The 141677-nt window shown below is 50.4% G+C and overlaps 5 protein-coding genes across 7 annotated transcripts; 2 read left to right on the top strand and 3 right to left on the bottom strand.

The window, feature by feature from the left end:
• Nucleotides 1-9411: 9411 nt before the first annotated feature.
• On the top strand, nt 9412-12084 carry LOC135174499 (olfactory receptor 14A16-like). The gene is made up of 2 exons (XM_064141748.1): nt 9412-9448; nt 10677-12084. Exon 2 carries the CDS (start codon nt 10700-10702, stop codon nt 11630-11632), a length of 933 nt encoding a protein of 310 aa, XP_063997818.1. The 5' UTR covers nt 9412-9448; nt 10677-10699; the 3' UTR covers nt 11633-12084.
• An 18639-nt stretch (nt 12085-30723) lies between these two features.
• Nucleotides 30724-31662, bottom strand: LOC135174498 (olfactory receptor 14A16-like). The gene has a single exon (XM_064141747.1). It carries the CDS (start codon nt 31660-31662, stop codon nt 30724-30726), a length of 939 nt encoding a protein of 312 aa, XP_063997817.1.
• A 21614-nt stretch (nt 31663-53276) lies between these two features.
• LOC135174497 (zinc finger protein 501-like) lies at nt 53277-87661 on the bottom strand. Its single transcript, XM_064141746.1, has 2 exons — nt 87595-87661; nt 53277-54877 (listed from the first exon to the last, which is right to left on the bottom strand). Exon 2 carries the CDS (start codon nt 54817-54819, stop codon nt 53602-53604), a length of 1218 nt encoding a protein of 405 aa, XP_063997816.1. The 5' UTR covers nt 54820-54877; nt 87595-87661; the 3' UTR covers nt 53277-53601.
• A 49-nt stretch (nt 87662-87710) lies between these two features.
• Nucleotides 87711-112704, top strand: LOC135174495 (zinc finger protein OZF-like). Of its 3 annotated transcripts, XM_064141745.1 has the most exons (4): nt 87711-87800; nt 88936-89105; nt 108197-109516; nt 112539-112704. In XM_064141745.1, the coding sequence occupies exon 3, from the start codon at nt 108227-108229 to the stop codon at nt 109493-109495; it is 1269 nt and encodes a 422-aa protein (XP_063997815.1). In that variant the 5' UTR covers nt 87711-87800; nt 88936-89105; nt 108197-108226; the 3' UTR covers nt 109496-109516; nt 112539-112704. The 3 variants fall into 3 exon arrangements, with proteins under 3 accessions (XP_063997815.1, XP_063997813.1, XP_063997814.1); XM_064141743.1 differs by lacking the exon at nt 112539-112704 and having other exon boundaries at nt 108197-109811; XM_064141744.1 differs by lacking the exons at nt 87711-87800; nt 112539-112704 and having other exon boundaries at nt 88559-89105; nt 108197-109811.
• Nucleotides 112705-122836: 10132 nt separating this feature from the next.
• On the bottom strand, nt 122837-125843 carry LOC135174504 (olfactory receptor 14J1-like; the record flags this gene model as incomplete). Its single annotated transcript, XM_064141752.1, has 2 exons — nt 125278-125843; nt 122837-122852 (listed from the first exon to the last, which is right to left on the bottom strand). Coding segments are annotated over exons 1-2 (582 nt in total), but the record flags the coding sequence as incomplete, so codon positions are not given.
• Nucleotides 125844-141677: the final 15834 nt, after the last annotated feature.

Below are 141677 nucleotides of genomic sequence, written 5' to 3'. Positions count from 1 at the left end.
GACTGGGCGTGTGTGTGTTATACAACCTGTTTACTGCCTCGTGGGTCCTGGAAGAAAAACATGTCCAGGCATGTAGAGGCATAGAGAAGCCTCAGTTTTGGGGCTGCTGCCCCTCCACCACAGAGGTCCCTTATGGAATCCAGCCAAGAGGCTTGTGAAGCCCTTCCTCTGGAGAGAAACAGTGCCAGGCCTGAGTACATGCTGGGAGACAATTGACTGCAAAGCCACTCTGTAGACAATAACCCAAGGGGCCTGTTGAGCCAGAGCTGGAAACTGCCTGATGCTCAGGACAGTTCCTGGGCAGCTGAGAGTGTCTGAGTGGGCAGAGAGCAATGGGAGCAGGAAAGCTGGATGGAGCCTGGGAAAGGCAGAGGTGCAGGCAGCCTGCTGGAAAGATGCCTTCAGAGGAGGTCAGTTCAAACAGGACCTGTGGAAGCATGAGAAGAGTGCAGAGAGTCCATCCCCAGTGCACTGGGCAGAGCAGGGCCATGGCTGGAATGGGGCAGATTAGAGCTGCTTCTCCTTTCTACTCATACGGACCATAATGTGCTGCCATTGAACGCTGCGGTAGATGCTGCTGAAAGTCTTGCAGAGCTGCAGTCAAAGGTAGCCACTGCTCTGCCCTGACCACTGATCCTCCTTGCTTCAGACACTGCACAGAGCCTGGCCAGGCACAACCTTCCCTGGGTGAATCCAAGTCTCTTCCAGAAACCCAGAAATGGGATCTGAGTGGACACAACCTGGGGCAGAGCCTTAAGTTCCCTGCTCCTCCTTTGTCCATGTTTGAAAAGTACTGCCCATGGCCAATGCATTTTTCAGTCCCACTCTGCAAGGACAGTGGTCAGGACCAATGAGGCCTGCAACAGACTCAGCATCTTGGAGCTTTGCTGCTGACTTTCACTTCTCCAGAGGTTTGTTCCACCTGCCAGTGCCTGAAGTTCGGGACCTTGGCCCCACAAGGCTCCTGAACATGCAAAGTTCCCCAGCAAGCCAAGTCTCTGGGCATCATTTTCCTTCCCTCCCCAGTTCTGATGTGGTTGCTCAGAGAGGTTTCAGGAGTGCACTCAGAGTAAAGAGAGTTCAGAAGCAAAGACCAAGCAGAGAGGATGTTTCCAGCTTTCCCATTTTACTCTGCTGACAGCCAAAGTGACCTCAGCAGTCTTTGCTTGGTGTCATACCTGAGCAGGTCTTAATGAAGCAGAAACACACCCAGAGGTCAAGACCTTTTGATGAGACTTTCCTGTACCCCTTGAGGTGAATTGAACACAGGTTTGGGCTTCAACCTATGAAGAACAACCTAAATATCAGTGCTTTGGGCAGAGTCCTGCCGCCATACGGGCTTCTAGAAGGAGTCTGCACAGATGTGCCCCAAGCTGATCCCTCCTCTACACCAGAACTGTGAGAGTCAGCAGGGGCAGCTCAGCCTGGCCTTGGCTCCATCCCCAGCTCAGCCCTGCTGCCCAAAGGTAACCTCTTGCAGTGGAAGGTTCAAATTACCACCAAAATACATATCCGAGACATGTCCCAAACACACAGCCACATACCTACCTTGCCCCAACATCCCTCCTTCTTCCCAGGCTGGAAAATGCAGGAAGAGAAGACAAAAGCCACAGTCCCCATCAGTCTGTCCCAGAAACACCATGTTTGGGCTTGTTTTGTACCTTGCTTTGCCTTCTGGTACACATAGGTCAGGATGCTGTGCATGTGCAGCTTCCATTCTTGGGCAGATAACCCAGGACTGGCTGTGGGGGTGCTTTTGTTTATAGCTATTGGTCAAAAACATGAGGCAAAATGCTTCAGTTTGGCTAACTTACTTGGTTGCTGTGCTGCTCTTTGCTTGCTGCCTGCCCCTGCCTTGTCTGCTGTCACACTGCGTGTAGCTGGGAGCCTGCCTCTGCCACCAATGGGAGATGCTGGTGCTGTGCATCTGCCGAACCCAGCCAAGGGTCTGGAACTGCTTGTCCTGCTCCGAGAAGCAGCTGCCCACCTGAGCTCAGCCCAGCCTGGATGGCTTAGCCACATCTGTAGCTTGGTGACAGCTTAAAGGCATCAGGTTCTGACATCGCAGACCTGCCACTCCTGCCAGGGGCTGACCCCCATATACAGCCTCTGTTCGGATGACTCCAAAGCCCATAAGCCTGGCTCCTGGTCACCCAGGTGGCTGGCCTGTCTGACAGCTTCCTGAGAGCCACGGAGGATTTGCCCTGCTATTCCCATGGATCCTCTCTGATGCTGTGCTCAATGTGACCTGCACAAGCCACAGCAGCTCCCCGCAGCACCTCACACCATCGCTACCTGCCCTGCATTAGATTTCCTTTGTGCACCTGCACAATGTTTGCGATTACAAATATTGAAGCTCAGGACATGGAGTGAGCAAATTGACTGTTTTCTAAGGTTTGTGAAGGTTCCTGCCTGTGTTTCACTTTGGAAAGGCAGGAGAGGTCCTTCAGGACTGTCCTAGAGGACAAGTGGCAGATTGCACCTCAGGAGCCTCTTTCAATTGAGTACATTTCTGAAGCTGCTCTGAAACTGTTTGACTCATTCTGCCTGGAGGTGCACCTTCTGCACAGAGAGCTCCTCCTGCCCTGGGACAGAATCTCTGTGTGCTGAGTGTAAATAAATTTGGGTGTTTGCTTTTTTTCTATTAAATAAACACCATTGAATAATTTTGATATCGACCTCATTATAATTCATACCTGATCAATATCGAACCCACATTTATCACAGCCCTGAGCACTCCCATTGCAGGAGGGCTATAAGACAATGCTGTGGCTGCTCCTTTTCTCCACACCTTCCATGGAGCCCCTCTGTCTCTGGCATTCCTGCTTCCAGCCAGTGTAACCCCTAATGCAGATGGGATTTTTTTGTTGGAATCTGTGCTGGGTTACTCCTTGGTCACCAATTACCTCTGCTGAGCAGTCACAAGGACAAGTTCCCCTTCTGTGCTCCTGGCCATGGCTCATCCTGCTGCAGTGCCTAGGACCAGACAGGGTCGGCCTCAGGCTCAATTCAGTGTGAAGAAGGGGATCCTCCAGAGCAGAGCTTCCCTGCTGCACCATCAGACAGAGAGGGCATGGAGAGAGGTATTTGTGGGTGTGTGTGTGTGTTGGAACTGGAGGGATGAAGGGATCTCAGGGCCAGCTGGTGGATAAATGGAGGCTCTAAGGCCATCTCCTGCAGGGATTCCTGCTCTGTGTGTATCCCACACAGGCTGATGTTCTCCACTGACACAGCCTAGCACACAAATAGCCCAACCCTCCTTTCCTCTTTCTCCACTGACAGTGGTTTTGCTTGGCCTAGACACCTCCTGAGATTCCTTCCAGGATGAGGGATTGTTCATTTACTTCCACCACAGCTCTTCCCATGATGACTGCAGGGAGAGCACTCAGGTTCCCCATGACCATGGCAGTAAGCAGACATCAGCCTGAAGAGATCAGCTGTGCTATTTTTTTGCCCCCCTTGCTGCAGGGCTGCCAGGCAGTAACCCTAAGCAGGCCACAGCAGATCTCAAATGAACCTTTGGTGTTCCTTCTCCTTCTTTGTCCTTCCAAGTTCTTCATTTTAATCATCCTCAAGCATTCCTCTCCAAGCAGCCCAGCTCTGCTCTCTGTTCACTACCCCTGGCTTTGTGTCCTCACTTGGCATTTCCAAGAGGATTGTTGTGCTGATTCCTGCTCTGGGCAGCACAAAAGCAGTGACTGCTTTTAGTAGCTGTAGTATCCTGCAGTTTCTCCTGCTGTGACCTTGTGTTGACAGCTCAGCACAGTCAGGGTGAGGCAGCTGCACACAAACATCAACAGCTGGCAGCATGGAGCTGCAGCCATAGAATCATAGAATCAACCAGGTTGGAAGAGACCTCCAAGATCATCCAGTCCAACCTAGCACCCAGCGCTATCCAAGCAACTAGATCATGGCACTAAGTGCCTCATCCAGTCTTGTCTTGAACACCTCCAGGGACAGTGACTCCACCACCTCCCTGGGCAGCCCATTCCAATGCCAATCACTCTCTGTGAAGAACTTCCTCCTAACATCCAGACTGTACTTCCCCTGGCACAACTTGAGACTGTGTCCCCTTGTTCTATTGGTGGTTGTCTGGGAGAAGAGACCAACCCCCACCTGGCTACAATGCCCCTTCAGGTAGTTGTAGTCCAGGAGGACTTGGACAAAACCTGGCATTTGGCCAACACAAACTTGTAAAGTTTTTCAAGGGGCAGTGCCCAGGCCTGCATCAGGATGAACAATAACCCCTGTGGGCCTCCAGGGTGTGCTAGTTTGAAGCTAGCTAGAATGTTCTGGTGAGAAGAATTAGAGTACAGGCTGTGAAAAGGAAACAATAGTGACGTCTACTTCACTCATAGGCTTGCAGAGATGTGTAAGAACAAGAACACAAACATAGATAAGGGAATCACTTTTTGGACTTTGTGGGCTGCACTTCTCTCTGCCCTAACCTACTGTCTGTGTGACTAATCCATCTGCTTCCTAATCCCCCTGGCCAACCCTCCAAGCTACCTTGAGCATAAGCCAAAGTCTTGGGTAAGGTAGAGGGGTGGGGGGAAAGGTGGAAGGGTGGTTGGGAGCCCCTCCTGGGGACTCAGGTTTCTGAGAGGGGAGTTGTGTTTCTGTATTACTTTTTAACTTGTATATAACTGTGTCTGTTGTAAGTATCTGCTTGTGTATCATGCTAAGCTGTAAATATAAAGCTTCATTCAATTTCCAGAGCCACTGAGTCTAATCTGGGTGATTTTCCAAAGGGGGGGGGGGGGCAGGTAACACCCAAACTCTCACAGAGGTGTAAGAGATCAGGTAACACCTCTAGTGATGATGACTCCACCACCTTCCTGGGCAGCCTGCTCAAGATCTGCTGGTCAAACTGAAGGGCAAGAAGGAGCTGCACAGGCAGTGGAGGCAGGGAGTGGGATCCTGGGAAGAGGACACTGAACTGTTGTGTAGGGACAGGGTCAGGAAGGCCAAAGTATGGCTGGAGCTGAACCTTTCAAGGCATGGAAAGAATAAAAAGAAGTTTCCAGAGGTCTGTGAGTGTCATGGAAGAAAGTGGAGCCTTTTTTTGTAGAGTTTTCATTTGTACAGAAAATTGTAGCTCAGAGACCTTCTATTGCAAAAGTCAAACCAATATTTTCTATCTGCTTGCACTGAAGTAGCTGCAGCACCAGCAGACATACAGGCCCTGGGAGGAATCTCCCCCTCAGAAGAGCAAAGACATAAACATGGTTATGTTTTGCAATAAAGGCCTTGGGGTTTTCAGACATTGTGGGTACACGAAGCACATTCGTTGGGGGCTGTCCCCTGGGTGGTCCTGTAAGTTGTTTATGGTAAAATTATCCAATGGTGTAAGTTGATTATAATTTTATACCAATCTGTAACATTAACGTAAAAATCGCCTGAGTTGGTTGGGCACCTCCCTTCTGAGCACTGTAAAATACTGGACTTGCTTTAATTGAGCACCTCTCTGCACCTCTCTACACCTCTACATCCTCTCGCCTTCTTCTCACTCCTAATCGTGCAGAACATGGAAGCTACAAGCCGGCGCGACATGAAGCAGGACAGCGTCTGACCCCGTCAGCCGCACACGCCGGCGCCCGACTGGATCTGACCTGCGAAACCTCAAACATCTCACTGCAACTGGTAAATGCTTTGAACTCTTCAGAAGACTGCATTTGGACAGTGAGTAAATGATAAACTCTTTATTTAATTTCTCAAGATTCAGAACTTTCTTAGAATCCCAGACTTTATTTCAGCCGTTCTGCATTTTTATTCTCAGCTGCGAACAAAGAACTCATGAGGGACAGCTATGAATAAGTTTGGGAAGGGGATTTTAGGATTTTTAGTAATAAATCACTTTAAACTTTTATAAATCAGCCTCACATGTTACTCCCTGAATTTCCCTAAACTCAGTACCACGACAGTGAGGCAGAGCAGGAAGGTCAGAGGAAGGAGTCCTCCAGGATGAGTAAAACTGGCAAGCTGGTAACAAAGGGCAAGGGGAAGGCTGAGCTACCCAAACACGTTGCCTCACTCTTCACTGCTTTCCTCTCTCTTCACAGCTCCTGAGCTGAGGGACCTCAAGATGGGGACCATGGGCCAAACTCTGTGGAATCCTGATCTAAATCCCTGCATTGATTGTAACCAATTGTTGGGCTTTGACTTTTGAACTGCTGCTAGGAAATCCCACAGCCTGAGGTCATGATTCACCAGAACAGTTTAAGGACTTTCCAACTGCTGCTGCTGCCTTCCAGTTCTACAGGACCCACAGGACCATGGTAAAGCACTGCCACTGAAACCCCTGCACCCAAACTCTCTGAGTCCCAACCCAGTGACTAAGTCTGGGACTAGGACTGGATCTAAGGCCACCTAGGCTGCTCTCTCAAGTTGTTTAGAGAGTGAGGGAGTCAATTCATGACCTTGGGACTCAACAGAAGGGCTTCCTGTATGCTTCTGATTCCAGTCTCCAGGTAAAACCATTCCAGTCCTGCCCCAAGGAGATTTTCCTCTCACAATCTCTCTAATCCTACCCCAAATTGATTTTCCTGTGCATAATTCTCCCATGTTGTCAGTAATGGAGTGACCCTTGGCACCCACCTGAGCCTGGTTAAATCTCTGTTAGCTTTGCTGGACTCCACCAAATTCATTAAACTGCCAAAGTCTCCTCCTGAGTGAGGTGCATTTGAGTTGTGGCTTGTCTGTGCACAGCCATGGCCATTCCTGCCCTGGCAGTGTCAGCTCTTGCTTGTTCTGGGAGTGCTGTTGTCTGAGCCAGATGAGAACAGCCCCAGGGTGTATGTAGGCATCTGCAGTGCAGTGGAGAAGCAGTTTGGGATCCTCGAATCAATGAATGATGGAATGGTTTGGGTTGGAAGAGATGCAGAAGAGCATCCAGGCCAACCCCCTGACCATGGGCAGGGACAGCTTCTGCTAGTGCAGGCTGCTCAAAGTTCCTGACCTTGGACACCTCCAGGGATGAGACATAGAATCATAGAATCAACCAGGCTGGAAGAGACCTCCAAGCTCATCCAGCCCAACCTAGCACCCAGCCCTATCCAGTCAACCAGACCATGGCACCGAGTGCCTCACCCAGGCTTTGCTTGAACACCTCCAGAGACAGCGACTCCACCACCTCCCTGGGCAGCCCATTCCAATGCCAATCTCTCTCTCTGTGAAGAACTTCCTCCTAACATCCAGCCTAGACCTCCCCTGGCACAACTTGAGACTGGGACCCCTTGTTCTGGTGCTGCTTGCCTGGGAGAATAGGCCAACCCCACCTGGCTCCAGCCTGCCTTCAGGTAGCTGTAGACATCAATGAGGTCTGCCCTGAGCCTCCTCTTCTGCAGGCTGCACACCCCCAGCTCCCTCAGCCTCTCTTCATAGGCTTTGTGTTCCAGGCCTTTCACCAGCCTTGTCACCTCTGGGCAACCTGTGCCAGTCTCCTGCCACCCTCACCACAAAATATTTCTTCCTTTTGTCCAGTCTCAGTCTCCTCTCTTGCAGTTCAAACCCACTTGGCACAAAGTCTCTTTCTTGGCCTGGGACGACTACATTTTCATCTGCAACCCCCTGAGGGAATGCCCTGAGACCTGTGAGGATGGGGTTTGGGGGCCTCAAACACACGACCAGCAGATAGAAGCTGAAGGCTGTGGGCTCAGTGGTGTGGAGAGTGAGGACAGCAGAGAAGCAGAGAGTCTCTGAGAAGTGGTTTGAGACATGGAGAAGCTTTTCTGTGTATTGACAAACTGCAAAAGAAAGAAATAAAGCCACAAAGTGCAGCTGGGGAGGTCCAGGCTGGGCATGAGGAGAAAGGAATGTCCCTTCCAGGACAGTTCTCTGCTACAAGACATCACCCAGCAGGGGCCTGCAGCAGCCCAAGGCTTTGTGCTTCAAGGAACACCCAGGGAGGATGCAGAGACAGCAGCAAAGGAAGGTGGCAGCAAGGTGGGCAGCTGGGTGGTGACTACAGCCCGCAGGGAAAGAGGCTGAGGGGATGCAGCAGCACAGGACAGCCTGAGGTGGAGAGGACATAGGAGTGTGGAAGAGCTCAAAGGGCCTGGCAGAGCCAAGCTCTTCATGCCTTTGCTTCTGGCTGTTGTCTGTGCCATTGCTGCCTCTGAGGAGACAACTCCTCCTTCCAGCCCTGGGGCCTCAGTGCCTCCTTGTCCATCCTCGGGAGCCTGGCAGGGTTTGTGCCATAGTCCTGCCCTTGGCATTGCTCCTGTCCACATTCTACTGCCTCAGGAAGAGCCCTAAGGAGTGAGTGAGGGACAGGATCTCCCTTCCTAGGGTGGGGAAGTCAAGGCTTAGCCCTTTGGATTAATGAAACCCCTCCAGGTGTGCTCAGCATCAGAGCCACCTTCCCCTGCTTCTCCTGACCTCTCAGCACTGCTTCCAGTTCTCTGCCCTAACCAGAGCCTGAGGACACCTTCCCAGCAGTGTCCTCACTGGGACCCATTAACACTGCAAGAAACTTCAGAGTCTGAAGCTGACTTCAACTTCTGGAGAGGTTTCATTATCTTCCTCTCAGTCTCTGAAGCTTACCTGGCACCAAAGCCACCAGAGAGGTCATTAACATGCCCAGGGCTGCTGATCTGGGCTGGACTCTTGGGCTGGAGGGAGCTACTGAAAGCAGGCAACACTGAAAAGAGACAGCTCTGGCCAGGAGCAGCTCCTCTGCACAGCACAGCAGGGCTGAGGGCACTGCCAGGGCATCTCAGGCAGATGAGGGAGGCAGAGAGAGCTTCAAGGTGGCCAGGACCGGGAGGATGCTGAGAGCTCGCTGAAGGAGAAGTCACTGCAGCTGCTGACATGGTGAATCTGTGGGTGAAGGGCAATGCAGGTGCAGGTCCTGAAGGCATCTCCTACAGCTGCCACAGCCTGAGCTGATGAGGTCTGTAAGGAGGACTCCTGCCCAGAGGCTCTCCTCAGGCCATTCTGGAGAGCTGTGCAGCCCTGGGGTGCAGGCAGAGGTGGGCAGGGCTGTCCTGCAGAGCAGAGTCCCTGCAGCCCAGGGGCTGTGTGCAGGGGCAGGGACTCTGCTGCCTGCCAGGCTCAGGTCTCAGCCTGCCCCATGGCACTGTGGGCAGAAGCACTGATTGGACAAAGCCACCCCTGGCAGGGCAGGGTTCTTCTGCTGAGGAGAGGGTGCTGCAGGGGTCAGGTTTGCTCACAGCTGCAGCTCCCCCCTGGGCAGTTCTGAAGGAGCTTTCCAGAAGATCAGGGCTGCCTTTTCTGGAAGGGAAGCAGTCTTGGCTTTGGATTTTGCTCTCCTTGGTGGGCTGGGTGAGGATAGAATTTAGTTCTCCACTCTGCAGAAGACACTGAAGCCTCAGGTGCCCTTTGTGCTTCCCTGAGCTGCTCCTGAGTCTCTGCACACCTCGAGATTAGCCTGGGCAGTGCCCAGCTGCTGGGAGGCATCTGCAGGGTAGAGCTGAGCACACAGCAGGTAGGTTGAGCTCTGTCAGCAGGGACAGGGAGAGACCTGGGCACAGAGAAGCAGCTGCTGGCAGGGACAGCAGAGACATGGGCAGGCAGGTGGAGAGAGATCTGCTGCCAAAGACCCTGGCAAAGGGCATCAAGCAGCTCTGTGCCACTCTGCCCTGCAAACACTTTTCCCAATGCAACCTTTTGGACTCCTCTCCTACCCAGCAGAGGCAGTGCCCTCAAAGCTCTGGGCTCCAGGTCATGAGTCATGGCCTTGGCATCTTGTGCTAGTTTGAAGCTAGCTAGAATGTTTTGGTGAGAAGAGTTAGCTTACAGGCTGTGAAAACAGTGGCGATGTCTACTTCACTCGTAGGCTTGCTGAGATGCATAAGAACAGGAACAAAAGTATAGATAAGACAGATGCTGTCTGGGCTTTGTGGGCTGCACTTCTCTCTCTCTAACTTAGCCTGATGTCTGTGTGACTAATTCACCTGCTTCCTAACTTTGAGCATAAGGCAAAGTCTTGGGTAAGGTAGAGGGATGGAAGGAAGGTGGAAGGGTGGTTGAGAGCCCTCCTGGGGACTCAGGTTTCTGGGAGGGGAGTTGTGTTCCTGTATTACCTTTTACCTTGTCTATTTCTGTCTATAACTGTATATATTGTAAATATCTGCTTGGATATTGTGCCAGCTGTAAGTACAAAGCTTCATTCAATTTCCAGAGCCGGCTGAGCCTAGTCTGGGTGATTTCCAAAGCATGGGGAGTAACACCCAAACCATCACACATCTGCACACGCAGCTGAAGGGTCCTGCGGTGTGCACACAGAAGGATGCCAAAAGCTTTTCAGTTGCACCATGTGAGGTGCAGGGAGCAGAGCTGGGTAAGGAGAAGGCTTCACATCAAGCCCCTCTGCCTTTGTGCCTTCACTTCATTGTTTGCAGAGCTCTGCAGTGCTGGTCCCTGAGTCTCCATCGAGCCACAGGAATCCTGCTGCGTAGGACTGGTGCTGGGATGTGGTCGCTTTGTGCTCTGGCACTGACTCTGGAGGTCCTGCCCCAGAGGTTTCTTCATGGCAACTAAGTGTCCAAGCTGCATTTGGAGCTGTGCTGAAGCCTGCCAGTAGTTGGTGAGGATGGGGAATGAGCTGAGCCCTTCCTCATTCAGCTAAGGCAGAGGCTGTTCTGTGGGCACTGAACCTTTCTTTTCAGAGAGAAGTGTCTCCTCACTTGTAACTCCTTTTCCTCCTTGGACAGGTCTCCATGGCCAGAGGCAGGCAATGTCCAACAGCAGCTCCATCAGCCAATTCCTCCTCCTGCCATTCGCAGGCACACAACAGATGCAGCTGCTGCACTTCTGCCTCTTCCTGGCCACCTACCTGACTGCCCTCCTGGGCAACAGCCTCATCATCGCCACCATCGCCTGGCACCACCACCTGCACACCCCCATGTACTTCTTCCTCATGAACCTCGCCCTCCTTGACCTGGGAGCCATCTCCACCACTGTGCCAAAATCCATAGTAAATTCCCTGAGGGACACCAGGGACATCTCCTATGCAGGATGTGCTGCTCAGGTCTTTCTGTTTGTCTTTTTCATGTCAGCAGAGTTTTTTCTCCTCACCATCATGGCCTACGACCGCTACGTTGCCATCTGCAGACCCCTGTACTATGGCACCCTCCTGGGCAGCAGAGCTTGTGCCCACATGGCAGCAGCTGCTTGGGCCTCTGCAGTTCTTAATGCTCTGCTGCACACAGCCAATACCTTTTCCCTGCCCCTCTGCGAGGGCAATGCTGTGGCCCAGTTCTTCTGTGAAGTCCCCCAGATCCTCAAGCTCTCCTGCTCCAGAGCCTACCTCAGGGAAGTTTGGCTTACTGTGGTCAGTGCCTGCTTATTATTTGGCTGCTTTGTGTTCATTGTGGTGTCCTATGTGCAGATCTTCAGGGCAGTGCTGAGGATACCCTCTGAGCAGGGACGCCACAAAGCCTTTGCCACCTGCCTCCCTCACCTGGCTGTGGTCTCCCTCTTTATCAGCACTGGATTTTTTGCCAACCTGAAGCCTTCCTCCATCTTCTCCCCATCCCTGGATCTGGTTGTTTCAGTTCTGTACTCTGTGGTGCCTCCAGCAGTGAACCCTCTCATCTATAGCCTGAGGAACCAGGAGCTGAAGACTGCCCTGAGCAAACTGCTCACTGGATGGTTTCAAAAGCAATAAACTTTTTGTCTTCTGCTGCAGAGCAGCTCTGGTGTCACTCTGCGTAGGCCCAGCCTAGCTGCTCTAATTCTGGCTTCTGCTGGTGGTGTTACCCTTGTTATAATATTGTTCCCACAGAAATATCTTTCTTCAGACCACTTCTGGTTCAGTTTTGATCTGTCTGGTGTGACCCAGAGGCTTCAGACATGAGGAGCTGTACTCCCTGTGTGCTCAACACAAGACAGGACTCTGCAGGAACTTGTTTCTCTGAGCTCCTACCTCCAAGCCCTCCTTGGAGCTGCAGGGCAGTGCCTGTGCACAGAGGTGGTGGGGCAGAGTTCTCAGCACAGCAGCAGTGCCAGGGTGCCCCAGTGCCTGGGTGTCATGGAAGGGTATTCTGCTGCCTACACTGACTTTGGCGGAGGGGAGAAATTAATTGGTGCGAGATAATATTCTATAAAATATGTATTTATTAAACTTGTGCTAGCTTGAAGCAAGCTGGAATGTTTTGGTAACAGAACTAGATAACAGGCAGTGAAATTAAAACAATTGATGTCAACTTCTCTCACAGTCATGCTGAGAACTCTGGGAAGAAGAAAGACTTTTTCTCCATTTTGTTTTCTCACTCTTGCTTTTGCCTTAGACCTGGTCACATCTCAGTAACCTTGCTCCTACTAACCCTGCTCCCTAACCTCTTGGCTGCACCTCTTTTCTTCCTGAGAACTGGGGTAAGGTTGAGAGGGACCGGGGGGAGGTGTGGGGGTGGTTTGAGAGCCCCTCCTGGGGACTCAGGTTTCTGGGAGGGGAGTTGTGCTTTTGTATTGTTTATCTTTTGTATATTTCTGTATATAATTGTATATAACTGTATATATTGTAAATAGCTGCTTGTAAATTCTGCTAGCTGTAAATAAATTGCTTCATCTATATTCCCAGGGTCCGTCTGAGTTAGCTGGGGCAAAATACAAAAAGTGGGGGGGGGCGGGGTAACCCCCAAACCATCACAAACTCAATATTCTGAACTCTGCCACCCCCAACCACTGTATTTTAATATTAAAAAGATTCTACACAGTCATGAAAACATTCTAGGCTAAATATCTACAGTAACTTATTGCTAACCAGCAAACACTCAAACTATAAACAGAGAGAGGAGTTTTCCCCGTGGCAAATACCGTTTGGGGTCTATATGCTATTTGCCCAGCAGAATGGGCTGGAAACTGATTCTGTTCTATGGCAGAGACAACAGATATTACAGAGGCATTAATGCATTTACTCACAAGTTTTGATTAATTATCAACCACCCTCCAGGGCTACGTCACAGCCTATTACTAGTGTCCAAACCTCAGAGGAGTCTTTGCCCGTGGACTTTGAGGCTGGAATCCTCTGGCTTCTGGGGAAAGGAGAATCTTTCCGACTTGTGGGGAAATAGTCTCTGACCTTGTGCTGCTGGATTCTTCTGGATGCTCTGTCCAGGGATTCCTAGGCAGGATCTCAGGTGCAGAGGTAGGATGTCCTGCTGTCTCAGCATGATCTAACGCTGGCCAGACAGGCCGATCGTGTGCAGACAAGTGGAGTCTGCTCCTGGTAACTCAGCGGCAGTGGCACTTACCAGGCAGTGATAGGCAGTGGGCGTGAAAGGTGTGCATGGCTGCTGGGAGTCTGCACTCCATAGGTAAAGGCAGGCAATACAGGATCTGGTCCTGATAACACAGTGGTGTGCAAGTGTGCACAGCTGGCTGGGAGACTATGGGCTCCACATATATATAGGCAAGCTTAAGTGAGATCTGCGAGTGAGTACACAGGCAGGGGAGTCCAAGCTGCAAGTGAGTCAGAGCTATGCAGGGGAGTCCAAGCACGTTGTTTACCTGTGTACCCCTATTTATTGAATGTGGGCCAAGATTAATGGCCCCTTGGCCACAAGAATGACCAACCAGGCTGGCAGTCAGCCAAACCTTACCATAATAGGCAAAAGCCACTTGCCTGGACTTTCCCCAGATATGGGAATCACATGGGCCTTGCAGTAGACAGACATGAGCTGGGCATGTTGGGGCTTACTCAATATGTTTACAAACACCTTATACAACATAGACCCTAGGCAGGCCAGACTCCTTGGCACCCAGTCTGTTGCCCCCCTTTGTGCTTGTTATGTGTTTATGTCTGGTTTAGGCTGAAAAACATGTCCAGGCAGGGCAAGCCATAAACAACCCTAATTTTAGGCCTACAGGCCCTCCACAACATTGGGCTATCTTAAGATGCTCTCTCTTCCCTTCCACACTTTCCTGATAAGCCTCTATGCTGGGGCATTGCCTGAGAGCTCTGGCTGCTTGGGCATCCTCCTGCTGCGTGGCAGTGTTGGGACTGCAGGCAGGGACATGCCAGGGGCACTGCTGGCACAGAGCTGGTCTCCAGAGAGCAGCAGAGCCATCAGACCAGAACATCTCCACATGCCTCATGCCTTGTGCCCCATCTCTGGGCTCACTCCTCTCCACTACCAGCAGCTGCTGAGCTCCTCAGAGGAGCTGGGGCTGTGGTGGGGCTGCTCAGAGCAACCTGGAGTGGTGGGCATGGCTATAGGGCCAGATTAGACTGGGATCTGCTCAGAACAGGGCAGGGGAGGCAGAATTTGGTCAAGGAAGGTGAGAATAGCTCTGGAGGAGGTGGACTGGGCTGTACAGTCCTTAGAGAGGGAAGTGGCAGAGTCTACCTTGTAGGGAATGACAGTGCAGGGAAGAGGACTCACATCAGGGGTGTTTGTGGTGCACAGCCAGGTCCTGTGGAAGGAGTAGAAGACACAGAGGTGCAGGAGTGGTCAGTCTGTGCTCAAGTTGGTGTGCACAGTGGATGTGGCTGAGGGCCTTTGTCACCACCCAGCATCTCCCAGTGGCCATTTCCAACACTTGCCTGTCACTCCAGAGTTCAGGATCAGTTTGCTTTTGAGGCCATCTCCGTCCTCCTGAGCAAGGGCTGCTTTGAGGGTAGGGACAGCCCTGAGCAGCCTCTCTTCTTGCCCTGGCAGACCCCGGAGCAGAGCTGTCTGTAAAGCCTCACATGAACCATGACCAAGGCTGCTCAGGGGACAGGGACTGGGGGAGGCTGCCAAAACAGGAGGGGGGGTGAGAGAGCTGTGAGCTGAAGGTCCTCACTGGCATCAAAGCTTTGTCAGCCCTGACTGAACCTTTCCCATGCTGTGTCTGCCCTCTGGGGCCCCGGGACCTTGTGTGGGCAGTGGGGCTGGGACAGAGCCAGGAGCCATGGAGACACTGCCTGGAGGTGACAGCAAGGCAAAGGCAAAGGCAAAGGCAAAGGCAAAGGCAAAGGCAAAGGCAAAGGCAAAGGCAAAGGCAAAGGCAAAGGCAAAGGCAAAGGCAAAGGCAAAGGCAAAGGCAAAGGCAAAGGCAAAGGCAAAGGCAAAGGCAAAGGCAAAGGGAGTTTCCAGATATTGCCTTTGTTGTGAAGGCTTCTTTGCAGGTGTGATGGTTTGGGTGTTCCCTGCCCTCCCACACTTTAGAAATCACCCCGACTAGACTCAGTCGGACTCTGGGAATATGAATGAAGCTATTTATTTACAGCTGGTACAATGTACAAGCAGCTATTTACAGTATATACAGTATTATACAGAAATATACAAGATAAAAGTAATACAGAAACACAACTCCCCTCCCAGAAACCTGAGTCCCCAGGAGGGGCTCTCAACCACCCCTGCACCTTCCCCCTGCCCCTCTCAACCTTACCCCAGTCCTTTGGAAGAACAGAGGTTCAGCCAAGAGGTTAAGAAGCAAAGGTTAGTCCAAATGGAAAGTGAGGTTGGGGAGTAAGATGTTGCTCTGCCAGCAGCTGAAGGCAGAGTGAGTGAAAAAATGGCCAGAGCGTTATCTAATGTTTTCCTTTCTTCTTCAGCAAGACTCTGAGGGGAGTAGACATCAGCATTGTTTTCCTTTCACAGCCTATGATCTAGTTCTTCTCACCAAAACATTCTAGCCTGCTTCAAACTAGCACAGCAGGAAAGGCAAAGTTGAGCTGCAGATGCTGGGTCAGGCCCATGGCCATGGCACAGCCACAAGGACAAGAGGCACTGGGCAGAAGCCAGAGGCTGAGGCTGCCTCTAGAGCAGGGGTCCTCAAACTTTTTAACCAGGGGGCAGGTTCACTGTCTCTCAGACACTGTCGGGGGCCAGACTATAGTTTGGTTCCAACCCAGTCCCGGAGGGTGCTTGGAGGCTGTGGAGGCCAGTGAGTGGATTAAGTGGCAGGAAGTGGCTGCTTGTTTTTCCCCCCCAACCCCTGGCAGGGGGTGGGGGCAGGGGTGTGGGAATGCAGAATGCAGAAGAGGTGCAGGTGCAGGAGAGCTGTGGGAATGGAGTGAAGAGAAGTGACAACAGGCAGAACCTTGTAATAACAGCCCTTGGGTCTCACATGCAGCTGGGCACCTTATCTCAGCAGGGGGAGATACTGGACCTTCGCTAACGAGAATAACGAGGCATGTACGTATGCAGATGTGGTGGGTTGTCCCTGACTAATTATGCTAATGTGTAGGCCTGTGCTCTGCTGGTTGAGTGTATCTATTTGGGCTGTACATCAATAAAATGGGCTTCTGCATAATTCACATTGAATTGTCTGCAGACCCTCGGGGCTGGCCTGCACCATACTGGTCTATGGGCTTGTTTACAGCGGTCCCGCAGCAAGCAGTGGTAGCAGGCAGCACAGCCTGCAACACAGCCTGAGTGTAATTGCCGAGAGAAAAACAGCTCCTGAGGGCACTTGAGGCCCACTGCATGAACTTGAGAAGCTGCCAGGGGATTGAAGAGACCTCTCAAGAAGTCTAAGTCAGAAGGAAAAACTCAAAGTCCCTTGAAGCATTGCTGAGCCCCACTGAGGGCTGTTCCTGAGAAAGCCTCCCCAAGGACTTGTTGGAGCAGCTCAGTGGAGGCCATGAGTGCAGGGAGGCAAAGGCAAACTGCAGAGGTGAAAACTGCTTGGTCTATGAAGCACAAAGGCCAAGCCCTGAGCTCAGCCCCTAGGTAGAGCCTCAAAAGAAAGTTTCATCTCCCAGGCCTGGGTGGCAGAGCCAAGTGTCACAGACAGATGGACAAAGACATTTGGGGCTGTTCAGCCTGGCCAGAGCCCTTGGCCACCCTTGCTGCAGGCTGTGCCACACCATCACATGCCTGCAGCTCTTTCTGCCTGTCACAGAAGGTAGTTTGGGAGGTTATGGGGAAAATACACGATGGCTCACTTGTGGATTTCAAGTGGTTTATTGCTCAAGCACGGAGATTCCCCTCCCAAACTAAATTCCTCATGTGAGTTCTTTTGATTTGAGGTTGTAGAATAACATTTCAGAAAATAGCAAATAAAGAGAGTCTCTGATTTCCTTAGAGTTCTTTTGAGTCTTTAAAGTTATTCAGTCTTTAGGTAGAAGAGTCTTTTCTTTGGTTTACTCACGATTCAGTGGTCCAGATTAGCAGGATTCGAAGTTTGGGCAGTGTCCCTTTGTTCGTCAGGATGGGGCCCAAGCAGCTTCAGGCCTCTGCGGGCCCCTCGTCGGGCAGGGCCGATCAGCAGTGAGAGGTCGCCGGGGCAGGAGAGAGGCAGGCAGGCAGGCTAGCGAGCGAGCAGGTAGGAGCAGGCACCAGCAAGCTCCTGATCCAGGCAGGCACACCATTTATAATGTTCAAAGAGGTGTAACCCTCCAGCCCAGGCTATTCTACGTTATTCTTACAGATTGGCACAAAGTTATAATCAATCCATACAATTGGAGAACTTTTACCAAAACAACTTCTAAGACCACCCCAAGCTCGGCCCACACCAGGTGTGGAGCGGGCATGAGAACTGCCGTTCCCCCTAGCCAAAACAGTGGCCATTGTTTACCTTTTATCTCGACCAGGGAGAGAATTTCTCATGGGGCTGAAGGATTGTTTTGGTTTTGCGATGCTCTTGGCATTAATGTGAGACACTATAACCTTCACAACAGGGAGGCCTGCTAAGGGCTTCTGCTACTCTCCATGACACTGCCCCAGCTCCTGACACCCTTCTTGCTTTCCTACCAGCTCTCACCATGACATTTCTACACCCTCACTGTCTGTACTCTCCGTGTCCGGTTCTAGAAACACAGAGCCATGACCTCTGGCACCACAGGGTACCCTTTGGGTGACTTTTCTTTGTCCTCACCTCCAGGCAGAATCTCACAAGTTGCACTTTGTGAAGGTTTTCTTCTCTTCCCACCAACACCAAAGGCTTCCTCATACCACTCTTCAAGCAGGGGCACACCACAGCCATAGTGCTCTGAGCCTGCACTTCAGCAGGTTACAGAAGCCTCAGTCCCTCTGTGTCTCCACCCCAATCCTGGCAGATACCCTCTGGAGCCTCTTCAGTTCTCCTCCATTCTTCCAGAACAGGAATTTCCCAAACCAGACACCAACATTGCAGATGTGGTCACAGCAGTGTTGAGTCCACGAGGGACACCCCCCGTGTCTGGGTGGCCATACTCCTGATGCCACAGCTCCTCTGCACTTGGCCTTCTTCACTCTCTGCAGGCTTTGCTTCATCCCAGGGCATTAGTAATGATCCCTGCCAGAGCCTGCAGTGCCTTTTGACTGGGGACAGCACAGAGCAGAATCTCCAGCTCCAAACCAACACCCAACACCTCCCTGCTGCTGCCTCTCAGCTTGGCAGCCACAACGGATGTCACAGTGCCCAGCTCAGCCCTGTGCCTGCTGCTGGCCAAGGACACAAAGGGGTTGCAGTTTCAGTGCCCTCACCCCCATGGCCATGTGCCTCCTGCTGCCCTAGAAGCTTCTCAGCCACCAGTGACATCACAATGCCGGCCCAAGCCAGCAGCCTGCTTGTGGCTGGCAGCTGAGCAGACAGCAGAAACTTCTCCACGGACTTCCAAGCCCTGTCCCTGCTGCTGTCCCCTCAGGCACTCAGGGGGCAGGCCTAAAGCCTCTTCCAGGAGGGGCCACCAGGAATTAGGAACAGGGACTCACACAAGTGCCTTGCCTACCGCAGGCCTTCTGCTGCCTGCTGGGGACACTGGCAGCTGTTAGCCCAAAAGCACAGAGCCCAGCCAGGAGTCAGGCCTGCCCTTCAGCTGCTGCAGCAAGAAGTGACCTCACAGTCCCTTTGCTGCCACCTTTTTGCTGCTGCACTCTCAGCTCATTAGACAGCAGCAACCTCCCAGCCCCTGCACAGCCTTGTGCCTGCTGCTGTCCATAAGATGCTGAGGCACAGCTCAGCTCCGCATGGCATTGCCACCCATCTCCTGCCAGTGTCCATCAGCTGGTCAGCCACAGGTCTCCTCCTGCTCCTCTTCCAAGGCCATGGGGTTGCTCTGGAAGCTGACAGTTCCTGCCCTGTGCCAGAGGCCAAGAAGACTCAGTCAGATGTGGGTGGAGTGCAGGTGAGAGGTCAGAGCACAGAGAAGAGGTTTGGGTCTCAGGAGTCCAGGGGAAGGATGAGGGCTCTCAGCTGCCACTGAGGTCTGGGACTCAAGTCAATGCTGAGAAGAAGCTTTGATGTCCTGCTGACAGCGCTGGGCAGGGCTCAGGTGAGGTCCAGCTGTGAAGGGCAGGGCCTGGGCTGGGGCTTGGGTTGGGGTTTGGGCTGGGTTGGGGTCTAGGATTAAGGTGAAATGGTCAATGGAAGGGATAAAGTCTGGAGTCAGAGTGAGCAAGGAGGGTAGAGTCAGAGGTAGTGGTGGGTTTGGAAGGTACCGAGCTCAAAGGTGAGGATAGAGACAAGCTCAGCTCCTCTGGGTTGGGCATGGTGACTGGGGTGTGGGGAGGATCAGGGGACAGGGGGGAACTGGGTAGAGTGAGTGGGAGAGGCCGAGGGGATCCAGCCTCTAATGGATGGTCCAAGTGTGTGCTGGGAATGTGTCTGAGAACTGAGTTTTTAGTGTGAGAGAGACCAGTCTGCACTGAGAGGTTAAGGCAATCCAGTTTATACTGGGAAAGGACTCAGTCTCTGGAAGGAGGCAGATGGGTCTAGTTTGTGCTGGGACCAATCCCAGTATCTACTGGGAGGGGATCAGAAGATGCAGATGAGTACAAGGTTAACCCTCCTGGGAGGAGTGATCTTGAACCTGACCCCCAGGTGGTCTTGACCTGTCCCCAGGTATGGGTCTGAACACTACCAGATGATGGTTAGTCCACTCCCGTTCCTGTCTAAAGAGCCATAAAAGCAGAGGGACTTCTGTTCTCTCTCTCTGCCTGCCTGCATCACTGTTCCTGTTTCCTGCTGCTCTTTGTTTCACCACGTGGCCATCATCACCACGAGGCAGACAGAAGCCATTGCCATCCTGGCTGCTTGTATATTGACACATTTTGTACCTTATTTTCCCTTCTCTACACCTTTGTAACTTCCCTACTTCACAGAACTTTTACTTATTGTTAAACTTCTCTTCTTTTAACTTCCAAATCGCAGTGAGGTCATTTATTTGGGTCTGCAGACCTTTCCTCTCTCTCCATCTAATTCCTTTTCTTTGGGAAAGAAGGGGAAAGAGGGAAGGGCATCCTATGAGTTGTCATTGGTTCTGTCACCTGTGTTTGAATCTCTGGGAATTTAAATTGGAACCGAGACAAGATGGCACTGAGGCAAGTCCTGCTCTGTACTGGAGCAGGATTAGGATTTTCAGTTTGTACTGGGAGAGAGTCAGCCTTTACTGGGAGACACAATGGGATCAAGTTTCACTGGGTGGTGGCAGAGACTGTACCAGAAAGTGCCAAGGGATTCTGCTGGTACTGGGAGGAAGTTCAATTAGTAGTGACAGAGAAGCAAATCAGAAATGAGAGGGGGAAAAGCAAAGCAGTTTATACTGGCACATGGCCCAGTCTGGACTAGGAGGGGATCAGGAGGTCTAATTTGTACTAGAAAAGGTCCCAGAGTGAAAGGGGATGGTGCCAAGGGTGCAGTTTGTCCTGGGAGTGAGTTCAGTGTGTACTGGGAGAGGGTCAGAGTATGAATTTTCCATTTGTCAGAATCAAGTCATAGAATCATAGAATCAACCAGGTTGGAAGAGACCTCCAAGCTCATCCAGCCCAACCTATCCCCCAGCCCTGGCCAGTCAACCAGAGCATGGCACTAAGTGCCTCAGCCAGGCTTTTCTTCAACATCTCCAGGGACAGTGACTCCACCACCTCCCTGGGCAGCCCATTCCAATGCCAATCACTCTCTCTGTGAAGAACTTCCTCCTAACATCCAGCCTAGACCTACCCTGGCACACCTTGAGGCTGTGTCCCCTTGTTCTGGTGCTGGCTGCCTGGCAGAAGAGACCAACCCCACTTGGCTCCAGCCTGCCTTCAGGTAGCTGTAGACATCAATGAGGTCAGCCCTGAGCCTCCTCTTCTGCAGCCTGCACACCCCCATCTCCCTCAGCCTCTCCTCACAGAGTTTGTGTTCCAGGCCCCGCCTCAGCCTTGCTGCCCTTCTCTGGACACCTTCCAGCACCTCAACATCTCTCTTCAATTGAGGAGCCCAGAACTGGACACAGCACTCAAGATGTTGCCTGAGCAGTGCTGAGTACAGGGCAAGAATAACCTCCCTTGTCCTACTGGCCACACTTCCTGATGCAGGCCAGGATGCCATTGTCTCTCTTGGCCACCTGGGCACACTGCTGGCTCATCTTCAGCTACTCTCTACCAGCACCCCCAAGTCTCTTTCTTCCTGCCTGCTCTCAGCCACTCTGTCCCCAGCCTGTAGCCGCTTAAGGTTGTTGTGGCCAAAGTACAGAACCCTGCACTTGGCCTTGTTCAGTCTCATCCCATTGGCCTCTGTCCACCCATCCAGCCTGTCATGGGCCCTTTGCATGGCTCTGCTACCCTCCAACAGCTCCACACCTGCTCCTAGCTTGGTGTCATCTGCAAACTTACTGCTGCTGGACTCAATCCCCTCATCCAGATCATCAGTGAAGATATTGAACAGCACTGGGCCCAGCACTGATCCAATACAGTCAGTACTGGAAGGGGCAAGAGGATCTGATTTGTACTGGATTGAAGCTCAGTCTGTACTGGGAAGGTATTAGGTGAACAAATTAAACCGGGACTAGGCCAAATCTGTACTTGGAGATTTTAATGGAATCCAGTTTGGACAGGGATGGATTCCAGTCTGTACTGGGAGGGGAAGAGCGTATTCAGTTTATGCTAGAACTTGCTCTATCTTTACTGGAGGGGCTAAAGTGCCTAGTTTTGACTGAGATTGTGCCAAGTCTACACTGGGAGGAGATAAAGGGACACAGTTTATATTGGGACAAGGCTTCATCTGCTTTTGGAGGGCTTAAAGGGGCACTGCTAGGACTGGGTGTCCTTATTTAAAGGGGCTGTAGGGGAGGACAGGCTCTAAAATGACTTTCAAAGTAATTAAAGGAAGAGCCCAACAGGACTGGAGAGAAATGCAGAATGCATTGGAAGATTGAATGGCAGAACTGCTCCCCCCCAGCCCTCCCCCCAGTTGCTCCCTAGCATTAGGCCTAAACAGGCCAAGATTGTGCAGACAAAATATCTCTGAGTCAGGCCAGAGAGGACTGAGATACACCCAGGTGTAGCAGGTAAGAGCCTGCCTGCCCGGGAAGGGAGAGGCGAGGAAGAGGAAGAGCTGCCCCTGCTGTTACCTGCAAGAGAACAGAATTGTGGGATGAAATACCAAAAGAATACAACTTCCTGCCCACTCCTGCCTGCTCTGGGCCTCTATGGGTCTTGAAGACAGAAGTCTCAACACATGACACTGAGTCAGGCCCCAGCTACGCTGGGAGGGCAGGAGAGTGTCCAGTTTGGACTGGAATGGATGCAGTCAGTCCTGGAAGGGTGTCAGGGGATGCATTTTACAGTGGGATGGGATCCAGACTGTGGTGGGAGATCTGTTTTTTTTTCTGGGAGAAGGCCACAGCTGTGCTGGGAGCAACTCAAGGTGTGCAGTTTTGACTGGGAAGGGACTGGGAAGGGACACAGCCTGTACTGGGAGTGGGTTCTGAATATCCACTCAGCACTGGGAGGGATTCAGCTGACACAGAGACAGGGTAAGAGTCACCAGTTTGTACTGGGATGGCTCTCAAACTGCACTGGGGTGGGATCAGGGAATCAGTTTATAGTGGGACAAGGGCAAGTCTGTATCTGGAGGGGATAAAGGGACCCTGTTTGGGCTGAGATGGGGCCCAGCTGGTACTGGGATGGGATCAGGGTATCAAAATGTAGTTTGAATGGAACCTTTGTGCACTGTGAGGGAGTCAGGGATGGAATTGGGGCTGGGACAGATGGAGTTGGTTTGGGAGAGAGTTGGAGGACCAGTTTGTACTGGATGAGACTCAGTTTGTATTAGGAGGTGTTCAAGGGATCCAGTTGGTACTGGGAATGGCCAGTTTGTACTGGGAGGGGGTCAGGGTGTCCAGTTTGTGCTGTGATGGAGGTGGTTGTTACTGGGAGGGGAGCAGGGTGTCCACACTCTGCCCTGGACAGGGCCAACACAAAGTCCCTGGCCAAGAGCTTCCAGTGAGAGACTCTCCTGGTGCTGCAGCAGTGTTGCCAGACCCTAGCTGCCCACATTTCCCCCCTCCCTATGCTCAATAAGACTCGCTAAAATATAACACTTTCTTAAAAGTATAAAATTGTAAAAAAGTATAAATTCTATAAGAGCACACCTGAGGGATGGCAAAGGGCTCAGGTCCAGCCAGCATGGCTTTAGGAAGGGCAGATCCTGCCTCTCCAACCTGATCTCCTTCTATGATCAGGTGACCCACTTGGTGGCTGTGGGGAGGCCTGTGGATGTGGTCTGTCTGGACTTCAGCAAGGCCTTTGACACTGTCCCCCACAGCAAATTGCTGGCTAAGCTGTCAGGCCATGGCTTGGATGGCAACACTCTGTGCTGGGTTAGGAACTGGCTGGAGGGCCGGACCCAGAGAGTGGTGGTGAATGGTGCCACATCCAGCTGGCAGCTGTCACTACTGGTGTCCCTCAGGGATCAGTGCTGGGCCCCATCCTCTTTAACATCTTCATAGATGACCTGGATGAGGGGCATGGAGTCAGTCATCAGCAAGTTTGCAGATGACACCAAGCTGGGGGCAGATGTGACTGAGTTGGAGGACAGAAGGGCTCTGCAGCAGGACCTTGACCACCTGGACAGATGGGCAGAGTCCAATGGGATGGGGTTCAATAGCTCCAAGTGCAGGGTGCTGCACTTTGGCCACAACAACCCCATTCAGAGATACAGGCTGGGGTCGGAGTGGCTGGAGAGCAGCCAGACAGAAAGGGATCTGGGGGTGCTGGTTGATACCCACCTGAACATGAGCCAGCAGTGTGCCCAGGTGGCCAAGAGAGCCAGTGGCATCCTGGCCTGCATCAGCAATGGTGTGGTCAGCAGGAGCAGGGAGGTCATTCTGCCCCTGTACTCTGCACTGGTTAGACCACACCTTGAGTACTGTGTTCAGTTCTGGGCCCCCCAGTTTAGGAGGGACATTGAGATGCTTGAGCGTGTCCAGAGAAGGGCGACGAGGCTGGTGAGAGGCCTTGAGCACAGCCCTACGAGGAGAGGCTGAGGGAGCTGGGATTGGTTAGCCTGGAGAAGAGGAGGCTCAAGGGAGACCTTATTGCTGTCTACAACTACCTGAGGGGTGGTTGTGGCCAGGAGGAGGTTGCTCTCTTCTCTCAGGTGGCCAGCACCAGAACGAGAGGACATAGCCTCAGGCTGCGCCAGGGGAAATTTAGGCTGGAGGTGAGGAGAAAGTTCTTCCCTGAGAGAGTCATTGAACACTGGAATGGGCTGCCCGGGGAGGTGGTGGAGTCGCCGTCCCTGGAGCTGTTCAAGGCAGGACTGGACGTGGCACTTGGTGCCATGGTCTAGCCTTGAGCTCTGTGGTAAAGGGTTGGACTTGATGATCTGTGAGGTCTCTTCCAATGCTAATAATACTGTGATTCTGTGATACTGTGATCTATAGAAAGAGCATAGAAAAATAGTCACAGTATCAAAAGAGCTTAACAGTAAACTTCAGTAGTCAGGCACTTTAAATGAGGTATTGTTGAGAACAATGTAGTGCAACCAAGTGCGGTTAGTGTAAAAGTATGAGATGAGAACATTCTTCACATTATCGTTAGTAAGCACCCAAAGTGCTCGTACCCCTCACACGGGAAAACTCCCTAAATATATTTCTAAGTCAGCTGCTATATATTGTACTATCCCTATCTTCTATAACTATTTTCTTCACAGTATAACATTCTTTGGTGCAAACCTAAGCTACTTTGTGCAAGATAATAATAATAATAATAATACTGAAGGTACCTTAGAGTAAATCTTACTGCTCTACAAGCATGATGTCTATTGCCTGTAGCCTACGTCTAACAAAGGATACAAACGTGTTCAGTACACAGGGTCCAAAAATTAAAGTCAGCACGATCATTGCGATCGGTCCCATCAGGGAGGATATCAGGGTGGTTAGCCATGGTGATCGATTACACCATAATTCAAACCATCCTTGTTGGGCTTCCCTATCCTTTTTTCTTTGGGCCAATCTCTCTCTTAATTTAGCCATCGAATCTCTAACTACTCCCGTGTGATCTGCGTAAAAGCAACACTCCTCCTTCAAAGCGGCACAAAGGCCTCCTGACTGCATGAACAGAAGGTCTAACCCTCGTCTGTTCTGTAAAACAACTTCTGAAAGTGATGAGAGAGATTCCTCTAGGGAGGCCATGGAATTTTCTAGTCTTTGCAGGTCCTCATCAATGAGGGCCTGTAGGTGGGTTAGGCCCTTTTGTTGGGATACCAAGGAAGCCGCTCCTGTTGCTGTACCAGCTACTCCCAGACCAAGTAGAGCTGTTATTGTTACTGCTGTTAGAATCTCCCTTTTTTGGCGTTTGCCGCTATCTTCTCCCCAGTAGTAGAACATCTCATCTTCTGGGTGGTATAGGACCCTGGGAATGATTACAATCTGAACACAAAGACCAGCAGAGGCATTAAAGCGTTCAAGGGATACACAAGGTGTTACTCCTAACTGATGGCAAATCCACATTGCAGGTGCAGCTGGGATAGCCCATTTGTACCTTTTATTGACCCTGATGGTTTTCGTGCAAACTTCCTTTCCCCAGTCGAATAGTGAGGTGTTACCAAAACATACTCCCTGACCCCTTACCTGAGTTAGGGTAATTCCTTTCCGCAATGTGTTCCACCGGCATTGTGTTGGATTATTGCTTAAAGAACAGCCAAAAGAGGCATTGAGGGCAACACCCTCATAAAAAGGAGGATTCATATCATAGCATAACTAACAATTTTTGGTGAGATTCGGGCTTGACTGATTCAGGGACGTAGAGGATGCATTTAGCACATTGAGGAACAATTGCTCCGATGGGTGATCAAAGCTAACATCTGGTTTATTTGTGGGGCTCACGTGTTTTATCGTTTGGGACTCGTTGGGAGGAGGCACACTTTCCTTTTTCTGCTGATTGTCACTCTTAATTACTGCATTAGGGCCAATTGCTGTACTGCTCTTTACTTCCTGTTTTTTTGATAAAGAATAGTCCTCCCCTATCTTGGCCTGGCTCCCAGAATCTTAGGCCCCGAGTTTTGCCAATGGTCCATCCTGGGTCGTCCTCTCTGGTCACATTTAATGTGTGGTACTTACACCAGTTTTTGGGTCCGCCATAGACTGACGCAACTCTCCACCTTCTGTTGTAAATTTTAGGAGGAGGGGTGCATCCAGTCCTGATCCCAGTGCCCAATCTGTAGCTATAGTCTCACACCCCCAGTGACGGCAAAAGTGATGCTCGGGAAGATTACAGTAGGGTTTTCCTGGATTAGAGCTGGGGCAAACGTAGAAGCTCATCTCTTGGTGACATGGTTTGACTGGGATTAATTCACACAAATTAACATGAAATGTAGGGGGTCCTGGGGTAATCCTCTTCTGTATCACCTTTTGATCCTCCCACCTCATCAGCACCCATTCCCACGGTTGGTGTTTGTACGAGGCATTGGATGGTCTTACCATACCCAAAATCAGAATCACACAGAGACATCGCAACCCTCCCTTTCGAGGGCCTCCTTGCTGTTGTTTGGATCTTGCTGGTGTGACACTTTCCGGCGTGGGTGGTGGTGAAGCACTTTTCGGGTTGTCATCATCCTCGGCCACCGGGAAGTACGCGTTACAGGGCGTCCAATCAAAAGGTCCTGTGGACAAAACTCACAGTTTTCATTAGTTTTTATTCTGGAGGTCTGGTTTAATAGACTTAAGTGGACACCACTTGACCTTGCCATCTTTTCTGACTGCAGCATATCCACACCCTGTTAAAGCTAATTTCCATCCTGATTCCCATTCTCCTAACTCATTGCTAACTATGACTGACAGGCCCTCTTCTAATGCCTGAGTGGCCCAATGTTTTTTGGAAGGGCTGTTCATCTCCTCCCCTCTCGGGAACTGATTTAATGCTAATAGAGCAGTCGTCAGCAGACGTGCTTGATCCTCTGAAAGAATGGTACCATTGAATCCTTCTGATTTTGCTAATACCTCTGATTTTGTTTTTAGAGTCTGATTGGCTCGCTCGACTATAGCCTGTCCTGTGCTATTGTATGGAATCCCTAAACTGATACCCCATTTTGAAACAAATGCTTGAACTGTCTTAGAGACAAAATTTGGACCATTGTCTGTTTTAATCTGATTGGGGATACCGAGACACGCCATGGCTGTTAACCAGTATTGAATGGTTGCTTTGGAGTCAGTTTTGAGATGTTGTGTGGCCACTATCATTCCACTGTAGGTGTCTACAGTTACTGCCAGCCACGCTCGTGGCTTCAATAGTTGGCAAAGTGTAAAGTCTGTTTGCCATATTTCTGAGGCTTTAAGACCTTTGGGGTTGACTCCACTGGACCACAGTGGTGTTTTTTGACAGTGAGGGCATGTAGCTACTACATGTTTAGCGTCTGTGATCGAGATTGCACATCTCTTTGCTAGTGCTTTGGCTCCGATGTGAAGAGACTCATGCAGTTCGTGTGCATCTTTCAATGTCCACAATCCTTTTGCTGCGGCATCTGCTCTGTCATTGCCAATCTGGAAGAATCCTTTTATTGGGTTGTGGCTACTGACATGGATGACTGATATGGTGCCTTTTCTGGGGATTGGCTACTGTGGTGTATACAGTGTTCACTGTTTCTTGCATCTTGGCCATTGCAGTGCGGACAACCTCTTGGATTGGAAGCTCTTATTCTTCTCTCACGACATGCTTAATCATGTCTGCAATGCTTGCTCCTCTTTGCAGTGTTCGCAGTATATCTCTGGTTGCTGAATTACATTGTTGCTGTGCACATTCTGTCATTGTTTGATTTTTTGCTTCTACAGGTAGGGCTGAGGAATTGATTGCAATTTGCAGGTGATACACAAATTTTTTGAAGCTTTCATTTTCACTTTGCTTTATGGTGGTCCATGGTGGTGGCTTTGTGACAGCTGCAAAAGTTGTGTGGAGAGCAGCTCTGGCTGCACGAGTCATTGTTAGGATTTCATGAGCCTCCATGCCTTCTGCTTGTAGCAGAGGAGATGGCATAGTTGGATCCTTGCCCATCAGCCTTAGTACACTGGAGCCATGTGGTGGGTGGTCTGCCCCTGTTATTTTAGCTATTTTATTTGGACAGTTTTCCTCCCAAGCTTGTTTAAAACAATCATCTCTGATCCATCAAGCATCATTTTACAAATTTGTCTGATGTCAAATGGTATCAAATTATCATTCCCAAAGAGACTATCTAAGAGAGTGGACACCATAGGCAAATTAATCCCCTTCTCTGCAATTGCTTTCACTATCTCTTGCATTATTCTAGGGTTAATTGGTAGGTATGTCACCGCTCCCTCTCCCGTTGTTCGTACTGGGTATGCTAATTTAGATGGTGATACCCATTCAGCACATGCTGCGTTGACTTCTCTCCAGTTTGTGAGAGAGAGTTGTCTCCCTGGCAACCCTTTTTTATTGTTATTAAAAGTCTCTTGCTGTTTGTTTGCTTCTATCGCCTCCTCTGAGCTCGAGCCGGACCCATCTCCCTCGGTGCTGTCTGACTCCGAGCCAGAAGCCGACTGGCTGCTAGTTCCGGAGCGTCGGCAGCGTTTTGCAGAGCTCCGCCCCCGCCCCCTTTCTTTATCTGCCGGCTCCCTCCTCCTGCGTCCACCACGCCCCTTGCTCAGGCTCTGTTCCCGCCCCTTCTTCTTACCGGTGGGTGCTGCTCCCCCACTCGGCTCGCTCCCCTTGCCGCGGGGTAGGGTGGCCAGTTTGTACGTGCTTTGTTTTTTTGGGTTCTTTCCCTGTTTTTTCTCCCTGCCTCTCCACTCTGATTGTCTGATTCTGACTCATCTGCCTCCCCTTTGTCCCTGCCTCGCGCACCTTCACCACGCCCTTCACCTTGCCACTCGGCACCATCTTGCGAATACGGAGGTGGAGGCTTTGTCCAGGTCTCTTCTGAACCCCCCCCCCCACCACCACCACATTCCTTGCCTCCCGAATCAGCTCGTCCCAGGGGGATTTTGCTGGTACCTGTTCCTCCGTTGGGGGGTCCGGAGGTTTTGGGGGGCGGTTGCAGAGGGACATTTCCCTCCTGATCTTTTACCTCAGTGGGACCGCTCCCCCCCGGGGGGTCCGGAGTCTGCTTGACCCCCCCGACTCCCGCTTTGGATTGACTAACAGATATTCCTTAGCCACCTTCCAAGTTTCTTTCTCCTGCATGGCTGTTTTCAGAGCCTGCTCGACTCTGCCCCAAGCCTTTAGATGTTTTGCACACCCAGCAGATTTCGTTTCCTCTGCTAATGCTCAGGTGCACTTATCCCACACCTCCAGGTGGAGAATCTCCACCGGCTGCTCAATGACCCCAATTTGTAAAAGTCTTGCAATAGCAAGAGCAAAATCCCTAACCTTACAATTTATATGCCATTGTTTATGTGACTGAGATACAACCTTCACAAGAGCGTCCATGGTTCTTGGGGTCCCAGAGGCATCCCTCCTTCTCAAACTCTGCCTGTGGAGCTGATCCTGCAGCTCCGACAGCCATTCCTGGAGCGCAGGCATCCTCCCGGGTTTCAGCACCACTTGTTGCCCTTGCAGGGCAAGCAGTGACCTGGTTCAGGAACGGGATGGTGACCAGTTCTTGGCCACTCGTGACCACAGCTCACACACACTGATGCGGTGGAGAACAAATGGCGTTTATTTGTGTACAGTGCTGGGTTATATAGTGTGAAGATAAACATCATTTCTGTCTGCGTACATCACCACTAAATATTATGGGTTATGGCAGTAAGGAGAGGGGCCCCTGTCTTTCCATACATCGCGTTATCTTCTGGACGCCAGACCCTAGCTGCCCACAGCAGACACAGAAATTTTCCTCTCCTGGCAGCTTCCCAGCCCAGTCCCTGTCCCTCTGAGCTCTCCCATTTCCCCTGCCCTCTCTACACTACCAATGTCCTCTCCCAAGCATGCCCCAGGCTGCTCTGGCCCCATAGCAGTGCCACCACTGCAGGGTGCTCTGGGCAGTCAAAACACAGCCCCAGCTCCTCTGCAGGGCACAGAAGCTGCTGGAGGTTGGAGAAGAGTGAGGCCAGAGGTGGGGGACATCCCTGGCACAAGGCAGGAGGAGATGCCCTGGTACAGTGACCATGCTGCTCTGGAGGCCAGCTCTGTGCCAGCAGTGGCCTGTCCTTGCCTGCAGTGCCAGCACTGCCACACAGCAGGATGGTGCCCAAGCTGCCAAAGCACTCAGGCCTTGCCCCAACACGGAGGCTCAGCAGGAGAGTGTGGAAGGGCAGAAAGAGCAGCTCAGGGCAGCCTAAGCACTGAGGTACTGTGGCACTGCTCTGTGCTGGGCCTCTGCCCCGCCTCCTCTGCACACAGGCACTGCCCTGCAGCTGCAGAGAAGCCTTGGGGGAAGGAGCTCAGAGGAACAAGTCCCTGCAGGGTCCTGCCTTGTGATGAGCACACAGGGAGTACAGCTCCTCATGTGTGCAGCCTCTGGGTCACACCAGAGAGGCCAAGGCTGAATCAGAAATGGTCTGAAGAGAGACTTTGCTGTGGGAACAGCATTCTCACAAGGGTAGCACCAGCAGGAGCAGAAAAAGAGAGCAGCCAGGCTGAGCCTACGCAGAGTGACACCAGAGCTGCTCTGCAGGAGCAGACAAACAGATTATTGCTTCTGAAAGCATCCAGTGAGCAGTTTGCTCAGGGCAGCCTTCAGCTCCTGGTTCCTCAGGCTGTAGATGAGAGGGTTCACTGCTGGAGGCACCACGGAGTACAGAACTGCCACCACCAGATTCTGGGAAGGGGAGGAGATGGAGGGAGGCTTCAGGTTAGCAAAGATGCCAGTGCTGACAAACAGGGAGACCACAGCCAGGTGAGGGAGGCAGGTGGCAAAGACTTTGTGGCGTCCCTGCTCAGAGGGCATCCTCAGCACTGCCCTGAAGATCTGCACATAGGACACCACAATGAACACAAAGCAGACAAAGACTAAACAGGCACCAAACACAATAAGCCAAACTTCCCTGAGGTAGGCTCTGGAGCAGCTTGAGGAGAGCTTGAGGATCTGAGGGATTTCACAGAAGAACTGGGCCACAGCATTGCCCTCGCAGAGGGGTAGGGAAAATGTATTGGCTGTGTGCAGCAGAGCATAAGAAAATCCACAGGCCCAGGCAGCTGCTGCCAGGTGGGCACAGGCTCTGCTGCCCAGGAGGGTGCCATAGTGCAGGGGTCTGCAGATGGCAACATAGCGGTCGTAGGCCATGATGGTGAGGAGAAAAAACTCTGCTAAAATCGAGAAGAGAAAGAAAAAGACCTGAGCAGCACATCCTGAGTAGGAGATCTCTCTGGTATCCCTCAGGGAATTTGCCATGGTTTTGGGGACAGTGGTGGAGATGGCTCCCAGATCAAGGAGGGCGAGGTTCATGAGGAAGAAGTACATGGGGGTGTGCAGGTGGTGGTGCCAGGCGATGGTGGAGATGATGAGGCTGTTGCCCAGGAGGGCAGCCAGGTAGATGGCCAGGAAGAGGCAGAAGTGCAGCAGCTGCAGCTGCCGTGTGCCTGCAAATGGCAGGAGGAGGAACTGGCTGATGGAGCTGCTGTTGGACATTAGATCCCTCTAGGCAGAGGAGACTTGAAAGAGGAGAAGAAATGACAAAAGTTAGGACATGACTCATGAAGACAAATTCCATTGTTTTTTCAGAGAAATTCCCCTCAGAATTACCTTCCTTTGGAGCCCTCTGTGCATGTCCAGCTTCACTCGTGGCAGCCATCCCAGAAGAGAGCAGTCCTTGTGCCCTCTGGCTCTGATGGCACAGCTGGGAAGCTCTGCTCTGGAGCATGTCCTCCTCCTATCTGGAAGGGAGATCCCAGAGGCTATGGGATGTGGAAGCTTTCCAAGCTCCAGGAACTGCAAATCCCTTGTCCTGCAGCAGAGACTCACCATGCCCAAGACTATGAAGCTTCCTCCTCTTCGAGGTCTCAGTCACCCGCTAAGTTCTGGCCACCTTGAACCTCTCTCTGCCTTTCTCATCTCCCTGACATCCCCTGGCAGTGCCCCCAGCCCTGCTGTGCTGTGCAGAGTAGCTGCTCCTGGGCAGAGCTGTCTCTGCAGTGCTGCCTGCTTGCCAGCAGCTCCCTCCAGCCCAGGAGTCTGCCCCAGCTCAGCAGCAGAGGAGCAGCCCAAGGCATTTTAAGGACCCCTCTGGAGGATTTGGTGCCAGGTAAACCTCAGAGACTAAGTAGAAGAAACCTCTCCAGAATTCAAACTCAGAGTCCAACTCTGAAGTTTCTCGTGGTGTTAATGGCTCCCAGTGAGGGACACTGCAGAAGTGTCCCCAGTGCCTGGTTAGAGCAGCAGGAGGCAGTGGATGCAAGGGAAGCATCACTGGAGGCACTGAAGCACCTGCAGGGGCTGGACAGAACAGAGAGCTGGAGGCAGTGCTGACAGTTCAGGACAGCAGCTAAAGGTGGCTCTGATGCTGAGCAAGCCTGGAGGGGTTTCATGAATGCAAAGGGCCAAGCCCTGACCCCCAGACCTTGGGAGAGGAGATCCTGTCCCTCACCTGTGCCTCTGGCCTCTGCTGGAGGCAGTGGGGAGTGAGGGTGAGCAGTGAGCAGGGCAGGACATTCTGTGACACTTTGTGGCCTCCCCAAGAAGGAGCAAGGAGGAAACCAACTGCAGAGCCTCAGCAGAAGCTTCTGCTGGCAGCATTTCTGTGTCAAACACAGCTTGTGCTGAGCAGATGCTGCAGAGTCTGCTCCTTGGGAGCAGCCTGGGGCAGGCTCTGCTGTGCTTTGCTTGCCCAGAGACAACTCCTTCTGGAAAGTGATGAGATGTTCCCTTGCAAAGCATTTTGAGCAGATGCTTCTCAGACCAAAAACCTCTCCAAGTAGCTGCAGAACTCTTGGCAAGCACCAGAGGCTAAGTTGTGGCTCAGCAGTGTTTTAATGAGCCCCATGGAGCATTTGGGGCTGAGTCCATGCTCCTCAGGTGTTGCCAGGAGCCTGAACAAGCCTTTCCAGAAGTGCCAATCAGAAGCAAACCCCAAAGTCCCTTGAAGCATTGATTGGCCCCATTGAGGGTCATTACTGACAAAGCCTCTCAGGGACTCCTTAGAGCAGCTCATTGATGCCATGAGTACAGGAGACAAAGGCAGAGTGCAGGGCAGAAAACCTTGGGCTTGGTTTATGGAGCAGAAAGGCCAAGCCCTGACCACAGCCCTTGGAACAGCAGAGCCTGAAAGCCTCCCAGAAAAGTTTCTCCTCCCAGGCCTTGTTGGCAGAGGCAACTGCCAGAGCCAAGGGGACAGAGCCCTTGGTCCTGTTGAGCATTCAGCCTGACCAGAGTCCTTGGCCATGCCTGCTGCATCCTGTGCTACACTGTCCCATGCCTGCAGCTCTTTTCTTCAGGCTGTTGACTCCGATCTTGCTTCCTCACCCAGCTGTCACCCTGATATTTCCACACCTTCGCTGAGGCTCTCAGTGGCCATTCCTTGAGACCTCTGAGTGACCTCATCCTCCTTGTCCTCATCTTCACTCTGAACCTTCCAAGCTGCACTTTGTAGAGGCTTTGATCTCTTCCCACTACCCAGAAGAGCTTCATCACCTCTGACTCCACCCTTCAGCCATGTGCACACTCCTGCTGCAGTGCCCTGAGCCTCCACTGCCCACGCTGAAGCCGCTCAGGTCCCTCAGCCTCTCCACAGAGATGTCAACCTCCATCCTGGCAGATCTCTGCTGCCTCTCCCATCCCTCCCCACTTCCCCGAACTGGAGAACCCCACACTCAGACACCAAGAACCCAGATGTGGTCACAGCTGTACTGAGCCCAGGGGGGGACACCCCCTGTGTCTGGGTGGCTGCCAGTGGAGCACCTGGGTACAATGACTCTTTGCTCACCAATAAGGTTAGATGGTCATAGTCAGCTTTATTTCTGTGATACAGAGACTTAGATGCATTCTAGCAAGAGGTGTGCTCCACCAAGATGGGTTACATATAGTGAGTACAGGGTTACAAGCATGGCATGGATAGGTGTGATGGTTTGGGCTCTTACCCGCCCCCCACACTTTGAATTTGCCCCAGCTAACTCAGACGGACCCTGGGAATATAGATGAAGCAATTTATTTACAGCTAGCAGAATTTACAAGCAGCTATTTACAATATATACAGTTCTATACAATTATATACAGAAATATACAAAGGATAAACAATACAAAAGCACAACTCCCCTCCCAGAAACCTGAGTCCCCAGGAGGGGCTCTCAAACCACCCCAACACCTCCCCTGGCCCCTCTCAACCTTACCCCAGTTCTCAGGAAGAAGAGAGGTGTGGCCAAGAGGTTAGGGAGCAAGGTTAGTAGGAGCAAGGTTAATGAGATGTGACGAGGTCTGAAGGCAAAGGCAGAAGAAAAAAACAAAATGGAGAAAGTTTACTTCTTCTTCCCAGAGCTCTCAGCGTGACTGTGAGAGAAGTTGACATCAATTGTTTTCATTTCACTGCCCGTAATCTAGTTCTTTTACCAAAACATTCCAGCTTGCTTCAAACTAGCACAATCCACCCCTTGTCTACTTCGCTCAGAGTATCGCTGAGAATTATCCAATCTAATATAAACCAATATTTACACTAAAACAATATATACAAGTTCAGTTCACACTTCAATCAGATGTAGGTGATTCAAAAGCTCAGAACAGGGACTCCCAGGTGACGTTGGGTTCATGCTCACGTACTGTAGATTCTATCGTAGATTGTCTCAGTGTTGGGCGCTGATGTTACCTAGAACAGAAAACTCCTAACAACTTGTATCATACACTCTGAATTTGAACTCTCTCAGCTAAGGTTAAATTTCTCTGTGGAATACACTGGATTCCACCATTCTCCTGCATTACCCAGTAGGTGTGACCAGGACCTTCAGCAGACACCACCCCTCGGACAGGTTTCCCTTCGCCCGAAGGAGAAAATACCCAAACAGTTTTCCCTAACAGATTCTTCTCACGTAAAACAGGAACTTTATCACCGTCTACTGTTTGGACCAAAACAGATTGTGCAGGTCCTGCTCTATTTACTGAACCTCTACTATTTACCAACCAGGTAGCTTGTGCTAAATGTTTGTCCCAGTTTTTCAGAGTTCCACCCCCCATGGCTTTTAGGGTGGTTTTCAGCAAACCGTTGTAGTGCTCAATCTTCCCTGAAGCTGGTGCATAGTAGGGTATGTGATAGATCCACTCAATACCATGCTCTTTGGCCCAATTTTTCACAAGATTGTTCTTGAAATGAGTGCCATTGTCTGACTCGATTCTCTCTGGAGTTCCATGTCTCCACATGATTTGTCTCTCCAAACCAACAATGGTGTTACGTGCAGTAGCATGTGGAACTGGATAGATCTGCAGCCCTCCGGTGCTGGCCTCTACCTTTGCTAACACATACTGCTTGCCAGAACGAGATCGAGGCAAAGTGATGTAGTCAATCTGCCAGGCTTCACCATACTTGTACTTTGACCATCTCTCACCATACCATAAGGGCTTGATTCACTTAGCCTGCTTCATAGCAGCACAGATGTCACAGTCATAGATGACTTGGGTGATAGCATCCATGGACAAGTCAATTGACCTATCACGAGCCCATCGGTATGTTGCATCTCTGCCTTGATGTCCAGATGAGTCATGGGCCCACCGAGCTAAGAACAGTTCACCTCGGTGTTTCCAATCAAGGTCAATGTCAAGTTCAGAGTTGGTATCAGCTTGAGCAATCTTAGCAGCTTGGTCTGCCTGCTGGTTATGTTGATGTTCCTCAGTGCCTCTACTCTTAGGCATGTGTGCATCTACGTGCTGCACCTTCACTGGAGTTCTCTCCAGCCGTGCATCAATGTCCTGCCATAGATCAGCACACCAAATAGGCTTTCCTTTCCTCTGCCAACCATTCTTCTTCCAGTCCTTCAGCCAACCCCATAGAGCATTGGCTACCATCCACGAGTCGGTGTAGAGGTAAAGGATAGGCCAATTCTCACGTTCAGCCACATCAAGAGCAAGTTGGACAGCTTTTACCTCAGCGAACTGACTGGATTCTCCTTCTCCATCTCTCACTTCAGTAACTCTCCTGGTAGGACTCCAGACTGCTGACTTCCATCTTCGCTTGTTCCCAACAAGACGACAGGAACCATCTGTGAACAAAGCATAGTTCTTTTCCTGATCAGAGAGATTACCATAGGGAGTAGCTTCCTCAGCACGAGTTATTTTCTCCTCTGGAGGTTTGGAACAGTCTGTGCCTTCCGGCCAGTTCGTGATCACCTCCACCAGACCAGGTCGGTCAAGATTCCCCATTCGTGCTCGTTGGGTTATCAAAGCCATCCATTTAGACCAGGTTGCATCTGTGGCATGATGTGGTGATGAACCTTTGCCCTTGAACATCCAGTTTAGAACTGGCAGTCTAGTAGCTAAAAGCAATTGTGACTCAGTTCCAATCACTTCAGAAGCTGCTTTCACTCCTTCATAGGCTGCTAGTATCTCTTTCTCTGGTGGGGTGTAATTTGCCTCTGAACCTCTGTAGCTACAACCCCAGAAACCAAGTGGACGGCCACATGCCTCGTCTGGAGCTCTCTGCCAAAGGCTCCAAGTTGGACATTGTCACTGGCAGCCGTGTACAGAATGTTCTTAATGTCCAGACCAGATCGCACAGGTCCCAAGCCCACTGCAAGGACTACTTCTCGCTTGATCTGATCAAAGGCTGCTTGCTGTTCAGGTCCCCTCTCGAAATTGTTTCTCTTACGAGTCACATCGTGCAGAGGTTTGACAATCTGAGTGAAACCAGGAATGTGTAGTCTCCAAAATCCCACTGCACCCAAGAAAGAGAGAGTGTCCTTCTTACTGGTGGGAACTGCCATGGTGGAGACTTTGTTGATCACATCCTGAGGAATGTGACAGTGACCATCCTGCCACCGCACTCCCAGAAACTGAATTTCTCTGGCAGGTCCTTTGACCTTGTCTCTCTTAATGGCAAAACTGCTTGCAACAGAATGTCAATGATTTTGTTACCTTTCTTGAAGACTTCCTCAGCAGTTTGGCCCCACACAATGATGTCGTCGATGAACTGGATGTGCTCTGGAGCTTTACCTTTCTCCAGTGCATTGTCGATGACTGAGTGACAGATGGTTGAGCTGTGTTTCCACCCCTGAGGCAAACAGTTGAACTGGTCCTGGATTCCTCTCCAGGTGAATGCAAAGTGAGGCCTGCACTCCTTTGCTATGGGAATAGAGAAGAAAGCATTAGCAATGTCTATGGTTCCATACCATTTAGCCTCCTTCAATTCCAGCTCATACTGGAGTTCCAGCATGTCCGGCACAGCTGCACTCATGGATGACGTCACCTCGTTGAGGGCACGAAAGTCAACTGTCAGCCTCCAGTCTCTGTTATTTTTACGCACAGGCCAGATGGGACTGTTGAAAGGTGAATGAGCTTTCTCCATGACAGCCTGACTCTCCAGTTGACGAATCAGCTGATGAATGGGCAACAAAGAGTCACGGTTAGTTCTGTACTGCTTCTGATGAACAGTTTGAGTAGCAATTGGCACTTCCAGATCCTCTATGTCATGATGTCCCACAACTGCAGATTCATCTGAAAGTTCAGCTCTAATGGACAATTTCCATTTCCCATCCTCAATCTCTACAGATGCTATTCCAAAAGCCCATTTGTGACCCTCAGGATCTCTGAAACAACCTTGTCTCAAAAAGTCAATACCCAAAATGCAAGGCACATCAGGACCAGTTGCAATAGTATGTTTCTTCCACTCTTTACCAGTTAGACTGATCTCAGCCTGCAACTTAGTTAACTCTTGATATCCACCAGTGATTCCAAAAATAGATATGGACTCTGTCCCTTTGCAATTGGATGGCAATAAAGTACACTGAGCACCTGTGTCAACTACAGCCCTGTATTGCCCAACTTCTGAACTGCCAGGCCACCTAATGAATACATTCCAATAGATTCAGTTCTCTCCACTATCCCTTTCCTCCTCCTGGCTGGAGGCAGGGCAACCCTAATGCTGAACGTGGCATGTGGGGTGTACACAGTGACTGGTGTTGTTGCAATTGTTGGAATAATTGCAGTTGCTCTCAGGAACTGAAGAAGTGACAGCTACTTTTCTGGCATTACTGCCTCTGTTTCTGCCACTCTGCAGTTCCCTGACTCTCTTTGAAAGAGGTGAAGTAGGTTGACCATCCCACTTGTTCATGTTCTCACCATATGTGTCACACAGAATTATCCACAGTGAGGCACATGATTGCTGATGTCTAGGTGGAATTTTTCTCCTCCTGGTCTGGAACTGTCTTTCAGGAGGTGGGTGTCTGTTCCTGATGGCAGAAACATACACCCATTCAGATGATGGGTTTTACCTGTTTAGAAATGGAGGTATTAAGATCCTCCTTCAGTTCTTTCATGCTATTCTCAAAACCATCTTTCATCCCCTTTATTTCTGTGGTCGTAGTTTGTATGGCAGAGACTAGGGCAGAATGTGACAAGCTGTCCTCTACCTGCCTGAGCTGGTCACTGAATTCACCAACAGTGAGAGACCTTCCATTATCATTCCTTGATAGCAACCTGCTAGCCAAGATGTTAGCATAGGATGAAGGAGCAAGCTTAATCAGCTTCTTCCTGAGACCTGTTCCAAGAGGAATGTCACCAGGCTCATGTGTACCATGATCTCCATAAAGCACTTCCTTCACAGCAAACTCCTTCAGAAGCTTAATCCCCTGCTCAATGGTGTTCCACTTCTTGGCCGCCCATGGCAGATCATCTCAAGGAGGATATGTCATAGCCACAGCCAACAGAAGGCGTGTCCACAAGCTAACCTCACCAAGAGGACTTGCTAGTTATTTGTCCACTCCACTCTCCTTGGTGAGTGGTCCTAGCTGTTTGGCAGTCTTGTCTCCTACCTGCAGGACATTGACACCAATGCTACGGCATCTCACCAGCCAACTTAGAATTGGCTCACATGATTCCCTTGCGTATTCCTTCCTGACTTCCCTGACCTCTCTGAGTGGATCGTTGGAATCCTGGATGTCATCATTCTGCTCTTCCTCTTTTGATCTGGTTGTCCCTGGCCTAGAAACTGAACTTTCCTAAGAGCACTCTTAAACTCATCGGAATCATCCTCTTTCTTGACAGCCAACCTCACAGCGCTCCTCTCATCAGAGTACTGAGATCCAAGGATGTTCGCCAAATCCTGAAGACTATGTCTCCTCTTCCTCCTCTTGTTCACCAGAGGTCCCCTCTCTTACATCCTCTTGAATCACACTTTGGGGATTCGAACTGGCTGAGTTAGTGTTACTAGTGTTATTACTAGAAGAAACATCCTGGCTTTGATTATTTCCCTGTACTCCTGGGACTCCTGCCAATCCTGCCATGTTATCATTCCCACTAGGAACATTGGCAGCTTTCCCAGAATCTGGAGAGGGAGGTGTAATGGATGTCCCTTGCTGGGAAGGAGGTGGTGTTCTTTGCTGTGCCCCTGAGTTATCTTTGTTTTGGTTTCCACTGGTACATTGTTTATGTGACACTGGCCCTTTTTCTTTCTTTTTAGCTTTCACAGGCACTGCATTTGAATTTTTCACACATAATGCCAGAATTAATATGAAGATCAAAATCACACCCACCAGAAATGCCACAGTCTGATGTGAATAAAATTCTGAACAAGGGTCTGGCATCTCAGTTCTGGGTAAGATAACTCTCATCAATGCAGTAGATAAGGCAGTAGAAATACTTTGATTGCCTGTAATATTATTGGTAAACACCCCTGTGTCTTGGGTTCAAATGCAAGTTCCCAGAGACTCTAATAAATTTAATAGACCCAATGACAATTTAGAGAATTTATAGAGTGCCCTCCCCTCTTCCCCCTCCTTTCCCAAAAAAGATAGGGAGTAGATATAGGGAGAGAGAGAGGTAAGCACACCCAAATAAATCAATCTCACTCGATTCAGAAGTTAAAAGGAAAAGTTTAACAATAACTTAGAAAGAAGGTATTGGAGGTAGGGAAGTTTACAAAGGATAAGGAAGGGGGAAACAGCAAAATACAAAAAAGGGGTAAAATACAACCCGAGCGATGTGATGGTGTCTCTGCCTTGTGGCTGCCACGTGGTGTGCTGGTATGCAGTGTGTGTGTGTGTGTGTGTCGAGAGGGAGCGAAGCAAGAGAGAGCGAGGAGCAGGAAGCCCCTCTCTTTTATACCACAGGAAGTGGGGGGAGTGGGCTAACCATCACCTGGAGTGTGACCCACCCCTGGGGAGGGGCCAAGACCCCTAGGGTCAGGTTCAGGGTTACTCTCTCAGGAGTGTTAACCCTATACACCCTGTAATATTACTAGTAAAATTTTCAGTGACATTAAAACCAGCATACCCAAGAATGAGATCACCCCTTGACCAGAAGACATGTGTAAGTTTAGCTTTGACCTTCTTAAAAACTATATTAAGCAAGAAATAAACAATTTGGGCTTTGATCCAATTACACACAAGAAAACAGAAAACAGGCTACACAATAGCCCCACTAAGTAAAATAGCTGCTTCATTAGCTTCATTCTGATTCCCAGAATTAATTAACAGTCACTCAAAATGAATTTGCCCCTCGTTGGTGTTCCCCACTCCCCCCACACTTTAGAAATCACCCAGACTAGACTCAGCCGGCTCTGGGCATATAAATGAAGCTATTTATTTACAGCTAACACAATATACAAGCAGACATGTACAATATATACAGTTATATACAGAAATAGACAAGGTAAAAGGTAATACAGAAACACAACTCCCCTCCCAGAAACCTGAGTCCCCAGGAGGGGCTCTCAACCACCCCTTCACCTTCCCCCTGCCCCTCTCAACCTTACCCCAGTCCCAAGGAAGAACAGAGGTTCAGCCAAGAGGTTAAGAAGCAAAGGCGGTTGGAGGGTGTTTTAGAGAGATGCAGCTCAGCCAGTAGCCCAAGCGAGAGTGAGAGAAAAATGGTGAGAATGTTATCTAATGTTTTTGCTTCTTCTTCAGCAAGACTGAGAGAAGCAGGCATCACCATTATTTTCCTTTCACAGCCTGTAATCTAGTTCTTCTCAGCAAAGCATTCTAGCTAGCTTCAAACTAGCACATAGAGGCACTAAAGCATTTACTCACAACTCTTATTAATTATCATTCACCCTCCGGGGCTATGTCACAGCCTATTACAAGTGTCCAAACTTCAGAGGAGCTTTGCTCGTAGACTTTGAGGCTGGAATCCTCACAGCTTGAGGGGAAAGGAGATTCTTCCCAGCTTCAGGGGAAATGACGGTCTCTGACCTTATGCTCCAGGCAAAGGATGCAATGTCTACCCTTGTCTCCTGGCTTCTTCTGGATGCTCTGTCCAGGGATTCTTAGCAGGACCTCAGGTGCAGGAGCAGGAAGCCGTGCTGTCTCAGCATGGTCCTCACGCTGGCCAGACAGACCGACCATGTGCAAACAATTCAGAGTCTGCTTTCTGGTAACTCAACAGCAATGGCACTTACCAGGCAATGATAGGGCTCCACATATATATAGGCAGGCTTAAGTGAGCTCTGCAGCTAAGTACGCAGGCAGGGGAGTCCAAGCTATCAGGAGAGTCTGAGCGTGAACAATGGAGTCTGAGCATGTTGTTTACCTGTGTACCCCTATTTATTGAATGCAGGACGAGATTGATGGCCCCTTGGCCATTAGAATGACCAATCAGGTTGGCAGTCAGCCAGACCTTACCATAATAGGGAAAAGCCACAGGCCTGGACTTTCCCCAAATATGGGAATCACATGGGCCTTACACCAGGCAGGCACCAGGATACTGGAACTCAAAGGTGTCCAGCCACAGGATCCAGAATGGCAGAGAGGGAGCCAACCCCGCCGGACCTCTGCCGGTGAAACGGCACACAGACACTTGCAGCGTCAGTTTTTGGAGGGTGTTGCCTGAGAAGGGGGTGATAGCTGAATGCTCAGAGCTGCGGCTGAGCACTCCGAGTGAAACAGGTAAGGCCGCTATGGAAACGGACACAGCACTGTCCCCACTGATGTGTTTACTCTCTGAGAGAGACGTTCCGTCAGACATGAATAAGCTCTGTGAGCTGAGCACATAGGAGGCTAGAGGACTTTGTGTGTCAGGTCTAGCCAGAGCGCTGGAGACGTGGAGATGCGCTTGGGACTGAGTTGCTGCTGACTGTAGAGCCGTTAAAATCACTCAACTGCTCAAATCCATCTGGCGAGACGTAAATCATTGCCTTAGCAGACAAAAATCCCACCGACAGGCGCAATGGCTGCCACGCGTGACTGGGAACCGCCCCGACCGGCATCCATAATGGCGGCTGCCGATAGGCACCCAGCAGCCGGAGCCGTGAAAGCTTCTCAGTTTGAAAAAGTTTTCGGGACTGCCGTGAAGCTGCTCGGCACTGCAGCTGTGCATGCTGCAGCCTATCTACTGAGTGCTGCAGCTCCTCTTACCGCGATTGCCAGGGTCCCTTTATCGTCTGAAATGCAGCTCCCCCCCCGTGCCCCCCCCAACAACAGCATGCAATGCAGGAGAGAGGCTTTTCACTCTTAAGCTGTAAAAGAAAAAACTACTGAAGAGACAGAGGGAAGAAAAGCAGAGAGAAAAAAGAGATGGCAGAACGACCACGCCAGAGAAACCGGACACTCCCCCCACACTTTCTACTGTGCAGCAAGCAGTCTTTGGATCCACCCCTCTTCACTGTCCCCCACACCATTGTACTGTGCCCCCCCCCAGTGGACCGCAACCACAGACGAGAGGTTTCCTGACAAATCTCCAGAAATTAGAGGGCACGAGCTGGGTGTGTGTGGGCTTACACAACATGTTTACAAACAGGGGTCTTGGCCGGCCAGACTTTGTGCACCAGGTCTGTTGTGTCCCTTTTATCCATTTAACATGTTTACCTCTGGTTTAGGCAGAAAAACATGTCCAGGCAGGGCAAGGCATAAACAAGCCTAATTTCGGGCCTACGGCCCTGCACAACAGAGTGGAGTGAGTGCCTTTGCAGCAAGCATAAGAGAAGCACAGGTAAGAGGCATAATTAAGAGAGAAACATGGTCAGGACACAAAGAGGGTCGACCAACAACCCAGATTTGACCCCACACCAGAGCTCAGTTCCCTGAGCTGCAGGACAGATTTTCTCAGGACACTGAGGAACCTGAGGATGAATATTTGTGGTGAGTGTCTGCACATGGCAGAGGCAGAATTCTGCTGGGTTCTGAGGCAGCTGCAGGCTTGTAGGGTCCTGTGGTGCTCTTAAATGAGGGACCTGCCAGGAACCAGACCATTACAGCTTGCGTAGCTTTTAGGGCAGGAGGTCTGCACCCCACAGGGAGAGGGGAACCTGTTCCCTGTGTCTGCAAACCACAGAGAGAAGGGAACCTGTCCTGATCTGGGTGAAAAACTGCCAGGCCCTTGCAGTGGGGGTACAAAAGGCAGCATCCACACAAGCTGTGTGTGGTCAGGGGGAACACCCAGTGCCTGGGAACGCTCCTGCAAGCCCTGCCCTTCTCAGACTGCTCAAGGCTCTGCTGGGTGCTTGAAAGGTTCACATCCAATCCCTTCAGAAAAACTCAAAAAAAAGCAACTGCACCGAAGAATAAAACTCCACAGGATGTCCCAAACCATGGAATGACCTGGACAGGAATGATCCCAGACAGAATTCCTTGTGGCAGAGATGTGGGTGCTCAGGTTTGGCAACCACTCGGTCTCCAGGGGAGAGCAAAGGAAAACTCTGCATGGCCCTGGATCAGAACAAAGGCTCATACCAGAGGCACCACAGCAGCTCCCACTCCACGTGGCCATAGGGAAGGTTTTCAGCATGGCACCCAGAGGGCATTACAGGATCACAGATTTTAGGGCTTGGAAGGGATCTCTGGAGATCATCAAGTTCAATCCCCCTCCCAGAGCAGGACCATAGAATCTAGCACAGGTCCCGCAGCAACACATCCAGACAGGGCTGGAAAGTCTCCAGATAAGCAGACACCACAACTTCTCTGGGCAGCCTGTGGCAGTGCTCTGGGACCCTGACAGTAAAGTTCTTCATTGCGTTGAACTTCCTGTGCTGCAGTTTCCATCCATTGCTCTTGTCCTATCCCAGGGCACAAGTGAGCAGAGGCTGTTGCTGTCCCTGTCCCTTCCTTCCTGACCCCCAGCCCTCAGATATTTCTGGACATTGATTAGATCCCCTCTCAGCCTTCTCCTTTCTAAGCAGCCCCAGGGCTCTCAGCCTCTCCTCATCAGACAGTGCTGCAGTCCCTTCAGCATCCTTGTAGCCCTCCCTTGGACTCTCTCCAGTAGATCCCTGTCCCTCTTCTACTGGGGAGTCCAGAACTGGATACAATATTCCAGGTGGGGTCTCACTAGGGCAGAGCAGAGGGGGAAGAGAACCTCCCTCAATCTGCTGGACACATTCCTCTTAATGCCCCCCAGGAAGCCATTGGCCTTCATGGCCACCAGGGCTCACTGCTGTGCCATGGATGTTGTCCACCAGCACTCTCAGGTCCATCTCCACAGGGCTGCTCTCCAGCAGATCACCTCCCAGCCTGGACTGCTGCAGTTTATTGTTCCTTCCCAGGTGCAGGACTCTGCACTGATCCCTGTTGAACCTCATCTGGTTCCTCTCTGCCCAGCTCTCAGCCTGTCCAAGTCTCTCTGAATGGCCTCACAGCCTCCAGGTGTCTCAGCCAAGCCTCCCAGTTTGGTATCCTCAGCAAATTGCTGATCAGACTCTGTCTGTCTGTGCCCTCATCAAAGGCATTGATGAAGATGTTGAACAGTACCAGACCCAGTGCTGATCCCTGGGGGACTCTACTCGTGACAGGTCTCCAGCTGCCCTTGGCACCATTGGTCACCACTTTGCACTCTGTTGTGTAACCAGTTCCTAACCCATCTCACTGCCTGCTCTTCTGTCCTGCAGCTCCTGAGCTTGCTCACCAAGATGTTATGGGAGACAATGTCAAAGTCTTGCTAAGGTCAAGGCAGACTACATCCACTGCTCTGCCTGCAGCTACCCATGCAGTTAGGACATCCCAGCGTGCTATCAGGTTAGCCAAGCCTGATTGCCTCTTGCTAAATCCATGCTGCTGGCTTCAGATAACCTTCTTCTCTTCCAAGGGCCTAGCGGTGACCTCCAGAATGAGCTGCTCCATCATTTTTCCAGGGATGGAGGTGAGGCTGACTGCTCTGGAGTTACTTGAAATCTCTTTCAAGCTTTCTTGTCCAAGGAAAGGCTGTGGCTTTGCTGTTCTGACCTGAACTTGATGTCATCAGGACTGAGATTCTCTTCCAAGTTTCATTGTGTTATCTCAAATTGCTTTTCAAACTCTGGCAGGCCAAGAGCCTCCATCAGCTGCTTATGGTCACTGCCACTGTGACTGTATCCAGAGCTGAGGCTGAACACAGCAGAGATCAAGAGTGAGTTAGGTTGGGTCACACCTGAAGCATTCACAATGAGTTGGTGTCTTTCCCCTGAGGCAATCCCTCAGATATCAGCCACTGATCGGTTCCCAGTGCCCACACAGAAGGTTGCCATGGGTGTCCTGGGTTGGGTCAAGGACATCTTGTTAAGCAAACTAAATCCTATTTTGTGTGCTGGTTTGGGGCTAACTGGAATATTTTAATGAGAGAAACTAGATGATAGGCTGTGCAAAGGAACCAAAGGTGATGTCTTCTTCACTCATAGGCTTGCTGAGATGTATAAAAACAAGCACACAAACACAGACAAGACAGTGTCTATCTGTCAGAGTCGGTGTCTGTTTTCTCCCTGGGATTCTGCTGCTCTGCTTGGATCTGTTACCCAACTAATCCTTCTGCTTCTAACCCCCCCCCCTTGCTGATCCTTGCAACGCACCTTGCATGTAAGGCAGACTCTGGGACAAGGTAGAGGGGTGGAAAGAAGGTGGAAGGGTGATTTGGAGCCCCTCCTGGGGACTCTGACTTCTGGGAGGGGCTCAGCAGCATTCTTTGGTGTCACACAGCACTCTCTGTGATGTCGCACAGCCTACTCTATGACATGCCACATCCCACTCTATGTCACACAGCCTTCTCCATGATGTCACACAACCTGTTCCATGGCCTCAAACTAAGATGTCACACAACCTTGTCTATGACGTCACACAGCCCACTCCATATCACAGACCCTGCTCTATGTTGTCACACAACCCTATCTATGATAGGCCAGAGGGACAGGAGGACATCCAGAGGAGAGGTGGACCAGCTGGAGAGAAGGACCCAGGTGAACCTCATGGCGCTCAACAAGAGCAAGTTCAGGGTCCTGCACCTGGGCCACAACAATCCTCACTGTCAATACAGCCTGGGGCAGGAGGTAATAGAAAGCACCATTGAGGAAAAGGACTTGGAGGTCCTGGTGGACAAGAAGCTGAGGGACATGAGCAGGCAGTGTGAGCCTGCAGCACAGAAGGCCAACAGCAGCCTGGGCTGCACCAAAAGATGCATTGGTAGTGGATCCAGAGAGGAGATTCTGCCACTTTGCACTGGTGAGACCTCACCTGCAGGACTGTGTCTGAGTCTGGAGCCCTCAACACAGCAAGGACATGGACCTCATGGAGAGGATCTAGAGGAGGCCACAAAAGTGATCAGAGGGTTGGAGCAGCTCTGCTATGAGGACAGGCTGAGGGAGCTGGGGTTGTTCAGCCTGGAGGAGGCCCCAGGAAGACCAAATAGCAACCTTCCAGTACCTGAAGGGGGCTACAAGAAGGTTGGAGAGAGACTGTGTGCAAAGGCCTGTAGGGACAGGATGAGGACAATGGCTTCAAACTAGAGCAGAGCAGATTGGATGTTAGGAACAGGCTCTTTAGTATGAGGGTGGTGGAACACTGGAACAGGCTGGCCAGGGAGGTGATGGGGACCCCTTCCTGAAGATATTCAGGCTGAGGATGGACAGGGCTGTGGGCAACCTGATCTAGTGGAGGACATACTGTGTGCAGTTCTGGAGCCCCCAGCACAAGAAGGACATGGAACTGTTGGAGCCAGTCCAGAGGAGGCCTTGAAGATGATTAGAGGATTGGAGCAGCCCTGCTATGAGGACAGGCTATGAGAGTTGGGGCTCTGCAGCCTGGAGAAGAGAAGGCTTCAAGGAGACCTTCTGGTATCTGAAGGGGACTCCAGGAGGGCTGGGGAGAGACTATTGACAAGGTCCTGTAATGACAGGATGAGGAGGAACAGGTTTGAACTGGCAGCAGGAAGGTTGAAACTGGGTGTTAGGAAGTTCTTTACGGTGAGGGTGGTGAGACACTGGAACAAGTGGCCCAGGGAGGCTGTGGATGCTCCCTAGAATCATAGAATCAGTCAGGGTTGGAAGGGACCACAAGGATCATCTAGTTCCAACCCCCCTCCCATGGGCAGGGACACCCTACCCTAGATCAGGCTGGCTCCCTCCCTGGAGGTGTTCAAGCCAGGTTGGATGAGGCCTTGAGTGACCTTTTCTAGTGAGAGGTGTCTCTGCCTTTGGGAGGGGGAAGGGGGGTGGAATTGGATGAGCTTTGAGGTTGCTTCCAACCTAAACCATTCTATGAGTCTATGATTCCATTCTATGTCCCTGCTGACTGCAGAGAGGGTTGGCTTGGATGACCTTTGGAAGTCCCTTCCAGCCCCGCCCAGACTGTGATTCTATGATGCCAACCAGCCCAATCTCCAATGTCACACAGCCCTCTCTATGATGTCACACCCCCTGCTCTACATTGTCACACAGCATGTGCTGTGGTGGCAGACAGTCTGCTTTGTGATGACTCTCAGCTCTCTCTGTGCTGTCACACAGCCATTTCCATGCTCTCTCCACCAGCAGCTTTCCCTTTCCCTCATCTGCCTTCTCCTAGCCCCACACAGGGCACCACTTGGGGGTTTCCTGCTCTGGGCCCAGCTGATCTCGAGGCTGAATAATGCACAAGGTGGTGAAGGGAGGGCACCTGCTACAGGCAGGCAAACGCCATTGGCTGTGTGCAAGCTCCCAACTGATCAGACAATCTTTGCCTGCTGGCCCTTAGCTGTTGTCTGTTCACTCCTCACACTCTGCCCACACTCTGCAGGTGGTCCCAGGCTCCTGTTTGCAGGCATTGCAGCAGGGGCTCTGCAGCTCTGCTGCCACATTCTGCCACATTCATCCCTCTGATCCCAGGGTCAGTTTGCATTTTTGCTCACCTCCAGTTCCTGACTCCCACATCTGCACCTCCTGTGCTTTGTGCCTCCTTCCCAAGGCAATCATCGCAATCAGTTGTGGCTCAGCTCTGTGCTGTGGGCAGGAGGCTCCACATGCACTGCTGCATGGCAGACCTGGAAAGCAACCCAAACCCCCCACACCTGTAGGGCCTGACCTGCAAACCAGTGCTGGAGACTGAGCCAGGAGAGACTTTTACCTGACTCTTCCATCATGTTCCTGCATTCACTTCTGAGTCTCAACCGACTGCTGCTGGGATGGATCCTGTGGCTCTGTAGCTCGTTGCAGGCTGCTGGCAAAAGCTCCTTGCAGATGCATCCTAACCAGCTCCCCCCCTGCTGCCATCCTTCCTGCTGTTATATTTCAGCAGGCTGCAGGCCAGATGGAAGTCTGCAGGGCCACTGGTGGGCTGCTGGAAAGCCCCAGACCTGATGGAGGTCAGCAGGGCACTGTTTGGCCAGTGGAAAGCATCAGGGCCAGTGGAGATCCTGTAGGAAGCCTTGGGCCTGCTGGCAGGAATCAAATCCACAGGGAGCTGCTGGAAAGCCTGATGGAAGCCCTGGGCCTGCTGCAGCTCCACAGGGAAACTTGTGAGCACCAAGCAGTGCAAGCAGTGGGCACAGTGGCTGGCAGCAGGGGACTGGAAAGCCTGTGGGAACTCTTCTGACAGGCAGCAGGGCCAGGGCTGGGCTTGTGCAAAGCCCAAGGGAATCCCCAGCAGGGTCAGCTGGAGGCCGTGGAAAGGCCAATGGATGCCTGCCAGCAGGCCCTGGGATTCCTTAGGGAATTCACCTTGCTCACCACTTTCCCTGCTGCATTCCAATGGGTCCAGGGCATCTGTTGGCCTTTCCAGGAGCCCTCCAATGACACTGTAGGGTCCCAGCCAGCCAGGGGCTTCCAACCTCAGTTCCACCAGCCCACCAACTGCCCTGCAGCATTCCAGGTGGCCCAGAACATCTGCAGCGCTTTCCTCTGGCCCAGCAGTGCCCCAGCTGGATTCTACCAGCCCAGGGCCCTCTGCTGGGGATTCTGCAAGCCCAGAACTCTTCCTAATGCATTCCAGAGTGCCCAGGGATGCCAGCGGGACTGGCCAGTGGCCCTGCTGCCTTCCAGAAGTCGTGGGACGTCCATCAAGCATTCCTCTGTGCCAGCAGTGCTCCTCTCGTCTTCCAGCAGGCCCAGGAATCCTGTCAGTTATTCCAGCAGCCCAACAGCAGCCCTGGTGGCATCCAGAGACCCAGCAGGGGTCCTGCTGCCTTCCAGCAAGATCAGAGCTTCTCTTGGACTTTTCACTGTGCCAGCAGTGCCCTGCTGCTGTCAGCAGCTTCAGGGCTTCCATCGAGCTTTCCAGCAGCCAACCATTCCAGCAGGCCTGGTTCTTCCATCAGAACTTCCCCCAGGCTGGAAATGGCTCTGCTGCCATCCAGGGGGTCTGCAGTCTCCTTCGCTCGAGACTTTCAAGCCCTGTCTGGAGGTGTTCCTGTGGGACCTGTGCTAGATTCTATGGTCCTGCTCTGGCAGGGGAGTTGGAGTCGAGGATCTGTGGAGGTCCCTTCCAACCCCTAACATCCTGTGATCCTGTGGGGATGCCAGTGGGAATGCTACCTGCCTGCAGGGAGCCCTGATGCAGTCCAACTGCCCCAAGGCTTCTGAGGGGGTTTCCATTGCCCAGCCACTTTCCCATTACCTTCCAGCAGCCCAGAGCCTGCCAACAGGCATTCAGTGACCCCAGCACTGGCCCTGCTGCACTCCAGCCCCACAGAGGCTTCTAAGGAACTTTCAGCAACCCAACATTCCTCAGACAAAGCCCACTGTGCCCAGGGCTTCCGTCAGGCTTCCACAAGCTCAGCAGTGGATCTGACTCCTGCCAGCAGGCCTCAGGCTCCCTACAGGACTTCCATTAGTTCACCAATGGCCATGATGGATTCTAGCACGCCCAGAGCTTCTTCCTTCCTTTCCACTAGATCTGGAAAAGAGAAAGAAGTGCCCATGCCCTCCAGGAAGGACACTCTTCCAAGCCCCTTTGCCCTCCCTGGCCACCCCAGGGCTCCTTTCACCACACAGCTCACCTCTGCTGCTGCCTGAAGCAGGCAGGGGCAGGCAAACACAGGAGATGGCTCTGAGATGGGACCCCACAGATGGCAGTCCCCAAAGCACCAGCCAGTATCATCTGAAGCCTCAAGGGCTTGACCCTCCAGACCCTGAAGGCACCTCTGGCACCAGTCCAGGCACAGGCCACACTGGCCCTTGCCAGTGCCAAAACAGAAGCAGCAATGGCCATGATGTCACCACCCAATGTTCACTGACAAGTATCCATCTTCAAGGGGCTTCATCCTGCATGAAATGGCCCCCAGTAGAAGCCACTCAGCAGCCTAACAGTTGCCTTCCAGCAGGTGGGCTTCTAACAAGCATTCCACTAGCCCACCACTGGCCTGGCTGCGTTCCAGTAGGCTTGAGACTTCTCACAGGACCTCCACCAGTGGCCCTACAGAATTCAAGCTCCCCCATGGCTTCTATCAGGCATTTCTGGAGCCCATCACTGCTCTGTTGTAGCCCAGCAGAACTGGAGCTGCTGAGGGACTTTTAAATGGCTCAGCATTTGCCCTGCACAATTCCAGTGGGCTCAGGGCTTTCAATGGACTTCTCCCAAGCTCACCAATGGTCAGATCCTTCCAGGTAGAGGATAGGAAAGGAGGAACAGCAGGCAATGCTAAAGCAAGGGATCATCATCACCCAGGATCCAGCAATGTTTCACCAGTCCTAAAGGCTTCCAACAGTGGGGGATCTCCACATGTCCCAGTTGCTCTCACAGATGTAGTTTCCCAGTCCTACAGGTGGTCACACTTCCTTAGCTGCTTGCCAGTTCCTTGCCCCAAGCCTTTCTGTGCATTTCTGCATGCTGCATAGCTCCAAGCTGTGCCTGTGCCACTTATTTGTGGGCAGGGGTCTCTGCCTGAAGACCCCATACCCATCCCATGACATCCGCACAGTTTCAGCTTGAGCTGTGTAGCATCTTGAGCACAGACCCTGTGGGTTTGTGCAGCAGCTCAGCAAGCTCCAGCTTGTGTAGCTCAGCAAGCTTGTGGTTCTGCCAGGCACACTGCTGAGAGCTGCGGAGCCAAGCTCAGAGACAAGTGGCACAGGAGATGTCCTGCTAGGAGTATTGCTGAGAACTGTGCTGAGGCACAGCAGCCTCTCTCAGAATGATTTACCTCTTTGCACTCTTAAAGCCTTTAAAAGCTCCTGAACACATAAAGAAATCTCTTCCCACTTCTGGGTGGGTGGAAAGTCTCAGGGAAGCCCCAGGTCAGCAGGAATTCATCAGAAAAAACTGCTGAACTAGGGAGAAGGCCTTTGGAAGGCTTCTGCATGCTGAAAGCAGCAGAGTCCTTCAGTGAAAATCGGACAGAAGCTTCCCAGGTGCTTCCAAAGACCTCCCTGAGTTTACCCCTACCCCCTCCAAAGATCCCCAAAGTCAATCCCAGAACGTTCAAGACCCCCCAAACACCTAACACCCCTTGACACCCCCTGTGTTGTGGAGGGGGATTTCTCTTATTCCCTCCTTATTAGGGGAAGGTGAGAAATTAATTTGAGGTGGTATTTTTTTATAAAATTATTTATTAAAATTAATATTTACAATTTTGTTCCACCCCCAACCACTATATAATCAAGTTCTTATGTGCAAAGTTATGAAAACAGTAGGGATATGATATATTTATGTACAGGGATTGGATTATTAAATGGAAATATCAAATTATCAACAACTATAGACAAAGATTCCCTTAGGCTTAATGCCTCTTAACAACTATACTGTTTGCCCAGCAAGGGCTGAATCTGTGTCTGCTCTTCTGACAGAGGTAATTTATTTTACAAAGGAATTAAAGCTTACTTAAATGTGTTGCTCTTAATTATTAATCATTAATCACCCTCCTGGGATTGTGCCACAGCGTGTGCCCAGCGTTCGGGTCTTGGTGAAGCTGGAATCTGTCCCAGCTTGCAGGGGATGATAAGTGTTCCCAGTCTCTGGGGTAAACAGGATTTCTCTGACCTTCTCTCCTGGTGTGAAGTGGTGTCTGCCTTGGTGCTGCTGGTTCTGGATGCTGTGTCCAGGGATGATCAGCTGGCAGGATTTCCGTGCAACTTCTGACACGGTCGTCTCACAGCTAGCAGGCTGTGTTTGCAGATTTGCAGACTATCTGGAAGGTCTGCTGATCTGGATTTTTCCAGGCTTACAGGGCAGCTGGCAAGCAGTATATGCTGGGCTGCAGGGAGACTTGAGCTCTGTAGATAAATGCAGGATAGCAAGCCAGTATGTACGGCTGCTCTAGGCTTAGGCAGGGGCTCTCGGCTCCCCATATATGTATGGAGTGCAGGCGCTCTGCTTCTCAAAGGGTTCACTGACAGCTTAACTGCGCCTTGAGATCAATGCAAGAGGGCTGAGCCTCGGAAAGTATGCAAGTGAGGGCTTGATCCTGTGTCTAGGCCATGCAAGCAGGTCAGGACTGCTATGTGGATCAGAGAGCTGAGCTTGAACCTCTGAACACTCTGAACACGTGGTGCTCCTCTGCACTCCTCTTTATAGACTCTGAGCCTAGATTTGTGGCTCATTTGGCCATCTAAAGTGACCAATCAGGCTGGCAGTAAGCCAAAACCTTACCCTAATAGGCAGAAGCTGTTTGCCTGGACCCTCCAATACGGGATGACCTGGGCAGACCCTAGGGGTACACGGACTGGGTGTGTGTTTGTTACACAACCTGTTTACTGCCATGGGTCCTGGCAGAAAAACATGTCCAGGCATGTAGAGGCATAGAGAGGCCTCAGTTTTGGGGCTGCAGCCCCTCCACCACACCCCCCAAAACCAAAAATATCTGAGATGCCCCTGAGACTACCCCAGCAAGGCGCACTCAGGACTCTTTTGAGAACCTCATTTTGACATCTCTGAACTGGGCACAGGGCTGCAGCCCCACTCCTAGGGAACAAATGCCCCCAACATTTGGGCACTGTGGGCAGGAATGTCTAAAATAAAAGCAGAAAGACAGGATTTGGGTCACTTTGGGCTTTTATTGACACAACTGGGCACCGGACAGAGAGGGTTTTACCCCAGGAAGTCACAAAGAATTGGGGAAAAAACGGACAGATCCTGACAAAGCTCAGCCCAGCTCCAATGGCAGCTCTGGCTGTGCTGACTCACCACTGTAATTATTCTTACCAGCACTAACTGGTGCTCAGAAGGGCAGGAGGTGTTTGTTCCTGATGGAGCCCCCAGCCTGAGAAATGCAGGTGAAAAAGAGGCGATTTTGGTTCAATCTGCTGGAAAGGCCTTCTCGGGGCAGGGTCGCAATTATCCCAAGGGACTCGGGGTGGGTCTAGTTGTGCTTCCCCTTCAGTGTGGGTTGCTCACCAGTGTGGGTGCGGCGGTGGTAATTGAGACTGCCTCTGTGGGTGAAGCTCTTGCCACAGTCAGAGCAGGTGAAGGGCTTCTCACCACTGTGGATGAGTTGGTGCTGGATGAATCTGTAGCTCGTGGTGAAGCTCTTGCTGCACACTGCACAGGGGAACAGCTTCTCTCCGGTGTGGATGCGGCGGTGGATGGTGAGGCTGTGGCTGATTTTGAAGCTTTTGCCACAGTCCCTGCAGCTGAAGGACTTCTCAGTGGTGTGCACATTGTGGTGCTTTGTGAGGGCAGACTTGTGAGTGAAACTCTTGCTGCATTCATCACAGCTGTACAGCCTCTTGCTGGTGTGTGATCGGCGGTGGTCAATGAGGCGTGAACGCCGCATGAAGCTCTTGCCACAGTCGACGCAGCTGTAGGGTTTCTCACCGCTGTGGATGAGTCTGTGCTGGATGAATCTGTAGCTCGTGGTGAAGCTCTTGCCACACTCTGCACAGGGGAACAGCTTCTCTCTGGTGTGGATTCGGCGGTGGATGGTGAGCGTAGAGCTCTGTTTGAACCTCTTGCCACAGTCCTTGCAGCTGTAGGACTTCTCAGTGGTGTGGACACTGCGGTGCTGGCTGAGGGCAGACTTGTGACTGAAACTTTTGCCACAGGCTGCACAGCTGTAAGGCCTCTCACCAGTGTGTGTACGGCAGTGGGAAATGAGGCTACAGCGCAGTGTGAAGCTCTCACCACAGTCAGCACAGCTGAAAGGCTTCTCACCAGTATGGATTCGGCAGTGGTCAACGAGGCTAGAGCGCTGTGTGAAGGTCTTGCCACAGTCAGCACAGCTGAAGGGCTTCTCGCCGGTGTGAGTTCGGTGGTGTTTAATGAGGCTAGAGCGCTGTGTGAAGCTCTTGCCACAATCAGCACAGCTGAAGGGCTTCTCACCCGTGTGGATTCGGCAGTGGGCAATGAGTCTGGAGCGCCGTGTGAAGCTCTGTCCGCACTCCAGGCACTGAATCAGCTGCTTGAGTGGCACAGAGGGAGCTACCATGAACCTTTCCTCCTCTTCCTTCACTTCCTCATCCTGGTCATCTTCACCCTCTTCATCCTCCTCGTACTCATCACAATCATCATTCCCCTTGCTATTATCCTCTGTCTTGGCCTCCTTCTCCTCTTCCTTGGGGCTGCACTTTGCCTGCTCCATTTTGTTCTCTGGGTGCTGCTTCCCTTCCTAGTTCTTATCTGTGTCCAGTGAGGCCATGCTGGTGGGAGAAGAGGTCGTTGCTGTTATCTAGGGAAGATGGAAGGACCTGACCCCAGCAGCTCAAACCCTGACATCCTGCCTGGGTTAATACAGCCTCTGACACCTGACACCTCCCAGCAATCAACATTCAGCTGGGGCAAAGAATGGAGAGTGGCCCTCAGACCCTCACTTCTTGCTATGATGTGGCATCAGATCTCTAATCTCTGTGCTGACATCCCAGGTGCCGTTGCTGGGGGGTGCTGAGACAACCTGGTCCTTACGAAGCAGTCCCATCCCCACTGTTTGCCAGCCCTGTGCTCTTGGCAGGTAGGTTCCTGCCCCAGGCTGTACCCTTTGATCTCTCCTGGCTCAGACAAGAGGCAGCAGTGCTGACCCAGGAAGACCAAACAACTGCCAAACCTCTCCCAAACACCCTGTACATTACAACCCCCCCAAACACAACCTCCTTCCACACAACTCACCCCAACCTGCCTGGGGGCCCCCAGACTCCCACAGCAGCTGATGTCCCTAAAAGCTTCAGTGGCAGTAACCATGCAGGAGAGCTGGGCCTTGCTGGGGGCAGATCCCAAGCCCAGCACCACGGGCACAGCAGCCAGGCAGGACTCTTGAAGATGGGAGTGCTGAAGAATTACAGACTCAGCTCCTTGCCCAGCATACAACCCCCATCAGACACCTGCAGGGCAGCACCACAGGAGTCCTGCCTTCAGCCAGTCTTTCCCAGGCCTTGGCTGCAGGGTCCTCCCACTGCCTGCACAGGGCTCTGCTACCTGCAGCTGCATTTGCCAGGAACCGTTGCTCTGACCTCTGGTCTTCTCCCTGGCCCTGCTAGCAGGCTCCTTCCCATCCACTCTGCCCTCAGCTCTGCCCTGCAGGCAACTCCTGCCAGCAGGTCTCTGCCCAGGGCCATCTCTGTGCTGGCCACTCCTCAAAGGAAGATCAGAGAAGCCCTGAGGACACACAGAAAGCAATGTTCCTGCTCTCAAGATGCAGGCAAGGGGGGAGGGACTTGGGTAGGTGTCTTGCAAAACCTGTTTATTCCTGTGATGCTAGAGGAGTCTGTCTTCCAGTGAAACCTGACACCTCCAGCACCACTCACACACCTGCAGCCTAAAAGCACTCATTTGAAACACTTTTCTTACCTTCCCTCCCTGCCCATTTCTGCCAGACTTGTCTTTGCAGTTCTCCTGGAGCTGCCATTCCACAGCCCCAGGAGAAAACGAGGTTTGCTGTGAGGGTGCAATGCCCATGGTCTGTTGGCAATCTCTCAGATGACACATGCAGAGGTGCAGGACAATTCACTCCTTTTATCTCCTGAAATGCTGTCATATTTCCTGCACACACAATTAAAACACCTTAAAACTCTGAAAGCTCCTTCTGAAGAGATTCCAGTCAGTTTCTATTTCTACATTGGACACTCTTCAGAAACACTTCAAATGGTTTGAAACTGCCCTAAAACCCTTCAACATCTCTTCAAAACTCTTAAAGGCCCTAACTGAAACATGCTGCAGACTCAGTAAAGGCCCTAGAAAAGCTGAGCAGCTGCTGCAGAGATCTGTACCCAAGGGAAAGATGAAATAACTATGCAAACCTGTGGTGGAAGGGCCAAAGGGGCCTAAAGAAGTCCCAAAAGGAGTCCTAAAATATGTCCTAAAGAAGCCCAAACAAACCTAATACATCCTGGCATGTCCAGGCCCTAATGCCCCTCCCCCTTCTGGAGTCCAGGGAATGCAGCAAAGAGACAAAAGAGCTTGCTGTGGGGAAATAGGAGATAGCATAGACTAGAACATTATAACTGATCTATAGTGAGAACATACAAACAAAGCAGGTAGTCATATAATCACACAGGGGAAAATGACTAACAGGGGATTTACAAGGAACAGTGTAAGCCATTCCAATGCTATCTAAAGAAACAAGACATTCCTGTGTTATCTAAGAGGAGAGGCCATAAAGAAGAAGAACTGGGTAACATCCATCATCAACCTGTCAGTAAACCTCCTTGATGAGAAGAAGCAGATGACCACCAAGGGCATAAATTAGCTCAGACCGATAAGGATACTGCAAACCTGCAAGGTCACCAAGTTCCAGGCAAGAAGTGAAAAGTACATCATGAGGAAGACCCACGGCCTTCCTCCCAGAGACCACCGCCCACATCTAGAGGACCCCTGCCCACAATTCCTGGAGGCAACTATGCAGGTGCAGAGGACTGATAAGCTAATTAGCAGGCAGGTTAAAGTAGTGAATATGTATAGGTGCCTTGTGGATATGCATGGTCTCACTGTATAAATGTGGGAGAGCTTGCTGCTTCGAGGATGCGCATCTGTGGTGGAGAGATCCCCTGTGCATCTGAGCGCAATAAACACACCTACTTTATAACTCCCGAGTTATGGATTCATTTCCGTATGGCAAGCTGGAGCTAGGGACCCTGAATAACAAGGTCTAGCCCAGACACATTCTGCTCATGTTTACATCTCGCGGCAAACAAGGAGCAAGCACCTGGTGGATGCTCACCCTGGGGTAGGCTCCTGCCTCCCACCAAATTAGGGTCACTGCCATTCCATTGGCTGATGGCTTTTGTTTCCCTCTGTTGCCTATGGCCAAATCAAATCTTGGGAAATGACACAAGTAAGCCAAAGCTGCAGACATGGCACCTTGACACTTTGTGCCTTGCCTTGTTTCTTTGTGCCTTGCCTACCTGGAATTCTGCCACACCTCAGTTTACCCAGGAGAAGCACAAGTGTCCTGCGCCCTCGTGTAGGCAAAGAAGTCATTGCCAAATGCTGACCAGAACCACACCAGTCCAGACAGCTCATCAGGAACTCTGCTGGCAGGCAAACAGCTGCCCAGACAGGGCAGGAAGGGGCAAGCCTGGATGAGCCTGCAGTTGTGGGACATCATGACATAGAGGATTTGGAAGTGCCAATTGCTACTCAAACTGTTCACCACAGGCAGTACAGAACTAACCGTGACTCTTTGTTGCCCATTCATCAGCTGATTTGTCAACTGGAGAGTCAGGCTGTCATGGAGAAAGCTCATTCACCTTTCAACAGTCCCATCTGGCCTGTGTGGAAACTTAACAGCGGCTGGAGACTCACAGTTGATTTTTGTGCCCTCAACGAGGTGACTCTACCCATGAGTGCAGCTGTGCCAGACATGCTGGAACTCCAGTATGAGCTGGAATTGAAGGAGGCTAAATGGTATGGAACCATAGACATTGCTAATGCTTTCTTCTCTATTCCCATAGCATTCACCTGGAGAGGAATCCAGGACCAGAACAATCATTTGCCTCAGGGGTGGAAACACAGCTCAACCATCTGTCACTCAGTCATCCACAATGCACTGGAGAAAGGTAAAGCTTCAGAGCACATCCAGTTCATCGACAACATCATTGTGTGGAGCCAAACTGCTGAGGAAGTCTTCAAGAAAGGTAACAAAATCATTGACATTCTGTTGCAAGCAGTTTTGCCATTAAGAGAGACAAGGTCAAAGGACCTGCCAGAGAAATTCAGTTTCTGGGAGTGCGGTGGCAGGATGGTCGCCGTCACATTTCTCAGGATGTGATCAACAAAGTCTCCACCATGGCAGTTCCCACTAATAGGAAGGACAATCTTTCTTGGGTGCAGTGGGATTTTGGAGACTACACATTCCTGGTTTCAGTCAAATTGTCAAACCTCTGCATGATGTGACTCGTAAGCGAAACAATTTCGAGTGGGGACCTGAACAACAAGCAGCCTTTGATCAGATCAAGCAAGAAGTAGTCCTTGCAGTGGGCTTGGGACCTGTGCGATCTGGTCCGGACACTAAGAACATTCTGTACACGGCTGCCAGTGACAATGTCCAACTTGGAGCCTTTGGCAGAGAGCTCCAAATGAGACACGTGGTCGAGCACTTGGTTTCTGGGGTCGTAGCTATAGAGGTTCAGAGGCAAATTACACCTCAACACAGAAAGAAACATTAGCAGCTTATGAAGGAGTGAAAGCAGCTTCTGAAGTGATTGCAACTGAGTCACATTTGCTTTTAGCTCCCAGATTGACAGTTCTAAATTGGATGATCAAGGTCAAAGGTTCACCACCACATCATGCCACAGATGCAACCTGGTCTAAATGGATGGCTTTGATAACCCAACGAGCACGAATGGGTAATCTTGATTGACCTGGTCTGGTGGAGGTGATCACCAACTGGCCAGAAGGCACAGACTGTACCAAACCTCCAGAGGAGAAAATAACTCATGCTGAGGAAGCTCCTCCCTATGGTGATCTCTCTGATCAAGAAAAGAACTATGCTTTGTTCACAGATGGTTCCTGTCGCCTTGTTGGGAACAAGCGAAGATGGAAGTCAGCAGTCTGGAGTCCGACCAGGAGAGTTACCAAAGCGAGAGATGGAGAAGGAGAATCCAGTCAGTTCGCTGAGGTAAAAGCTGTCCAACTTGCTCTTGATGTGACTGAATGTGAGAATTGGCCTATCCTTTACCTCTACACCGACTCGTGGATGGCAGCCAATGCTCCATGGGGTTGGCAAAAGGACTGGAAGAAGCATGGTTGGCAGAGGAAAGGAAAGCCTATTTGGTGTGCTGATCTATGGCAGGACATTGATGCACGGCTGGAGAGAACTCCAGTGAAGGTGCAGCACGTAGATGCACACATGCCTAAGAGCAGAGCCACTGAGGAACACCAACACAACCAGCAGGCAGAACAAGCTGCTAAGATTGCTCAAGTTGATACCAACTCTGATCTTGACCTTGATTGGAAACACCGAGGTGAACTGTTCTTAGCTCGGTGGGCCCATGACTCATTTGGACATCAAGGCAGAGATGCAACATACCGACGGGCATGCGATAGTTCAACTGACTTGTCCATGGACGCTATCACCCAAGTCATCCATGACTGTGACATCTGTGCTGCTATTAAGCAGGCTAAGCGAATCAAGCCCTTATGGTATGGTGAGAGATGGTCAAAGTACAAGTATGGTGTAGCCTGGCAGATTGACTACATCACTTTACCTCGATCTCGTTCTGGCAAGCAGTATGTGTTAGCAAGGGTAGAGGCCAGCACTGGATGGCTGCAAACCTATCCAGTTCCACATGCTACTGCACCTAACACCATTCTTGGCTTGGAGAGACATATCATGTGGAGACATGGAACTCCAGAGAGAATCGAGTCAGACAATGCCACTCATTTCAAGAACAATCTTGTGAAAGACAGGACCAAAGAGCATGGTATTGAATGGATCTATCACATACCCTACTATGCACCAGCTTCAGGGAAGATTGAGCGCTACAACGGTTTGCTGAAAACCTCCCTAAAAGCCATGAGGGTGGAACTCTGAAAAACTGGGACAAACATTTAGCACAAGCTACCTGGTTGGTAAATAGTAGAGGATCAGTAAACAGAGCAGGACCTACACAATCAGACTTGGTCCAAACAGTAGACGGTGATAAAGTTCCTGTTGTAGGTGAAAAGAATCTGTTAGAGAAAACTGTTTGGGTATTTTCTCCTTCGGGCGAAGGGAAACCTGTCCGAGGGGTGGTGTCTGCTGAAGGTCCTGGTCACACCTACTGGGTAATGCAGGAGAATGGTGAAATCCAGTGTGTGCCACAGAGAAATCTAACCTTAGCTGAGAGAGTTTAAATTCAGAGTGTATAATACAAGCTGTTAGGAGTTTTCTTTTCTAGGCACCATTGGTGTCCAACAATGAAAGAATCTGCAAGAGAATCTACAGTACGTGAGCACGAACCCAACGTCACCTGGGAGTCCCTGTTCTTGTCTCATCTCTGAGGAGACAAACTGTTCTGAGCTTTTGAATCACCTACATCTGAGATAGCCGGAGTGAAGTGTGAACTGAACTTGTGATATCCATTAGTGTAAATACTGGTTTAGGTTAGATCAGATAATTCTCAGTGATGCTCTGAGTGAAGTAGACAGGGGTGGATTGTGCTAGTTTGAAGCAGAGTAGAATGTTTTGGTGAGAAGAAATAGATCATAGGCTGTGAAAGGAAAACAGTGGTGATGTCTCCTTTCCTCAGAGTCTTGCTGAAGAAGAAAGGAAAACATTAGATAACACTCTCGCCATTTTGTCTCACACTCTGCTTTGGGCTTCTGACTGAGCTGCATCTCCCTAACCTCACCTTCCACTCACCTTTGCTTCTTAACCTCTTGGCTGAACCTCTTTTCTTCTTTAGGACTTGGGTAAGGTTGAGAGGGGCAGGGGGAAGGTGCAGGAGTGGTTGAGAGCCCCTCCGGGGGACTCAGGTTTCTGGGAGGGGAGTTGTGTTTCTGTATTACTTTTACCTTGTATATTTCTGTATATAACTGTATATATTGTAAATATCTGCTTGTACATTGTGCTAGCTGTAAATAAATAGCTTCATTTATATTTCCAGAGCCAACTGAGACTAGTCTGGGTGATTTCTAAAGTGGGGGGGGCAGGTAACACCAAAACCATCACACAGTGTTATTCATCCTGGGATCAGGCTGAGCCTCCAGCTCAAAACAGGCTTTAATTTGCACACTCCAAGCAGTGGCACAAACCATCTCCTACAAGGTAACTGCTGCCATTATCCTCCTACCCATAATTACACTAAGTGAGGACTACACAAACACAGGAACCTCTTTACTTTCTTGAGGCATAGGAATTTTCATGCAAATTGGAGGAGGAATTTTTTCACTGTGAGGGCAACACAGCACCGGAGAAGGCTGCCCAGGGGGATTGTGCATTCTCCTTCTCTGGAGATAGTCAAAGCTTGCCTAGACACATTCCTGTGTGATCTGGTTATAGGTGATCCTGCTCTGGCAGGGGGGGCTGGGCTGGATAAGCTTTCGAGGTCCCTTCCAACTCCTGACATTCTGTGTGAGCAAGACACAGAGCTTACTGCTCCTAGCTGAACATGCCAACATTCTATCAAAGGACACACTCACTGCCATCTTAGTCATTAATCCAAGCACTCCAAACCTCTCATCAGACCCATTTCCAATCACCTCACCCACACAAGGCCTTTTCCTCTCCTCAGGGCTCTCCTCAATCCATGCCTCATTTCCATGATTTGGCTGTGACCAACTTACCTCCTAGGAAAAGGTTTCCCATTTCCAGCACTGTCATTGTGCCTGGGATACACAAGCAACCCAAATCTTGGACAGCCTCCCTCCTTACTTAAGGCAGTGTGCCTGAACCCAAAGGGTCACTCTGATAAAGCCAACACAGAGTCACAGCAACCCTCTCATTTCCTACACAGCAAAGCAGGGCCTTAGAAAAGTAGCAACCAAACCCACACAGAAGAGGTCAAAGCCTCCACACCTCCTTTATGTAATTTCTTAGCCTAGTCAGCTAAGAAAGCGATCAGGTCCACACCCCAAAAATTATCATAGAATCAGCCAGGTTGGAAGAGACCTCCAGGATCATCCAGCGCCAGGGTTTGAGCAGAATTAAACAGTCTGAGAAGTGAGAAGAACAGGCAGGATAAGACTAGAGTCACTCTGATAAGAGGCACAGCTGCAGGGAAGTGGCCTTGCGTAGACGCTAAGGAAGTTTAGCTGCTATCTTGTAGCTGAGCTGTGCGAGGGGACCTTGAAGGGTGGCAGGCTGGCCAGCCCTGGAACAAGCAAAATTGTTGTGGCTAGTGAAGCCTATCAGAATTGCATACGGATGTACCCAATCCACTATATAAGTATCATGATTGGCTTCAATAAATGGAATGGCCTTCTATGTAGCATACTGCTATAAGATTGTGTCTTTCTGTTCTCCTACACAACCTTTGAGCAACCAAGCATTCTGGTGACCCACAGTGTGCCTTCTCAGAGCTTGAGGAACCCAGCGTCCAGTGACCCAAGATGCGGCTTCTCGAACTTTGGGGAGGGATGAAACACAGATCGCTTGGACTCCTGGGAGGGCTCGCAGAGGGTTTAAAAGCAGATCCAGTATTGAAATCTGAGAACATCACAAAGTCAGAGGGTTTAAAAGCCTACCCAGTATCACAGTCTGACAGGGAGTTTTTCAGGGGTGATTACGATCTGCAGACGGGGAAATGGACCTCTCCATCCTTCATGGCTTCTCCACCTCCAATCCTTACTGCAGAGTGCTCCGCAGAGGCCATGGAAGTGGACGGGGCTGGTGCACAGCCATCAGCGCCATTATGCCCCACCCCTGCCTCCACAGAGTTACTGAAGGTGCTACATCAGCAGGACACACAGATGCAGGTGCTGCTAGACCAAATGGAAAGGTTAGACAAGGACTCCCCCAAGCGGGCAATTAAGGAAGCATACAAAAAGGCCCACCAGTCAATCACTGAAGGCCTGCACAATGTAGAACAGCAGATATACAGACCTACTGATAACGGTCCATCTCCCTCCCAAGATAAATCTCCTGCTCCTGCAGTGCAAGATTTAGAGGAGGAGGAGAAATGCCAGAGGGCTTCGATAAGACAATGCCTGTGCTCAGAAGAAATTACTCTGGCACAAGCTGATCAGTATCTACAAACAAGATTTGGTTCAGGTATCCTGAAGGAAGATCGCAAAGCATGGGACAAGTGGAAAGCTCTACAACAACCAGCATCTTCAACAGACTCCACAACATCATGGTTTTCCCTCTGGCCAAAGAGAAGGGACAATACAAGCGTCTCCAAAGATGAGCCATCAAGATTGCCTCAACAAGGCTCTGGGGCTGATCCACCGAGGGATCCGAACTTCGATATGGGCACATGGTAGAAAGGGATAATACACAATGCAGTTATTGAAGGACAGATGCTGCCTGCAAGTCTCACTGCTCTTTCAGTCATCATTCAAGGGGATCAGCAAACATGGGCTCTCCTGGACTAGAAAGTTGTTTCTAGCATCCAGAAAGTAGCGATGGCGTATGGCTACAAGAACAAACAGGTTTTATTGTTGATGACATGCTTTTTCAAGAGCCAGACTCTCCTGCCCTTTGATAACAGGGCCATAATGCAGCTGATTCCAACACTTTGTGCTGTGGTCATTTAGGCTGTAACCCGCCCCCCACACTTTTTGGAAATGCCCCAGCTAACTCAGACGGACTCTGGGAATATAAATGAAAACTATTTATTTACAGCAGCACAATATACAAGCAGATATTTACAACATATACAGTTATATACAGAAATATACAAAGGAAAAGTAATACAGAAGCACAACTCCTCTCCCAGAAACCTGAGTCCCCAGGAGGGGTTCTCAACCACCCCTGCACCTCCCCCTGCCCCTCTCAACCTTACCCCAATCCTGAGAAAGAACAGAGGTGCAGCCAAGAGGTTAAGAAGGAAGGTTAGTGGCAGCGAGGTTAATGAGATGTTGCTCAGTGTGAAGCCAAAAGCAGAGAGAGAACAAAATGGAGAATGTTATCTAATGTTTACTTCTTGTTCCCACAGTCCTCACCAAGAATGTGAGAGAAGAGACACAACCATGTTTTCCTTTCATAGCCTATCATCTAGTTTCTCGCACCAAAACATTCTAGCCTGCTTCGAACTAGCACAATCCACCCCTGTCTACTTCGCTCAGAGTATTGCTGAGAATTATCTAATCTAATCTAAACCAATATTTACACTAAAACAATATATACAAGTTCAGTTCACACTTCATTCCAGCTATCTCAGATGTAGGTGATTCAAAAGCTCAGAACAGTTTGTCTCCTCAGAGATGAGACAAGAACAGGGACTCCCAGGTGACGTTGAGTTCGTGCTCATGTACTGTAGATTCTATCGTAGATTCTCTCAGTGTTGGACACCAATGGTGCCTAGAACAGAAAACTCCTAACAGCTTGAATTATACACTCTGAATTTAAACTCTCTCAGCTAAGGTTAGATTTCTCTGTGGAATACACTGGATTTCACCATTCTCCTGCATTACCCAGTAGGTGTGATCAGGACCTTCAGCAGATACCACCCCTCGGACAGGTTTCCCTTCGCCCGAAGGAGAAAATGCCCAAACAGTTTTCCCTAACAGATTCTTTTCACCTACAACAGTGGCTCTGCTCTTAGGCATGTGTGCGTCTACGTGCCGCACCTTCACTGGAGTTCTCTCCAGCTGTGCATCAATGTCCTGCCATAGATCAGCACACCAAATAGGCTTTCCTTTCCTCTGCCAACCATACTTCTTCCAGTCCTTTTGCCAACCCCATAGAGCATTGGCTACCATCCACGAGTCAGTGTAGAGGTAAAGGATAGGCCAATTCTCACATTCAGTCACATCAAGAGCAAGTTGGACAGCTTTTACCTCAGCGAACTGACTGGATTCTTCTTCTCCATCTCTCGCTTCAGTAACTCTCCTGGTCGGACTCCAGACTGCTGACTTCCATCTTCCCCTGTTCCCAACAAGACAACAGGAACCATCTGTGAACAAAGCATAGTTCTTTTCCTGATCAGAGAGATCACCATAGGGAGGAGCTTCCTCAGCACGAGTTATTTTCTCCTCTGGAGGTTTGGTACAGTCTGTGCCTTCTGGCCAGTTGGTGATCACCTCCACCAGACCAGGTCAATCAAGATTACCCATTCGTGCTCATTGGGTTATCAAAGCCATCCATTTAGACCAGGTTGCATCTGTGGCATGATGTGGTGATGAACCTTTGCCTTTGAACATCCAGTTTAGAACTGTCAATCTGGGAGCTAAAAGCAATTGTGACTCAGTTCGGATCACTTCAGAAGCTGCTTTCACTCCTTCATAGGCTGCTAGTATCTCTTTCTGTGTTGGGGTGTAATTTGCCTCTGAACCTCTATAGCTACGACCCCAGAAACCAAGTGGACAACCACGTGTCTCATTTGGAGCTCTCTTCCAAAGACTCCAAGTTGGACATTGTCACTGGCAGCCGTGTACAGAATGTTCTTAGTGTCCGGACCAGATCGCACAGGTCCCAAGCCCACTGCATGGACTACTTCTCGCTTGATCTGATCAAAGGCTGCTTGGTGCTCAGGTCCCCACTCGAAATTGTTTCGCTTACGAGTTACATCGTGCAGAGGTTTGACAATTTGACTGAAACCAGGAATGTGTAGTCTCCAAAATCCCACCACACCAAGAAAAGAAAGTGTGTCCTTCTTACTGGTGGGAACTGCCATGGTAGAGACTTTGTTGATCACATCCTGAGGAATGTAACGGCGACCATCCTGCCACCGCACTCCCAGAAACTGAATTTCTCTGGCAGGTCCTTTGACCTTGTCTCTCTTAATGGCAAAACTGCTTGCAGCAGAATGTCAATGATTTTGTTACCTTTCTCAAAGACTTCCTCAGCAGTTTGGCCCCACACAATGATGTCATCGATGAACTGGATGTGCTCTGGAGCTTTACCTTTCTCCAGTGCATTGTGGATGACTGAGTGACAGATGGTTGAGCTGTGTTTCCACCCCTGAGGCAAATGATTGTTCTGGTCCTGGATTCCTCTCCAGTTGAATGCAAAGTGAGGCCTGCACTCCTTTGCTATGGGAATAGAGAAGAAAGCATTAGCAATGTCTATGGTTGCATACCATTTAGCCTCCTTCGATTCCAGCTTGTACTGGAGTTCCAGCATGTCCGGCACAGCTGTGCTCATGGGTGGAGTCACCTCGTTGAGGGCACGAAAATCAACTCTGAGTCTCCAATTGCCGTTAGGCTTGCACACAGGCCAGATGGAACTGTTGAAAGGTGAGTGAGCCTTCTCGATGACAGCCTGACTCTCCAGTTGACAAATCAGCTGATGAGTGGGCAACAAAGAGTCACGGTTAGTTCTGTACTGCCTGTGGTGAACAGTTTGAGTAGCAATTGGCAGCTCCAGATCCTCTATGTCATTATGTCCCACAACTGCAGATTCATCTGAAAGTTCAGCTCTAATGGACAATTTCAATTTACCATCCTCAATCTCTACAGATGCTATTCCAAAAGCCCATTTGTGACCCTTAGGATTTTTGACACAACCTTGTCTCAAAAAGTCAATTCCCAAAATGCAAGGCGCATCAGGACCAGTTACAATAGTATGTGTCTTCCACTCTTTACCAGTTAAACTGATCTCAGCCTGTATCTTAGTTAACTCTTGAGATCCACCAGTGATTCCAAAGATAGATATGGACTCTGTCCCTTTGCAATTTGATGGCAATAAAGTACACTGAGCACCTGTGTCAACTACAGGAGCTCAGTGTACTTTTGAACTGCCAGGCCACCTAATGAATACATTCCAATAGATTCGGTTTTCTCCACTATCCCTTTCCTCCTCCTGGCTGGAGGCAGGGCACCCCTAATGCTGAACACGGCATGTGGGGTGTACACAGTGATTGGTGTTATTGTGACAGAAATTGCAATTCTTGGAATAATTGCAGTTGCTCTCAGGAGCTGAAGAAGTGACAGCTACTTTTCGGGCATTACTGCCTCTGTTTCTGCCACTCTGCAGATCCCTGACTCTCTTTGAAAGAGCTGAAGTAGGTTTACCATCCCATTTGTTCATGTTCTCACCGTATGTGTCACACAGAAGTATCCACAGTGACGCACGTGATTGCTGATGTCTGGGTGGAATTTGTCTCCTCCTAGGCTGGAATTGCCTTGCAGGAGGTGGGCGTCTGTTCCTGACTGCAGAAATATGCACCCATTCAGATGATGCAGGAATGGTATCCTTTACCAGATTGGAAATGGAGGTTTTAAGGTCTTCCTTCAGTTCTTTCATGGTATTCTCAAAACCATCTTTCATGCCCTTTATTTCAGAAGTCATAGTTTGTATGGCAGAGACTAGGGCAGAATGTGACAAGCTGTCCTCTACCTGCCTGAGCTGGTCACTGAATTCACCAACAGTGAAAGATCTTCCATTATCACTCCTTGATAGAAATTTGCTGGCCAAGTGTCATGGAGAGTAGCAAAGGCTCTCTAAGCTTTTGCTATATTGTGTAGTTTCTAGTGCCTCACATTCAAGCCAGAAGCATCGAAAAAACCAAAACAATCTTTCAGTCCCATGGGAAGATTTCTCCCTAGGGTAAGTGAGAGGTAAACACTGGCCATGTTTCCTTTTCACTTGGCCTTGCTTTCCAGACAACAGGGTATTGTTTTGGTTAAGCAGAAACGACTTTCTTAGGCCTGCCCAGCACCTGTAGGTGGGCTGGCCTGAGGAGTGGTCTTTATATTGTTTGAGTAATATTATCCAATTATATAAATTGCTTACTGTTTTTTACCAATGTATGTGAACAACGTAAAAGTGGTCCGAATTGTGGGCTAGTCCTGTTTTGGAACATTATAAAAATGGTGGACAGGCCAGGATCGAGGCTCTTGCCTTTTGCTTTTGCCTTTTGCTCTTTTGCCCTGGATCTCACCCTCGCTCCTGTCCTTCCCCGGACTTAACAACAACAAACTGCTCGCCGATCTAGCCTCGCCTCGGGCGGACGCCGAGTCGCAGAGGCTAAAGCCTGCATGCCTGGACCCTCATCGTGAGAAAGGGACTCCCTACCAAGCTACAGACTGTGAGTAGCTGATGAACTGTTAACTTGAACCAGAGACTCAAAGAACTCTCTTTAAACATCGTAGACTCTTTAATTTGCCATTTTCGGAAATGTTACTTTGATCTCAATCAAAAGAATTCACAGTGGTGGTGTAGTTTCGGGAAGAGGGAATTCGCATTCTTTGCAATAAATCACTGATAAAATAGTCAACGCCTCGCGTATTTCCCCCATAAATTCTGCCGCGAAACTGCGTTCCACGACACCAAGATGGTAGCATAGGATGAAGGAGCAAGTTTAATCAGCTTCTTCATGGGACCTGTTCCAAGAGGAATATCATCAGGCTCATGTGTGCCATGATCTCCATAAAGCACTTCCTTCACAGCAAACTCCTTCAGAAGCTTAATTCCCTGCTCAATGGTGTTCCACTTCTTGGCAGCCCATGGCAGATCATCTCGGGAAGGATATCTCATAGCCACAGCCAACAGAAGGCGTGTCTACAAGCTAACCCTACCAAGAGGACTTGCTAGGTATTTGTCCACTCCACTCTCCTTAGTGAGTGGTCCCAGCTGCTCGGCAGACTTGTCTCCTACCTGCAGGGCATTAGCACCAATGCCACGGCATCTCACTAGCCAGCTTAGGATTGGTTCACCTGATTCCCTTGAGTATTCCTTTCTAAATTCCCTGACCTCTGTGAGTGGATCATTGGAGCCTTGGATGTCATCGTCCTCCTCTTTCTCCTGTTGACCTGGTGGTCCCTGGCCTAACAGAACCTTTCTCATAGCACTCTTACACTCATTGGAACCATCCTCTTTCTCGGCAGCCAACCTCACAACGCTCTTCTCATTTGAGTATTGGAATCTCAGCAAGTTTGCCAGGTCTCGCAGACTAAGTACCTGCTCTTCCTCCTCTTGATGATCACCAGAGGTCCCCTCTCTTACATCCTCCTTTGAGCCACACTGTGTCTTGGCTTTTGCCTTAGCAGGTGCCAGAAAAGCCTGCACAGCAACAGACTTGGATGTGTCTGTTCACAACCTTTAACACAGCTTCACCTAACTGATTCCCACTGCAAGTGAGACCAAACAGCTGGCAACCACCAGTCGGTGCTTTGATCTACCTTATGTGTAATACATAAGATTCCACATAGAATCATAGAATCACAGAATCAAACAGGTTGGAAGAGACCTCCAAGATCATCCAGTCCAACCTAGCACCCAGCCCTATCCAATCAACTAGACCATGGCACTAAGTGCCTCATCCAGGCTTGTATTGAACACCTCCAGAGACGGTGCCTCCGCCACCTCCCCGGGCAGCCCATTCCAATGGGAAATCACTCTCTCTGTGAAGAACTTCTTCCTAACATCCAGCCTATACCTACCCTGGCACAACTTGAGACTGTGTCCCCTTGTTCTATTGGTGGTTACCTGGGAGAAGAGGCCACCCCCACCTGGCTACAATGCCCCTTCAGGTAGTTGTAGACAGTAATAAGATCACCCCTGAGCCTCCTCTTCTCCAGGCTAAACAACCCCAGCTCCCTCAGCCTCTCCTCATAGGCTTTTTGTTCCAGGCCCCTCACCAGCTTTGTTGCCCTTCTATGGACATCTTCCAGCACCTCAACATCTTTCTTGAATTGAGGGGCCCAGAACTGGACACAGTACTCAAGGTGTGGCCTGACCAGTGCTGAGTACAGGGCAAGAATAACCTCCCTTGTCCTACTGGCCACACTGCTCCTGATGCAGGCCAGGATGCCATTGGCTCTCTTGGCCACCTGGGCACACTGCTGGCTCATCTGCAGCTTACTATCTATCAGTACCCCCAGGTCCCTTTTCTCCTGGCTGCTCTCCAGCCACTCAGTCCCCAGCCTATAGCACTGCTTGGGGTTGTTGTGGCCAAAGTGCAGAACCCTGCACTTGGCCTTGTTAAATCTCATCCCATTGGCCTCTGCCCACCCATCCAGCCTGGCCAGGTCCCTCTGCAGGGCTCTCCTACCTTCCAACAGCTCCACACCTGCTCCTAGCTTGGTGTCATCTGCAAACTTACTGCTGCTGGACTCAATGCCCTCGTCCAGGTCATCAATAAAGATATTGAACAGGACTGGGCCCAGCACTGACCCCTGGGGCACACCACCAGTGACAGCTGCCAACTGGATGTGGCACCATTCACCACCACTCTCTGGGCTCTGCCATCCAGCCACTTCCTGACCCAGCACAGAGTGAATCTGTCCAAACCATGAGCTGCCAGCTTGGCCAGGAGCTTCTTGTGGCAGACAGTGTCAAAGGCTTTGCTGAAGTCCAGGTAGACTACATCCACAGCCTTCCCCACATTCACCAGGTGGGTAACCTGATCATAAAAGGAGATCAGGTTGGTGAGGCAGGACCTGCCCTTCCTAAACCCATGCTGGCTGGGCCTGATCCCTTGGCCATCCTGGAGGTGCTTTGTGATGGCACTCAAGATGACCATTTCCATGACCTTGCCTGGCACTGAGGTCAGGCTCACAGGTCTGTAGTTTTCTGGCTCCTCCTTACAACCCTTCTTGTGAATGGGTACCACATTGGCAGCTTTCAGTCTTCAGGGACCTCTCCAGTGAGCCAGGACTGCTGATAAATGATGGAGAGTGGCTTGGCCAGCTCAGCTGCCAGCTCTCTCAGCACCCTAGGGTGGATCCCATCCGGTCCCATGGACTTGTGAGGATCCAAGTGACGCAGCAGGTCCCTTACTGCTTCCTCATGGATTAGAGGGGGACTGTACTGGTCCCTGACTCCATCCACCACTTCAGGAGTCCAGCTGTGCTGGAGACAACCTGTCCCACTAGTGAAGATTGAGGCAAAGAAGGTGTTAAGCACCTCTGCCTTTTCCTCATCCTTTGTCACTATGTTCCCCTCTCTATCTAATAAGGACTGGAGGTTGTCCTTAGCCCTTCTCTTGCCATTCATATATTTAAAGAAACACTTTTTATTTTCCTTGACAGACGTGGCCAGCCTGAGCTCCAAATGGGCTTTTGCCTCTCTCATTTTTCCTCTACAAGACCTAGCAACTTCCTTTAACTTCTCCTGGGACACCTCCCCTCTTTTCCAAAGGTGATATACTCTCTTTTTTGTCTTTAACTCCTTCAGCAGCTCCCTGCCCATCCAGTCTGGCTGCCTTCCTCGTCGGCTTGTCTTCCAGCTCAATGGCACAGCTGCTGCTGTGCCTGCAGGAGTTCTTTCTTGAAGCAGCTCCAACCTTCCTGGACCCCTTTGTTTTCAAGGGCTTCTTCCCAAGGAACTTTCTGAGTTAGTTCCTTAAATAGGCTGCAGTCTGCCCTTGGGCAGTCCAGTGTGGAGGTTCTGTTGATGCCCTCCTGGTTTCTCCATGTATTGAACACTCTATAATTTCATGGTCACTGGACCCCAGGCAGCCTCCAACCACCACATCCCCTACCAGCCCCTCTCTATTTGTGAGCAGCAGGTCAAGCAGGGTTGCCCCCCTGGTAGGCTCACCTAACAGCTGGGATAGGAAGTTGTCTTCCACACATTGCAGAAACCTTCTAGACTGCTTCTTCTCTGCAGTGTTTAAGTCCCAGCAGATGTCTGGTAGGTTAAAGTCGCCCACCAGAACAAGGGCTCCTCTTGTTTGTGACCCATACTGCGTGCATTAGTGTACTGCACTTCAGCTGGGCTGCTGCTTTTACCCCTAGCTCTAGCCTACTATCCTCAATTCCCTTTGATTTATCTCTGGTGCTGTCATGTTTAACCCCCTCCTCCTTCCATTCTAGTTTAAAGCCCTCTCAACAAGCCCAGCCAGCTTATGTGCCAGGGTCCTTCTCCCCTTCTGTGACAGTTGTATCCCATCTGTTGCTTGCAGACCTGTGGCAAGATGAAGTTCCCCAAGATCAAAGAATCCAAAGTTATGTTGGATGCACCAACCTCTGAGCCACTTGTTCATCAAATACGCTTTCCTATTCTTCTCTGCATTCCAGCCTGTAACTAAGGGTATAGATGAAAAGATTACCTGTGCTCCTGCTCCCTCAACTGCTTTCCCCAGTGTCTTAAAGTCCTTTTTGATAGCTTTTAGCCCTCTGTTATTAATCTCATTCCCTGCCTGTATAACTAATAAGGGATAGTAATCAGAGGGCTGCACTACAGTAGGCAGCCTCCTGGTAACATCCCTGACCCGGGCTCCAGGGAGGCAGCAGACCTCCCTGTGGAAAGGGTCTGGCTGGCATATGGGGCCCTTTGTTCCCTGCAGAAGGGAGTCACCAATAACAATTACCCTCCTCTTTTTCTTCTGGGTACTTGTTCTGATGCGAGGGGACAACTGATTTGTCTCAGTTGCCCTCCTAGCCGGTGATGCTTCTGCCTGCTCCAGTATCACCTCATCCGCAACCTCTAGTGCCCTGTATCTGTTGTGTAAGGGCAGACTCGGGATGTGAAGATGGCTGGAAGGGTTTTCTCTTGCCCCTTCTGGCAGGCACCTGCATCCATTCTCCTTGGTTGCTCCATTTGTCTCCCTCTGGCAAGGGGGACTGCAGAGCATGGTGCTCTCTTTTACATTCCCTTTCAGCCTTCAGGCGTTCCACCTCTCCCTTGAGTTCAGCCACCAGGTTAAGCAGACTAATAATCTGCTCACACCTAACGCAGCCAATGCCTGTGTCTCCCTCGACTTCGAGTGCCAGGCTCCAGCACTCCTCACATCCAGTCGTCTGCACACCTGCATTCCTACAGGTGGGCTCTGTTTGGGTGCCCACAGTTTTACAAGTATTGTACAGCTTGGACCTAGTTTGAACCATGTCTGCTTTCCTGAAGGTCTGATGATAGTTAAGTTAGTATGGAGATTTATTGTTTTTTTCTCCCCCCCGGCACGCACTGCTCTGGGCTCAGCAGAGACACCTCTGCCGCTCCTCGTTTAAATCTGCCGCTCGCCAGGCACCGCCCCCTCTGACTCACCTTCCTGTGAGCACTTAGCGCCTGCCGCTCCCTACCCCCTTCTGGGCTCCTCGGGTCGAGAGAGCCTCAAAATGGAGGAGAAAAAAGACTTCGAGAAAGCGCGTTTCAGCTGAGCTAGCCTTGGTCCTGCTCTCTTGCTGAACCAGGCTGGAGGGTTTGAATCATTGGGGGTCTGACCTGGGGTCTGTGAGTTCAGATCTGCCTTAGATCTAACAGCATTCTGGTCGGCTGGCTGGGAATTCAAACTGGCTGAGCTGGTGTTTTCAGGAACATTCTGATTTTGACCCTGTACTCCTGGGACTCCTGCCAAACCCAGCTGATTGTTATTGTTTACATTCCCACCGGGAACATTGGCAGTGTTCCCAGAATCTGGAGAGGGGGGTATAGAGACTGGCTGTGGGGAAGGAATTTGAGACACTTTCCCATTTGCTTTCAGAACAGACACCTTTTTAGCTTTTAATTTTTGCACTACATTTGAATTTTTCACACATAGTGCAAAACGTAATATGAAAATTAAACCCATAAGACATAGATTAAAAATTGATAATAGCAACACAGTTTTACATGAGCAGCTTCCTAAACAAACGTCTGGAACCCCAGTTTTGGATTGAATTACTTGCATGAGAGCTGTGGCTAAAGCAGTGTTTTGGTTGCTTGTGATATTATTGATAAGTGCTCCTGTAATGTTACTAGAAATATTTTCAGTGACATTAATCATAGAATCAACCAGGTTGGAAGAGACCAGCATAACCAAGAATAAAATCACCCCAAGACCAAAACACATCTGAAACTTTAGCTTTAGCCTTCTTATAAGCTAAATCAATAAAATAAGCAACAATTTGAGCTTTTATCCAATTAAATGCCAAAAAAAACGAAACCAGACCAGAGTAACGCTCCAAACAAATACAATAGCTGCTTTACTAGCTTCATTTTGATTCCCAGATTTAATTAACAGTCACTCAAATGAGATTGCCCCACGTTGGGGAAACCAAATAAAAGATGTGGTGGTTTAGGCTGTAACCTGCCCCCCACACTTTTTGGAAATGCCCCAGCTAACTCAGACGGACTCTGGGAATATAAATGAAAACTATTTATTTACAGCAGCACAATATACAAGCAGATATTTACAACATATACAGTTATATACAGAAATATACAAAGGAAAAGTAATACAGAAGCACAACTCCCCTCCCAGAAACCTGAGTCCCCAGGAGGGGTTCTCAACCACCCCTGCACTTCCCCCTGCCCCTCTCAACCTTACCCCAATCCTGAGAAAGAATAGAGGTGCAGCCAAGAGGTTAAGAAGGAAGTTAGTGGCAGCGAGGTTAATGAGATGTTGCTCAGTGTGAAGCCAAAAGCAGAGAGAGAACAAAATGGAGAATGTTATCTAATGTTTACTTCTTGTTCCCACAGTCCTCACCGAGACTGTGAGAGAAGAGACACAACCATGTTTTCCTTTCATAGCCTATCATCTAGTTTCTCTCACCAAAACATTCTAGCCTGCTTCAAACTAGCACATCTGCCTTCGTGGTTTTTAAAGGCAAGTGGTGAGACAACTGTGAGGTGGCCATACTGAACAAATTAAACAACCCCGCAGATGACCCCCTGTGATACGCCTCCCTTGATCAGTTAATGGCGTCTGGGCAGTTCAAAGATGGAGCAACACAGGCTGCAATGCATCCTCAAATTATCCAACAGGCTCAGGCATTAACCTTGGCACCTTTCAAAGAGGTTCCACAAACAGGAAGACCTGCATATCCCTACGCCTGTGTTAGGCAAGCAGAAAATTAGCCATATGCCAGATTTGTCGATTGTTTACAAGAAGCGCTTGATGCTGCACCAAACTTGGACCCTGACACAAAATCAGCAGTGGGAAAGGACTTGGTCTTTCAGAACACCAATGCAAGGTGTCAACAAGTCCTCGCTTCTCTTCCCAGAGAAGCGACCATGTCTCAAATGATTGAGGCATGTTCCAGAGTGCCATGGCTGGAGGAGAAAGAAAAGGCCAGATTACATGCAAGGGCCATGGCAGTGGCATTGAAATCACCAAGAGCATGCAGAAAAGCTGATAAGGGTCCCAAGCAAGCCGTCTGTTTCCAGTGTGGCCAGAGTGGACACCTGAGGCGACATTGTCCCCTCATCAAAAATCAAAGAAATGGGGGAGACGACTCCTTTCTTGGGACCTGTCAAAGGTGTGGTAAGTATGGTCATCGAGCTGCAGAATGTCGTTTAAGATTCAAGAGAGATGGAATCCCGCTCCAGGGAAACCTGCTGAACAGCGCCCGTGTCGGGGGTGCAAAGACAGCCAAGTACCCGACTGCAGCAGCTGCCTCGATGGACTCATGGCAGCCACAAGAGGAAGTGTTGGACTCAACCTGGCCATGGGAGAGGATGTCACAATAACAGACAAGCGAGTCCATGTTGTTCCTTCAACAGCCACAGGGTCATTAGGGCATGGCCTAAGTGCGTTGCTGCTAGGGAGATCTTCCACAACAAGGCAAGGCATACTGGCATTACCTGGAGTTGTTGACGCAGATTACACTGGACCAATAGGCATAATGACTCAAGTTTTGTCCCCTCTGTTAACCCTCAAACAAGGAAGCAGAATTGCCCAGCTGGTTCCTTTTAAGTCATCAGTGCCAAAACCAGGAAAACAGGAATGGAGCTCACAAGGGTTCGTCTCCTCTGGTTCTTGTTGCTTTCACACAAGAACTTTCAGACAAGAAACCAATGCGCAAAGTCACTATCACTGGAAAAGATGGAAGGCAACTGAAAAACACCAAAATGCTACTGGACTCAGGTGCAGATGTCACCATCATCCCTTGAGCTGCATGGTCCACGGAGTGGGTTTGGGACAATGTGACCAATGTCGTGATGGGGATTGGCGGAGCCTCTCCAACAAAGATCAGTCAAGACTTTGTCACGATCCAAGATGAACAAGAAGGCCTTGTAGCACAGGTAAAACCCTACATGCTGAATACCACAATTTGGCTCTTAGGACATGATGTCCTGAGTCAATGGGGTTGTCTGATACAGACACCTTTTCACTAGCAGCAATTGCAAAGAACACATGCCTGACCACGAAACTCACATGGAACAATGAGACCCCGGTCTGGGTAAAGCAATGGCTGCTAACCACTGAGAAGCTTGCTCATTTAGAAACCCTGGTTCAAGAACAGCTGGAAGCAGGTCACTTGGTACCATCGACTAGTCCCTGGAACTCTCCAGTGTCCACTATTCAGAAGAAGTCCAGGAAATGGAGGCTGCTACAGGACCTGAGAGCAATAAATGCAGTAATGCAGGACATGGCAACCTTGCAGCCAGGACTGCCCTCACCAACCATGCTGCCAGAAGGATGGGATGTGGTCATGAGATCCTAAAGACTGTTTTTGTACAATCCCTTGCATCCTGCCAACCATGAGAAATGTGCATTTACAGAGCCATCTATTAATCAGGCTGTGCCAGCAAAGTGCTACCAATGGACTGCATTGCCGCAAGGCATGAAGAATTCGCCAACCATCTGCCAACGGTATGTGGACCTCGTTATCAAGTTTAACCAACATACCCAGGGGTCATAACATACCACTACATGGATGATATATTAGTGTGCTCTGAGGATTCTATGCAGCAGAATACCTACACCTGTTTGTTGCAGATTCTGGAAAAATGGGGACTTGTAGTGGCACCCAAAAAGATCCAGCGAACATCTCCATGGAAATATCTGGGGATGATGTTAATGTCAATGGTGGTGCGCCCACAGAAGTTACACATCCAATCTGAAATAAAAACTGTAAACAGTGTTCAGAAATTGATTTGGGACATCCAATGGGTTAGAAATTTGTGTGGGATTACAAATACAGACATGGAATCGCTCTTTGAAATGCTCTGTGGGAGCACAGCTCCACAGGAAGAAAGGCATCTATCTAAAGAGGCCAGACAGGCTTTAGACATCACCTCGAAAAAAACAGCAAATGGTTTTGCAGGTAGAATAACCCCAGAGGCACCACTTTGTTTACAACAAAGACAAGGAAGTTGCTGACATTTTGGCACAGGGGAGGCCAGAGCTCTGAGACTCGTTGGCAATTTTAGAATGGGTGTTTCTAGCAAACAGGGAGAAGGCATCAATTACCACAGGAACTGATAGCCAGTGCTATACTAATATTAAAGGGAACCAAGAATCTGGTTACCATCTTAGGAAGAACTCCAGACACAGTGGTGTTGCATATTGCCATGGACCTTGTGCCTCATATGTGTCAACAGAGTTCCACTTTTGCCACCGCAGTGACAGCTGTCAGAATGCAGTTGGACAATCACTACCCTCAACATCCACTCTTTAAAACTACCATCAACATGGAAGAAGAGTCTTGTGTTTCGGATCGTCCATTGCTTGGGCCTACCATTTTCACAGACGCCAGCAGCAAGTCTGGGAAAGCTGGATATACATGGAGAGAGTCAGGTACCTGGAAATTGCTTATCTTAATCACAGAAGGTTCAGTGAGACTGCTAGACCTGGAAGCAGTGATAGCAGTATTACAGCACTGGCCTGAGGAAGACATCAATATTGTTTGTGACTCGCAGTGTACAGTTGGAGTGGTGCAGCAAATGCACAGAGCACTAATTGGACATGGGAATAACCCAAAGTTGTTCCAGGCGTGTGCTGAATAGTCCCAAAGGACATAAAATGGGCTTAAGCATGTCCTGTCTTATTTACCTGCCTGTCTGCATTGCAGCCAGAGGCGGGAAAACAGGACAAAGAAACCCAGGCAACCCTGTCTGGTTTAGTCTGGTTGCCTGAGAGGGGTTTCATGGGGACCACGCCCCTGTCGCATGAAAGGCGTATGCGCCCCCCATTTTTGGAAGACAACAGCTTGTGGGTTCTTCCATTTTGGGGTCTACTTGGGTGATTGACAGAGGTGATAGGGTGATTGTGTGGCCAATGAGACCATTAGCCTCGGCCATTACCCTATAAATGGGGGTGAACAGGTGAAAAAGGGGCTTGCATGCTCGTTCATTCCTCGCTGACCTGCCATTCACCCGCCCGTCACCTCAGCCATTGCCTCAGCCGCCTCAAGCCACCTCAGCCAGCAGCTGATTCCACTTTGCAGCCCATGTGGAATTTGCCACAGGACTTCTGTTGAATATTTTCCTGCCTATGTTTTGCACCACGGACATTAGGACTAGTGAGTATTCTTCATTCTTTGTTCAGGCTGCTAAAGGATTTTAATCGACCTCACAAGCGCTGAATGGAGCTGCCAGACTCTCTATTAAAGACATTTTCTGAAATCTCTTCAAAATTCCATTGTATAGAGACATTCTGTGAAATAGTTCTGCTTAACCGCATCAAAAGACTGGTGTGGAGAGTTGTAAATAAGTTTGGGGGAATTATTTTGTGTATATTAATAAATTATTTAATAACTTTTAAATCTGCCTCACTGCATTTTACCCCAAACTCAGATTTCAACTAGCCTCATTTATAACAAGGCATTCTGCTGCCTCTGGGCAGCATTACAGCAAAGAGCAGGCCAAGTGTTCCTATCGCACATCAAAAGCCATACGACGTTACCTGGAGGACTGGCAGAAGGTAATGCATGAGCCGACAGGATCGTCACCAACGCCGAAGACGCGGATAAGACACGTAAATTACAAGAAGCAAGGAAATCACGTGCGATTTCATCAACCACCAGTCACGATACAAGGATTCAGCACATCCTTAGCAGAGGCGAGAGCAACTGTTGCAGCTTGCCCTGATTGTGCTTGTGTGCCTACTGTACAATCAGAGGGGGTGAGCCCTTGAGGCCTACAACCCTGACAAATTTGGCAGACAGATGTAACTGAGTATGACCCCTTTGGTCGGCTGAAATAAATTCATGTCTCTGTGGATACCTGTTCACATACAATGTGGGCTACAACACACACATCCACTTCAGCAAAAGCAGTATGACAACACATGCTGCAGGCATCTGCTGTGATGGGAGTCCCCAAAGAAATAAAAACAGATAACAGCCCAGCTAATAGATCCGACTCGATATGACGCTTCTGTGAAGACTGGAACATCAAACATGTCTTCAGAGCACCGTACAACACAACGGGACAAGCAATAGTGGAACATGCCTGTCAAGACTTGAAAAGACAGCTTTCAGTCATACAAAAACAGGGGGAGACAGGGTCTCCACATGAAATCCTAGGGAAGACTCTGTTTGTTCTTAACTGGCTGAATGTTTGAGGAGAAGAACAGGACCCACCAGTGGAATCACACAGAGACAGGAATCAGTCACATTAATGTCAAAAAGTCACATTAATGTCAAAATCTTTTGACCAGAACTTAACACTTGGCAGGGACCATATCAGTTGCTAATCTGGGGAAGAGGCTATGCTTGTGTCTCCACAGGTCATGAGACACCTTGCTGGCTGCTGGCAAAGTGGATCCGACCATAGATAGACAGGAAAAATCAGGAGTGAGCAGGGAGGGAACAAGAGTCTTATATCAGTTCACACAAACTTTATGGCCATGGCTTCAGATTTTACATCCAGATAACATCGACACCCTACATCACCTGCCAGATGAACAAGCTTCCTTTAACGCAGTAAGAAGTAGGGAGTTTACGGAGAGCCAGAAACAACAACTAAAGCAGTGCTGCAATACTCACAGGTCTACTTGTCGGACGTGGATACTGTTACACTGTAGGCACTGCAGTTACAAAGGGTGGAGAGGTGTAAATAGGTTTGATCAGGATTTGCACTGGCACTGTCCAGTTTGTCAAAATCACATAGAAAGTTGGACAGTGGAACGGTATTTTGAGGCCTTCCTGGGAAGACCTTTATCAGAACTGCCAGGAGCAGAAAATAATGCTAATGTTCCAAGGGTATTTGCAGTGCAACAGCATTTAACAAATGCACTAAGCTTAATAGAAAGCCCAGAAGTAAGTTATAGGGCATATCTTTTATCTTGTATTCTAAAGTTAGTAGCTCTTAAGCATAATAGACAACAGACGCAGATCATAGCACCGGAGTGCGGTGAAAACATCAAAATTCCTGAAAACTATAGGGTGAGTCCAGAATGGTGGGAGTTAGAGAAAGAATATTGGGCAACTAGAAAAGCAAAATGAAAACCAGGAGCGCATTAGGGCTCTTACAATTTATACACATGCACTCTTCCATGATTGTGACGATCGTCTGGATCTTTGGTCTTTTGAATAGCGATTCACTGCCACTTTCCTAGCACCAGGGGTAGCAGTGGGAAAAGTTCTGGGGTTGTTAGATAAGCGTGGTTATTGGCTTGTTACACTAATGCTACTAGCAAAGCTCTGTTGGGTTTACTATTAGACATTGACAGCATTCAACATGCAACTTTGCAAAACAGGACTGCCATCGATCCTCTGCCTCTAGCACAATGGGTGTGAAGACTTCAAGGGTGTGTGTTGCATGAACCTGTCTGACCACCCAGAATCGACACATGCCAGCATCCAGCGCTTGAAAGATGGTGTATCAAGACTCTTATAACATCCATTTTTTAACTTCCAAATCTGAAATAATTCTTTCTACCTAGCCCCACATTGAGACACCAAATAAATTGTCTACAGTTCTAATTTAAATTCCCAGAGACTCTAATAAATTTGATAGAACCAACAACAATTTGTAGAGTGCCCTTCCCTCTCCTCTCTCCCTTCCCAAAAGAAGGGAGTTAGAAGTAGAGAGGAAAAAGGTAAGCACACCCCAATAAATCAATCTCACTAGATTTGGAAGTTAAAAGGAACAGTTTAACAATAACTTAGAAGGGTATCTGAGGCTGGGAAGTTTACAAAGGGTAGGGAAGGGAAAACAGCAAAATACAAAATGTATAAATACAACCCAAGTTTGTGATGGTAGCTTTGTCTGCCTCGTGGGTGCTGGCCACGTGGTAAAACAGCTGGCAATGGTGGCATAATCGATGCAGGGAAATCTGTGGAGAGAGTGGTTCAGAGCAAGAGAGATGAACAGGACGTCCCCTGTTTTTATGGGTTTTTATGGGACAGGAGGCGGGGGGGGGGGAGTGGGCTAGCCATCACCTGGAGGTGTGACTCACCCCTGGGGAGGGGTCAAGACCCCTAGGGCCAGGTTCAGGGTTACTCCCCCTGGAGTGTTAACCCTATACACTCTTGTGCACCAGAAGTCCCCCCTCCTAGGTCCTCTTTTGAATCACTCTTTGTCAAATGTCTTGTCTTAGCTTTTGCTTTGGCAGGTGCCAAGATGGCCTGCACTGAGACAGACTTCGACGAGTCCACTGGTGGGTTTGAATTACCAGGGAACTGGCCTGAGTCCTGTGAGTTCAAATCTGCCTTGGAGGTAGGCTTTTTTTCTGCTGCCTGGGGAATTGAACTGGCTGAGTTACTGTTACTAGTTGAGGGAACACCTGGAGTTTGGGTATTTCCCTGTGTTCCTAGGCATCCTGCCATGTGATCATTCTTGGTAGGAACACTGACAGCTTTCCCAGAATCTAGGGGAGGAGGTGTAGTTGTAGTCCCTTGCTGTGTCCCCGAGTTATCATTGTTTTGATTTACACTAGTACATTGTTTATCTTTCGCCTGGAACACAGGTACCTTCTTTTTACTTCTTAAAGGCATCACACTCATTTTTATCTTACATAATGCCAAAATGAATATGAAAATCAAAATTATCAGACCTAAAATCACACACAACAGAAATGCCACAGTTTGAAGTGAATAAAATTCTGAACAAGGGTCTGCCTGAGTTTTAGGAAGGATTATCCTCATTAAGGCTGTAGATAAAGTAGCAGATGTAATACTTCCATTTCCTGTAATGTTACTGGTGAATGCCCCTGTCTGCTAGTTTGAAGCAGGGTAGAATATTTTGGTGAGAGAAAGTAGATAATTGGCTGTGAAAGGAAAACAATGGTTATGTCTCCTTCCCTCACAGTCTCGCTGAGAGGTATGGGAACAAGAAAGTAAACATTAGATAACACTTTTCGCCATTTTCTCACTCTGCTTCTGGCTTCAGACTGAGCTACATCTTCCTAACCTCGCTGCCACTAACCTTCCTTCTTAACCTCTTGGCTGAACCTCTTTTCTTCCTAGGACTGGGGTAAGGTTGAGAGGGGCAGGGGGAAGGTGCAGGGGTGGTTGAGAGCCCCTCCTGGGGACTCAGGTTTCTGGGAGGGGAGTTGTGTTTCTGTATTATTTTTACCTTGTATATTTCTGTATAACTGTATACACTGTAAATAGCTGCTTGTATATTGTGATAGCTGTAAATAAATAGCTTCATTTATATTCCCAGAGTCCGACTGAGTTAGCTGGGGTACCTTCTAAAGTGTGGGGGGGCGGATAACACCCAAACCACCACACCCTGTAATGCTACTGACGAAAGACTCAATGACATTAAACCAATATAGCCAAGGATGACATCCCCCCAGCTCCAAAAAATGGATGTAAGTTTAGCTTTGATCTTCTTCAGAATTAAACAAAAGGTAACCAATTTGGGCTTTGATTCAATTATAAACAAGAAAACAGAAGATAGGCCACACAATAGCCACCCACTAAGTAAAATAACTTCATTAGCTTCATTCTGATTCCCAGAGATAATTAACAATCACTCAAAATCAATTTGCCCCACATTGGGGTGCCAAAATAAAAGATGTGGTGGTTTGGGTGTTCCCCACCCCCCACACTTTTGGAAATCACCCAGATTAGACTCAGCCAGCTCTGGAAATATCAATGAAGCTTATATTTACAGCTGGCACAATAGACAAGCAGATATTTACAGTATATACAGTTATGGACAGAAATAGACAAGATGAAAGGTAATATAGAAACACAACTCCCCTCCCAGAAACCTGAGTCCCCAGGAGGGGCTTTCAACCACCCCTGCACCTTCCCCCTGCCCCTCTCAACCTTACCCCAGTCCCAAGGAAGAATGGAGGTTCGGCCAGGGGGTTAGGAAGCAAAGCGGATTAAAGAAAATGGAGAGTGAGGTTAGAAAAAGATGCAGCTCAGTCAGTTCCCCAGCAGAAGAGAAGACTCCCTTATCTATGTTTTGCTTTTATTCCTATACATCTCAGAAAGCCTATGAGTGAAGTAGACATCACCACTTTTTCCTTTCACAGCTGTAATCTAGTTCTTTTCACCAAAACATTCTAGCTGGCTTCAAACTAGCACACCAATGGATCCTGTTGGAAACTTAACCAGTTCTGGGAATGCCTCTGAAACATGGAACAGCTCTGAGAATGTGTGCTGGGAAATAGAAAGTCCAGATATTTTGGGGGATAAATGGTACTTCCTAGCAGTTTCTTCATTGTGTTTAAACTTGATTCAGGGAGTCTTCATTGTGGTCCTAGCCTGGACCACCTGGCAACCATGTCTGGCCACAGCCATTAAGACTTTTGGGAAAGAGATAAGCAGGGGGAGGAGTGGCCCACCCGGCATCTGCCACTGCAGTGGATGCCACTGCAGAGGTTCTCAGAAAGGTTCCCCCCAGGCACAGTGATGGCCCGGCAGAACTCACCAAACCAGAATGGCCTGGCAGGCCACGATGGGGTGGTCCTGTCCCCAGAGATAAGCATCTCTGAGCAATCTCTCTTGCATCTATCACAACTCGTAGAAACAAGTTACAAAAGATGAGACCTCTCCCAGACACAGATCCAGTGGAAGGAAGCTCTAGGGATGCCCTCAGCAATATTCACCAGATGGGAATGGATCTGATAGCAAGGTGGTGATGATCACATCTATGCCGAGAAAGGAAATCAGGCAAACACAGCAGGAGTATGCCAGAGCAAATGGGCAATCTCTTTTAGCCTGGCTCTTGAGCTGCTGAGATGGAGGAGCTGGTCACACATGCTGGGTAATGCTCGAAACTGGTACTATTGAGAGTGTTCCACAGAGAAACCTCACTCTAGCTGAAAAGGTCTAAATCTGAGTTGGTTCCATGTAATCTTGTATCAGAGTTGTATAATAATTGGATAACAGCTGTGCAATAATTGTACTTTAGTTACAAGTGGTTACAAGTTCCTTTTCTAGTTACACCATCACCACAGCACATCCAAGCAGCAATCCAGAGAAAGTCTACATCATCACAACAAGGTGTCCAACAGAAACCACATCACACAAGCAGCAATCCAGAGAAAGTCTACAGCAGGGGTCCTCCTACTTTTTAAACAGGGGGCCGGTTCACTGTCCCACAGACATTGTCAGGGGCCAGACTATAGTTTGGTTCCAGCCCAGCAGTGTCAGAGGCTGGACTACAGTTTGGTTGTAACCCAGTCCCAGCAGGTGCTTGGGGGCTGCGGAGGCCAGCAAGCAGATTAAGTGGCAGGAAGTGGCTGCTTGGTTTCCCCCCCAACCCCCAGTGGCAGGGGGTTGTGGTGTGTGTGTGTTCTGTAAATACCAGCAAGCCAGACTGAGGACCCTGAAGGGCTGTATCCAGCCTGTGGGCTGTAGTTTGAGGACCCCTGGTCTACAGCATCACAACAAGGCGTCCAACAGAACCCTGCACCTGTTTCCCTGATGCCCTACAGCGAAAGACTGTTCCTGATTTCCCTCCGGAGGATGTCTACAACCATCTCACCTACACCTGTTTCCCTGATGCCCTACAACAAAAGACTGTTCCTGATTTCCCTCCGGAGGATGTCTACAACCATCTCACCTACACCTGTTTCCCTGATGCCCTACAGTGAAAGACCATTCCTGATGTTTCCTTCCAGAAAAGACTTTGTTCCTGAGTTTCCCACAAGAACTGTTCCTGTTTCCCTGATTGTTCCTCCATGTTCCTGTCCTGCTCACACCTCACCAACCTGCACCCGACCAAGAAAGAATTTAAGAACTCTTAATCCATGGACACATTTTCCTATCTTTGGCAAAAGGAGACTGTCTGTAGGAAGGTAGAAATGGTCTAACCAAGGGGTGGAATGTACAAAGTTAACCCTCCTGGAGAAGTTATCTTGAACCTGACTCCAGGTGGTCTTGACCACTCCCCAGGGGTGGGTCCGAACACTAACAGGTGATGGTGGTTTAGCCCAACTCTCCTTTCCTGTCTAAGATCCATAGAATCAGATGAACTTCCTATCAGCATCACTGTCCCTGCTTTCCTGCTGCTCTTTGTCTTACCACATGCCCATCATCACCACGAGGCAGACAAAACCCACTGCCACCCAATCTGGTTGTATATTTACATATTTTGTATCTTGCTTCCACTTCCCTCTACCTTTGTAACTTCCCTACCTCATGGACCTTTTATTTATTGCCAAGACAGGCCTGGCCTTGCCCAGCAGCACCAGCTGCCAGCAGTGCCCTGGGCAGAGGTGGCCCAGAGCAGCAGCAGGACTCTTGGCCAACAAGGGCCTGACCCTGCCAGGGGGTGTGTGAGGCACCTGCCCAGATGGCCCTGGCACAGCACTGCAGGGTCCTGTAAAGTACTCAGGGGGAACCACTCAGGTGCTACCCCCCCAAGGATGCCTCTGGCACCTCTGGCAGAGGAGAGCTGCAGAGATGTGCTGCCAAGGGCTGCAGGAAGGAGTCTGGGGAGGCTCCAGGGCCCTGCTTGGGCTGAAGCCAGGCTGAGCCAACAGCCCCTGGCAGCACCAGCCCAGCTGTGCCCAGCCCAGACCTGTGCCTCAGTCACTGCCAAGTGCAGATGGAAGCGCCCCTGCCCCTTGGCAAAGCCAAAGAGCCCAACCAGCAGGTGCTGAGCAGCCATGGGGATGCTACTCAGCTGGGGACCCTGAGTAAAGCCATGTCCAGGGATGGCAGCCTGGGTGCTGGGGATTGAAGTGCTGACCCTAACCCTCACGTTAGCCACCCCAGGACTCCTGGCACAGGGCTGGGGGGTGCCCACCCTGGGCAGGATGGCAAAAGAGCAGCTCTGGGCAAATGCAGCCTGGAAAGAGTCTGCAGGGACAGCTGGGACCACAGCTGCCACCTTCCATAGCTGCCCCTCACCCAAAAACAACTGCAAGAAATCACCCCACAAGCCCTGGGGGTACTTGGGGAGCCCAGGGGTCACTCTGGGGATCCAGGGGGACTATTTTGAGGTTCCCAGGGACAATTCTGAAGTACCAGGAGGGAAACTAAAGGATCTTGGAAAAGCATTTTGGGGTCCCAGGTTGCTATATGAGGTTCCTTAGGGACCATTTTAGGGTCCTGGGCTCTACTGGGGCATCCTGGGGAAACAATTGGACTGCCAGGACCCATTCCAGGGTCCCCCAAGACCATTTTGGAGTCCAGTGGAAAATGTTACAGTTCCTGAGAAGCAGTTTTAGGTCCACTTCGAGCTCCTGCTGCTGAAGCATCCTGGAGCTTAACACTTGGTGGAAAAGAGTCCCCCAAAACCAGAAGGTCATCCTCAGGGGGAAATCTGGAACCTCCTGTGGAGCAGCACAGGGGGAAGGGGGGGTGAGGGCATCCTGCAATTAGAAGGTCCCCAGACACAGGCAGGGGGCTGGGGGCACTCAAGGCAGTGCTGGCAGCACAGGGCTGGGCACACCACACCCCCACAGCAAGGCTCTGGGGGCACAGAGGGCTCCGATGCCACCGCCCCCAGCACAGCCAAACCGCCCCACAGCTGCCACCGGCCCCAGGCGCTCCCAAGCTCAGCTCCCCACGGCCACAGCACCCACGCCTGACACCCCCACCAAAGCCAGCCCACGGCCCGCCCCGGGCTCCCCCCCCCGCCCCTCAGCCCAGCGCTGCCCTGCAGCACCGCAGCCGCCCGGCCCCTGCCGCCACCAAGCCCCCAAGCCCCCAGGGCTCGCCGCGGACACGAAGCCCCCACGGCAGCCTCTGCCGCAAGCCAGCCCCACGCTCACCGCCACCTCTCCTGCCCACACCAGCCCCCACGGCGCCGCTCCCACCTCAGCGCTGCCGCCAGCCCAGCAGGCAGCAGAGGGGCCAGGGCCAGGCACACAGCGCCAGGGCAGCCCCCGCAGCCCACCCGTGGGCTCCGCTCGCTCACACAGCAGCGGCCACAGGGCGCCTGCAGCCGCCCCGAGCAGCGACAGCGAGCGGCAGAGCGGCACCAGGAGCCCCCCACACGCCCACCCCTGCCCGGCCCCACCCGCGCCCCCACAGCCGCACACAGCCCTCCCACGGCACCGCACACCCCCACCCTGCACACCTCTGCCGGCCCCACCCGCACCCCACCCGCACAGCTCCCACACCGCCCCCAGCGCCACACACCCACGCAGCTCCCCATAGCTCCCCACAGCCCGGCCACGGCCCCACGCAGCTCCACGGCCCCACGCAGCTCCCCACGGCCCCACGCAGCCTCTCACAGCCCCTGCGCTGCCCACTCCCACCCTCACCCACAGCACAGCCGCACGGAGCCTGCCCCACACCCACCCACTGCTGCCGCACATCCTGCACCGACCCCTCCCGACCCCCGTCCCCGGGGGCTCCGCTCCCCCCGGCCCCAGCGCTGCCCTCTCCCCACCTGGCGCAGGCAGAGCAGAGCCGAGGCAGAGCCCAGCGCGGGCAGCGCCGGCAGCAATGGCGCCGCGGGGAGGGGGCGGAGCTGCCGAGCTCCTGCGGCGCTGATTGGCTGCCGCTGCCCACGTGTGGGCGGGACTTCCGCTCCAGCCCGCGCGCTGCTGCCGCCCTGTGCGCGGGGCTCTGCCTGCGGCTGTGACCCTTCGCCAGGTGCGGGGCGGGAGGCTGCGGGGCCGGGGGGCAGCTGGGGCAGCCTGGGGGCAGCCTGGGGCAGCCTGGGGGCAGCCTGGGGCAGCCTGGGGCAGCCTGGGGGCAGCCTGGGGCAGCCTGGGGCAGCCTGGGGCAGCTGGGGGCAGCCTGGGGCAGCCTGGGCAGCGCTTGCGGTCCCCGGGGCTGAGCGTTCTCTGCTGGGTGAGGGCTAGGAGGGGCCTGTGGGGCTGCTGGGGGCGGCTGTGGAGCTGGGGGTCTGGGGGGGTCCGCTGGGGTGTAGGAGGGGATGCGGCAGTGGGATGGGGCTGGGGGAGCCTCTGTAGAGCTCGAAGGGGGAGCTGTGAGGGCTGGGCAGGGGAGGCTGTGGGGAGGGCACCTGTGGGGCTCTGCAGGGGTGGTCTGTGGGGCTGGGGGCGGCACCGGTGGGGTTCGCAGCGGGGGTTGTGGGCTTGGGGTCCCTTGGGGCCCCTTGGGGCTGCGCTCAGGATCCTTTGGGACTCCCGGAGGAAAGCTCTGGCTGCGATCGGCATCCCCTGGGGCTGAGGGGGTCTGTGGGCCGGGGCCCTGTGGGGGTCTGCAGTGCTGGGGGGGTTGGGGCGCGCCTGGCCCTGCCTGCCGCAGCCTCCTGCGGTGCTGCTGAGGGCGCAGGCCCTGCTGGGCGCCTCCAGCCAGGCCCCGGGCAGCAGGCGGCAGGGGCCAGGCAGGCCCCGGCGCTGCATGGAGGGCAGCAGGCAGGCCCTGGGCAGGCTGCCAGAGCCTTGCCTGGCTTTGGCCCGGCCCGGCCCAGACAGCTGCAGGTCCCGGGAGGCTGAGGGGGGAGGCCAACCCCTGAGTGCCCCAAGCAGCCTCCCCGGACCCCCTGTGCCCCCCTGGGCAGCCCACACTGGCCCTTGCCACAAGGAGGAGGAGCAAAGGCCCAGCCCAAAATGCCTCCTGCCTCTGAGAATGTTCCCCCAAAGTAAGATCCCAGGACCCTCAAATGGCCCCCAGAGAAGCCAAACCAGCTGCCTGGGACCCCATAATGCCTCCCAGGGACCCTCAGTTGCTCCTCTGGCACCCCAAAGCTATCCCAAAGGAATGAAAATGGCCTCCTTGACCCAAACCTCCTCACCCCTCCCTCTTTTCCTCTCTTCAGAAATAACCAGATCAACCCTCGTGTATCTCACATGATAAATCTGGAGCTGTGAGGTGAGATGGCAAAAAGACAACAAAGAGATTATAGGGGACAAAGAGTTAGGTCAGATTAGAGTTAAGGCAGAGACAGACGCAGAGACCAGAGTGCCAGAAAGGAGGCCACAGCCAGAGGTGAGAGCTGAGCAGTGTGTGAGAAGTGAGTCTCTTGTCTGTGTTTTGGCTGGCTGTGCCTCTCAGCAGAAGAATGAGTGGTGCAGGGTTGCTCTTTTCTGTCTTCTCACAGCTAAGCATTTAATTTCAGTAAAATATTCCAGTTAGCCTCAAACCAGCACAAGGCTGAACATCCTCAGCTCCCTCAGCCTGTCCTCATAGCAGAGGTTCCCCAGCTCCTGGTTCATTTTTGTGGCCTCCTCTGGACCCTTTCTGTCAGGTCCATGTACTTGCTGCACTGAGGGTTCTAGAGCTGGACAGAGCAGCACAAGTGAAGTCTCAGCAGAGCAGAGTGGCAGAATCTTGTCTCTCCATCTGCTTTTGCTGCAGCCCAGGCTGCTGTTGGCCTTCTGGGTTGCAGGCTCATGCTGCCTGCTCTTATCTAGCTGCTTGTGCACCAAAGTCCCCAAGTCCTTTTCTGCAGTGCTGCTTTTTATCAGCTCCTCCAGCCTGTGCTGATTGTGAGGTTTGTTCCAGCCCAGGTGCAGGACCTCCTGAGGTTCACCTGGGCCACCTCTGCCTCTTGGCCACTTGATCTCCTCCAGGAGGTTCTCCATGCTTTCATCCAGGGCCTTCTGTTGGGCTGTGCTGGGCGTGTAGATCAGCCTTGGGACCTTGGTGTCTCCCTGGGGACTCAGAGGGCACAAAATGAGTGCAGATGGAGCGATGGATGGAGAGATGCAAGGTCAAGGCTGCAGGGGGTGGGAGGGCTTAGTTCAGCAGCTGTGTGGCTCTGCTTGACTACAATAGTGGTGGCATCAGCTGAGCCTGGAAGCTCAAACCCCAAAATCCTGCCTGGGTCAGGACAGTTCTCTGTCACCTCCTGACATCCCATGCAGCCCAAGCAGGCACTCAGGGATCCTACCCACACCACACCCCATACCCAGTGGCAGGAGTCACCTGAGCTCTCACTCCCTCTCTGTTGCCCTTCATCAGTTCCTGTGTGAGAAGGCTGCAAGGTTCCTCCCCACTCCTCCCCTGTAACCTCCCTTGACTTGCTGCTGCTTGTCTCAGGACCTTCTATTCTGCTCTAAGCCCAGTTCTTTAGTTCCTCATCCACAACGTTTTCCTTTCCACCCTTCCAGCTGCAGCGGAGGGGAGGGACACAGGACCCTGGGACAGCAAAGACACAGGTGCATGGATGGGCTGGGAATGGGGGTAGGGCCTGGCAATGGTCAGGCAGGAGTGAGGCCTTGTCCCCTCAGAAAGGGGACAGCATCAAGGCTTGTTAAGAGGTTCCAAGATGTTTTCATGGAGTGTCAGGAGTTTCTGAACGGTTTTGGAGAGACTTTTTTTGACTTTGGAAGATATTTTGAGGAGTTTTGAAGACACTTTTGTGATCTTTCAGGCTTGAGAACGTTTGAGAACTCAAAAACTCATTGAGGTCTCTCCAGCCCTCTTGAGATTTTAATACTGCTTTAGGTGGTTTTAGGGAACTCCAGGAGATGTTAATATATTTCTCTTGATTTTTTTTTTTCTGGTGCCCTTAAGAGTTTCAAATAGATGTTGATATTTTTTCAGACAACTTTAAGCCTTCTTAAGCATTTTGGAAGGATGTTGAACACTTAGAGGAGCCAGAGCCTCACTGAAAGCTCTTCCAAATCAGTTTTGGGAGTTCTGCAGAGATTGTAATGAATTTTGAAGTGATTTTGGTTATTTTTAAGAAGGGATTTTGAAGAGATGTAAGTACCAAAAAAAACCTGAAAGTTAGGGAAAGAGGCTTAGGAAGTTTTTTAAAGGGAGTTTAGGAGTTTTAAAGAGATGTTGATGATTTTTAGGGCAGCTTTAACCCATCAGGAATTTGTTTGAGGAGTGTCAAACAGAAAAATCTTGAAAGTGAGTCAAGCCTCTTCAGAAGGAGATTTGAGAATTGTGGAGAGTTTGAGAGAATTTCATGAAGTTTCAAAAGGTTTTGAAGGGATTTGTTGACTTCTGAGGATGTTTTGAGGACTTCTGAGGACGTTGTGATGATTCTTTTGAGGAATATTTGAAGAGTATTGTGAAGACAAAACCTCCTTAAAATTTCGTCAGCACTCTTTAAAGGAGATTTTAATGCAGCTTTAGATGGCTTGAGGAACTTAAGGGAACTTTGAAACAATTGTGGTGAGATTTTTGGGGCCTTGAGGTTTAAAGAGATGTTGATGAGTCTTAATGAAGTTTGAAGTCTATTTAAGCCTTTTTCAAGGGTGTTGAAGCCTTTAAAGCAGCCCAGAAAGTCATGAAAACCTCTACAGAATTACTCTGAAGAGCTCTTCAGAGAGTTTGTTCACTTTTTCATGTTTTTCCAGAGTTATGAAGAGATTTCTGTGGGTTTTTTTTTCAGTCTGTTTTAAGTATTTTCAAGTGGTTTTAAAGAGTGTAGAACAGATGAAGAGGCCTAGACACTCCCAGAAACCTCTGAAGTGAGTCTCTAGAGTTTTGAACAGATTTTAATGACTTCAAGAGATTTTGGTAGTTCTCAGGTGGCTTTAAGCCTTGTTAAGCATTTTTGAAGAGTGTTGAACACTTAAAGGGGCCTAGAAACTCACTGAAATATCTTCAGAATTAGTTTTTAGAGGTTTCATAAGTATTTTAATGAATTCTGAATAGATTTTTATTAATTTTAGGGTTTTTTTAAGAGATTTGAGGGACAAAGGTCATTACAATGTTTTGTGTGTGTTCAGGAGAGGTAAACAGATGTTGATGATTTTTAAGGCAGTTTTAAGACTCCTTAATTTTTGATGAGTGTGGAAGGTTTGAACAGATGAGAGTCATCAGACTATCTAGAAAATGAGTTTTAGAAAATGAGTTTTAAGAGGTTCAAAGATAATTCCTTTTGAAGAGTTTTAAAGACGTTTTGGTGGTTTTTCAGGCATGTTTGAAGGGTTTGGAAAACCCAGAACTCATTAAAATCTCTCTAATGCTCTTAAAAGATTTTATGCATCTTTAGATGGGTTTAGAAACTTGTAAGAGCTTTAAAAATTTAAAGGATTTTTCACAGCCTTTAGGAGTTTTAAAGAGTTGTTGGTTATTTTTAGAGCAGTTGTAAATTGTTTTAAGCATTTTTTGAAGAGTGTCAAACATACAAATAAGCCTAGAAACTCACTGAAATATCTTCAGAAACAGTTTCCTAAGGGGGTTTTAAGAGGTTTTGAAGGGATGTGGATGATTGTTTTTCACTTGGCTTTAAGCCTTTGTAAGCCTTTTGGAAGGCTTTTGAACACAGAGGGTCTGGTACCATAGTGGGCACCCTGGTGCTGTGCTTGTGTTGAACTGGGTGGGAGGCTCTGCCTGCACATGGGCACTGATTCAGCCACTGAAAGGCACAGGCAAGCACTGCAGATTCATTCTCATCCAGTTCTTTTCCTTGTTCTTGTAATCCTAGAATCAGTCAGGGTTGGAGGTGACCATAAGGATCATCTAGTTCCAACGCTCCTGCCATGGGCAGGGACACCCTACCCTAGATCAGGCTGCCCACAGCCTCATCCAGCCTGACCGTAAACACCTCCAGGGGTGGGGCCTCAACCACTTCCCTGGGCAACCCATTCCAGGCTCTCGCCACTCTCACATCCCTCTTGTCCCAGGGGCTCCAGAACTGGATGCAGTACTCCAGGTGGGATCTCAGCAAAGTGGAGTAGAGTGGGAGAATTGCCTCCCTGGCCCTGCTGGCCACACTTCTAATGCAGCCCAGAATCTGGTTTTGGCCCTCCAAGCTGCAAGTGCACACTGCTGGCTCATGTTGAGCTTCTCGTTCACCACCACCCCCAAGTCCCTCTCCTCAGGGCTGTTCTCCAGCCAGGCACTGCCCAGCCTGGATTTGTGCTTGGCATTGCCCTGACCCAGATGCAGGACCTTGCACTTGGTCTTATTGAACCTCCTGAGGTTGGCTTGCGCCCACCTCTCCAGCCTGTCCAGGTCCCTCTGGATAGCATCCCTGCCCTCCAGCCTGTCTGCTGCACCACACAGCTTGGTGTTGTCAGCAAACTTGCTGAAGGTGCACTCAATGCCTCTGGCAGTGTCACTGACAAAGGTATTGCACAAGACTTGTCCCAGGACTGATCCCTGAGGGACTCTGCTTGTCACTGGCCTCCACTTGGACATGAAGCCATTGACAGCCACTCTTTGGGTGCAGCCATCAAACCAGTTCTCTGTCCATCCAGTGCTCCTCCCATCAAACCCATGTGTAACCAGCTTGGACACCAAATGTGGTGTGGGACAGTGTCAAAGGCCTTGCTCAGGTCCAGGTAAATGACATCAGTTGCTCACCCTTCATCTATGAATGTTGTGACCTGTTCATAGAAGGCCACCAGGTTTGTCAGGCAGGATTTGCCCTTGGTGCAGCCATGCTGATTGTAGCCATTCAACGCTTCACTGTTCTTCTGCCTCAGTAGTGCCTCCAGGAGGACCTGCTTCATGGTCTTAACTGGGCACAGAGGTGAGACTGACTGGCCTGGAGTTCCCCAGCTCCTCTTTCCTACCTTGTTTGACCATGGGAGTTCAGCTTCCCCTTTTCCAGTCAGTGGAGACTGCACCAGACTGTAACGACTTTAGGAATAGAGTAGAGAGGGGTTTAGCAACCTCATCCACCAGTTCTCTCAGCACCCATGGGTGTGTCCTGTTGGGTCCCATGGACTTAAACACTTTCCGGTTCTTTAAATATATACAGTTCTAGACTGAAATATACAGGTTAAAAGGTAATACAGAAACACAGCAGCCCTCCTGGAAACATGAGTCCCCAGGAGGGGCTCTCAACCACCCTTCCACCTTCCTCCCACTCTTCTACCTTACCCCAGATCGTGCCTTATGCCCAAGGAAGATTGGAGGGTTGTCCGGGGCGGGGTTGGGATGCAGGTGGATTAGTCACACAGATGGCAGGTTAGGTTAGCGAGAGATGCAGCCCAAAGCCCAGACAGCGACTGCCTTATCTGTGTTTGTGTTCTTGTACATCTCAGCAAGCCTATGAGTGAAGTAGACATCACTGTTGTTTCCTTTTCACAGCCTGTAATCAAATTCTTCCTACCAAAACATTCTATCTAGCTTCAAACTAGCACAATCCACCCCTGTCTATTTCACTCAGTGTACTGCTGAGAACTATTCTGCTAATCTAAAACAATATTTAACACTAATGAATATTACAAGTTCAGTTCACACTTCATTCTGGCTGTCTTAAATGTACATGATGCAAAAGCTCAGCAGACAGTTTGTCTCCTCACAGATGAGATGAGAACAGGGACTGCAAGGTGACACTGGGTTCATGCTCACATACTGTAGATTCTTTCATTGGACACTGATGGTGCCTAGAACAGAAAACTCCTAACAGCTTGTATCATACACTCTGAATCTAAACTCTCTCAGCTAAGGTTAGATTTCTCTGTGAAACACACTGGATTTCACCATTCTCCTGCATTACCCAGTAGGTGTGACCAGGACCTTCAGCAGACACCACCCCTTGGACAGGTTTCCCTTCGCCCGAAGGAGAAAATACCCAAACAGTTTTCCCTAACAGATTCTTTTCACCTACAACAGGAACTTTATCACCGTCTACTGTTTGGACCAAGTCTGATTGTGCAGGCCCTGCTCTGTTTACTGAACCTCTACTATTCAACAACCAGGTAGCTTCTGCTAAATGTTTGTCCCAGTTTTTCAGAGTTCCACCCCCCATGGCTTTTAGGGTGGTTTTCAGCAAACCGTTGTAGCGTTCAATCTTCCCTGAAGCTGGTGCACAGTAGGGTATGTGATAGATCCATTCAATACCATGCTCTTTGGCCCAGTTTTTCACAAGATTGTTCTTGAAATGAGTGCCATTGTCTGACTCGATTCTCTCTGGAGTTCCATGTCTCCACATGATCTGTCTCTCCAAGCCAAGAATGGTGTTAGGTGCAGTAGCATGTGGAACTGGATAGGTTTGCAGCCATCCAGTGCTGGCCTCTACCATCATCAGCACATACTGCTTGCCAGAACGAGATTGAGGTAAAGTGATGTAGTCAATCTGCCAGGCTTCACCATACTTGCACTTTGACCATCTCTCACCATACCATAAGGGCTGGATTTGCTTAGCCTGCTTAATAGCAGCACAAATGTCACAGTCATAGATGACTTGGGTGATAGCGTCCATGGACATGTCAATTGACCTATCACGAGCCCATCGGTACGTTCCATCTCTGCCTTGATATCCAGATGAGTCATGGTCCCATGGAGCTAGGAACAGCTCACCTCGGTGTTTCCAATCAAGGTCAATGTCAAGATCAGAGTTGGTATCAACTTGAGCAATCTTGCAAGCTTGGTCTGCCTGCTGGTTGTGTTGGTGTTCCTCAGTGGCTCTATTCTTAGGCATGTGTGTGTCTACATGCCACACCTTCACTGGAGTTCTCTCCAGCCGTGCATCAATGTCCTGCCATAGATCAGCACACCAAAGAGGCTTTTCTTTCCTCTGCCAACCTTTCTTTTCCAGTGTTTTTAGCCAACCCCATAGAGCATTGGCTACCATCCATGAGTTGGTGTAGAGGTAAAGGACAGGCCAATTTTCACATTCAGTCACATTAAGAGCAAATTGAACAGCTTTTACCTCGGCGAACTGTCTGGATTCTCCTTCTCCATCTCTCACTTCAGTAACTCTCCTGGTCGGACTCCAGACTGCTGACTTCCATCTTCGCTTGTTCCCAACAAGGCGACAGGAACCATCTGTGAACAAAGCATAGTTCTTTTCCTGATCAGAGAGATCACCTCCATCAGACCAGGTTGATCAAGATTACACTTCTGTGCTTGTTGGGTTATCAAAGCCATCCATTTAGACCAGGTTGCATCTGTGGCATGATGCAGTGATGAACTTCTGCCTTTGAACATCCAGTTTAGAACTGGCAATCTAGGAGCTAAAAGCAATTGTGACTCAGTTCCAATCACTTCAAAAGCTGCTTTCACTCCTTCATAAGCTGCTAGTATCTCTTTCTCTGTTGGGGTGTAATTTGCCTCTGAACTTCTGTAGCTACGACCCCAGAAACCAAGTGGACGACCACATGTCTCATTTGGAGCTCTCTGCCAAAGGCTCCAAGTTGGACATTGTCACTGGCAGCCATGTAGAGAATGTTCTTAGTGTCCGGACCAGATCGCACAGGTCCCAAAGCCCACTGCAAGGACTACTTCTTGCTTGATCTGATCAAAGGCTGCTTCTTGTTCAGGTCCCCACTCGAAATTGTTTCTCTTACGAGTCACATCGTGCAGAGGTTTGACAATTTGACTGAGACCAGGAATGTGTAGTCTCCAAAATCCCACTGCACCCAAGAAAGAAAGTGTGTCCTTCTTACTGGTGGGAACTGCCATGGTGGAGACTTTGTTGATCACATCCTGAGGAATGTAACGGTGACCATCCTGCCACCGCACTCCCAGAAACTGAATTTCTTTGGCAGGTCCTTTGACCTTGTCTCTCTTAATGGCAAAACCTGCTTGCAACAGAATGTCAATGATTTTGTTACCTTTCTCAAAGACTTCCTCAGCAGTTTGGCCCCACACAATGATGTCGTCGATGAATTGTGTGTGCTCTGGAGCTTTACCTTTCTCCAGTGCATTGTGGATGACTGAGTGACAGATGGTTGAGCTGTGTTTCCACCCCTGAGGCAAATGATTGTTCTAGTCCTGGATTCCTCTCCAGGTGAATGCAAAGTGAGGCCTGCACTCCTTTGCTATGGGAATAGAGAAGAAAGCATTAGCAATGTCTATGGTTCCATACCATTTAGCCTCCTTCAATTCCAGCTCGTACTGGAGTTCCAGCATGTCCGGCACAGCTGCACTCATGGGTGGAGTCACCTCGTTGAGGGCACGAAAATCAACTGTGAGCCTCCAGTCTCCGTTAGGCTTACACTCAGGCCAGATGGGACTGTTGAAAGGTGAATGAGCTTTCTCCATGACAGCCTGACTCTCCAGTTGACAAATCACCTGATGAGTGGGCAACAAAGAGTCACGGTTAGTTCTGTACTGCGTGTGGTACACAGTTTGAGTAGCAATTGGCACTTCCAGATCCTCTATGTCATGATGTCCCACAACTGCAGATTCATCTGAAAGTTCAGCTCTAATGGACAATTTCAGTTTACCATCCTCAATCTCTACAGATGCTATTCCAAAAGCCCATTTGTGACCCTTAGGATCTTTGACACAACCTTGTCTCAAAAAGTCAATTCCCAAAATGCAAGGCGCATCAGGACCAGTTACAATAGTATGTTTCTTCCACTCTTTACCAGTTAGACTTATCTCAGCCTGCAACTTAGTTAACTCTTATGATCCACCAGTGATTCCAGAAATAGTGATGGACTCTATCCCTTTGCAATTGGATGGCAATAAAGTACACTGAGCTCCTGTGTCAACTACAGCCCTGTATTGCCCAACTTTTGAACCGCCAGGCCACCTAATGAATACATTCCAATAGATTCAGTTCTCTCCACTATCCCTTTCCTCCTCCTGGCTGGAGGCAGGGCACCCCTAATGCTGAACATGGCATGTGGGGTGTACACAGTGATTGGTGTTGTAAGAGAAATTGCAATTGTTGGAATAATTGCAGTTGCTCTCAGGAACTGAAGAAGTGACAGCTACTTTTCTGGCATTGCTGCCTCTGTTTCTGCCACTCTGCAGTTCCCTGACTCTCTTTGAGAGAGCTGAAGTAGGTTGACCGTCCCACTTTTTCATGTTCTCACCATATTGGTCACGCAGTATTATCCATAGTGATGCATGTGATTGCTGATGTCTAGATGGAATTTTTCTCCTCCTGGGCTGGAATTGCCTTGCAGGAGGTGGGTGTCTGTTCCTGATGGCAGAAACATGCACCCATTCAGACTATGCAGGGTTGGTGTTGGAGAATTTCTTGCTAACAGGACATGAAGTGATAAGCATGAACAACCTGTGCTGGGAAGTGTCCTTGGGCCCATCTTGGGAGTTAAGATACCAGGCCCTGGGTAGCATCCCCCACATACAGTTGCAGGGGGTGGAGTGCCAGCTGCATGTGGGCGGAGTTAGCCAGCCCCAGAGGCTGACCCTCAGATTGTTATGGTATATTACCCTATCCATGCCTCACATGTAACCCTGTACCCTCTATATCACGGAAACAAACAGACCATGACCATCTAACCATATTGGTGAACAAAGAGTCATTTTACCCAGGTGCTCCACTGGCAGGATGGTATCCTTTACCAGATTGGAAATGGAGGTTTTAAGATCCTCCTTTAAATCTTTCATGTTATCTTTAATCTCTGTGGTCATGCCTCTTATGGCAGAGACTATGGCAGAATGTGACAAGCTGTTCTCTATCTGCCTGAGCTGGTCTCTGAATTCACCAACAGTGAGAGACCTTCCATTATCACTCCTTGATAGCAACCTGCTAGCCAAGATGTTAGCATAGGATGAAGGAGCAAGCTTAATCAGCTTCTTCCTGAGACCTGTTCCAAGAGGAATGTCACCAGGCTCATGAGTGCTATGATCTCCATAAAGCACTTCCTTCACGGCAAAATCCTTCAGAAGCTTAACTCCCTCCTCAATGGTGTTCCACTTCTTGGCAGCCCATGGCAGATCATCTCAGGAAGGATATCTCATAGCCACGGCCAACAGGAGGCATGTCCACAAGCTAACCTCACCAAGAGGATTTGCTAGGTATTTTTCCAGTCCATTCTCCTTGGTGAGTGGCCCTAGCTGCTTGGCAGACTTGTCTCCTACCTGCAGGGCATTGGCACCAATAGTACAGCATCTCACCAGCCAGCTTAGGATTGGGTCTCCTGATTCCCTTAAGTATTCCTTCCTAATTTCCCTGATCTCTTTGAGGGGATCACTGGAATCCTGGATGTCATCCTCCTCCTCTTGCTCTTGTTGTCCTGGTTGTCCCTGGCCTAGAAACAGACCTTTCTTAAGAGGACTCTTAAACTCCTCAGAACCATCTTCTTTCTTGGCAGCCAATCTCACAATGCACCTCTTGCCAGAGTACTGAGATCTAAGTTTGTTGGCCAAATCTTGAAGACTGTACTTCTCTTCCTCTTCTTGTGCACCAAAGGTCCCCTCCACTAAGTCTTCTTTTGAATCACTCTTTGTCACATGTATTGTTTTAGCCTGAGCTTTAGCTGGAAACAAAAAAAAAACAACTTGAGCTGAAGTACCTTCTAGCAGGTCTGAATTATTTGGGGTCTGACCTGAGGCCTGTGAGTTTGCATCTGGGTTAGGATTAGGGGTTTCTGCTGCTTGAGGATTGGAGTTAGCTGCTCGAATTTCTGATGTTCCTTCACTTATCTTGGTTCCTTGGCTGCTGCGATGTCAACAGCTGGGACTTTGGCAGAATCTGAGGGAGGTGGTGTAGTTGTGCCCCCCCCCCCCCCCCCCCTTGCTCTCTGTGTTAGTTTGAAGCAAGCTAGAATGTTTTGGTGAGAAGGACTAGATTACAGGCTGCGGAAGGAAAACAATGGTGATGTCTACTTCTCTCATAGGCTTGCTGAGATGTATAAAAATAAGAATCAAAACATAAAGTATTTCTGCTGGCGAGCTTGGAGCTGCATCTCTTTTCCAACCTCGCTCTCCATTTTCTTTAATCCACTTTGCTTCCTAACACCCTGGCTGAACCTCCATTCTTCCTTGGGACTGGGCTAAGGTTGAGAGGGGTAGGGGGAAGGTGAAGGGGTGGTTGAGAGCCCCTCCTGGGGACTCAGGTTTCTGGGAGGGCTGTTGTGTTTCTGTATTACCTTGGATATTTCTGTGTATGCTGTAAATATCTGCTTGTATATTCAGCTAAGCTGTAGATATAAAGCTTCATTCAATTTCTAGAGCCAGCTGATTCTAGCCCAGGTGATTTCCAAAGTGGGGGGTGAGGGAACACCCAGACCATCACTCTCTCTCCAAGATTGTTTACATTCTCTGTGCTGCTTATCTCAGTCTCTCTAGTCAAGGATACCTGTCTCTTTTTCTGGCTTCTTAAAAGCATCACACACGAATTTCTCAAACATAATGCCAAAATTAATATAAAAATCAAAATTTTAAGACCTAAGGTAACACACAACAAAAATGCTGCAGTATCATGTGAATAAAATTCAGAGCAAGGGTTAGGTAACTGGGTCTTGGCTAATATTACTCACATTAAAGCTGTCGAATAAATTCCAGCAGATGTATCATTTCCTGAATTGTTGGTAATAAAACTGGTGATGTTAAATCCAACCCATCCAAGAATGTAGTCTCCAAAATCAAAGAATATTGCTTTAATCTCTCTCCAAGTTAGATTAATCAAAAAGGTAACCAATTTGGCCTGTCAGCCAATGGTAAAAAAAAAGAGTCAAAACCCAGCCACACAACAGCCCACGTTAAGCAAAATAGCTTAAATTGCTTCACTCTGATTCCCAGAGTTAATTAACAAGCAAATTTAATTTGCCCCACATTGAAGCACAAAAATAAAGGATGTGATGGTTTGAGTGTTACCCACCCCCCACACACTTTGGAAAATCACCCAGAGTAGACTCAGTGGCTCTGGAAATTGAATGAAGCTTTATACTTACATATTAGCACAATATACAAGCAGATTTTAACAACAGATACAGCTATATACAGAAATACACCAGTTAAAAGGTAATACAGAAATATAACAGCCCTCCCAGAAACCTGAGTCCCCAGGAGGGGCTCTCAACCACCCTTCCACCTTCTTCCCATTCCTCTACCTTATCCCAAAACTTGCCTTATGCCCAAGGAAGTTTGGAGGGTTGGCCAGGGCAGTTAGGAAGCAGGTAGATTAGTCACACAGTAGGTTAGGTTAGAGAGCGAGAGAGATGCAGCCCAGACAGCAACTGCCGTATCTATGTTTTTGTTCTTATACATATCAGCAAGCCTATGAGTAAAGTAGACATCACTGTTGCTTCCTTTTCACAGCCTGTAATCTAACTCTTCTCACCAAAATATTCTAGCTAGCTTCAAGCCAGCACAGGCCTCTGTTGTGGAACGCAGTTTCGCGGCAGAGTTTATGGGGAAAATACGCGAGGCGTTGACTATTTTATCAGTGATTTATTGCAAAGAATGCGAATTCCCTCTTCCCGAAACTACACCACCCTTGTGAATTCTTTTGATCGAGGTCAAAGTAACATTTCCAAAAATGGCAAATTAAAGAGTCTATGATGTTTAAAGAGAGTTCTTTTGAGTCTCTGGTTTGAGTTAACAGTTCGTCAGCTACTCACAGTCTGTAGCTTGGTAGGGAGACCCTTTCTTCCGATGAGGGTCCGGGTATATGCAGGCTTCCTGCCTCTGCGGCTCGGGGTATCTGCCCGAGGCGAGGCTAGATCGGCAAGCAGCTTGTTGTCCGAGGAAGGAGCGAGGGTGAGGTCCAGAAAGGCAAGGGCACAAGGGCCAAAAGCCTCGATCCTGGCCTGTCCACCATTTTTATAATGTTCCAAAATAGGACTAGCCCACAATTCAGACCACTTTTACGTTGTTCACATACATTGGTAAAAAACAATAAGCAACTTATACAATTGGATAACATTACCTAAAACAATATAAAGACCCCTCCTCAGGCCAGCCCACCTGCAGGTGTTGGGCAGGCCTGAGAAAGTCGTTTCTACTAACCAAAACAATACCTTGTTGTCTGGAAAGCAAGGCCAAGTGAAAGAGAAACATGGCCAGTGTTTACCTTTCACTTACCCTAGGGAGAAATCTTCCCATGGGACTGAAAGATTGTTTTGGTTTTTTCGATGCTTCTGGCTTGAATGTGAGGCATTAGAAATCTGCGTGACATGGAGACTTTAGAGGGGCTTTTGCTACTCTCCATGACAGCCTCCCTGCCTAGATTCAATTCAAACTGTGCCTTGGCTTTCCTAAGCAGATCTCTAGCTGCTGGGGCAGCTTCCTTATATCCCCCCCCCCCATTCCAGATGTCCTTTTTTCCACTCTTTGTAGAGTTTCTTTTTGTGTGACACCATGTCCAGGAGCTCCTTGCTGAGGCAGGCAGGCCTAACATTCTTCCCTGCTTTCCTCTTTGTTGGTATGCATTGCTCCTGGACACAGAGGAGGTGATCCTTGAATACTGACCAGCTGTCCTTGGCCACTCCTCTCTAGGACTTCATCCCTGTTGTGGAGGCAGGAATTAATGTGTGGCCAAGTCAGGAATTTTATACAAAAAATTGTTATTTTATTTTCCCAAAAACCCGCCCCCAAAACTATATATACAAAGATTAATTTAGTTTAATTAGCAGATTCAGCCGCATGAGAATTACCTACAGGGATACCATCAATAATCTGACTATTTTGGAAGTCAGAAGTTGGAAAAGGCTTTAGCTATTAATTAATAGTGTTTTTTTTTCTAAAGTTGAGCCAAAATAACTCACGGTCAGGCTTCCTCGTGCTGTCTGTCTCTCTCTCGCTCCCTTTCAGCGGCTGTAGGAGGATCGTTTGAGCTCTGTGGTAAAGGGTTGGACTTGATGATCTGTGAGGTCTCTTCCAACCCTGATGATACTGTGATACTGTTAAGAGGTATTCAGCTCTTACAAAGGTGTCAATGGGGAAGCAATCCTTTTGAAGATCTCTCTGCAGCCAAGGCGAGGGGAGAGTGGGGGAGCTCTCAGGCAAGCACTAGCGTCCAAGCAGGGATAAAATCCAAGGTGGGAACCCCCAAAGGCAGGAAGACCCCGATATTTATAACCTTCGCTAGACAAAGGGCAGAGTTACCACACCTTAGACGCGAAAGCGCACAGCCAATCCCAGCCTGATTCCAGTGTGGTCACCGCATGGAGCAGTCCTCATGCAGGCAGGACCCCTTTGCTCACCCTCTTCATGGCTGCAGGGCAGGCGAGGGGGGGGGAAACCAGGCGGCTTTCCCTCTTCCCCCAAAGTCTGGACAGGAGAGGAATTTAGGGGTACAGGACTCCAGGACAATCCCATGATACTTTGGTCAGCAGATTCCTGAAGCCATCAAAGTCTGCACGCCTAAAGTCTAGGGTCATAAGCTTAGAACACATCATTCTCATTGTCCTGAGGATCTTAAATTCAAACTGTGTCATGGTCACTGCAGCCAAGGCTGTCCCTGAGCCTCGCATTGGTCACCAGCCCGCCCTTGTTTATGAGAACAAGGTCCAGCATAGCACCTTCTCTTGTTGGTTCCTCTACCATTTGTACTCTTCCTCCTCTCCCTTGAAGCTGCACTTCAGCTCTTGCAACTTGTTCTTCAGGGTATTCTCTGGGGTGCTTCTGTTGGGCCATGCTGGGGCTGTAGCTCAACCCTGGGGCCTTGGTGGAGCCCTGGGAACTCTAGGAGGGCACGGAGTGAGTGCAGATGGAGCAATGAATGGACAGGTGGAAGGTGAAGACTGTGGTGGTGGTGACAACAGCTGACCCTGAAAGCTCAAACAGCTAAATCCTAACTGGGTCAGGAGAGTTTCCAACACCTCCTGTGGAGAGACTTTTGCTAACAGGACATGAATTGATAAAAATGAGCACCTGTGCTGGGAAGTGTCCTTGAGTCCATCTTGGACTCAAGATACCAGGTGGTGGGTGGCACCCCCCACATGCAGCTGCAGGAGGTAGAGTGCCAGCTGCAAGGGCCAGGGTTAGCCAGCCAAGGGGCTGATCCTGCCAGGATTGTTGACATAATACAAGCCTATCTGTACCATGCCTGTAACCCTGGACCAACCTGTACTTTCCACATGTACCAATCTTGAACTAAGTTAGCTGTGCAGGCCTCTTCCAAGTAAGCATGTAAGTCACTGTAACACAGAAATAACGTGGAGAATGACCATCTAACCAAATTGGTGAACCAAGAGTCATTTTATCCCAGGTACAATGCCAGCAAATGGCACCTGAACAGTGAAACAGGCCATCGGGCACAACCCGGAATGCGGTCAGCAGCGGGAAGGCCCACATTCAAAAGGAGCCGGGGTCGGTATACGCACCAACTAATCTGCGGACTTTTTCCTATCGAAAAGTAATGTCACCGGTGACACCAGACTGGAGGGCGCTGCCCAAAGATGAGGGGGCAGTAGCCAGACACCCAAAGCTGTGGCTGGGTACTCAGTGTAGAGCACATAAGGCCATGCTGGAAGCAGATGCAGCACTGCATTTACTGGCGAGTATACTCTCTAAGAGAGGACTTCCGCCAGGTATGAAAATGCTCCATGAGCTACTGACCTGGGCAAAAGCGCAGGGTCACATGAGTGAGGATCACATGATGTCCAGCCCAGAGCGCTGGAGAGGTGTCGGAGTTGCACCGTGGGACTGAGTTGCTGCTGATGGTAAAGACTTTCAAATTGCTCAAAGGCTCGAATCCGCCTGGCGAGAGGTAATTAAATGCCTTGGCAGACATGAAAAGCCCGCCGACAGGTCGCAATGGCTGCTGCGCGCGGCGGGAACCGCCCCGACGAGGATTTGTAATGACAGCTGCCCATAGGCGCTCAGGGGCAACAGCTGCGAACAACTTCCTCAGTTTAAAAGTTCTCAGAGCTACTGCAGCCATGCCTGCTGCGACGAGATTGCTGAGTGCTGCTAGTGACCTGTCAAGAGCTGGCGATAACCACCCGCCCACAGACCCTGCTACGGCACCTCTTACCCACGATTGCCAGGGTCCAGTTTGCCATCTAAATATGCAGCCCCCCCATGCCCCCAGTGAAAGTGTGAAATACAGGACAGAGATTTTTCGCTCTTAAAAGGAAAAGGAAACAACTACCAAAGAGACAGAGGGACGAAAAGCAGAGAAAAAGAGACAGCAGAGCGGCCACACACGGGAAATTGGGCACCAGCCCCCTTCTCCAGTGAGGAGAGGCTCAGAATGCAGTCCTGGATCTGCCCTTCACCATCCCCCACACCTTCGTAGCACATGCCCCCCCCCCCCAGCAGAATGCATCCTGTGGAAGAGATGCATGGCTACAGAGCTTCCTGACAAGTCTCCAGAAATTAGAGGGCTGAATCCAGCCTGGGACAGAGTCTGTTGGACTTTTGCCTTGCTTCTGTCAGTGTTTGTGTTGTTTGTGGGGTGGGAGTGAAGGAGCAGGAATGGGTGCATTGTGGAGCATTAGTGGGAAGATCAGTGGGAAAGCTATGAGTCTGCATTGCCTCAAAGAGCCTGAGTTGGTTCAGTATGTTAGGCTATTTTGCTTTTGTAACTTTTTCAAGCAAAGGTGTCCACATTAGCACACAAAAGCTTTGTTAAATTGCTTAGCTCTTGGCCTTTTTTTTTTTTTTCTGCCTTCTGTCTGAGTGTGTGAGAGAAGCAGGAGAAGCTTAGAAGCTTTTAGAAGTAAACATCAGAAGGCTGTATTTGGAGAAGCTATAGATTTAATGCTGAGGAACGGGACAAGATATGATAAGCGAGAGGGTCAAAAACATCCATCAGGACATAGTCGTGGTGGTGAGAATTTCACCCTGAGGGACAACGAGGGCTGGGAAAGCAGAGGGGCACTACATGGGAGTGGCGGGTAGTTCCACACCTTGCCCTGCCTGGCTGTTGGAGTGGCAGAGGCCTGCAGCTCTCCCCCCCTCCCACCTCCTCTCTTTCACCAGCCTGCCGAGTTCAGCGGGGCCCATGCCCCTTCCTCCCTCCCCTTCCTTATCTCCTTGCAGGCTCTGCAGAAGCAGCCTCAATCCTTAAAGCAGACAGTCCTGTGTTCTGAAAGCCTTGATGGTAGCATATTTTTGGAGCTTGAGAGTCTACTGGATAAGCTGTTAATTGCAATGGGCTGAGTTTTGGGATAATTTTAGCAGCATGGTGACACTTAGCTGGTTGGAGTGTGTTACTTGGTAGCCATTATAGTGGAATATTATGGCCAGAAATTGTTTTGTAATTGTGTAGGTTACTGCTTAATTCTTTGCGGATTCTAAGCATGCCATGGTCTTAACTTCTTGAATTTTCTTTGCTTTTTCGTGAATTTCCTTTAGCTGATAGATTTGTAAGGTAACATAGATAGGGCTAAGAGTTTGTAATATGACAGTTGTGGGATTTTTGGATATAGGGATATCATGGGATGTTTCTTCTTGGTTTTTTCTGTGTATCAGAGAAGCACTGGGATCATGTTTAAAAAAAGGAGGGGGGGAGGGATAGAGAAGAAAGAAGGAGAGAAGAAGACAATTTTTTTTGAAGTTTCTGTAATTACATCATCCAGATTGGGCCAATGGATTTGTTAGCCTAGGGAAATGAATATGTTTGCATTTGGTTTTGTATTTGTTTGTGCATTTGACCATTTATGTTCACAGGCCTTTTAATGGAGAGCAGCTTGATTATGACCAGCCTGTTTTCTTTCAGTGAGCAGAAGCCTTGCTCAGATGGGCAGATATTGTGGCAAGAACTTGAAGGAGTACTGACATAATGGTTGTATGTGTATAGGTTATAAGGCTTTGATCATGGTCAACAAATTTGGGTATTTTCACGAGTTTCCAGCAATTCTGTTCTAATTAATGGACAGCTGCAAGAAAAAGATCTGTTATAAGGGCCAAACACATTTATTGGCAAAGGGCCCTGCAAGAAGATGAGAAACACTGCCTTAATTTTTTAAACAAGTAGAACTGTGGGAATAGGCCTAATAGGTTAACCTGAAAGCAACATCTAGGGAATATCTTTGTGTCATATTCAGAAAGTAGTAGTTCTTAAGCAAAGAACCAAGAGTGGGCTTATCCTCAGTTAAAGGGAAGGCCTGCTTATATGGATAGGCCTTATTTTTCCAGTCCGCTTCTACTAAGGAAAATCCATCCTAGATAGAAACCGATCTGGATTGCTCCATCAGGTCATGTAGGACCATTAATAGCTGAGCCACGGAACCCTTTGTAGCATCTGTACCATTGTAATGTCATAGAATCATAGAATCAACCAGATTGGAAGAGACTTCCAAGATCATCCAGTCCAACCTATCCCCCAGCCCTATCCAGTCAACCACACCATGGCACTAAGTGCCTCATCCAGTCTTTTCTTGAACACCTCCAGGGATGGTGACTCCACCACCTCCCTGGGCAGCCCATTCCAATGGCAAATCTCTCTCTCTGTGAAGAACTTCTTCCTAACATCCAGCCTGTACTTAGTCCAAGTCCCTTTCAGTTTGTGTTGCCCAAGGATGTTTCCAGTGAGTGATGTCCTCAGTGGGGTTCTTTCTTCTCCAGGAGTTCTTTTCTTCTTACAGCAGGCAAAACTTAGAGCATAGCATGGTTGTTGGTGGTGGTCAGGAGAGAGTTTCTGGGCTGTTTTCAGCCTGGATGTCCATAGCAATGGTTCCTCTCACACACTCATTTGTTCCCTCTGCCTTAGGCCCAGTGTCTTCTGTTTCTTGCAACTCATGGGCACTGATTCAGCCACTCAGTGGCACAGAGAGGGCCACTGCAGACTCATTCTCCTCCTTCTTGTCCTTATTTTTCTTGTACTCTTATGCCTTCTTCTCATCATCTTCCTCATCATCCTCTCCCTCAAGGCTGCACTTGAGCTCCTCCTCTGGGCTCTCATCCAGGAGCTTCTGTTGAGCCATGCTGGGGCTCTAGATCAGCCCTGGGACCTTGTTGGGGCCCTGAGAAATCCTGGGGGGCACAAAGTGAGTGCAGATGGTTGTGTGAGATGGAAGAGAGTGCAAGGGGTTGTGTGCTAGGCAAGGGGCTGAGTGTCCACTTCTTCAGCCCTACCGTCTTCAGCATTCCTGCCTGGCTGTTGTGCCCATACTGCTGGGCTTGGGGGCTGCTTCTAGCATGGCCCAGCTCCTGCCTTGCAAGAAGCAGCCCCAGCTTTGCTGCATGGTCCCAGGAAGTGCTGAGCCATCCCTTCAAGTTCAGGCCTCTCCTCTGAGCCCTTTGCTTCTCTCTGGCAGGGACTGTGTCCTTCTCTTTCCATCAGCCCTGCCTCTGTGGGTTGGGGAAGAACAGAGTTTGCAAATCTGCCCCTTGGAAGACCCCAGCAGGTAAAGAACCCAGACTGGGGGACAACAGCAGGACCCCAGCCTGTTGTTGATCCATGTGGCACCTCCCAACCTCTTCCAGAGGGGTTTGAGGGCCCCTCTCATTCCTTGCTCCAGCTGAGCACTGGGAGTTGAGAGGTGCTGGAGGTGGCAGGGGCTGTCATGAGCCAGGCAGGATCTCTAGGTTTGATCTCCTGGGCTCAGGTGTTCTGTATTCCCTAGGACACAGCAGTGACCTCTTCCCCCACCAGCATGGCCCCACAGAACAACCCAGACAAGAGCTGGGAGAAGAGGAAGCCCCAGGAAAACAAGATGGAACAGCCAAAGAGCAATCCCAAGAAAGAAGAGGAGGAAGAGGGCAACATGGAGGATGATGATGAGAATGATTATGATGATGCTGACTGTGAGGAGGAAGACAATGATGAGGATGAAGATGACCAAGACAATGAAGAGGAGGAGGGGCACCATCACATCCACACCAGAGAGAAGCTGTTTCCCTGTGCAGAGTGCAGCAAGAGCTTCACCACAAGCTCCAGACTCCTCCGGCACCAAATCATCCACAGCAGTGAGAAGCCCTTCACCTGCACTGACTGTGGCAAGAGCTTCAGCTACAGATCTGCTCTCACCATCCACCAGCGCTCACACACTGGTGAGAAGCCCTTCACCTGCACTGACTGTGGCAAGAGTTTCAGCTACAGATCTGCTCTCACCATCCACCAGCGCTCACACACTGGTGAGAAGCCCTTCACCTGTGCTGACTGTGGGCAGAGTTTCAGCTACAGATCTGCTCTCACCATCCATCAGCGCTTACACACTGGTGAGAAGCCCTTCACCTGTGCTGACTGTGGCAAGAGCTTCAGTCAGAGCTCCACCCTTACCCAGCACCACCTCACGCACACTGGTGAGAAGGCCTCCTGCCCTGACTGTGGCAAGACCTTCAGCTGCCGCTCTACCCTCACCATCCACCGCCGCATTCACACCAGAGACAATCTGTTCCCCTGTGCAGAGTGCAGCAAGAGCTTCACCACGAGCTCCAGACTCCTTCGGCATCGAATCATCCACAGTGGTGAGAAGCCCTTCACCTGCACCGAGTGTGGCAAGAAATTCAGGCGCAGTTGCAACCTCACTGAGCACCGCCTCACTCACACCGGTGAGAAGCCCTTCACCTGCACTAACTGTGGCAAGAGCTTCAGGTGCAAATCCCATCTCAGTGCACACTGCCTCACGCACAGCAATGAGAAGCCGTATGCCTGTGGTGACTGCGGCAGGAGTTTCACTCAGAAGTCCAGTCTCACCAAGCACCGTCGTGTCCACACTGGTGAGAAGCCTTTCACCTGCAGTGACTGCGGCAAGAGCTTCAGCCAGAGCTCCGCGCTCCACACCCATCGTCTTGTCCACACTGGTGGGAAGCCCTACAGCTGTGGAGACTGTGGCAAGAGGTTCAAGTGCAGCTCCAATCTCACCCGACACCACCACACCCATGATGCTGACCAGGCCACACTGGGGAGCAGACACAAATAGACACACTCTGGATCTGTTGGTGTAAGTGGGACCAGCCCAAGAGGGCCTTTCCAGCAGATAGAACCAAAATTACCTCTTTTTGACCTGCACTTGTAAGGAGCTCGGAGCTCCAGCAGGAACTACCAACCCCTACACTTCTAAGCACCAATTACTGGTGATGAGAATAATTACACTGATGAGTTGGCATATCTGGTGTTGCTCCTGGAGCCGTGATGAGCTTTGCCAGGATTTATCTGGTTCTTCCCCAATGCTTTGGGTCTCCCTGAGTTAAAGCCCTGTCCATTGCTCATGTACCAATAATAACCCAGTTAAGAAACTCCTCTCCTTTTCACCTTTAGTTGAGACATTTCATTCTTACCACACTGCTCAAATGTTGGGGACATTTGTTCCCTAGGAATGGAAGTGGAGCCCAGTTCAGGAAGATCAAAGTAAGACTGTCAGAGGAGTCTTAAGAACATCTTGGAAGGGTCTCAGGGGCATCTCAGAGGGGTTCTTTGTGGGATCTCAAGGGATCTTAGGTGTTTTGAGGCCTGGAGAGGCCTAGTATTGACTTTGGAGTGTCATGGAGGGCCCATAGGCCCAAAATAGGCTTATGCATGCTTTGTCTTGCCTGGACATGTTTTTCTGCCCACACCAGAGGGCAGAAACACATTAAGTAGACACAAGTAAGCACAAAAGGAAACACAATAGACCTGGTGCCATAAAGTCTGGCCTGCCCAGGGCCCAGGTTGCGTAACATGGTTGTATAAGCCCATGCACCTAGCCTATGGCTTACCGGGTACAAGGCCCGTGCTCTCCCCATATTTGGGAGGTTAAGGCCTGTGGCCTTTGCCTGTTATGGTATGCTTTGGTTAACTGCCAAGCTTATTGGTCATTCTGGTGGCCAAGGGGCCATTAATCTCGACCCACATCTGATAAATAGGAGGTACACAGGTAAACGCAGTGCTTATGCCTACATGCCTGCCCTGCTTGCTCATCTGTCACCTGCAGTGCTCACTCCCCTGCTTGCTTGCTTGCTAGCTTGCTTTTGCTTCACTGCTTGCTGCTGTTCTCTACGGAGCTCAGTCTCCTGTGCAGCCGTGCACCCTGTTGAACACCTGCTGCCTTATCATTGCCTGGTGAACTCTGCCACGAGATACCAGGAGCAGACCCTGGGTTGTCTGCACATGATCGGCTTGTGTGGTCAGTGTGACATCGTGCTGAGACTGCATGACATATTCCTTCTGCACCTGAAGGTCCTTTCCCCCTAAAGCCAGGAGGATTCCAGCCTCAACGTCCACAGGCAGAATTCCCTGAAGATTGGACACTTGTGTAGGCTGTGACATAGCCCCAGAGGGTGATTGATAATTAATAAGAATTTGTGAGTAAATGCTTTAAAGCCTCCATAATTCTCTACTGCCTTCTGCCATAGAGCAGAAAGAGCTCCTTGGGCCCATCTACTGGGCAAGCAGCATATTGACCCCATGCAGCATTTGGCCATGGGGAAATTCCTCTCTGTTTACAGTTTGAATGTTTGCAAGTGATTATTAACAAGTTACTGTTAGCTGTGATTCCTAGAATGTCTTCCATGACCGTGTAAGAACAAATACTAATATTAAAATTCAGTGGTGGGGGGTGGCAAGAGTTCAGAATATTAAAATTAATAATATATATATTTTTATAAAATATCATCTTGCTCCAGTTAATTTTCCCCTCTGCGACATGGAGGATCATTGGAGGGGTAAGATTAAATCTCAGGGAGGTCTTTGGAAGAACTCAGCTGTCAGCTTCCCACTGGGGCTCTGAAGCTTTCCAGCAGGCCTGGCAGCTTCCAAAGGGCTTCCCATTAGCTCAGTAGTGTTCCAAATGGATTCCTGGGAGGCTGGGGCTTTCCATGCATCCAGAAGTGGGAGGAGATCTTTTTGAGTGTTCTGAAGTTTTTAGGCACTTTAGGAGTTTTTAATCTGTGAGATTGATGCTTCTGATGGGATTCTGCCACCGACCTGTGGTATTGCATCATTCCAGAGAAGCTGGACTTTGCCCTTTAGTGGCCCTGCTGACTGACAGCAAGCCCAGGGCTTCCCTTGGTGATCCGCTAGCCCCAATTGTCCCTGCTGCCTGCCAGGCTCATTGGAATGCATCAAGGGCACTGCTGGGCCAGTGGACATACTGAGCAAAGCCCCAGACTCACAGGAAGGCATCAGGGCCTCTGTTTTGGCAGTGAAAAGTCTGACTGAGAAGCCTCAGGCTTGCTGAATTGAGAAAAGGCACTGGTGGGACATCGGAATTCCTTTTGGAAGCACAGAGTCCACAGTAAAGCAGAAAGGCCACTGTTGGGGCAGTGGAAAGCCCTTAGGAATCACTGTGCTGCTTCTGCAAATAGGCTGAGCTAAGGTACTCCTGCACTGTGCTTTTAGATTAATTAGATGATTAGCTAAGGTAATTGGGCATTGTGCTTAAGATATCTTATGTTCCATTAAACTCTTACCTCTTTATCTCAGCCCTGAGCTGTGTCTGTTCTTCTTCCCCTGACTTTTGTGTTGGGGCAGCAGGCAGTTAGCCCTTGCGCTGGATTATTATGTTCCTTTTTGATGCCCAAGGTGGGCCCAAATGTGTGCTTGCAGTGGTGCATGGAAAAGACTGCATAAAGCAGTTGGCAAAAATCAGAATGTTCCTAGCAACAATGATAACACGTCAGGGTTGGCAGGCATGCCAGGAGGACAGGCAAATAATCCCACTAATGCTGGTAACGCTAGCCCAGTCAGTCCGAATCCTAATGACACCAGCTCAGCCAATTCGAACCCCCAGCCAGCAGACCAGAACCAAAATCCTGCTGCTAAAAGTAAGGCAGATTTGAACTCACAAGCTCCAGGTCAGACCCCTAATGATTCAAACCCTCCAGCAGACACGTCAAAGTCTGTTGCTGCTCAGGCCCTTCTGGCACTTGCTAAGGCAAAAGCCAAGACACAGCATTTGACAAAATGTGGTTCACAGAAGGATGTAAGAGAGGGGCTTCCTGCTTCTGGGTCTTTGCTCTCTCTCTCACCTCGCTCCCCTTTCTTAGGTGCATTGGCCAGGAATCAAACCTGGGTCTCCTGCATGGCAGGCGAGAATTCTACCACTGAGGCAAAGGAAGCTCCTCCCTATGGTGATCTCTCTGATCAGGAAAAGAACTATGCTTTGTTCACAGATGGTTCCTGTCGTCTTGTTGGGAACAAGCGAAGATGGAAGTCAGCAGTCTGGAGTCCTACCAGGAGAGTTACCAAAGCGAGAGATGGAGAAGGAGAATCCAGTCAGTTCGCTGAGGTAAAAGCTGTCCAACTTGCTCTTGATGTGGCTGAACGTGAGAATTGGCCTATCCTTTACCTCTACACCGACTCGTGGATGGTAGCCAATGCTCTATGGGGTTGGCTAAAGGACTGGAAGAAGCATGGTTGGCAGAGGAAAGGAAAGCCTATTTGGTGTGCTGATCTATGGCAGGACATTGATGCATGGCTGGAGAGAACTCCAGTGAAGGTGCGGCACGTAGACACACACATGCCTAAGAGCAGAGCTACTGAGGAACATCAACACAACCAGCAGGCAGACCAAGCTGATAAGATTGCTCAAGTTGATACCAACTCTGAACTTGACATTGACCTTGATTGGAAACACCAAGGTGAGCTGTTCTTAGCTCGGTGGGACCATGACTCATCTGGACATCAAGGCAGAGATGGAACATACCGATGGGCTCGTGATAGGTCAATTGACTTGTCCATGGACGCTATCACCCAAGTCATCTATGACTGTGACATCTGTGCTGCTATTAAGCAGGCTAAGCGAATCAAGCCCTTATGGTATGGTGAGAGATGGTCAAAGTACAAGTATGGTGAAGCCTGGCAGATTGACTACTTCACTTTACCCCCATCTCGTTCTGGCAAGCAGTATGTGCTGATGATGGTAGAGGCCAGCACTGGATGTCTGCAAAACTATCCAGTTCCACATGCTACTGCATGTAACACCATTCTTGGCTTGGAGAGACAGATCATGTGGAGACATGGAACTCCAGAATCGAGTCAGACAATGGCACTCATTTCAAGAACAATCTTGTGAAAAACTGGGCCAAAGAGCACAGCATTGAGTGGATCTATCACATACCCTACTATGCACCAGCTTCAGGGAAGATTGAGCGCTACAATGGTTTGCTGAAAACCACCCTAAAAGCCATGGGGGGTGGAACTCTGAAAAACTGTGACAAACATTTAGCACAAGCTACCTGGTTGTTGAATAGTAGAGGTTCAGTAAACAGAGCAGGACCTGCACAATCAGATTTGGCCCAAACAGTAGACGGTGATAAAGTTCCTGTTGTAGGTGAAAAGAATCTGTTAGGGAAAACTGTTTGGGTATTTTCTCCTTCGGGCGAAGGGAAACCTGTCCGAGGGGTGGTGTCTGCTGAAGGTCCTGGTCATACATACTGAGTAATGCAGGAGAATGGTGAAATCCAGTGTGTGCCACAGAGAAATCTAACCTTAGCTGAGAGAGTTTAAATTCAGAGTGTATGATACAAGTTGTTAGGAGTTTTCTGTTCTAGGTACCATCGGCGTCCAACACTGAGAGAAATCTACAGTACGTGAGCACGAACCCAACATCACCTGGGAGTCCCTGTTCTGAGCTTTTGAATCACCTACATCTGATAGAAGTGTGAACTGAACTTGTATATATTGTTTTAGTGTAAATATTGGTTTAGATTAGATTGGATAATTCTCAGCGATACTCTGAGCGAAGTAGACAGGGGTGGATTGTGCTAGTTTGAAGCAAGCTGGAATGTTTTGGTAAAAGAACTAGATAACAGGCAGTGAAAAATGAAAACAATTGATGTCAACTTCTCTCACAGTCTCGCTGAGAGTTCTGGGAAGAAGTATAGCATTCTCCATTTTGTCACTCACTTTGCTTCTGGGCTTTGACGAAGCTGCATCTCATTAACCTTGCTCTCATTAACCTTGCTCCCTAACCTCTTGGCTGCACCTCTCTTCTTTCTGAGAACTGGGGTAGGGTTGAGAGGGCAAGGGGAGGTGTTGGGGTGGTTTGAGAGCCCCTCCTGGGGACTCAGGTTTCTGGGAGGGGAGTTGTGCTTCTGTATTGTTTATCCTTTGTATATTTCTGTATATAACTGTATATATTGTAAATAGCTGCCTGTATATTTGCTGCTGTAAAATAAATAGCTTCATTTATATTCCCAGAGGCCGTCTGAGTTAGCTGGGGCAAGTTCAAAAGTGGGGGGGGGCGGGTAAGAACCCAAACCATCACAGATGAGGATGAGCCAAGGCACACAAGCAAGAGAGAGCTGTTTGCTTGCTCAGCTCTTCAGCTTATCAGGCTTTGCATGTGTTATGAAGGGGAAATTAATTACTGCGAGATGCTATTTTTTCCCAAATGAATCTTCTTTATTAACTTTGATATTCAGAACTCTGCCAGCCCTGACCACTAATTTTAATAATAATAATAATAATAGATTCTTTGCACGGCCATGGAAATGTTTTACAGATAATAACCAGATCCAGTAATAACCAGCAAAATAATAGAAACATTAACTGAACTGGGAGAGAAGGTTCTTGTGGCCAAATGCCACTTGTGGTAAATACATTGCTTGCCCACCAGATGGACTCAAGGACTTCTGCTTATGGCAGAAGGCAGTGGAGAATTACAAAGAGGCTTTTAAGTGTTTACTTACAAAATTATCCGACTCATGGGGGCTGGCTGCAGCCCAGGCAGTGCCCAAACGCTTTCAGGGAACACTGTCTTGTTGGCCACTGAGGCTTGATTCTTCCCAGGCTTCTGGGGAAAGGAGGCAGACAGACTCTAACCTTGTCTCCTGGCTCCTCTGGACAACCTGTGTATCTCCAGGACTTCTCATCTTAGCAGGAGACTTTCAGGTGCAGGCAGGAAGTCTCACAATGTGCAGTCTCAGCATAATGTCACACTGGCCACGCAGGCCAATCGTGTGCAGGCATTTAGAGTCTGTTCCTGGTAAACTCACAGCAGTGGAGTTTCCAGGCAAGCAATAAGACACTAAGCAATGGCAGCAGGCAACGGCAGGCACGAATACAATGGCAGACCACAGTGGAGCACACTGCATTTACCTGCATATCTCTTTTATCAGTGTGGGCCGAGATCAGTTGCCCTTTGGACTCAGAATGGCAGTTAGCCAAGCCTGACCATATTAGGCAAAGCCATAGGCTTGCTTTACCCAAATTTGGGAAAAGCATAGGCCTTGCACAAGGCAGGCACAAGCTATGCCTGTGTACCTTATTTACCGCAGGACCAAGACAAATCTGGGCAGGCAGAGTCCTTAGACTTAGTGGCTCCAGGTTCTTTTGTCTTCTTTCCCACAGTTGCTTCTCCTGTGGAGCAGAAAAACATGCCTGGGCAAGCCAGGACATGTGTAAGCCTGTTTTGGGCCTATCAGGCCTACTACAACAGCAAGATGGCCAAGGTCAGTGGATGGAACTAGCAAAGGTCTCAGGGAGGTGAGGAAAATCCCCCTCTGCCCAGGCCTGTGCTTCAGACATGAGGAACAGCTGCTGTGCTGTCTGGGAGAGAATCTAGGAGGTCTGCACCCCAGCGTACCCTGTGGTTTTCCTTGCATGACCACAGGGAGGAGATGAGGAAGTGGGATGGAAAAGCCACTGCAGGCCTAGCTTCAGGAGTACCTGAGTTCCAGGGGAGTTCTGCCTTGAAGATGCTGCCTTGGTGTGCAGTGGAACATCACCCAAGAAGAACAAACAGACTGATCCTGCTTCTGACTCTGCTGAGAAGACTCCAACAGCATCTGCACAAGATGCAGATGATCCCAGTCAGAATCAGAGAGACTCTGCTCCAAGCAGCTGGAGGAGAGACACAACTGGTTTGTTGGATTGCACAGAACTGAGGGCTTGGCAGGTTGATGAGGTGGAACCCATCTTTATTTCTGCTGTGCCAAAGGGATCTGCACTCCTGCATGTGCTGGAAGCTGAGCACTGGAATGAAGGCACAGTTTGCTTTCACTTGGAGGGGTGGAAGGAGGTCCTGGACTCAACTGCCCCACTCGACTGCCCCAGGGGTGGGAACACAGCCCCACCGTTTGAACTGGTCGTGGACTGATCCAGACTGTAGAGAAGCAGAGTGGAGCTGCAGAGCAGCTGCAGTGAGCAGCCTTCTGTGTGCTGCAAAGGGATCTCACAGTGAGTGAGAATGAACAGGAACTGACCTATGATGTTTGTTGTTTGATGCTGATTGCTGCTGGGCAGGATGCAGATGGCCTAGAATAAGGGATGGAGAATGCCATGGGTTGAGCTGAAGCTGCTGCTGTTCTTCACAGCCTGCTGCAGCCAGGCCAGCTGCAAAAATGAAAGTGCTGACTGCAGCAAAGTATGGTGGGGCCTGAAGTTCAACTTGCAGCATGGGAGGCTTCCAGTTGCAGTTGCTGCTTCTGGGTTCTTGGATGCAGGCCTGGTGGCAGAAAGAGTGGCAGTCAGGGAGCTTCTGGGTTTGGGATTCTGGTTTATGCTGTTGGGTTTTCCCTGTGTAATTCACTGCACTGCTTCTGCAAATAGGCTGAGCTAAGGTGCTCTTGCATTTTGTTGTTAGATTAATTAGATGATTAGCTAAGGTAATTAGACATTGTGCCTATGATGTCTCCTGCTCCATTAAAGTCTTACCTCTGCCTCAGCCCTGAGCTGTGTCTGTTACTTTTCCCCTCACTTTGGGACAGCAGGCAGTTAGCCCTTGTGCTAAATCTTTACAGCATGGAGTACCTCCTTGGTCAGTTTGGGTCAGCCAGCTGTCATGGAGGGCCTGTCGGCCCGATCAGAGGCTTCCTTTTGCCCCTGCATGCCTGGACATGTTTTTCTGCCAGGACCCCTGGTAGTAAATAAGTTATGTAACATTCACACACCCAACTCGTGAATCCCTGGCGTCTGTCCATGTGATCCCCATATTTAGGAGAGTCCAGGCAAACAGCTACTGCCTATTATGGTAAAGTTTGGCTTACTGCCAACCTGATTGGTTACTCTGATGGCCAAAGGGCACATTAATCTCGGTCCACAGTCTATAAAGAGGGGTGCAAAGGTGCACCACATGTTCAGACTCAGCTCTCGTGAGATCTGTTCAGATTCAGCTCTCTGATCCACATTGCAGCGTCCTGCTGCCCTGACTTACTTGCAAGGCCCAGACACAGAGTCTGGCCCTCACTTGCGTGCTCACTGAGGCTCAGACCTCTTACTTTGATTCAATTCACAGCTAACCTGTCTGCGTACCTTAGAAGCAGAGCACATTCAAGCCTGCACCTGATGCATACATCTAAGAGGAGCCGATAGTCTCCTAGAGCCAGCTGTGTGTATGGGCCAGCTACCTTGATTTACCTATGGAGCTCAGATCCCCAGCTTTTGCCTGGTAGGAGACCGTGATGGTTTGGGCTCTTAGCCGCCCCCCACACTTTTGTATTTGCCCCAGCTAACTCAGACGGACCCTGGGAATATAGATGAAGCAATTTATTTACAGCTAGCAGAATTTACAAGCAGCTATTTACAATATATACAGTTATATACAATTATATACAGAAATATACAAAGGATAAACAATACAAAAGCACAACTCCCCTCCCAGAAACCAAGGTCCCCAGGAGGGGCTTTCAAACCACCCCAACACCTCCCCCGGCCCTCTCAACCTTACCCCAGTTCTCAGGAAGAAGAGAGGTGCAGCCAAGAGGTTAGGGAGCAGGGTTAGAAAGCAGTGATGTTAGAAAGATGTGTCTCGGTCTAAGGCAAAGGCAGAAGTGAAAGACAAAATGGAGAATGTTTTCTTCTTCTTCCCAGAGCTCTCAGCGAGACTGTGAGAGAAGTTGACATCAGTTGTTTTCGTTTCACTGCCTGTTATCTGGTTCTTTTACCAAAACATTCTAGCTTGCTTCAAGCTAGCACAGAGAGCCAGGACGCAGACCTTTGGATTGTCTGCCAACACACACACAGAGCCTGCTAGCTGTGAAAGGGCCGTGCCAGAAACTGCATGGACATCCTCCTCCTGTTCCTGGATGCCTGCCAGCTGACCATCCCTGGACACAGTATCCAGCAGCATCGAGGCAGAGACCATCCCATGCCAGGAGAACAAAAGGTTAGAGAAAGAAACCTGTTTACCCCAGAGACTGGGAAGATTTATCATTTCCCTCTCAATCCAGGAAGATTCCAGCCCCACAGAGTCCACAGGCAGAGCCCCTGGAAGTCCAGACACTGGGCACAGGCTGTGACACAATCCCAGGAGGGTGATTAATAATTAAGAGCAACACTTACAAGTAAAGATTCAGTTCCTCTGTAATAGAAGTTACCTCTGCCTTAGAGCAGACAGTTTTCAGCCCCTGCTGGGCAAGTAGCACAGTTCCCAAGCAGCACTAAGCCAAAGGGAAATTTCTCTCTCTGCAAATAGTTTGAAATAGTTTTCCAGTTATTAATCAGGTCCCTGTCTATGTTATTTCTAAATGGTTTTCATAAACTTGCACAAAAGAACTAAGCAGTGGTTGGGGGTGGTGAGAGTTTGTAAATATTAATTGTAATAAATTATAATTTTATATAAAATTAATACTGCCTCAAATTACTTTCTCACCTCCGCCAGATAGGCGTAGGTATAGGGAACCCCCTCTGCGACACTGGCCCAGCTGTGTCCCCTCCCAAGCTCTTGCTCAGCCCACAGTGCACTCTTAAAATATTCCAAGCCCAAGCAATGCTGCTGGCAAGCTCCATGCCCAGCACAGGAGCTTGTACCTTACCCAAAGCAGGCTCAAAGCAAAGCTGCAGCTGTGTTCTATTTCCCTTCCAAGGCACCAAAACAGGACTGTGGTGATTTGGCCCTGGCTGGTGGACAAATGCCCACCAAAGCTGCTCTGTCACTGCCCTTCTTAGATGGACAGGGGAGAGGGAAATACAACCAAAGGCTGCAGCTAAGGTAGAAGCAATTCAGTGATGCTAAGCACAGGCACAGAGCAGAGGCTGCGTGCAGAAGCAAAGCAAACAGAGCTGCCATTGTTCTCTGCTGCCCTGGTCCCAGGGAGCAGGGCTCTGGGAACCAGGTGGAGTGGCTGCTCTGGAGGACAGAGCCATGCATGGATGTCCCACACTGCCTTCTTTCACTTCCTTCCTCTAGCTGAGCTGACATCTGGCATGGAGAAGCCTTGTGACCAGTTTGGGTCATCTGGCCTGGCTGTGTCCCTCCCAGGCTCTTGCCCACCCCTCAGTGCACTCTTGGGGAAGGGAAGTGTTGGCAAAGCACAGCCTGGATGCTGGTCCAGCAGCAGCCAACCCCCTGATGTGTTATCAACTCCCAGCAAGAGCACTGCAAAATGCAGCACTAGAGCCATGCTCTGGGGACAATTAACTCCAGCTCAGCCACACACAGTGCAGTGACATCATAGAGCAGTCTCTATGACATCACAAAGTGCATTGTGTGACAGTGTGGAGCTGAGTGACGCCCTTGGAACTGTTGTGTGCCATCATGCAGCAGGTTGTGTGGCAGCATAGAGCAGGCTGAGTGACATCATTGGGGGTTGTATGACATTATAGAATGGGATGAGTGACATCATATAGCAGGCTGTGAGTAATCACGGAGTGTTGTGGGCATCACAGCATGGTTTGTGTGGCAGAACACAGAGTGGGATGTGTGACATCATAGACAGTTTTGTGACATAGAGTAGGCTTTGTGACATCATAAATTTGAACATGTGACACTGTAGGTTGTACCATGTGACACAGGGATGTGTGATGTCATAGGGTGGGATGTGTGACATCACATGGCAGACTCTGTGAAGTCACAGAGAGGGTTGTGTGAGATCAGGGATGCAGATGTGGGACATCCTTTGATGTCATACACCCTGCTCCATGACCTTACACTTGCCCATCTAAGCCATCACACAACCCTCTCTGTGCTGCTGCACAGCCTGCTCTTGGAGGGCTGCTCTGATCCAACCTCTGCAGCTGCTTCTCACTATCCAGGATCCTGACTGGCTGATAACTCACAACCATGTCAGGACTCGTTGGGTTAGCCACATACTTGTAGAGAGGCAACCTGCTGAGAGACAGCTTCTGCTGAGCAGATGGCTCCATGGGGGCTGGATTGCTGAGGGAACTTTCTCAGGCTTCGCTTTGCTTCCCAACAGCAACAATTCTCCTGTGCCTGTGTGCAGCCAATTCTGTAAGGAGAGGAGGGGGGAGCTGGTGCCATGGAGCTGTGAGCTCCAGCTGCAGAGAGCAGTGCAGAAGTCTGATGCAAGGAGCAGTGATAGAAGCCCCAGGTGGGCAGTGACAGACATGGAAGGTTGGGAGGGTGAGGAGTGAAGTTGTCCATTCAGTGTCAGACCTCAAGGGACAGCTTCTCCTCCCAGTGCAGACCTCCTGGGCTGGTCTCATGGTTGAGTTCTCACCTCTTGTCTAGACTGAAAAGCAATCAAACATTTTGCCTGTGACAAAACAAAATGAGCTTTGTTAGGTGCACTTTGACATCCTGAGAACTACAGAGACACAAACAGCTCCTGGGGGCACTTGGGGCTCATTACAGGAACCTCAGAGACTGGAGAGGAGACTGAAGAGACTGCTCCAGAAATTTAACCAAATCCCAAAGTAGTCTGAAGCATTGATTGGCCTCACTGAGGGCTGAAGCATTGATTGGCCTCACTGAGGGTTGTTACTGACAGAGTCTCCAAAGGGACTCGTTAGAGGCCATCAGTGCAGGGAGGCAAAGGCAAAGTGCAGGTGAGCAAGGCTGGGTTTGGTTTCTGGAGCACAAAGACCAAGCCCTGACCATAGCCTCTGGGCAGGCAGATCCTGCCCTCATGTGTGGGTCAGGGCTCTTCAGGTGCAGGGGGTGTGGGGTTTGTGATGCTGAGTGGAGGACAAGGGGTAACAGTCCTGAAACATCCTGGGGCTGTGCATGAGGGCAGTGAGGCCCTCCCAGTGCCTCAGGATAAAGTCTCCTCACAGGCCTTGCTGGTAGGTGGTGGCCATAGCTAAGGGGACAGAGCCTTTGCTTCTCTTGATGACTTCCAGCCTTGCCAGTGCCCTCTGCCATCTCCACCATAGGCTGTCCTATGCTGTCCTACAGCTGCGTCTGCTTCCCCTTCTCACTGCCCCATCTTGGCATTTCCATGCCTTCACTGACATCTGTCTACACTCACCCTCTGCTCTTTGGATCACAAAGAGATGACTGGACCCAGACTCCTTCTGGACACCTTCTCATACCACAGCACTACCCTGTGAGTGAAGTCTCTTGTTTCTCGTGTCCAGTCTGCACCTGCCAAGCTGCACCATGTGGCAGTGCTCCTCTCTCCTGCTGTTTCCTACCTCCAAGGAAAGCTTCACCACCTGAGAAACAACTCTTCAGCAGGCACCCAACCCATCAGCCTCCCTGTGGCCTTTCACCTGGGCAGACAGGAGTGGCCTCACCATGAGCTCCCAAGGCTGCAGCTCCTCAGACAGACGCCACCAAGCCCTGTGCCTGCTGCTGTCCCATCACATACTCAGACAACAGAGACACAGCAACCAAACTATGAGCTCCTCCCTGGGGTGAGCCCAGGTCCTTTGGCAGAGGGGAGCTAATGGTCACTGTGCCAGGCAGGTGCCCTCTGCTGGCCTGGCAGAGATGCTGCCATCTGGGAGCTCTAAAGTACATCTGCCAGCCATGAGCCAAGGGCTGCCCTATCAGCTCCTGCAGACAGAGCTGACCTCACAGTCTCTTCCCAGCTGTGTTCCTGCTGCTGGCCAATCCCTTCCCCAACAGAAGTGACCTCACAGCCCCTGCACTGTCCTTGGCTTCCTACTGACGTTTGAATTCCTGAGACACCACTGAACACATGATCCCCTGCCAAACCATCACCCTCCTTGTGGCCAGACCGTGAGCAGATCAAAACTTCACCAAATCCATTGGGCAGATTTCTTGCCAAAGGTCTGAGTGCATAAACCTTCCCCATAGGAGCTGCAGAATCTGTCCTGGTGCATTTGTGCAAGAGGTCCCTGCACATCATCATAGAATCAACCAGGTTGGAAGAGACCTCCAAGATCATCCAGTCCAACATATCCCCCAGCCCTATCCACTCAACCAGACCATGGCACTAAGTGCCTCAGCCAGGCTTGTCTTGAACACCTCCAGGGATGGTGACTCCACCACCTCCCTGGGCAGCCCATTCCAATGCCAATCACTCTCTCTGCCAACAACTTCCTCCTAACATCCAGCCCATACTTCCCTCTGGCACAACTTGAGACTGTGTCCCCTTGTTCTATTGGTGGTTGCCTGGGAGAAGAGGCCAAGCCTCACCTGGCTACAGCCTCCCTTCAGGTAGTTGTAGACAGCAATGAGGTCACCCCTGAGCCTCCTCTCCTCCAGGCTGCACACCCCCAGCTCCCTCAGCCTCTCCTCATAGGCTTTGTGTTCCAGGCCTCTCCCCAGTTTTGTTGCCCTTCTCTGGACACCTTCCAGCACCTCAACATCTCTCTTGATTGAGGGGCCCAGAACTCGACACAGTACTCAAGGTGTGGCCTAAGCAGTGCTGAGTACAGGGCAAGAATAACCTCCCTTGTCCTACTGGCCACACTGTTCCTGATGCAGGCCAGGATGCCATTGGCTCTCTTGGCTTACCTGGGCACACTGCTGGCTCATCTTCAGCTATTCTCTATCAGTACCCCCAGGTCCCTTTCTTCCTGGCTGCTCTCAGCCACTCTGGCCCCAGCCTGTAGTGCTGCTTGGGGTTGTTGTGACCAAAGTGCAGAACCCTGCACTTGGCCTTGCTCAATCTCATCCCATTGGCCTCTGCCCACCCACCCAGCCTGGCCAGGTCCCTCTGCAGGGCTCTCCTACCTTCCAACAGCTCCACACCTGCTCCTAGCTTGGTGTCATCTGCAAACTTACTGCTGCTGGACTCAATGCCCTCGTCCAGATCAATAAAGCTATTGAGCAGGACTGGGCCCAGCACTGATGCCTGGGGAACACCACCAGTGACTGGCAGCCATCTTGTCCAATGGTGCTGCTAAAGGCAGGTTTAAGCAGATGAGGTCCCTCAAGGACTCTGCCCAGCCTGGCCTCATCCCTAAAGGAGCTGCAAGGGCCCTGGGTCAGATGGGACAGGACGATGATGAAGACACTTCACAGAGCTGGTCTAAGGGCTTGCCCTGAGGGGTGACACTGGGAAGTGGCTGCCAGGAGGACCCTGCACTGGTGACATTTGGGCTTGACCCACCAGCTGGCTTCTCACCCATCTCCTCATCCATTCCTTTAGTCCTGCTCTCACCAGCCTGGCTCTAAAGAGACTATGGGAGACCATGGCAAAGCCCTGGCTAAGGCCCAGGAACAAAACATCTCCTTGCTGCTACCCAGGCAGGTTCTTCAATCCCTCTCTTGTCCTGCAGGAAGGCTGCAGGAAGGCTGCAGGAAGGTTTGACCTATCACATTCCCAAAGACTGTGGTGAGGGTGACCAGCCTGGAATTTGCCCCTTCCTCCTTTTTGGCCTTCTTGAAGATGCCTTTTCCAAGGAGCCCAGACCCCCTCTGCTGGCTCTATGCACACTTCAGAGCACAGGCCAGAAAGGATGATGTGAGCAGACAGGGACATTTGCAAAGAGCCTGTCCAAGACAACTGAGATGAATCTCCCTGGAGCAGCTGGGTTTGTTCCTGCAGTCACACAGAGAAATGCCAGGGCTCTGTCAGGTGTCCACATCTGAGCTGGCCTCATGGATTCCTGATGCACCCTGAGATGTTCAGAGTCTTTCCCCATCATTCTCACATGCCCTGCCCTGCAGCAGAGTCTGCCTGGCCTTCTGTTGCCCCTGCCAGAGGTGGGAGGCTCCTCAAACTTCCGATGCCTTGGCACCCCCAGGAGCAGCTGATGGTGCTTGTGCTCACTCAGGTTCACCTCACCTCAACTACTGACATCTCATCTGCACAGTGCAAACAGGCACTGCTGACCTCCTGCTGCCATGGAAGGACAAAGGACCTCTACAAGTCATGGAGAGAGGTCAGTGCTGGAAATGGTGGTTCTGAGGAGCTGGTCCAGGATGACTGCTCTGGGATAGCCTTCCCAAGGTGTGCAGTGAACACAGGCACAGATCAGAGCCTTCTCTGCTGGCCCTTTGGGCCTCTTGCAGGAGGCCTTGGTGTGTGAGGACACTGCCCTGCTCACACACACACTGTAGCTGGTCCCTGCTGTTTTCATCTGTGGCACAATTTATTTGGCATACTCTCGAGAGAAACTTTGGAAGAAGACCTAAGCCTTCAGACACATCCCTGAGCAGATCACCTCTCTTTGTGCAGCTGCTCTTGTGGAGGCCAGGTCCATGGGAACATGACCTGCCCCTGCCTGTGATCACAGCCTGACACATTGCAAAACTATGACCAAGCCTCCAGGCCTTAGACTGACACAAAAGATCAGGAGGAGAGAGTGAAGTTGGAAATCAAACAGTCTTTGAAGACCAAGCATTGGTGCTTTCTGGCAGCAGTGGTGCTGCTGTGCTGGGACCTTTTCCTCCTGTACCTCTAGACAGCAAAAGTGTCCTTGAAACTTCACACAAGTCCTGCAGGAATGGTCTCAGGGGAAAATTGTAACTGAAACATCTCTTATTTTATTCAAACAAAGGAGCATAGAACCTCTTGGTCAGCAAAGCAAAGCAAAGAGTGCAGTAGAAAGGGGCTTACAATATCATAAAATAAAAACCTACCACCAGCAGCAAAAAAAATACAGAAGCCAAAGTGCACTGGGTGACATCAGAGCTGCTCTGCAGAAGACAAAGTTTATTGCTTCTGAAAGCATCCAGTGAGCAGTTTGCTCAGGGCAGCCTTCAGCTCCTGGTTCCTCAGGCTGTAGATGAGAGGGTTCACTGCTGGAGGCACCACGGAGTACAGAACTGCCACCACCAGATCCAGGGACTTGGAGGAGATGGAGGGAGGCTTCAGGTAAGCAAACAGGACAGTGCTGATAAAGAGGGAGAGCACAGCCAGGTGAGGGAGGCAGGTGGCAAAGGCTTTGTGGCGTCCCTGCTCAGAGGGCATCCTCAGCACTGCTCTGAAGATCTGCACATAGGACACCACAATGAACACAAAGCAGCCAAATAATAACCAGGCACTGACCACACTAAGCCAAACTTCCCTGAGGTAGGCTCTGGAGCAGCTTGAGGAGAGCTTGAGGATCTGAGGGATTTCACAGAAGAACTGGGCCACATCATTGCCCTTGCAGAGGGGCAGGGAAAAGGTATTGGCTGTGTGCAGCAGAGCATAAGAAAATCCACAGGCCCAGGCAGCTGCTGCCAGGTGGGCACAGTCTCTGCTGCCCAGGAGGGTGCCATAGTGCAGGGGTCTGCAGATGGCAACGTAGCGGTCGTAGGCCATGATGGTGAGGAGAAAAAACTCTGCTGAAAGGAAAAAGAGAATGAGAAAGACCTGAGCAATGCATGCTGCAAGGGAGATGGCCCTGGTGTCCCTCAGGGAATTGGCTGCGGATTTTGGCACCGTGGTGGAGATGGCTCCCAGGTCAAGGAGGGCGAGGTTCATGAGGAAGAAGTACATGGGGGTGTGCAGGTGGTGGTGCCAGGCAATGGTGGCGATGATGAGGCTGTTGCCCAGGAGGGCAGCCAGGTAGGTGGCCAGGAAGAGGCAGAAGTGCAGCAGCTGCAGCTGCCGTGTGCCTGCGAATGGCAGGAGGAGGAGCTCAGTGATGGAGCTGCTGTTGGACATTTTCTCTCTGGGCATGGAAGTCCAACAAGGAAAGGCCAATGCCAAGTTAGAGGACACTTCTCTCAGGCTTATCACTACCTACCTACTTGAGATGCATGAGGAGTGGGTCAGTTCATTCCCAGCACTACTGACCAGTGAAAGAGGTCCCCTGTGGCAGTTTAGCCCTGTAGTAGTTTGAGGCTTACTGGAAAATTCCAAGAAGACAAACTGGAACTTCCCCAAAAGTTTCAGTGCAGAGTGTAAACAAATCAGAGCAGCAGCTGGAGCAGAGCCACGATGGCAGCTCTTTGTCACTCATTGGTTTGCCAGGAGGGCAAAACAGCCATGCATAAACAATTCTGCTCTCTTGGCTCTTGGGCTCTGGCTCTGTGCCTCTTCCTTTGCCTCTCTGACTCCTCCACACTGTGTGCCAACCTTTTGCTGCTAACAGTTGAGGCCTCATTGGTTTTCTGGCTGAGGCAGAGAGAAGAAGGTGGCATTGGCCCCTCCTGGGCTTCCCTTGTCCAGAGAGGGAGGATTGGATTTCTGGGCTAGTTCTGAATTGTCAATCATGTCAGAACTGTAAAGAGCTGGAAATGCATTTCCAATATGTGTGCTTGCAAATCAGCCTGCTGGAAAGCACAGCTTCAGCTTACCTCCAAACCTTCTGAGCTAGCCTGCTGATTGCACTTTCATCTGGGGGGTGATTGCTCAGGCCCTGGCTAGCAGTCAAATGCCCACCAAAGCCACTCTGTCACTCCCCCTCTTAAATGGACAGAGGAGAGGGGAAAATATACCAAAAGCAGTGATAAGGAAGAGGCAGTTTGATAATGACAATAAGCAAATCAACAGAGCACAGGGAAGCAAAAGCAGAGAGAGAGATGTGAGTCTCTGCTGCGCATCAGCAGGGGATGTTCGGTCTCAGGGAGCAGAGCTCTGCCCTTGGCAGTTCCTCTGGAGGACAGAGGCCATGGATGAATCTTCCCAAACTTCTTTCTTTCACTTTGCTCTTGTATGTGAGCTGACCTCATATGGCATGGAACTGCCCTTCAGCCAGTCTGGGTCAGCTGCTTGGCTGAGTCCCCTTAGACTCTCAGGACAGGGAACTGTTGGAAAGGCACAGGCTGGGTGCTCAGCTCAGCAGCAGCCAAAACACTGCTGTGTGACCCACACTCAGCTACAGCACTGCAGAGCCAGCACTGGCAAGGTATTTTGAGGAGAATGAACTCCAGCTCAGCAAAAATGCACTGCATCAACACAGCTTCAAATGCAGCAGGAACTCAGAATTGCCATGAAGAGACCTCTGGTGTCAGAGAAGAAAGTGGCCAACATCCCAGTCCCAGAGAACAAGAGTCCCATGGATAGGTGGACAAACAGGAACCACCACTGCAGTGCTCCAGAGACAATGAAGGGAAGATGGAAGGCAGAGGGGTTGGTGTGAAGCCTTCTCCTTACCCAGCTCTGCTCACATGATGGCACTGAAGGGCTTCTGCTATCCTTGTGTGTGCACACTCCAGGAGCCCTTCAGGTGAACATCAGCTGCTGAGATGGAGATGCCTTCGGGAACTACAGCTGCAGTGTCCTGCACCCACAGACTCACTGTGTCAATGACTGCAATTTCTCCTCCAGTGAGTGCTCAGCATCCGCCCAGTCCTGGCCACCTTGAAGCTCTTGCTGCCTTCCTCATTTCCATGAGATCCCCTGGCAGTGCCCTCAGCCTTGCTGTGCTGGAACAGGAACTGTTCCTGGGCAGAGCTGTCTCTTTGCAGCTGCCTGCTTGCTAGCAGGTTCCTCCAGTCCAGGACCCTGGCACAGCTTAGCATCACAGCACCAGACCAAGACATTTTAATGACTCCTCTGGTCCTTCTGTGCCTGCTCCTTGAGCCTCAGAGACTGAGAGGAAGCTGAAGAAATCTCTCAGGAAGCCAGGTGCAAACTGCCAGGTTTGCTGGAGCCTGAATGGGTGGCACTGGGAACCATCACTGACAAAGGCTCCCAGGGACTCATTAGAACAGAAACACAGGAGCGAGAACAGGGAGCTCAAGACAATCACAGTACCACAGCATCACAGTCTCACAGTATCATCAGGGTTGGAAGAGACCTCACAGATCATCAAGTCCAACCCTTTACCACAGAGCTCAAGGCCAGACCATGGCACCAAGTGCCACGTCCAGTACTGCCTTGAACAGCTCCAGGGACGGCGACTCCACCACCTCCCCGGGCAGCCCATTCCATTGTCCAATGACTCTCTCAGGGAAGAACTTTCTCCTCACCTCCAGCCTAAATCTCCCCTGGCTCAGCCTGAGGCTGTGTCCTCTCGTTCTGGCGCTGGCCACCTGAGAGAAGAGAGCAACCTCCTCCTGGCCACAACCACCCCTCAGGTAGTTGTAGACAGCAATAAGGTCACCCCTGAGCCTCCTCTTCTCCAGGCTAACCAATCCCAGCTCCCTCAGCCTCTCCTCGTAGGGCTGTGCTCAAGGCCTCTCCCCAGCCTCGTCGCCCTTCTCTGGACACGCTCAAGCATCTCAATGTCCCTCCTAAACTGGGGGGGCCCAGAACTGAACACAGCACTCAAGGTGTGGTCTAACCAGTGCAGAGTACAGGGGCAGAATGACCTCCCTGCTCCTGCTGGCCACACCATTCCTGATGCAGGCCAGGATGCCACTGGCTCTCTTGGCCACCTGGGCACACTGCTGGCTCATGTTCAGGCAGGTATCAGTCAGCACCCCCAGATCCCTCTCTGTTTGGCTGCTCTCAGCCACTCCGACCCCAGCCTGTATCTCTGCATGGGGTTGTTGTGGCCAAAGTGCAGCACCCTGCACTTGGAGCTATTGAAGCCATCCCCTTGGCCTCTGCCCATCTGTGCAGGTGGTCAAGGTCCCACTGCAGAGCCCTTCTGCCTTCCAACTCAGTCACATCTGCCCCCAGCTTAGTGTCATCTGCAAACTTGCTGGTGACTGACTCCATGCCCTCATCCAGATCATCTATGAAGATGTTAAAGAGGATGGGGCCCAGCACTGATCCCTGAGGGACACCACTAGGGACAGCTGCCAGCTGGATGTGGCACCATTCACCACCACTCTCTGGGTCTGGCCCTCCAGCCAGTTCCTAACCCAGCATAGAGTGTTGCCATCCAAGCCATGGGCTGACAGCTTAGCCAGCAGTGTGCTGTGGGGGACAGTGTCAAAGGCCTTGCTGAAGTCCAGATAGAGCACATCCACAGGCCTCCCCACAGCCACCAAGCAGTCACCTGATCATAGAAGCATGGCTTTAGGAAGGGCAGATCCTGCCTCTCCAACTTGATCTGCTTCTCTGATGCTGAGCAAACCTCAATGGATTTCACCAAGCCCTTGTCCGCTGTCCCCAGGGTGGGAGATCCTGTCCCTCACACATGGCTCAGGGCTCTTCCTGGGGCCATGGATGTGAGACTGTGCCATAGTTGGAGTAGAAAATCTATGGTGTGACCCTGCTGGTGGGGCAAGGAGGTCAGGAGGTCTTCATGAGGAAGTGTAAGATACTTTCTACTAGACACTGGTTGCAGAGACAATAGCCACAAACGTGGCCATGAAGAGGTCATCTCTGCTGGGGGCTTGCAGCTTTGCCACTGACTTCAGTTTTCCTCATCACTCTAGAGCAGGAGTCCTCAAACTTTTTAACCAGGGGGACAGTTCCCTGTCCCTCAGACACTGCTGGGGGCCAGACTGTGGTTTGGTTCCAGCCCATGTCCCGGCGGGTGCCTGGGGGCTGCAGAGGCAGGTGAGTGGATTAAGTGGCAGGAAATGGCTGCTTGGTTCCCCCCCAACCCCTGGCAGGGGGCAGGTGGGAGGGGTTCTGTAAATACCAGCGGAAGGGATTGAGGACCCTGGGGGGATGTAGTCTGAGGACCCCTGCTCTAAAGTGTCCCATATCTGCACCTCATGTTTTGAAGACTCCCAATCCTCTCCTCAACATCTCACCACCCTCACTGGTCTCTCTCCACCCTCCCTGGCTGTTCCTGAAAGAGAAAGCCATGGGCTGGGCCAGGTTCCCTCTGAGTGCCCCCTTGCACCACAGGACTGCCCTTGCAGGGACGTTTCCTTCTCCTTGTTTCTAGTCTCCATCTCCCCAGCCACACTTTCTGCCATCTTCCCTGTCTCCTGGTTTGTTTCCACTTTCCAGAACAGCTCCACAGCCTCTGTAGCCACCCCTCAGTACCTGCAGGTTGCGACTGTGATGCTCTGAGCCTCCTTTTCACCAGCCTGAAGCAGTCCAGCTCCTTCAGTCTCCCCAGACAGGGCTTGTGCCCAAGGTGCCAAATCCCATCTTGGCAGAGGTCCTCTGGACCCTTTCTACTCCTCTCCACTTTTCTCCAACAGGAAGCCCCACAGAGGGACTCACTGCTCCTTTGTGGCCACACTAAGGATCAGTGGAGGGGAATGACAACTCTCCTGGTCTGAATGACCTGAATCCTTCTAAGGCAGGGAGGACAGCGCCACAGAGAGGGACTTGGGGGGTGCTGATATATGAAAAGCTAAACATGAACCAGCAATGGACACTTCCATCTCAGAGCCATCCATGTCATGGGCTGATCTCCAGCAGTATGGGCAGCAGGTGGAGGGAAAGGATCCTGCCCCTCTGCTCTGTTCAGACTCTACCTGCAGTGCTGGGTCCAGCTCTAGAGGCCTCAGCACAGACAGGCATAGAGATGTTGGAGAGAGTCCAGAGGAGGCCACAACAATGACCCAAGGCATGGCAGCCCTCTGCTGTGAGATCAGGCTGAGAAAGTTGGGACTGTTGAGCCTCAAGAAGGAAAGGCCCCATGGAGATCTCCTGGTGGCCTTTCAGTGCTTGAAGGAGCTGATCAGAAAGCTGAGGACAGACTTTTGACATAGGCCTGTTGTGACAGGACAAAGGGGATGGCCTGAAACTAAACAAGGGAAATTCAGACTGGAGAGAAGGAAGAAATGTTTGACACTGAGGGCGGTGAGAGCCTGGCCCAGGTTGCAACAGGGAGGAGGTATATGTCCCGTCCCTGGAACCATCCCAGCTCTGTTTGGGGCTCTGATACAGATGTCCCTGATCATTGAAAGGAGATTGTTCTTTGTGATCTTTAAAGGTCCCTTCCAACCCCAACCATTCCATGATTATGTGTTGCCCTCCTCTCCCAGTGGCCACCTCGCCAGCACCCAGAAACAGTGACTTTGTTGTCACAGCATCACATCAGTGAGCCCTGTGAGCACTGCAGCAGCCACTGCTCCGCTGGTACCCAGCCATCGGTTCCAGTAGCCTCCAGGTGCTGCTGGCAGCGAGGCCTTTGCTGCCCCTCCTCATCCTGCTGGCCCTGTGCTTGCCCACAGGTGTGGATGAGTGGGACAAGGCTGTGGGAGGGAGCTTGGCACACCATCATGGGCTTCCCTGGAGGGTGACCCTTGTGCCCTGTGGGAATGGAATGTGAGAAGGACAATAACAATCGAGTGCTGGCCTTGATTTCCCACAGCTACCTTATCTGAAACAGGACCAGCAGTGGACATCTCGCTGAGGAGAAACACAGGGCAGGGCTTATGCAAAGGGCTGGGTGGTTCTTGCCTAGTTATGGTAATGTGTGGGTGTGTGCTCTGTGCTCAACGAGTCAGAACAAGCAATGAAGAGTCTCTGGTACAGCTCACATCCAAGGGCATGGAGGCTGTGTGGCATTGCCTTTGATCCCTCTGCTCTGTGTGAGCTCTGCCCACATTTCTGCAGCAGCAGCAGACAGTGTAGCTGCAACAGTCCTCCAGAGCTGCACCGCAGCTTTCTGATCCCCTGTGGCAGCCTCAGCTCCTGGGCAGCTGCTGTAGCCATTAATAATTGGTTCTTGATTATGAGTATTATATTTGTGTGAATATTAATTTCTGTTACTAAAATTCGAGTGTTCAGGGACACCCCCGGAGATTCTTTGGATTTTCAGTCAGCAGGAAGTAGTTGCACAAAGGCTGTTTATAAACACAGAATTAAACAACCAGAACTTGGGAAACAGGAAAGCAAAACCTGGTCAAATCTGAACTATGCCTATGGAGCCTCAGCACTAACTTCAGCAGATGTACTCACACGTGCAGGGCCCTGAGTAAGCTTCCTGTACAAAGATGCTCCCAAACCCACGGTTATGATCCTGGGGTAAAATACAAAATATTCCAGGCAGAGGGAAGGAGAGAACTGAGTTGCTGCCAAGCTGCTGGTGCGAGCTGCAAGCAGGTGGCTGCTGTGATTCCCAGTTAAGGAGCCACGACTGGGTGTTGGTGCCGGTGGAGGGTCAGTGCAGAAGTTGGTTTCTCAATCACCCCCCCCCATAAAATACATCATTTTGAAAATGGAACTGGCCAATAGGCACCAGCATCATTGGACACAACTTCCCAAGGGCAGACTGCAGCCTATTTTAGGGACTAATTCAGAAAGTTCCTTGGGAAAAAGCCCTTGAAAACAAAGGGGTCCAGGAAGGTTGGAGCTGCTTCAAGAGAGAACTCCTGCAGGCACAGGAGCAGCTGTGCCATTGAGCCAGCAGAGGAACCGAGGAGGGAGGCAGCCAGGTTGGATGGGCAGGGAGCTGCTGAAGGGATTAAAGATAAAAAGAGAGTGTATCACCTTTGGAAAAGAGGGGAGGTGTCCCAGAAGAGTTCAAGGAAGTTGCTAGGTCTTGTAGAGGAAAAATGAGAGAGGCAAAAGCCCACTTGGAGCTCAGGCTGGCCACTGCTGTCAAGGAAAATAAAAAAATGTTTCTTTAAATATCTGAATGGCAGAGAAGGGCCAAGGACAAGCTCCAGTCCTTGTTAGATAGAGAGGGGAACAGAGTGACAAAGGATGAGGAAAAGGCAGAGGTACTTAACACCTTCTTTGCTTCAATCTTCAGTAGTGGGACAGGTTGTCTCCAGCACAGCTGGACTCCTGAAGTGGCAGATGGAGGCAGGGACCAGTACAGTCCCCCTCTAATCCATGAGGAAGCAATAAGGGACCTGCTGAGACACTTGGATCCTCACAAGTCCATGGGACCAGATGGGATCCACCCTAGGGTGCTGAGAGAGCTGGCAGCTGAGCTGGCCAAGCCACTCTCCATCATTTATCAGCAGTCCTGGCTCACTGCAGAGGTCCCTGAAGACTGGCAGCTGGCCAAGGTGATGCCCATCCCCAGGAAGGGTCGTAAGGAGGAGCCAGCAAACTACAGACCTGTGAGCCTGACCTCAGTGCCAGGCAAGGTCATGGAACAGGTAATCTTGGGTGCCATCACAAAGCACCTCCAGGATAGCCAAGGGATCAGGCCCAGCCAGCATGGGTTTAGGAAGGGCAGGTCCTGCCTCACCAACCTGATCTCCTTTTATGATCAGGTTCCTGCCTGGTGACTGTGGGGCAGGCTGTGGATGGAGTCTACTTGGACTTCAGCAAAGCCTTTGACACTGTCTGCCACAGGAAGCTCCTGGCCAAGCTGGCAGCTCATGGTTTGGACAGATTCACTCTGTGCTGGATCAAGAACTGGCTGGATGGCAGAGCCCAGAGAGTGGTGGTGAATGGTGCCACATCCAGTTGGCAGCTGTCACTGGTGGTGTTCCCCAAGGCTCAGTGCTGGGCCCAGTCCTGTTCAATATCTTTACTGATGATCTGGACGAGGGCATTGAGTCCAGCAGCAGTAAGTTTGCAGATGACACCAAGCTAGGAGCAGGTGTGGAGCTGTTGGAAGGTAGGAGAGCCCTGCAGAGGGACCTGGCCAGGCTGGATGGGTGGGCAGAGGCCAATGGGATGAGATTTAACAAGGCCAAGTGCAGGGTTCTGCACTTTGGCCACAACAACCCCAAGCAGCACTACAGGCTGGGGACAGAGTGCCTGAGAGCAGCCAGGAAGAAAGGCAGCTGGGGGTACTGGTAGAGAATAGCTGAAGCTGAGCCAGCAGTGTGCCCAGGTGGCCAAGAGAGCCAATGACATCCTGGCCTGCATCAGGAAGAGTGTAGCCAGTAGGACAAGGGAGGTTATTCTTGCCCTGTACTCAGCACTGCTTAGGCCACACCTTGAGTACTGTGTCCAGTTCTGGGCCCCTCAATTCAAGAAAGATGTTGAGGTGCTGGAAGGTGTCCAGAGAAGGGCAACAAAGCTGGTGAGGGGCCTGGAACACAAACCCTGTGAGGAGAGGCTGAGGGAGCTGGGAGTGTGCAGCCTGGAGGAGAGGAGGCTCAGGTGTGACCTTATTGCTGTCTACAACTACCTGAAGGGAGGTTGTAGCCAGGTGGGGGTTGGCCTCTTCTCCCAGGCAACCACCAATGGAACAAGGGGTCCCAGTCTCAAGTTGTGCCAGGGCAGGTCTAGGCTGGATGTTAGGAGGAAGTTCTTCTCAGAAAGAGTGATTGGCATTGGAATGGGCTGCCCAGGGAGGTGGTGGAGGCACCGTCCTGCGGTGAGGCAGATCTCGCGAAGGGCTGAACTCACTGTGCAAGGACACTGCACAGTCCAATGTGGATCCAAAGCCAGTGACAACTTCATTTAGTGGACGTGTGCTTATATGTGTTACAGATAATATATGCATACAGGTGAGAAGCTAAATGGCTGAATCTCTAAATACCCCATTTGCATGGGGCACCTACTTGCTACGTGCAGCTGCAAGCAGCAAACTACTTCTTATCTCATTCAGAGTTAGCTGTATCCTGCTCTGCTTGAGTTGTCTGCTGACTCCTCAAGGACAGCACCTCCCTAGCTGACTATATTAAATGCTGCCTTTGTTTATTCAATATGTCTTTGTTTCTTCAATGTGGCCTTTCTTTCAGTGTGGCCTAGCACAGCCTTAATTTAGTTCCATATATTCATCCTGCTTGCCCATCTCTAAGTCATGTCCATTTTCCTTTAGCCATTCTGCAACACCTGGAGGTCTTCAAGAAGAGACTGGATGAGGCACTCAGTGCCATGGTCTGGTTGACTGGATAGGGCTGGGTGCTAGGTTGGACTGGATGATCTTGGAGGTCTCTTCCAACCTGGTTGATTCTATGATTCTATGAGTGCTCTGGTCAATTGCTTCAAGGCTTTGTGCAGAGTGTGAAGGCAGGCATAAGGCACCCACTGTGGTGGTGCTAAGCTCCCAGCCCTCAAGGCTTTGCTGGGGCTAAACCCTCCATTTGCTCATCCACTCAACTCCTGGACCCATGATGGGAGGAGGACAGAAAGGGTTAAACCAGCCCAGCAGGATTTAAGCCCTACCAGGACATACCACCCTGTTGCCTGTTGGGCAGTTTTATGCATCAAAGCTGGGGATGATTTGTACCTCTATATGTGTGATGGTTTGGGTGTTACCCACTCCACACACACTCTGGAAAATCACCCAGACTGGGCTCAGCAGCGCTGGAGATCGAAGGAAGCTTTGTAGCTGGCACAATATCCAAGCAGCCATTTACAGTACACACAGAAACATACAAGTTAAAAGGTAATAGAGAAACACAACTCCCCTCCCAGAAACCTGAGTCCACAGGAGGGGCTCCCAACCCTCTGCCTTACCCAAGACTTTGCCTTATGCTCAAGGTAGTTTGGAGGGTCAGCCAGGGGGGTTAGGAAGCAGAGGATTAGGAAGGTTAGAGAGAGTTCAGCCCAGAGAGACTCAGGGAGCTACTCTGTTAGCTGTGTTTGTGTTCTTGTTCTTATACATCTCAGCAAGCCTACGAATGAAGGAGACATCTCTGTTGTTTTCTTTTCACAGCCTATAATCAAATTCTTCTCACCCAAATATCCCAGCCAGGCTGAGACTAGCACAATATGCTGTGTGTGAGCTCCCACTTCTCTACAGTACTTACTAACTTAGTAAGTACTAAGCATAGTTACACAAACTTTGTCACAGAACCATACATAACTACAGCAGGGGCCACTAGAGCAGTGCTGCTCTGGGTCCCATCAGGTCTTTGTCCCACGCTGTTGCGGAGGGCAGTAATAATTCGTGGCCGAGTCGAAATTTATCAAAAATAGATATTTTTTATTTTTACAAAACCCGCCCCCACAACTATATATACAAAGATTAATTTCGTTTGATAAACAGGTTCAGTTGCATGAGAATTCTACGAGGATACCATTAATAATCTGACTATATATATTTGGAAGTCAGTTTTTGGAAAAGGCTTTAGCTATTAATTAATAGTGGTTTCTTACTAAATTAAGCTAAGCCAAATAACTCACTCAGGCTGGCTCGTGCAGTCGGTCTTCCTCCTCCAGCGGCTGCAGGAGTCGTTAAGGGTCGTTAAGGGTCGTTAGGCAGACAAAGGTGTGCCTAACACCAAAGCAAGTCCTTTATCTCTCTGCAGTCCAGGCACAGGAGAGTGAGCGAACTCGTCCAGGCACAGGCAAAATCCAAAGCGGGAACCCCAAAGGCGGGAAGACCCCCAATATTTATACCCTTCGCTAGACAAAGGGCAGAGTTACCACACTTTAGGCGCGAAAGCGCACGGCCAATCCCGGCCTGGCTCCAGCGTGGGAACTCACGGGGCAGTCGCCGCCCCCTTCTCGGCTGCAGGGCAGGCGAGGGGGGGGGGAAACCAGGCGGCTTTTCCCCTTTCCCCCCGAAGTCCGGGCAGGAGAGGAATTTAGGGGTACAGGACTCCAGGACATCCCACCCCGGTGGTAATGAGCATCTTTGTCTAGAACTTGAGTGAGAGGTGATCCCCCTTCAATTTAGGAACCTATTAATATATATATATGGCTTAGCCTTTTCCAACATTAACAATAGGTAATACATTAATCGCCCCAACAATATTTAACAATACTTAACAAGGCTTAACAATAGCCCAAACAGTATTAATAAAGCTACACAGTCAATTTGAAGATTGCTCTGTTCCTGGTAGAGCAACTAAGTTCATGGCAGAGCCTTAGATGCTCTGAGTCCATGGCTGGAGGTCACAGTCCGTGGGTCCGGATGCCATCATCCACTGGCCACCCCGGTGATATGACTCCATCTCTCGTGTAGCTGGTTCTCCTTTTCCCAGGTGCTGGTCAGGTGGTCAGGAACTGGTCCTCTGCCTCGACCTTAACCTGTAAGGAGACAAAACCTGCCTCGGCCTATAAAGGCCAGGCTTGACAATTAATAGTTGGGGACGATCCACCGTGCACTGATCCGGTGGCCTTTTGTACTGGGGCAGGTGGTCAGTGACCACGTGGCTCACCTAGGCAGCAGGTCTTTATTCTGGGGGCTTCTGTAGCTCTCCCCGTGACTGCTGACCATTAAAAGCTGCCGAGCCACTATTACGGTAATTCAGTGTTTTGCCTCCCGTGTGGGAGACGAGAAAGGGTTAACCTTTCTGTCTGGGGACGAGCTGCAGTTCCCAGTGGGGGGGCTGCCGCTTCTGGGCGAGCCGCTGCCGCTGGCCCTGGCGCGGCTGCCTCTGGATTTTGCAGCCGATTTCTGAAGGCACCGCACTAGATCCTTCAGCTGCCAGTCTGCCAGCTGCCTTAAAACAGTTTTTGGTACCCCTAAAGTCAGGGCTTGTCGATACCAACTGTTCTTTCCTCTGGGTCTCCAGTCACTCTGTTGGTCTCTGCCCCTTCCCCTCGGGGAGAAGCCTGCAAGACCCGTCCCCCTGGGGGGGCAGTCCTGCACTGGCCGGACCTGCCTGCGCAGAGTCCTGGGATTTTCTGGGGGAGAAGCACGAGACTGTCTCTCCCCAGCCCCTTTTCCTTCAGGAGACCCAAACCCAAACTGCAGCCCGTGGGCATTCAAGTCAGTTAACAGTTCAGCCCAAGTCATTACGTGCTCTTTAGCACCATCGTTCTCTGCATTTTCTCCAAGCACACGTTGAATTTTCTCAACATTCTTCATTAGTTGGATTTGCAGAGTTGCTGGCAAACCCTTCATAATAGGGTGCAGTCTCTCCGGGTCCACAGGGGCATAAAACGGGCAATCATAATGTCCCTTATCATAGATAGCCTGGACACAGGCAAGTCTGCGGAGAGCAGTGATGAGCTCAGAGGAGCTGGTGACCTTTAGTTCCGTCGGCTCCCCCCGGTAGGCTGGACGGACACTGCTTGCCCAGTAGGCTATGCGAGCGGTGAGGCTGTGTGTCCCCTCGGGTTCACGTGTCAGGAACACATCGTCCCCCCAGTCTCCAGCAGCTTCCTGCGAGTCTAGAAGGACCCGGTCCCCACCGGCTCGGGACACTCGATACACATAGTCAGCGACTGAGTCCCCAGGATCTCTCGCGTATTTGACTTGTAAGTCACTGAGCTGTGCATCTGTGAACTGCTTTTTGATCACGGTGGTCCCTGCAGCGCCTTTCCTGCCCTTCACGGACTCAATCCTAATCACAGGCAACACGTGCCTCTGCACCGCGGCGCCCTCCTCACCGGAGCTCTCTTCACCGCTAGCTACGGGAGAGTCCGGTCGGGACCTGCGCTTTCTGCGTGGCTTTGAGGCTTTCTGCCGCGCAGAGGCATGTGCAGGGGAATTCTCTGAGTCTCTTGCAGAGTCTTTTGTGCCTGGTTGCGGGGAACTCCTCTCCCCCGAAGAGCCCCTCGGGGCATTCTCTGCCTTTCTCCCCGATTCCCGCGAATCACTCCATTCAAATTCAGACACGGAGACCGAAGAGGTGGTGTCTGCAGGCGTTACAAGCCTTTCTTTCATCCGGGCAGTCAGTGCCGCGGTCAGGCTCTTTGTCTGCGCCAGCATGCTTTCCCAGATACTTTGGCTTTTAGCTTTTTCGGCTAATAAATCCTTTTCCAAGGCCTGAATTCTTTTTTCATAATTTTCAAATTCGGCCAGAGTCTGGGTCACGACTGACCCCAGAACAACAGAGAAATGCTCCGTTGGAGACTCAGAAATCACAGGGTCTGAGCGCTCAGCTAATTTCTCCAGGATTTTCTCCGGATTTTTACAATTTTTCTGAGCCCAAATTAAATCAAGACCTGTGATTAGGCATCCCTTTTCTTGTAGAAATTCTATGATTGAACTACCCTGCATACACTGCGCCATAATGTTGCGGAGGGCAGTAATAATTCGTGGCCGAGTCGAAATTTATCAAAAATAGATATTTTTTATTTTTACAAAACCCGCCCCCACAACTATATATACAAAGATTAATTTCGTTTGATAAACAGGTTCAGTTGCATGAGAATTCTACGAGGATACCATTAATAATCTGACTATATATATTTGGAAGTCAGTTTTTGGAAAAGGAGTCTGCTATTAATTAATAGCGGTTTCTTACTAAATTAAGCTAAGCCAAATAACTCACTCAGGCTGGCTCGTGCAGTCGGTCTTCCTCCTCCAGCGGCTGCAGGAGTCGTTAAGGGTCGTTAAGGGTCGTTAGGCAGACAAAGGTGTGCCTAACACCAAAGCAAGTCCTTTATCTCTCTGCAGTCCAGGCACAGGAGAGTGAGCGAACTCGTCCAGGCACAGGCAAAATCCAAAAGCGGGAACCCCAAAGGCGGGAAGACCCCCAATATTTATACCCTTCGCTAGACAAAGGGCAGAGTTACCACACTTTAGGCGCGAAAGCGCACGGCCAATCCCGGCCTGGCTCCAGCGCGGGAACTCACGGGGCAGTCGCCGCCCCCTTCTCGGCTGCAGGGCAGGCGAGGGGGGGGGGAAACCAGGCGGCTTTTCCCCTTTCCCCCCGAAGTCCGGGCAGGAGAGGAATTTAGGGGTACAGGACTCCAGGACACATGCTGTTAGGTCTCTGAAGGCTGTCATCCTCTCTGGCTGGCCATCGGCACTGGGTCTCTGAAGGTGTCTTTGGGTGTCCTCCTTAGAGATGGTTGAGAGTCCCTCTGGGTGGACAATCCAATCTCTGACTGGTCCTGCCTGTTCCCCATGCTGGCCTCCTGATCTCCTGGTACTTGGTGTGTAGTGATCATGCAGGTTGATTAATCCACTGCACACTGCTGCAATGAGTCTTTCCATGGGCATCCAGTGCTTCCCAAGGATATGGCCCTCTGGGTTTGGCCAATGTCATTGGGACTATTCCAACTGACAGCAACTTTACTAATACAGGTTGGCCCACTGTAAGAAGGAAATTGCTGTGTGACTGACTGGGCTTAGGGCAGCAGGCCAATAGTTGCCAGGTTACCAGAGATAAGGCCTGGGAAGAGCAGGGTCTGCAAGCTCTAAAGTGATAAATCTAAGGAAAACAGAGCTTGCAAGTACCATCCCTGTAATAAGAGGCCAGAATGTGGTGTTGGCTAAACAGTATGAGGAGACAGCAATGACCTTGAACGGCTCCACAGAGGTCAACCAGCTGCAGAGGCAGATGAGGATGATGAAGGCTCCACTCACTATGGGGTCGCACGACCACCAAAGCCAACACTGCACATGGGCAGTAGGGAAAGTTGTTATGTAACAAACTGTGAAGTAAGGGAGGAGCTTGGTCCTGCTTGGTTCAGCCTTCTGGGACATCCTGTCCACACATCTGGCCCTCTGATTTTTACCCCTTGCTGGTAATACAGGCTGGCAGGGATGAGAGCGAGAAGAAGGGCACCAGGGCAATTAAAAAGGAGTTCAAGGCCCTGGGGAAATTGATAGATGGGGCAGGAGCACAGGTGGTGTTCTGCTCAGTCCCCCTGTGGCAAGAGAGTTCACAGAGAGGAACAGCAGAACCTATGACATCAACAGCTGGCTCAAGGGATGGTGTGAGAGGAGGCACTTTGGCTTCTTTGGCCATGGGGGAACTTTTACTTAGCCAGACCTGCTTGATCCTGATGGGGTGCAGTTGTCTAGGAGGGGCAGGAGAGTCCTGGCACTGGAGTTGGCAGGGCTCATTAGGCAGGCTTTAAACTAGATCTGAAGGGGGTGGGTGAGGCAGTTACTCTCTGTGAGAAGGAGAGAGTGGGAAGGAAACCAGGGACAACTGAGGAACCCAGAGCCCAGCTGAAGTGCATCTACACCAATGCACACAGCTTGGGTAACAAGCAGGAGGAACTGCAAGTCCTGGTCCACCAGGGTGACTATGAGACAGTTGCCATTTCAGACACTTGGTGGGATGACAGGCATGGCTGGAGTGCTATACTGGGGGGATACAGCCTCTTCAGGAGAGACAGGCAAGGGAGAAGAGGAGGAGGGGTGGCTCTGTATATTAGGGAGTCACTCCTTGCCACTGAGCTTGAGGTGAGGGACGAAGGGGTTGAGAGCTTGTGGGTTAAAATCAGAGGGAGGACTAACAAATCTGACATCCTGGTTGGAGTCTGTTACAGGCCACCCAACCAGGAGGAGGAAACAGATGAGATATTTTACAAACAGCTGGAGGCTGTCTCAAGATCATCAGATCTTGTCCTTGTGGGTGACTTTAACCTGCCAGATACCTGCTGGGAACTTAATTCAGCAGAGAGGAGGCAGTCCAGGAGATCTCTAGAGTGCATGGAGGACAGCTTCATGTCCCAGCTGTTAAGTGAGCCTACTAGGGGTCAAGCTCAGCTTGACCTGCTGCTGTCCAAGAGAGAAGGGCTGGTAGGAGATGTGGCAGTGGGAGGCTGCCTGGGGTGCAGTGATCACGAGTTAGTGGAGTTTTCAATATGCAGGGAGGTAGGGAGGCACTGCAACAAAACCTACACCTTGGA

The sequence above is a fragment of the Pogoniulus pusillus genome, unplaced genomic scaffold (assembly GCF_015220805.1).
Source record: "Pogoniulus pusillus isolate bPogPus1 unplaced genomic scaffold, bPogPus1.pri scaffold_69_arrow_ctg1, whole genome shotgun sequence".
Classification (NCBI taxonomy): Eukaryota; Metazoa; Chordata; class Aves; order Piciformes; family Lybiidae; genus Pogoniulus; species Pogoniulus pusillus.
This window is presented reverse-complemented; position numbering and strand designations above follow the sequence as displayed.

What these genes read in the sequence shown, in the direction of transcription:
- LOC135174499 (XM_064141748.1), top strand. Translation starts at nt 10,700, where the DNA reads ATGTCCAACAGCAGCTCCATCAGCCAATTCCTCCTCCTGCCATTCGCA.
- LOC135174495 (XM_064141745.1), top strand. Translation starts at nt 108,227, where the DNA reads ATGGCCCCACAGAACAACCCAGACAAGAGCTGGGAGAAGAGGAAGCCC.
- LOC135174498 (XM_064141747.1), bottom strand. Translation starts at nt 31,662, where the DNA reads ATGTCCAACAGCAGCTCCATCAGCCAGTTCCTCCTCCTGCCATTTGCA.
- LOC135174497 (XM_064141746.1), bottom strand. Translation starts at nt 54,819, where the DNA reads ATGGAGCAGGCAAAGTGCAGCCCCAAGGAAGAGGAGAAGGAGGCCAAG.